Source organism: Lepidochelys kempii, chromosome 15 (genome assembly GCF_965140285.1).
Source record: "Lepidochelys kempii isolate rLepKem1 chromosome 15, rLepKem1.hap1, whole genome shotgun sequence".
NCBI lineage: Eukaryota > Metazoa > Chordata > Testudines > Cheloniidae > Lepidochelys > Lepidochelys kempii.
The window spans coordinates 11,523,223-11,632,406 of NC_136394.1; the positions used below are offsets into that span (position 1 = coordinate 11,523,223).

General features: G+C 45.1%; 3 protein-coding genes across 9 annotated transcripts; 2 read left to right on the forward strand and 1 right to left on the reverse strand.

Moving 5' to 3' along the window:
• The first annotated feature begins 1,729 nt into the window (after positions 1-1,729).
• Positions 1,730-21,847, forward strand: RNF185 (ring finger protein 185). The gene is made up of 7 exons (XM_073312515.2): positions 1,730-1,863; positions 10,484-10,715; positions 12,544-12,562; positions 13,269-13,381; positions 13,945-13,999; positions 16,377-16,494; positions 19,249-21,847. The coding sequence occupies exons 2-7, from the start codon at positions 10,534-10,536 to the stop codon at positions 19,344-19,346; spliced, it is 585 nt and encodes a 194-aa protein (XP_073168616.1). The 5' UTR covers positions 1,730-1,863; positions 10,484-10,533; the 3' UTR covers positions 19,347-21,847.
• A 3,285-nt stretch (positions 21,848-25,132) lies between these two features.
• LIMK2 (LIM domain kinase 2) lies at positions 25,133-69,113 on the forward strand. Of its 4 annotated transcripts, XM_073313551.2 has the most exons (16): positions 25,133-25,332; positions 32,967-33,066; positions 48,122-48,257; positions 50,183-50,292; positions 51,092-51,280; positions 51,860-51,965; positions 53,006-53,199; positions 54,010-54,196; positions 57,581-57,667; positions 58,504-58,635; positions 58,954-59,010; positions 59,221-59,286; positions 60,238-60,412; positions 63,092-63,147; positions 66,192-66,349; positions 66,712-69,111. In XM_073313551.2, the coding sequence occupies exons 1-16, from the start codon at positions 25,317-25,319 to the stop codon at positions 66,866-66,868; spliced, it is 1,926 nt and encodes a 641-aa protein (XP_073169652.1). In that variant the 5' UTR covers positions 25,133-25,316; the 3' UTR covers positions 66,869-69,111. The 4 variants fall into 4 exon arrangements, with proteins under 4 accessions (XP_073169652.1, XP_073169654.1, XP_073169655.1 ...); XM_073313553.2 differs by lacking the exon at positions 32,967-33,066 and having other exon boundaries at positions 25,134-25,332; positions 66,712-69,110; XM_073313552.2 differs by lacking the exons at positions 25,133-25,332; positions 32,967-33,066 and adding an exon at positions 40,498-40,949 and having other exon boundaries at positions 66,712-69,113.
• A 553-nt stretch (positions 69,114-69,666) lies between these two features.
• PIK3IP1 (phosphoinositide-3-kinase interacting protein 1) lies at positions 69,667-101,917 on the reverse strand. 4 transcript variants are annotated; one of them, XM_078848958.1, is made up of 11 exons: positions 100,179-101,917; positions 96,767-97,929; positions 91,211-91,313; positions 90,196-90,291; positions 82,262-82,342; positions 78,173-79,034; positions 77,227-77,343; positions 76,900-77,016; positions 73,877-74,065; positions 73,654-73,732; positions 69,667-71,309 (listed from the first exon to the last, which is right to left on the reverse strand). In XM_078848958.1, the coding sequence occupies exons 6-11, from the start codon at positions 78,543-78,545 to the stop codon at positions 71,102-71,104; spliced, it is 1,083 nt and encodes a 360-aa protein (XP_078705084.1). In that variant the 5' UTR covers positions 78,546-79,034; positions 82,262-82,342; positions 90,196-90,291; positions 91,211-91,313; positions 96,767-97,929; positions 100,179-101,917; the 3' UTR covers positions 69,667-71,101. The 4 variants fall into 4 exon arrangements, with proteins under 4 accessions (XP_078705084.1, XP_073169658.1, XP_073169659.1 ...); XM_073313557.2 differs by lacking the exons at positions 96,767-97,929; positions 100,179-101,917 and adding an exon at positions 93,246-93,368; XM_073313558.2 differs by lacking the exons at positions 77,227-77,343; positions 96,767-97,929; positions 100,179-101,917 and adding an exon at positions 93,246-93,368.
• Between the last annotated feature and the right edge of the window lie 7,267 nt (positions 101,918-109,184).

A 109,184-nucleotide genomic window follows, 5' to 3' on the forward strand; every position in this document is an offset into this window, starting at 1 on the left:
ACTTGAGTACTTGAGGAGTACTTAGAGACTAACCAATTTATTTGAGCATGAGCTTTCGCTGTAGCTCACGAAAGCTCATGCTCAAATAAATTGGTTAGTCTCTAAGGTGCCACAAGTACTCCTTTTCTTTTTTTTGTATCCAATTTGCAAATGAATTCCAATTCAACAATCTCTCACTGGAGTCTGGTTTTGAAGTTTTTCTGTTGTAATATCGCAATTTTCATGTCTGTAATCGCGTGACCAGAGAGATTGAAGTGTTCTCCAACTGGTTTATAAATGTTATAATTCTTGACATCTGATTTGTGTCCATTTATTCTTTTACGTAGAGACTGTCCAGTTTGACGAATGTACATGGCAGAGGGGCATTGCTGGCACATGATGGCATATATCACATTGGTGGATGTGCAGGTGAACGAGCCTCTGATAGTGTGGCTGATGTTATTAGGCCCCGTGATGGTGTCCCCTGAATAGATATGTGGGCACAGTTGGCAACGGGCTTAGTTGCAAGGAAAGGTTCCTGGGTTAGTGGTTCTGTTGTGTGGTATGTGATTGCTGGTGAGTATTCGCTTCAGGTTGGGGGGCTGCCTGTAGGCAAGGACTGGCCTGTCTCCCAAGATTTTTGAGAGTGTTGGGTCATCCTTCAGGATAGGTTGTAGATCCTTGATAATGCGTTGGAGGGGTTTTAGTTGGGGGCAGAAGGTGACAGCTAGAGGCGTTCTGTTATTTTATTTGTTAGGCCTGTTCTGTTGTGTCAAACCATTATGTTACCTTGACATGCTGCTTTAAGTGTCATAAAACTGTGATGAATGAGTTTGCCTCCTCTGACCGATCTCTAAAGACAGCAAATCTACTAGTGTAGGTAGAAAGAAAAGGAGTACTTGTGGCACCTTAGAGACTAACAAATTTATTTGAGCATCAGCTTTCGTGAAGTGAGCTGTAGCTCACGAAAGCTGATACTCAAATAAATTTGTTAGTCTCTAAGGTGCCACAAGTATTCCTTTTCTTTTTGCGAATATAGTGTAGGTAGGTGAATGAATTTCATAATGTGTTGCCCCATGCCAGAGGGCAGGATCAAAATTGGTTTCCTGTATGGCTCCCCATTTGAGATACTACACACATCTTCACCTTAACTATGTGTTGGTTGATACACTTGCATACAAGTGGAAATTCCAGCATGGCTGCTTGTTTGTAGCATTGCTGTGGCTCTTGCGGTAGACATCTGCTACTGGTGTTGACTTCTTGGCTCTTAGGGCTTCTGCTTTCCCAGTCTGAAGCCATAGGTTAGTTCATGGTCTGTTTAAAAACAATAAGGCCGGAGGTGGGGGGGTTGGACGGACACTACCGCTATGGCTTAAACCATCTCCTCTCTCTCTGTATGTAGACCCATGCAGAAGCTGCACTCCTCTCCCACCGCCGCGAGGCCCGTGTGTGTGGAATCCAGGCTCTGAAGCGTGCTGCGCTGGTCTGGTCTCTCTAGTTTAGTCGAAACCATACCATTGTTTGGTGTTTAACCCCAAGTTAACCCCGCTCCACTGCCCTAGGAACCAGTGTGTGTGGAACCAACCTCCATTCCCCGCTCCCCAGGTGGAGGCTCCCCCCGGGGCGTGGGATCTACGTGCCCCGGCCCTTGGGGCGCAGATCATTTGCCGCCCCCCGTCCCTGGCAGGCGGAACCCGATGCTGCGGCCCCGTGCGCAGGCCGAGACGCTGGTCGCGGACAATGCAGGCGGGGCTGGGTTTCCGGGGGATCAGGTGACAGCGGCGGCCCAGGGAGGAGAAGCTGGAGCGCGGATTGGAGCCAGCTGGGAGTCTGAGACTTGGGGCTGTTGTAGTTGCCGTGGGGGTCGCGGCACCCGCTACTCAGGTAAGCACCAGGGGGGCGGGCCTGAGACTGCCGGGGGGCGGCTTCGAGGCCCTGCCTGGGGCTGCGGGCGGGCCTGAGGCGGGAAGCGGGCTGAGGAGGGGGTCTGTGGGGCGGGGCTCTCGGGTGGGTGTGTTGGGCATCCTGTCAAGTCAGCAGTAGGTGGTCGGGAGCTGAAAGGAGAGCCCGAAACCTCTGGCTCCTCAGACAGGCGCCTCTCGCTCTTATTTTGTCCGTCCGTGTGTGTGGGGGGGTCCTCCTCACTGATACACTGAACTTACATTTACTTTTTATTACCTGAGACCATTAACTGGGTAACTCATAAGTCTAACAAGAAAATGCTTGGAAATCATAGTTTGTTAATGCATACTCTCCCAAACTAGCACAAGGTGTCCCAGTATCTGGCTTGAGTCAGGAGAGAAATAATTACCCCCACCCGTCCTCTGTGGCTCTTTGTAAAATGTTCTTTGGTAAACAGTCGCTTGTTCCAGTTGCACTTCTTTCTGTAGCACTGTGTGTGTTGTGACAGGTTTCAGAGTGGTAGCTGTGTTAGTCTGTATCAGCAAAAAGAATGAGGAGTACTTGTGGCACCTTAGAGACTAACAAATTTATTAGGGCATAAGTTTTCATGGGCTAAAACCCACTTCATCTGATGCATGCAGTGGAAAATACAGTGGGAAGATATATATACACACACATATACATATATACACACACACACACACAAAACATGAAAAAAATGGGTGTTGCCATACCAACTCTAAAGAGACTCATCAGTTAAGGTGGGCTAATAATAATTAATAGCCCACCTTAATTGATGAGTCTCCTTAGAGTTGGTATGGCAACACCCATTTTTTCATGTTCTCTGAATATCTATATCTATATATCTTCCTACTGTATTTTCCACTGCATGCATCTGATGAAGTGGGTTTTAGCCCATGAAAGCATATGCCCTAATAAATTTGTTAGTCTCTAAGGTGCCACAAGTACTCCTCGTTCTTTTTACTGACTGTGTTGTATTCCTCTCTCTATTTGTCTTACATTTCATCCTTCAATTTTCTTGTCCAAAATGTTTTGAGATTCTATCAAAACAGACTAAGATCGCTCTTGTCTTGTCTTTAGTGAATTATAGAATAGCAGATAGGTTTAAATGTAACAGTGGGACTTCATGATTCTTACTTTTGTAACTGAGGGAGATGGCACAGCTTAATGGTTGGAGCAGGAGTCCAATAGCGAGGAGACTTGGATTCTGTTCTCCTTTTTGCTTCTGGCTTCCTGTGTGTCTGCAGGGAAACAATTCTTTGTTTTACCTATCTGTAAAAGTTGGGATAATTTACACTCCCTTGTAAAGTGCTTCAGCCTCTTAACATTATTTGTCGCTCTCTATATTTAGATTTTTTTTCTCCCCAGGGACCTAAAATGTGTCATAAGTGTCCCTCAAAGATGTGGCTATTTATAAATAGATTCATATTTGGGTTTTATTTCTTATCTTCAAAAGTAGTAACTTCTGATATATTTTAATTGCCATCTGGGATTGCTTTATATACTTTAAACCACATAAAAACAATCGAGTCTTTTATTTTTTTAATTTAAAATAAAACCTCCCCTGCCAACCTATAAAGTTCTAATAATTAGTCCACATAGTACATATATGACTGATGTAATGCTATAAAACATATTACATAATCTAATGTCATCTGAATATTTTTCTGGAATTTTCTAACTGATTATATCAGTTTTCTTTATCCCTTAGATTTGCCAAGGTTTAAAAAAGAAGTGTGTGCATAGGCTTCATTCCAAGTTCTGTTTGAGTCTTTTATCTGTTTAATGGAAGGGAGAAAGCTTTGTTCTGTTTTCCGCTATCTTTGTCTTTTACATGCTTGGTGTTCACAATATGTTCATATAAAAAAATAAGAACCTTTTATTTGTATAGCACATTTCATCTCAATGGATTCCAAATTACTTTTTAAACATAGGCCTCAATTCTGCATTCTAATCCCCTAGCACAGGTCTGTGAAGAGTCCCACTGAATTAAATGTGTCTCTGTATTGCTGCATGGGTCCCTGATAGTAGATTAATATGCAGGATGGTGTTTTAAGCTGATGTTCAGCCTATATGTAGGGACCACTTCCCATAGCACTGAAAGGCATCTAGAGCACAGCAACATAAAAACCACAAAAGGAGAACAGAACATGCATGACAGGTTGTTTCAACTCACTCTTTAGATAATCAATCAGGAGATGGGGGAAGGGAATAAAGAGGCAACTAAGTAAATATATGTTTAATAATTAACAGTTTTACTTCAGCAGGAATGTACATGCTGAGAATGTCAGGAAATAAACTTACTGTTTTTCATGGGGCTGTCAGCAAATGTCAGCTCTTGCAGAAAAAGTGACCTGTGACCGTATGTTAGGTACGCTTAAAGTTCAAAGAAGTCTCACATTGTAGGTTTCAGATTTGTGTTTGTTTTATGTGTGAGGGTATTCTTCTAAGCCTAGTGTCAAGAGAGAGGTTTTCTTGAAACTTGTATTATAATAATGAAAACTGATTATTTTTAAATTTGGATCGCCATATTTGCAACAAAAACATTGTAATATTGTGTGAGTACATCAGAAGAAAGTGAACCCGAAATTTTCATTGTCCAAGCACAGAGAAATTTAGAACCTGAACAAAACAGAATCTGTCATGAGAAGCAAACTAGACTTGAAGAATTCTTTAAATTTTAGTAATCTCTTTAGTAATGTAACAGTGTGACATTAGTAAAGAGAGCAAAGAAACTTACTTTTCTATACAGGTTTTTTAACCTGACAGTGTTCCTTTAAATTTCATATGTAAGATATACAGCAAAGAGAAATAATAATTAAAAATGTTAATCTGTAGTCAGTGACCTAGAACCCAATTGGAAAGCAGTTATTCTTAATGTTTATGAAATAACTAACATTAAAAAGTAAACACTTCTAAACATTTTATATATCCTACAAATACAATTTATAACTTAGGTGATGTTATTTTTTGATGCTTTCTATCATGCACTCTGAATTATTGTCTATCTTTGCTCTTTGTCAATGAGATTTTTGGATGCTGTAATTTAAAATGTCATGATTCCTTTTTTTCTGTGAAGTTCCTCATAATTTTCAGAGGCAAATCACTGTATCTCTGGCAAATCTCTCATTCCTCTTAGATCCATACACTTGGTCTCTTTCACTGTCTGATGCTCCAGCCCTGCATTTCCTGGTGCACCACTCCCCCAATTCTCTGCTCCACTCTGTGTCCTTAGAATATATTTCCTAAATATTTTGTGAGTATCTTCTCCTCAGTTGCTTCTTGTAGGCGCACAGATGAGCACATAAACCTCACCAGTCTCCCACGCTATTATTTCCTCCTCAATCTCTCAGACCATCTGTTGCTCTCAACTGTCATGGAACCTTCAGGCCCCAGAGTGCCATCTGCTTCTTAAAGCCCCCCTTCTCCTCAAGTATTCATCTGCTCTTTCAACCAGATTGGCTCCTGAAAAACCTGGATAACCAAAAGGGAGGCATGTTATATCTCTTCCCATATATCTTCTCTCCCCTCTGCCCCCTTTTTGTTTATTTAAGGACATCTGCATGAAAACAAGTTACTTTTTTCTTAACAGTTCATCTGTTCCTGCTGTTTGTTCCCCATGTCAAGTGGTAGTACACTGTGATATAAGTCATTTCCACAGCAACCAGTTGTAATATCACAGAGGATGGTGACTTCAAATGGGAGAATAAACAGCAAGAACAGATGGACACTTAAGAAACAAATATTTTGTTTTCATGGAAATGTCTTGATAACAAAGAACAAGGGAAGAAAAGTGGAAAATCTTTGAAAACTTGCCATGAGGTCATAACTAACTCTTGCACCTTCTCCTGCCTTCAATTTCTTTAATGGTCCTGGTATTTGTGAAGTGGGACTTGAAGAGCTGGTAAAAAGGGCAAAGGTTTAGCAAACCTAGATTAGTACTGTTGCCTGCTCCCAGCGCCAGAGGCGAACAACAGCAGGGGTTTGTTACCAGGTGTGCGTCACCCAATAATCACAATGGGGTGGAGAAGCAGAAAAGTTTATTTGCACTGCAAACAAGGTACAGGGAGAATAGAATTTCAAATCCTGCACACAGAGCAAAAAGTTACACAGGCTATTTTTATATATATTATTTAATATATTTAATATATATTAAATATATATATAAATATATATAAAAATTATTTAATAGCAAGCTGCCCTAAGTATTCATATAGCCAGCCAATCCAGTTACCAGCTAGTTTCCTTGTTTTTTTATACCATCTGTTAAACCATATATAAAGCTGCTTTATTTAACATTGTTTTTTCATATTTGCCCTGTTTGGCCTTGTTTAGTTTTAGGCAGTCTAACTCTGCAACATATTGTTGCAAATCCTCAGCATAACTGCTACCAGTGCCTCTAGGCAAGGGGGGCCAAGGACACTTGAGCCTAGTACGCATAACTGCTGTGAGTGCCTCCAGGTGTGTGTGTGTGGGGGGGCAAGAACACTTGGGCCTAGTGCAAGAGGGCTTCATCAACACTCATGGTCTTCCACCCCCTCGAGTTACCTAGTGGCCATGCCCAGTGTCCCCAACAGTACCTTTGTACACCCACTTTTAATAAACACTTTTGTGTTTAATTTAACTTAAAAGCAACAATGGATCCTGAGGTGCTTATGGTGTCTTATTCATCTGAGCACCGAATCAAATACAAAAAGGGGTTGGTCTGTCCTGTTTTAGTTGATTTTTTTAAGTCTATTTCTCTGCTTAACATTTCTTTTAACAAGCTCAAGTGCTTGACTGAAGCTGGTATCATCTTGGAATTTACTCTCAAACTTATGAGTCTGTTCTAGTTAGAACATAAGTGATCCAGTTATTACGGAATGATCAAATATACTTCTTACCGTCTGGCTATCAAATCCTGTCTCACTTTAATTTCAAATGTATAAATAATAATGTTTGTACAATACCATAGGAGCGTGAATGGTGCTTTACAGACAAATAAATAAGATTGTCCCTCCCTGCTCCAAAAAGTTTATTACAAACTAGGTTAAATAAGACACATTTTGCCTCAGTGAGAGATTACAACAGAGAAGTGGGTGGGAATGAGACAGTCTTGCACAGTACATGTTCATGAGGTTACTTCTTTTCTTATTGTCACAGCTTATTAATTATGTTTGTAATATTTTATTTTTTTTAATTGATGAATTCCTAATGGGGGATTAGAGCTGAAAGAGGGTACTGAAGAGAGACTTGAAGGAGGTGCAGGTACAGTGTCAGGAAGCAAAAAGAAAAGGAGTACTAGTGGGACCTTAAAGACTAACCAATTTATTTGAGCATAAGCTTTCGTGAGCTACAGCTCACTTCATCGGATGCACTTCACTCCATGACCTCATGGAAGGTCTTTCCAGGAGTATGGGTAAGCATTGGAGAAAGTACAAAGACTTTTGTGGGAGAAAAGATGTGAAAGTAAGCTGAACTGGGTCACCTGACAACTCAAGTGAGGTGAAGGGAGATATTGGCTGGAACAGAACTAATTACACCCTTTTGTTCATCTGGATTCTCTCTTGCATTATGACCAAATCTGCTTTAAAAAGAAAATTAAATTAAAGGTCTGAAAATTCATGCTATGGATCCCCAAAGCTGTAGGGGTAAATCTTCCCCCCATCTCTCCTCCTAAAATATTAAACCAGTATTTAAGGCAGAATACCATATGAGCGAAACCTGGAACTTTGAACATTAATTTCTTGCTTCAGTCTTGGATTGTTTTGTTATTGGGGTTCATTTAAACGTTCATTATCTGAGCAAGATAAGCTAATGCTGCTAAAGATTCTGGCAGAAAGGATGCATGAGAACAGTGAAAATTGGGAATTGGTAGCATTTCAACCTGTACTGTACTAAAGCATTTTTTTTTAAATGTACGGCAAACTGCCTTGCTGATGAGGGTAAATGAAGCCATGTTGTGAAATGCTAGGAGTCAGCAGTGCTGAGAGGCAGTGTGCATTAAGGCATAGTAGTTGTGAACACTGAGCTGTCCTTCTGGGACCCCATACAAAATGATGTAACTGAGTGAAAAAGCTCTGTAGAAATAAATCTCTTCTCCTTCCCCATTTGTTCTGTTGTGCTGTCATTAATGCAGTACTTTAATTGGGCTCCGGATTGGCACTTCTTTAGTCTTGCAGCGGAATTACATTGTATGAAAAGAACTCTTTGCAATAAAAGCTGGAGAGACTGAAATTTTGTTTTACAGCTCCATATGTGTGCTTCAGCATTACTCAGGAAGCTGAGGTGACCTTTTTAGTACTTGTGGGGTAAGTTTTGCAGTCAGTAATTTATGAAAGGTTCTGGTTGCCCTTTCCAAATACTTAATTTCTGTGCACTTGTGAAAGTTTTGTACAGTCATCTGTTTCTCTGTCTCATATGGGTATCTAGGATTTATAGACTTTCAGCATCTTGGTATCTGAGCTCCGTATTTTTCTCATGGAAAGTGCAATGAACTAAGATTTAAATTGTTCTGTCTTGGTTAATTGTGACTGACTCGGCAGGTATAGATTTGTTCTTGACTTTTGGATTAAAAAATCAGAGTAGACTTTTGGTATTTGTATTGGGCAGTAAAAGTATCTCTCTATTCCCTGAGATGTACATGTCTTTTGCCCATGCAGTCTCCATTCTGTTAAGTGCTTTTGGATTTGCATGTTCTGGAAATCCCATACTAAGGTTTATGGCAGTTATGTTTTAGCAGAAAGAAATAAAAAGAGAGAGAATCCTGTTGAGCAGACATACATGATATGTGCTGCACAGGTAACATGTTAACATGAGTCAAGAGCATGTGAGCTGTACAAATGACTGGGATGTTCAGTCCTCAGTATATCCTGGGTGCTTCTGCAACATAATTGCTAGAAATGTTTACTGCTCACTTCCTTCCACTCACACCATGACAGCAGCGGGAGGGAAGCGTGGATAAGAAACAAGGATGTTTTAAAATAAATATATTGGATTTTTAAATTTTAATTCTATATTTATTTAAAAAAAACATAATTAGTTAAATTTGAAATTTACAATCTATGTTAAGGCCTAAACTTGTTATAATATATTTAAATAATTTTAAATTAAATGCAAAAAATATTAAGCAGTACATGTTTGCTGCTGAATTTCAAAGAAAGTTGGACTACTGAAGTGTTGTAAGTTTGTTGCTAAGCATCTGGAACCAAAATTTGTTGAAGTGCTGAACCAGATTTTGAGAGCAAATTCTCTGCACCTGCAGAAAAGGCTAACTTTTTACATTTTCATGTATTCAGCTAGTTCAGTCAAAGTTAGGAAGGAAAAAACAGGAAAACTTGTCTTCTTCTCCCAATCTAGGAATAAAAATCAGGTATGAGAAGATGAGATCAACTGGTTTAAAAATCTTGAATGACATGGTGACCAGAAACACTCACGTCCATTCACTAACTACAGATCATACTTCCTTTGTTTAATACATCAGCTAGTTTAAAATGCAAAACATTACTGATCAACTTTTTTTTCTTGTGAATCCAGTACATTTAAGGTAGTTCTATTTAAAAACAAAATGTAAAATGCTGTTTGTGCATTTTAAGTGAATTCCACTCAATCTCCAAAAGGAGCTTGACACAAATCACAAGTTAAAAAAAACAAACAAAAAAAAACTTATCTAGTAAATAGGAAAAAACCCATTTACCATTTTCTAACATAATAAAAATGTAAAAATTAAGAATCTCCATAAATGTAAATTAAGCTGTATAATTGCTTAAATAAATGTGTATAGATGCACTGTATCCCATGGTTAGCAAAAAGAAGTGCCAAATTTAGCACAAAGGCTGCAATTCAGTTGCAAGTCAACATGTTTTAATTTTTATCAACCAATGAGAATCAATCTGTCTTTAGAAAAATACCAATGTGAAACACATCTAAAATTGATGATTTAAATCAATCCACCTTGGTATGAAGATCACTTCCATTCACCTTCTTTTTCCGGGCTCCTGGTAACCTGAACTAATGGACGTAAAAAAAATCCTAGTGGCATTGAATGACCAGTATGTTCCACCTGAGTCTGTGTGGGTGGGGATAAAAAAGACCTCTTGAGTTTTCTTGTAAACTTCACTGAATTCTGGAAGAAAGGTGTGACTTGCTCTCCTGACATGGACCTCTGTTAAACTCCTTTTCAGGCTGTGCTCAGACATTTGTGCCCTGTACTGAACTTTGGGAAGAGTACATATGATTAAATGTACATGCATCAACAATACACTTGGCAAAGAGTAACTGCTGTTTGGTAACATTTACAAGAAGATGGAGATGGGAAACCTGTCTTAATTTTCAGCCGTGGGGTTGAGTGTGCTAGTCAGTCAGTGCACCCAGAATTTTAAAGTGTAGGTGATGTCAGCAGCTAGGCCATATGACAGATAGTCAAGACAGCTTAACTTCTAAAAAAGACTCTTCTTGGCTACCATAAAATTGAGATGTTGGAATCTGGGATCCAAATGGTCTTTGGGCAAGTAATCTTGATCGTATTTTTCTTCTTTCAGTTTCAAATAGGACAAGAATGTAACAGTGTAATGCAAGTGGAATTTCTTTTTCTGTCTCATAGGATTCCAGTTGGAGGATTTTACTGACCTTGGATCTAATTAATTCCTGAGGATGGCAAGTAAAGGGCCCACGGCGTCTACATCCACTGAAAACTCCAGTACCGGAGGGACCAGTGGCAGCAGCAGTAGTAACGGTGCTGGGGAAAATACTAATCAGGACAGCACTTTTGAATGCAACATCTGTTTAGACACTGCCAAGGATGCGGTTATCAGTCTCTGTGGGCACCTCTTCTGGTCAGTATACTACTTTCCTTAGGTAGACCAGAATATGGGGCTGGGACAAACACACTCTCATCATCCAGGAGCCGAGGCTATAACGAGGTTAAATGTCAGATGAAAAGTCCAGCCTTGCAATCTTAAAATGTGAATGGGATTATGGATTTGGAATTGAATGCTGTAAACAGAAATTTGCTAATTTACTGTTCTGTCCTCAGATCCATTTTTCTGTTAAATATGTAGTTACTCCAGACTAGTGCTGGTCTCCATAAGTTTTGCTTTTGGTAGTCCTCTGGATTGTTGTGCTAAAAACTGAATTGCACAGCCTTGATTAATATAATTTGGCAGAGCAATATTATTCTCATTCATGCCTTCTGGCTTGGCACATACTCACTGTATATGGGTTTAAATTCCTTTGTAACCCACCCATACCTGGAACTGCTTTGCATCTTGTCCTTGAAGCAGGCTCCAGAGTCGAAATTATGAATTTTTAGGCAAATCACACCCTCACCACAGGCTTTCTTTCACTGCAAGTGCTGGCAGAAATGTTGTAGAGAGCCCGTTTTTGTTGTGAAGTTATTTTTCTTTCCCCATACCATCATGGCAGTGGCACTAGCTCTTCAGGTCCACCGTCTGTCCAATTTGGGCAGATGTCCCACAAACACGGTGAAAATGTTATGCCTCCCATGTGTCTTGTCTGGGTTTGAGCATTGAAGTAGATTGCCCTGCTTTTCCACAATACTTCAGTGGGCTGCAAGGGTTTCTTTTTCCTCAAATGTTACTGTTTTGGTGTAGTTGAAAGATGGAATTATACAGGAAATAACCCCCTTTCCCCAATTTTTTGTTAAATGTAACAGTTTATCAATGGTTGACATTGCTAATTGTGTGGGGTTTTAAATACTATGGATTAAATTCAGGTCTCAGTTAAACCTGTGTGGTTGTATGGGTGTAAGTAAGTAGAATTTGGTATCAACTGGAGGTCCTTGTTACCTCGCTTTTCTTACAATGAAACTTTCTTGTGATCACAGCTTTTTGATGAGACCACCTAAGTGGAGTGACTTTTTACACCAGGATTGAAGGTCCAATCTTCCGGTGGACAATCTGCATATTGTTTATACCACTTGGAGAGCAGTTCATTGCAGTGTTTTTTTATAAGTAGTCTTATCTTGTGGCCTGTTTTTGTTTGGTTTTGACTTTTTTAAAGTTGCCACAAGGACTTTAATTGAAGTAAAGTGTCTTAAAGGAGAAATTAGAATAACCCTATTCTGTTCCTCATACTTTGTACCTGTTTTAGAATTAACAGCATGATGCATAATGTACATTTCTCCAAATCTCACCCAATATTTTAGCCACGTGTTCCTCCCTATAATTCTTAAGATTCTAACATCATACTGTTGGCATCTTTCTAATTTGCATCTTTGCGTAGGACATGAGTTCATGGGATTGGTGAGCAGAATCGGTGCAAAAAGGCCCAGAAAGATGTATTTAAGCCTTTGTGTATGCCTTTTGTGCTGATGTCTAAGGCTGTGGAACTCCTAGATGGTGAGATTACAGGGACCAAGAGTTGTGATGTGGTTTCTGTCCATTTGGCAACCTAGTGTCAGATTGTATAAACTGGAAGGGCCAGAGGAGGTCTGACTTCGGCTATACTTTCAGAAGTTCAGTTTGTTCTAATGCAAAGTTATGGTCCTGACATTGCTGATTCTTTAACCTTCTGCTGTCTCTTAGGTGTGCTGTCCCCAATATGCTCTCTACATTTGCCAAATCTCAATGTAGGTTACTAACTACGTTTTTTCCCTTTCTCTCTTTCTGCACTGTTATCAAATCACCCTGGGAATACCAACAGTTGGCCTTGTTTACACCAGGTAAGATCGTTTTCTTTTTACTTTGTCTTTCATCAGCTCCTATTACACAATAACCCCCTCAGTCCTCTAGGGTGTTCTGTCAGAAGCTGCAATATCCCCTTCTCTTTCTAAGCACACTTCCTTCTCTCCAGGGCAACCAGAATGCACTAATTACACTTAACATGCAATCATTTGCAATCCACTTTTCCAGAGAAAGAAAAGTATAAGACAAAAGTCCATTTTTTTCAGGGTCTTGACCACTCAAATATTTCAGTGATCCAGGGAGGAGAGGTTACATATGACAGCTGAGGGGGCTTAATATGTAGATTGAAAACTTGAAGCTCTCTTGCCACGCTTACTGTTACACCCCTACTCTGTGTGTTAGAATCATAGAAACTAGAGATGAGACAAGACTAGTCCTACCCCAGGCCAGTGCAGGGTTGTTTCTACAGTGTAGTTGTCAGAGTTTTCCCAGCCAAATTACAAATGTACACTTCAGCAGATGTGATATAGCAGTGTACTATACTAAACTACAGCAAGTACTGCCCAAATCTGAGGCACTTCAGCATTTCCAAAGGGTAGGCAGTTTGCCTCCTTGTTTTTCTGAATAGCTGTAGAATTCTATTTGGCTGGCTTTTGTGTGGCTGTGTGAGATACATTTGCATGTTACTATTGTTCCATTGTTCTCATGGTGCCTTATTTATTTTGTTTTATTTTTCTCTCTTAGTGGTTAGAGACCAGGCCAAACAGGCAGGTGTGTCCAGTATGTAAAGCAGGAATCAGTCGAGATAAAGTTATTCCTCTGTATGGAAGGGGTAGTACTGGGCAGCAGGACCCCAGGTAAGGAATCCAAATGCAGCCACTTCTTTGTGGAAACCACAAACCTAATTATTGTTCAGGTGATGTGTCAGATAAGAGATGGTTAAACCTTAGGTGGAGATGATATGTCTGCCAAATACATCCTGGCTCTCCCAGGGCCTGGATTCCCACACCCCGTTTCTTGCTTATCTGTGGAAATGTATTTTAACTGAATTGAACACTAATTACTAACTGAAGATAGCACATTGTGCAAAATATTACCTGACTCGGGCAACTTGGACAAGACATTCATGGGACTGATCACAGTTTTCAAGCTCCCTTGATTGTGAAATGTAACAAGGATGTTGCTGCACAGAAATGTAGAATCTCAATTTGTGGATTTGGAACTGGAGTTTCAACTAACTGGTAGGCCTGCTGGCTCCTGCTAGTAAGCTAACTGCACGCAACTTTGCTGCAACAATTCAGTGGTCTCTGGACATCTGTGAAAGAGCAATTAATGTTTGTTCTATTTTACTAGCCAGGACAGGAAACAAATATTACACCATATATCACTATGCTTATACTAACTCTACTGTCTTTTCCAGAGAAAAAACTCCACCACGACCACAGGGACAGAGACCTGAACCAGAGAACAGAGGGGTAAGTAAAACACAAGTTGAAGTGGAAAGATGGGATTAGGATTTGGCGGGGAGGGAGACCAACTGTGGAGATCCTTTTATATTGGCTATTTTAAGTGTCTTGATACCTGATGATGTGTCGTGAATGCCTCCATTACTCAGCATTCTACAGCATGAGTTAACTTTACTCAAACTTTACAATTAAAGCGTACAGTGTGGTGTTGCTGGGGATGTTATCTTTCATAATCAGAACATGCTCCCCATGCATAAGTGGTGCAGTGCTTCTGAAAATGGTGCGGGACATATCTCTCCTTTTTGTCAAATGAGAGGTGTCCTGGAAATGTACACTGGGTCTACTTCTGTCACTGTATGCCAAAGGTCCCCAAAGAGTGGGGCTCACCCCCCTAAGGGGGTGTGGAGGAATGTGTAGGGGGCACATTGAAGTCCAGGCCAGCCTCTATGCGGGGTGGGGAGGGAGTGTCATCCAGCCACTCCACACCCCCAGCTCTGCTCCGGTCCTGCCCCCAGCCATGCCCTGTTCCTGGCCGCGGCTCCGCTGATGGCCCCACGCCAGCTCTCAGCCTCACCACTAGCCATGGCTCCGTTCCCAGCCTGGAGCCGAGGCTGGGGGCAAGGCTGGGAGTGGAGCCGTACCTGGCTGCGGGCCCAGCTGCCAGCCTACACCACAGCTCTGCTGTGGCCCCACTCCCGGCCCTAGAATTACCCCCTGCTGTGGCCCCTGCCTCGGTCCCTTCACCCCTGTCTGTGATCCTTCCTCTTCTCCCCGACTCCCCCGGAGCTGCAGCCATGCTCCTAGCTCTGGGGGTGTGTGGACAGGGGTAAGTGTGTGTGTGTGTGGGGGGGTGCGCGATCCTCAAAAGTTTGGGGACTGCTGCTGTATGCTGATAACCACTTTGCTATAGAACATTACTTAACCATGTTTATGTATACACATCCGAATGGAGTGGGGTATGTGTATGCAAACAGCAGCCCAGGTATGTAAATACAGTGAATATAAATAGTAGGCTGTACATGGGGAACAGTTATCAGGATTGACCAGAGTTTCCTGGCATAGTAAGAAGTGAGCGTGACCTGATGAAACACTTGCATATTTCCATGTAATTCAGCTTCAAGTCCCCAGAGCCCACTTGTATACCTCATTGCTTCAAACAAACAGCCCTGCTGGATATGACTAAGGAACATTTCTATATTGAATAAATGGGAGCTCAGTAGTTCTCTCTCCGCGGAGCGTTGTCTTCTTATTAAATCAGCTGCTGTGTCTTGGTGGAACCTTTTAGCAGGTGCTGCCATTAATTGGAGGAATCTGACATAAAGACATTGCAGCAGTGATGCTGCTTCTCCAGTTTCTGAAACTGCAGGAGCTCCCATGCAAAGAAGCATCGCTGCAACTGGCCCCTTTTATAGGGAGTTGATGACAAGACAACTGACAACATAGGCAGAAGAGTCAGAATCTTTACTAATCAAATCAAGGGGTTAGTCCAGAAACTCTAGGTCTAAGAATTATGTCACTGGGATCAGTTCTGTGTACACTCAAAGTTCGATGGTTAGAAATTAGCGTATCCTCTGGAACTGATACCACTGGCATAATTCTGAAACAAGAAGGCAATCTTCTGTGGATTGGTGGAGTCTAGGACTAGGCTAACTGTTTGCTCTCCCACAGCCATTAATTACAGTATCATTGTTTGTTTCATACTAGTTGTTTCCTAAACATTGCATCCATTTTAAGGATTTGGATGTTCCGTGATTCAGGAGTTTCATCTTTCTGCTTGGCTAGACTAACCCTGTAATTTTGCTTTGGACCCTGTACAGTCAGTGATGTTGGATCATAAAGCAACCCTTCCTTCCCTCCCCCTTCCTTGATGTCACGTCTCCCTGCATCACATTATGTTGTATATAACCTATATTGTAGGCTCCTTGGGGCAAGAACTCTTCTCCCTCCTCCCCATAAAGCTTCCTATGGTGCTGTAGGAACACAATTTTAAAGTGACTATGTGCAACACTTTACATATATCCCGAGGAGCAATGTTGGGTAATTTTTGATGTTACTTTTGTTTTAGATTAATTATGAGTCAATATTTGCTATCCATCAAAGCTTTTTAAAAAAACAAACAGTAAGTGATATCCACTTATATAAATGATGATACAGTGTCAGATATCTGGTGAGAGAATTACAAAAACATTTAGCATTTGCTAACCTGTAGACCTCAAACATGAGCTGCAGTGAGGTGTGGTACCATACAGGCACAAACTGAAAACTGACAGGCACTGTGATCCTCATTTAGCCTAAAGAAGTCCAGTGACAGGGAATATTTGGCTTTTACTCTGTCTTGCAGTATAAATGACAGTATGTTTCACTTCCATTTTTTTCTTCTCTGCAGGGATTCCAGGGCTTTGGGTTTGGAGATGGTGGCTTTCAAATGTCATTTGGAATTGGGGCATTTCCCTTTGGTATATTTGCCACAGCATTCAACATAAATGATGGGCGGCCTCCACCAGGTATTATGCATCTCACCTTCTGGGGAAATCCCACAGGAGAATAAATTTCATATAGGTTAATTTTTATCTTTCAAGCAAAGAACCTTTTAAATCACTAACTTGTCTGAATGCCAAAGTAACCCAGTGAAAGCAACATGTCGGGAAATACCCTTTTGAGCACACAGTGTTGGTGCACTGTAGAACTAATCATCTAAGGGTGAACAACAAAGGGAAAAGCTTTGCTGTGTTTTTATTATATAAAATACATACATTTTTAAAGGTTTCAGAGTAACAGCCGTGTTAGTCTGTATTCGCAAAAAGAAAAGGAGTACTTGTGGCACCTTAGAGACTAACCAATTTATTTGAGCATAAGCTTTCGTGAGCTACAGCTCACTTCATCAGATGCATCCGATGAAGTGAGCTGTAGCTCACGAAAGCTTATGCTCAAATAAATTGGTTAGTCTCTAAGGTGCCACAAGTACTCCTTTTCTTTTTACATTTTTAAAGGTGTTTTTCTGGTGGTTTTACATTAGAAAATACCAGCTTATGACTTTTCTCTCTGTTTTGCTGAAGGACTTTTTGGAGGATTGAAGAACTAGAGAGCAATAGTGACACTACAAGTTAAACAGGTTTTAACAAAAAACATTTTAAAACAGTCCGACTGAACATTCCTTCTCCTCAAGTGAGAACTGGGAAAGCCCCTTCAGTGATCTGAGCGCTTCCATTCCAGTCCTCCAAAAGATTCTCCAGGAAAACCAGAGAAGTTGAGACCTGAATTTCTAGCATTTTTAAAAAGAAGGAAAAATCATATTTTGTATATGTGGGAGAACTTTTTTGGGATGAAAAACGTTGTCGGTCTTTATGTACCATAAAGAAGAAGAAAAAGCAAGAACACTACTTTCTTTGCTTTGCAGTTTATCTTCAAGATGATCACGTGTATGCTACAACAAATAACTTCCTGGTGAATTAATTTCAATGCTGTCAATTGAATAAAACCAGTTGGGTTACTTTAGTACAGTGGCTTCATTCTGAGGATTGCCAAACAGCCTGTAAAACTGAACTTCTCCTCTGCACAGTAGTTAAACTGCAAGAGCCTGCCTGTTCTGGGCAGAAAATCTACAGCCCAAGATTTCCAGGGCTGCCTATGTTAAATCTTTTAGCCAATAGTCTGCCATACTGTGCTTAGAGTAAAGGAGTCCCAGTACATGTATTTCATTTGGAATAATGAGGGAAAACTGAACTGGATTCTTAAGCTCTTGAAAGGGCTGCTAAGTTGTATACCCTTTGGCATCTTAGCATTTAGCCCAGAGGTGGGCAAACTACAGCCTGTGGGCCACATCTGGTCTGCAGGACCATCCTGCCTGGTCCCTGAGCTCCTGGCCGAGGAGGCTAGCCCCCGGCCCTTCCCCTGCTGTTCCCCCTTTCCCTGCAGCCGTGCCACCAGCGCTCTGGGCAGTGGGGCTGCACGCTCCTGCAGGGCAGCACATCTGACTTCAGCAGGACGGCGCGGCTGCCAGACATGCTGCTCTGAGCGCCATGGTAGGGGGGCCGGGGGGGGGTTGGATAAAGGGCAGGGGGTCCCGGGGTGCAGTCAGCGGACAGGGAGCAGGAGGCGGTTGGATGGGGTGGAGGTTCTGGGGGAGGGATCCTGGGGGAGACGGTTAGGGGGCAGGGGTGTGGATAGGGGTCGGAGCAGTCAGGATGGGGGGAGGGGTTTGGATGGGGCGGGGTCCCAGGGTGGGGCGGTTAGGGGCGGGGGATCCCAGGAGGGGGCAGTCAGGGGACAAGGAGCAGGGGGGTTTGGATGGGTTGGGGGTTCTGAAGGGGGCAGTCAGGGGGCAGGAAGTGGGGGGGGGGGGTCGGATAGGGGGCGGGGGCCAGGCTGTTTGGGGAGGCACAGTCTTCCCTTCCCAGCCCTCCATACAGTTTTGCAACCCCGATGTGGCCCTTGGGCCAAAAAGTTTGCCTACCCGTGATTTAGCCCATTAGTTGTACCTTGCTTTGTACTATCTGCTTGCGTAAGAGTGTGTCTGTTTGGAGCTAGAGACCGTGTGGATTTGTGGTGGTTCGGGTTAAATAAGTACATAAGAATGGCCATACTGGGTCAGACCAATGGTCCATCTAGCCCAGTAGCCTATCTTCTGACAGTGGCCAGTGTCAAATGCTTCAGAGAGAATGAACAGAACAGGAAATCGAGTGATCCATCCCTTGTTATCCACTCCCAGCTTCTGGAAATTAATGATTGCCAGTAATCCTTTTTTAAATCTGTTGTTCATCTGCAGGCTCAGTATTTTGTTCTGGGGGGGACACTTAGTTTTGAGCTCCTTTAAGCTTCCCACTAGTTTTATTGGTATAAGACTCCCCTTAAGATTTTCTGTCTGTTTATAACTTGTTTATTCTGAGGTATATTCCTCTTGTGAAGGAGAAGGGTCCTGGTGCAAAACTTTGTAGTGTAGAAACCCCTGGCTGAGGTAGACTTACTTCAGCATTGTCTTCTGTAAATCTCTGGTGAGGGCTGCCTGCTCGAGTAGGGTCACGTCCCCAGGCCTACTTAAATCTTGCTTTGTGGAGCTGACGTTTTACATTCCTTCCTAATTCCCAGTGTGAGCGAGGCAGTCTGAATCATTCCTGTAACAGAGAAATTTTGCCAGTAACAGTCGGTCAACTGGTGGGTTCCTTGCAAATCTCACTAGACTTATGAATATGCTATGTGCAGTATATACTACATCTTGAAGAAGAGGAAAGAACTGAACTGTTTTACTTCCTGTTTTTCAGCTGTTCCAGGGACACCCCAGTATGTGGATGAGCAGTTCCTATCCCGCCTCTTCCTGTTTGTGGCTCTGGTGATCATGTTCTGGCTGTTGATTGCATAACTGCTCTATACCCTGTATATTCCTGGTCATCAGGGTCTCTGAACTAGTTAAAAACTGCTCCCCCATCCCACTTTAAACCTTCTGGTGTCTGGTTCCGTAGCTAATCACAAGTTCCAGGAATCAGTGGTGCCACAACACACTGAGGAATCTCGCATGTTGCACCAGAACCTTGGAATTAAATAACAGTTAAAAAGCATATCTTACCTCAGCCATGTGTCATACCACTGGTATCCAGATACAACCATGGACCTAGCTTTGAGCTTCACTCTCAAAGGGAGCGTTGCTTTGAAATCCTGTGCCAATCAGCTAGGCCAGGTTTATGTGGAAGGCACTGGTACTGAAGGAGTGTGGGCTGGTGAGGAAAGGAACCTACTGCATTGTTCATCAGTATCACGTGTGTAACATCCATGATTGGAAAGAAATGCATCAATTGAAGTTCCAGAACATTTTTTAATCTTTTTATATCAAAGTCCAGTTCTTGCCAGGAAATATCTTGCAGCACCAGTAAGACTTCTTTGGGAGGGCATCTGCCTGAAAATGGAATCAGCTTTGGAGACCAGTGTTCGATACTTGCTGTTACTCACCAGAGTTGTGAAAAGTCAATGGCACTTGAATGGCTGTAACATGAGGGGTTAAGAAACTTCAGCCTAAAATTGTAAAATAATCTGAATTTTCTGGAGCTAGACACTTGAAAATTCTCTCATCATGGGGTTGGGTAGGGTTGTTGGACAGTAGAGTACCTCTCTGGTCACATGCAGTGCTGTTCCTCAGTGACAAAGCAGTGTTTGTTTTTTCTTGGGTTTGTGCAGTGGTCTTTACTCATGGATAGTACCTTCATAACTCTGTTACTGTAGCTGCACTCACTCCTTCTTCCAAAGTTGAGACTTCCAGGACTATTGTGTACTCTGAATAAAATCATTTTACAGATCTGAGATCATCTTGTTTTGGGGGAGAGGCCACAATGGGGATTTATTAAGTGAGTTGTGAGGTTAACTTTTCAAACACATTTATTTTGGCAAAAAATTAAATCTAAACTTGCCTAGCAGGTGCCACTGTAGGGAATAGCGTAAGACCATTTCCTGTACGGTAGTGCACAGCTGCTTCCAGCCTATAAGGAATGGCTGTAGTGCACGAGCTCCTGCAGGTTTACCAAAGATGATCATTTGAAGGACAGCAGATTATAAATATTTTTGTGCCTGGAGCAGGATGTTGCAGAAGGTGTGCCCACAACTCTGAAAGCTTTTATGGAATTCTGTTAGGTATGAAGCTTTAAAAATTGTTTCTGATTGATTCTCTGGATCCACAGTACCTGAAATATGAGGGATTTTTTTACCTCTGTTTGATTTTCTCCTAATTCTAACTGGACACTTTCAAAAGGATTCTCTTCTGTTTTTATTTTGAGGTGCTGTTTGTTTGACTCAGATCACTAGTAGTCAGAGATTAACCTTCTGTAGAGAGGAATTTTGTGACTTTCTGGGCAATAAATCATGATATTTGACAAAACAAATCAATATATAGAATCTCATTCACTTGCTTCAGGAGCTAGGCTTTTTTGCATGTACAAGGATGAAGTGCCTGGGCAGGACAACCGTGAGCAGTAGCAGTGAAACTTACTTGCCTAAACACAAACTGTTCGTCCATCTGTAGCATGATGATGTGGGAGGAGCAGTTAGGAGTTTTGCTTGCCTGCCCCAAAAGTCTCAGCAAGCAGGATTTTGTAAAGCTGGCTTCTTCAATAGTTTACCTCATCCATCGTATACCAAGATGCAAGATCTGGTTGAGTATAGGTAATTCAAGTGCTGCTTGAACAGTGCAGGCACTTTAGGAGCTTCATCCGTTCTAATTGGCTTCTGTAGTGCATATTTTGGAAATTAAGTGCATTTTTATCATCAACTGGCCACATTATGTAGCTTTTTCACTGCCTTGATATTTTATTGAGAGGCAGCTCCACCTACTGGTGAAAAGGGAATGTTCATCTGCTAATGTAAAAGGGATTTTATTTCCTTCCCTTCTCCCATTATTCTGAGAAACTGCTATGCTAGGAAAGAGAGAGTGTTCTTCCGGAAGTAATCTGCTAAGAAGTTTATTTCTTCAAAGCTTTTATCCTTTAAAGATGACAGTGAGAAATTCAGCTGTAACATGAACAAAAGAGGTATTAAACCAGACAACATTTTTTTATTTTAAAATATAAACTTTTTAGCTTAATTTGCTAAAATTAACAGTTGCTCTTGAGAAGCTGAAGGGATGAAGACTGAAATGGCTGCAATGATAGAATTTAGAGTCGTTAGTTTCCTGGCAATCCAAGAATGAGATAGCTTAAGTGTTAATGCTTCTGATTTTCTTAGTGTGCATTTTGTATTGTATCATTTTTCCCTTCCTTGTATTCAGACTGCACATGGCCTGCAGTTAGAGAAAGATGGCACATACAGTGTAACCCTTTACTGTTCACTAATTTTCACTGTTGTGAAAGTGATTTAGAATAAAAAATGGTTTTACATTGACCTAAGCCTATGTGGATTCCTTTTGTGTAAGGAAGTGCAGTGCCCTTGCCCTGTGCTACTTAGAATTATCACTGTAGGAGGCACTACTGTGAACACAGTGGCAGAAAAAAAAATTATACCTATATTATTGTGGGAATTGTTAGCAGTATCAGAGCTGCTGTTGGTACACCTGCTCTGTAGATGTACGTCCATGATGTATTCTTCATGCAAAGAAGAAACCAGCTGTTGCTGTCTTCTGATAAATGGCAATGAAACAGTCTTTGAGACTGCTGGAGACTAGACGTAAAGGTTTCAGAGTAACAGCCGTGTTAGTCTGTATTCACAAAAAGAAAAGGAGTACTTGTGGCACCTTAGAGACTAACCAATTTATTTGAGCATAAGCTTTCGTGAGCTACAGCTCACTTCATTGGATGCATACTGTGGAAAGTTTAGAAGATCTTATTATATACACACAAAGCATGAAAAAAATACCTCCTCCCACCCCACTCTCCTGCTGGTAATAGCTTATCTAAAGTGATCACCCTCCTTACAATGTGTATGATAATCAAGGTGGGCCATTTCCAACACAAATCCAGGTTTTCTCACCCCCCCCCCCCCACACACAAACTCACTCTCCTGCTGGTAATAGCTTATCCAAAGTGACCACTCTCCTTACATTGTGTATGATAATCAAGGTGGGCCATTTCCAGCACAAATGCAGGGTTTAACAAGAACGTCTGTGGAGGGGGGGGGGAGAGTAGGAAAAAACAAGGGGAAATAGGCTACCTTGCATAATGACTAAGCCACTCCCAGTCTCTATTCAAGCCTAAGTTAATTGTATCCAATTTGCAAATGAATTCCAATTCATCAGTTTCTCGCTGGAGTCTGGATTTGAAGTTTTTTTGTTGTAAAATAGCGACTTTCATGTCTGTAATCGCGTGACCAGAGAGATTGAAGTGTTCTCCGACTGGTTTATGAATGTTATAATTTGTGACATCTGATTTGTGTCCATTTACTCTTTTACATAGAGACTGTCCAGTTTGACCAATGTACATGGCAGAGGGGCATTGCTGGCACATGATGGCATATATCACATTGGTGGATGTGCAGGTGAACGAGCCTCTGATAGTGTGGCTGATGTTATTAGGCCCTGTGATGGTGTCCCCTGAATAGATATGTGGGCACAGTTGGCAACGGGCTTTGTTGCAAGGATAGGTTCCTGGGTTAGTGGTTCTGTTGTGTGGTATGTGGTTGCTGGTGAGTATTTGTTTCAGGTTCGGGGGCTGTCTGTAGGCAAGGACCGGCCTGTCTCCCAAGATTTGTGAGTGTTGGGTCATCCTTCAGGATAGGTTGTAGATCCTTAATAATGCGTTGGAGGGGTTTTAGTTGAGGGCTGAAGGTGACGGCTAGTGGCGTTCTGTTATTTTCTTTGTTAGGCCTGTCCTGTAGTAGGTGACTTCTGGGAACTCTTCTGGCTCTATCAATCTGTTTCTTCACTTCCGCAGGTGGGTACTGTAGTTGTAAGAAAGCTTGACAGAGATCTTGTAGGTGTTTGTCTCTGTCTGAGGGGTTGGAGCAAATGCGGTTGTATCGCAGAGCTTGGCTGTAGACGATGGATCGTGTGGTGTGGTCAGGGTGAAAGCCGGAGGCATGTAGGTAAGAATAGCGGTCAGTAGGTTTCCGGTATAGGGTGGTGTTTATGTGACCATCGTTTATTAGCACCGTAGTGTCCAGGAAGTGGATTTCTTGTGTGGACTGGACCAGGCTGAGGTTGATGGTGGGATGGAAATTGTTGAAATCATGGTGGAATTCCTCAAGGGCTTCTTTTCCGTGGGTCCAGATGATGGAGATGTCATCAATATAGCGCAAGTAGAGTAGGGGCGTTAGGGGACGAGAGCTGAGGAAGCGTTGTTCTAAATCAGCCATAAAAATGTTGGCATACTGTGGAGCTATGCGGGTACCCAAAGCAGTGCCGCTGATCTGAAGGTATACATTGTCCCCAAATGTAAAATAGTTATGGGTAAGGACAAAGTCACAAAGTTCAGCCACCAGGTTAGCCGTGACATTATCGGGGATAGTGTTCTTGACGGCTTGTAGTCCATCTTTGTGTGGAATGTTGGTGTAGAGGGCTTCTACATCCATAGTGGCCAGGATGGTGTTATCAGGAAGATCACCGATTTATTGTAGTTTCCTCAGAAAGTCAGTGGTGTCTCGAAGGTAGCTGGGAGTGCTGGTAGCGTAGGGCCTGAGGAGGGAGTCTACATAGCCAGTCAATCTTGCTGTCAGGGTGCCAATGCCTGAGATGATGGGGCGCCCAGGAATTCCAAGTTTATGGATCTTGGGTAGTAGATAGAATATCCCAGGTCGGGGTTCCAGGGGTGTGTCTGTGCGGATTTGATCTTGTGCTTTTTCAGGGAGTAAAGGGATATCCTCTATACTCACTGATCCTTTTACACAGAGTATGTACCTTAGAGCTGAAGGTGTTACCTGTACAAGCATATAGGTCAGCTATTTCTAGTCTAAACAGGCCATCTGTGAGATTGAACTATGCCTCTTTCAACAGAGAAAGTAAAAAAGCAGGCATCCCTTTGGTTTATTACTTATGTCTTGAGAAACAAATAATGTAACATTAATATTTTTTAAAATGGGGAAGCTATCTTGCCTATGGGGATGAATCTGCTCAAGGGTGGGGACCCATGAATGGCCTTTTCGCACTTCTGCCTGGACTCAATCTTTCCTATCCTTTAATGTCATTTACATAGTTGAAAGAGTTGCACCACCACTAACAGTCCTGCCATTTCAGAGGAAAACCAAAAAACCTAAACCATAGGATAAAAGTGTGAATGGGGGAGGGGTTGAGCGGAGTAGAAGCCGCTATTGAACAGAGAAGGAACACACACGCACCAGATTAAAACGAGGAGGGTACCAGGAGAGGGCATCAAGCCTTTCCCATGCTGTTAGAGAACAGGAAGAGGGTTGTGGCGCCTGGAGGTGGAATAGGAGGGGGGCTGGCACAGCTTGGGAGCGAGGTTTGGGGTTGAGAGTAGGGCAGGAGATGGGGGTCGACCCTTTCGTGTCTTCCCTTTACAACTTCCCCCGCTCAGGGAGCGAGCGCGGCGGCGATAGGGTGCAGCCACGTCCCGCCCCCAATCTCCCAGCTGGTTTAGCACGTGTGGAGTTAGGGAGGAGGTGGGAGCGGGCAAAGCCGAGCTGTGATTGGCCCACACCGGAAAAGGGGGTAGGCTGTGGCACGGAAGTGGCGGGGCTTCTAGAGGTGGGCGGGGTTGTGATTGGCCCGCGGCGGGGAAGGGGCGGGGCAGTGTTTGCCCCGGGGCGGGCGTTGCAGGTCCCCCGGGCCAGGTGCGGTATGACCCACCCCGCGCTCCGTAGAGGCTGACGTCACATGTGCGGGTGAGGTCTGGAGACCCGGTGGAGGCGTGGGGGTGCTTTGGTTGCGTGCCGCACTGAGGGGAGCGAGCCCGGCCGGGCGATGGAGGGGCCGCCAGGTGAGCTCCGGTCTCTGCGCTGCCTCGGCCCCGCCCTGGGACTGGGGGTGTCTGGCCCCGCTGGCCCGGGCCGCTGCAGGGCGCGGCTCCGTCACTGGCTGGGCTGCCGGAGGCGCTGAGCGCTCTGCGCGCCGGGACCGCCCCAGCGGGGACAGGTGCTGCCGGCGGCTGTCGGCAACAGGCGCTGGCGAGGAGCTGGGGCCGCTGCTCTGCGCCCCTCTTTTCTCCCCCAGTGTCTCTCCTCTAGGGTCGTGGTATAACCTCTCTGTCCTGGGACTCTGGCACAGCCCCTCCCCCTCACATCCCCCCGGAGTCCGGGCCTAGCCCCTTTCCTGTAGTCCGGGTACAGCCTTTTCCCTCACACCCCCCCCCCGGAGTCCGGGCCTAGCCCCTTTCCTGTAGTCTGGGTACAGCCTCTCCCCTTACATCCCCCCCCGCCCAGAGTCCGGTCCTAGCCCCTTTCCTGTAGTCCGGGTACAGCCCCTCCCCCTCACATCCCCCCGGAGTCCGGGCCTAGCCCCTTTCCTGTAGTCCGGGTACAGCCTTTTCCCTCACACCCCCCCCCCGGAGTCCGGGCCTAGCCCCTTTCCTGTAGTCTGGGTACAGCCTCTCCCCTTACATCCCCCCCCCCGGAGTCCGGTCCTAGCCCCTTTCCTGTAGTCCGGGTACAGCCTTTTCCCTCACACCCCCCCCCGGAGTCCGGGCCTAGCCCCTTTCCTGTAGTCTGGGTACAGCCTCTCCCCTTACATCCCCCCCCCCCCAGAGTCCGGTCCTAGCCCCTTTCCTGTAGTCCGGGTACAGCCCCTCCCCCTCACATCCCCCCGGAGTCCGGGCCTAGCCCCTTTCCTGTAGTCCGGGTACAGCCTTTTCCCTCACACCCCCCCCCCCGGAGTCCGGGCCTAGCCCCTTTCCTGTAGTCTGGGTACAGCCTCTCCCCTTACATCCCCCCCCCCCCAGAGTCCGGGCCTAGCCCCTTTCCTGTAGTCTGGGTACAGCCCCTCCCCCTCACATCCCCCCGGAGTCCGGGCCTAGCCCCTTTCCTGTAGTCCGGGTACAGCCTTTTCCCTCACACCCCACCCCCCGGAGTCCGGGCCTAGCCCCTTTCCTGTAGTCTGGGTACAGCCTCTCCCCTTACATCCCCCCCCCCGGAGTCCGGTCCTAGCCCCTTTCCTGTAGTCCGGGTACAGCCCCTCCCCCTCACATCCCCCCGGAGTCCGGTCCTAGCCCCTTTCCTGTAGTCCGGGTACAGCCTTTTCCCTCACCCCCCCCCCCCAGGAGTCCGGGCCTAGCCCCTTTCCTGTAGTCTGGGTACAGCCTTTTCCCTCACACCCCCCCCCCCAGGAGTCCGGGCCTAGCCCCTTTCCTGTAGTCTGGGTACAGCCTCTCCCCTCACATCCCCCCCCCGGAGTCCGGTCCTAGCCCCTTTCCTGTAGTCTGGGTACAGCCTCTCCCCTCACATCCCCACCCCCCCCCCCGGAGTCCGGGCCTAGCCCCTTTCCTGTAGTCTGGGTACAGCCTCTCCCCTTACATCCCCCCACCCCCCGCCGGAGTCCGGGCCTAGCCCCTTTCCTGTAGTCCGGGTACAGCCTCTCCCCTCACATCCCCCCCCCCCCGGAGTCCGGGTGTAGCCCCTTCCCTAGAGTCCTGGCGTAGCCTCTCCCCTCCCATCTCCCCCCCCCGGAGTCCAGGCGTAGCCCCTCCCTCTCACATCCCCCCAGAGTCCGGGCCTAGCCCCTTTCCTGTAGTCCGGGTACAGCCTCTCCCCTCACATCCCCCCCCCCCCCCCGGAGTCCGGGCGTAGCCCCTTCCCTAGAGTCCTGGCGTAGCCTCTCCCCTCCCATCCCCCCCCCGGAGTCCGGGCGTAGCCCCTTCCCTAGAGTAGCCCCTTCCCCTCACATTCCCCCCCCCCCGGAGTCTAGGCGTAGCCCCTCCCCCTCACATCCCCCCCGGAGTCTGGGCCTAGCCCCTTTCCTGTAGTCCGGGTACAGCCTCTCCCCTCACATCCCCCCGGAGTCCGGGCGTAGCCTCTCTGCTCACATCCCCCTATAGTCAGGGTATAGCCCCTTCCATACCCCTTCCATGGAGTCCTGGCGAAGCCTCTCCCCTCACATCCTCCCTATAATCTCCACACACCACCTTTAGGGCTTGGTGGACAGGGCCAGCCAAGCCATCTGTATGAGTGTTGGGCTATAAGTTTTTGCTTTTTCTCCATCACGAGCACACTGATATGGGTGGGTGGGAGAGACTGGTTTAGGCTGTGAATTGCCAGCTGAGTGCAGAACAGCCTGACACAGAAGTGGATGCATGGTATCAGGAAGTCACTTATGAGCTTGTGCCTAATAACGACCCAGTTAAAGGCTGGATGTGGAGCTCCTTAAACTGCTGCACATGTCATAGCTGACATGTAAGTTCAGAGTGACCCTGCTTCTCTCTAGTGGTGGAGACTGCAAATATTTTTATGTTTTCCAGTTTCTTACATCCTTTTCTGGGCAGTGGAACCTGGGCATCAACTTGAGGCTTAATTTGCACAGTGTTACTTCTGCTGAAAGACTATGTAAATATCTCCCTTGGTAATGTAAAATTGCTGTTGAATCTTTATAGTTTCTTTCATTGGCTATTGCAACTCCCTCTTGGTCTTAAATTTTGATCTGTAACAGTTTTTTTTTAAAGCTTCGGTGAAAATTTCAGCAGAATTTTCCAACCTGTCCTGCAGGCATAGTGAGCTGGGCATACAGACAGATCTGTTGAGATACGTTGGCCCGGCAGTCATACAGAAAGCTTGAAAAAAAGAGTAGAATTCAGTGGTGTCTCGCGTTGTAAATGGCTTTCCTGCCCCCGTGGTCCACAAGTGGCTGTTTTCTCTTTCTCTGTGTAGGCATCCAGACTAATCTGTTTTTGGCACTCAGTTGTGGTCTTTTATTGTGTCTGATTTCTCTTTACGCAGAGACATGCATTCCTAGACATGCAAAATCCCAATGGGGTCCTTTGTTGTTGAGGTTCCACCCATGCTTTATACTCCTCTCACTTTGAGATATTCCGTTGCAGCTACCATCTTTCTAGTTGAGGGTTAGCCTTACAGATTATCTGCAGAGGGTACACTGCTAATCAGTGAGGCACTTCCTATGCTCCTTCACCCAGCAGCATTCTTGTTGTCCAGGGGGAATTTGAGTTAAATGACATACTTTGTTGATTACATACTTCTGTTGTCTTTTTCATCCTCACTGTTTCTCCTGGATACTTAAGCCAACAAGAGGTTGCTTCAGCTGAATACAGAATTTTTCACTTGTTTTCCTGAACGATTGTGTAGTCTTGCCACTGCAATGCAACAGCTGTTTAACATTGCCTAGCAAGTGAGGTGATTAGTGAGAACTTACTTGAATTTGTAAAGTCCTGTATCAGCCTTTTGGATGACTGTCCATCACTGTTAACTAACAGTGTGGTAACTTGTGCCTTTAAACTCCTCGGAGCGAAGGCTCTGTTTTGTACAGTACAATTGTATGCTTATGGCACTAAATAGAGGGAGTTGGATGTAAAGAATATGTATCTCATGCACAGAGACTGTTTTATCCAACAGGAAGGCAGGAAGTCCAGAACTAGTTCACCTATTGCATTTTTTATTTACATTTTTGGGGAAGTTGAGCGGTTTTGTTCCCTGTCCTCATGTGTAAGTTTTCAGGCACGTGGGTTCGGGGACTCGCCCTTTACTCTGGAACATGCATTCGGCTTATTGGAAACTGAAACATGCATTCCTATACTGAGTGAATGAAGCAGAGGCTGTGGCCTTCTGCAGCTTTCTTTTGGGTTTTAGATCAACATGGTATCTGTGAATAAGGTCAACTGGAGTCCTATATTCCAGCAGAAAGGGGTAAAGAAGCTTATGGTACTGAGCCAAAGGTAACTGGAGGAAGAATTGATTATGTGATACATTTGTAGTTTAGATGAGCTTGACTCAATTTGTATGGACAGTGTCACTTAAACTAGCAAACACTTTTTTGTTAGGGCAGGTCTTGTTAGTGGCTTGAGTTACATTGCTGCTGTTTTTGAAAAGTTTAGATACGTGTACATATACTGATCTCTGCACTAAGGGTGAGAGACTCGTGACTTCCTATCCCTTGCAGCTTCCTGTCCCATTACGAATGCTGAGGATGAGACCAGGAAACTGAGTTAAATATCTGTTAATATTTAGAAAAGCCATAAGCAACTTAGGGGGAGAGGTTCTTCAATGAAAGATTCTCCTAAGGGTGCTTGAGGAGAGTACCTAGAGCAAATGTTAATAATTATTTAAGTCTAATTAATGGTTTATAGAATCAGGTTTTTCTTCTAGTTTTGGCTCCTCTCCATTGTGGTGCCCTGCCTTGTCTACTCTTCCAGGTTCTTTCTTTGCCATAGGTTGTCAGGATAACTCTACTCATCTGTTTCTACCTGGTGCAATAGAAACTAACTGCTAGCTCTTGAGCTGTCATGAATGCACAAATTCTTTGTTCATTGTCCTTGATGAGCAAGTTGTTGACCTTTTCATCTGAGGTGTGCAGAATGCACTGTGCCTAGAGGTCCATGGCAGGTTATTTAGGTTGGCTTCTCATATCTGGTGATTGAAAATTCCCTAGCTATTAGATGTGATCCAAAGAGCAAGGCTGAGAGTGCAGTTGAGCTGCCTCGTCCAATATGGACTCGCAAAAGAGGGCCATAGTGTTTCATGAGAGAGCTTATCGGCCTGAGTAAATTGGAACAGTTCAGTCTCCTTCATAATCCCCACTGCCACTCTGTTTCCAGGAGTGCAGCTGTTGGGATGTTGGAGGTTTCTAGTGCTGACACTGTTAAGGGAGCTGCAGCCCAGTGTCATGCTCCTGCTTTTGTGCTTTTAATCGTCCTTTTGAACAGTACCCTGAGGTGGGATCTCCCAAGCAGTGTGACACCAAGGTAATAGAGATTAGTTCTTCAAAGCATAAAGGAAAGCTGGGACACTGGAAATGCAACCCCCCCCCCCCCCAATCACTACTGTCGTGTTTTTGGATTGTGTTTTTAAAATTTCACTGACATGAACCATCTAATGGTGCTGAGAGGGAATAGTTACAGTGGGGCCACTCATCACAAGCATTTAAAGACAAGGGAGCCTTTAGCTTAATTGCAGCTGGGCAAGAGGATCACCAAAAAGGCTTGACCCTGAAGCAATTTATTCAGTGATGTAAAGTGTGCTGCTTGTTGTGGCATCTGGGCTCATTGAGAGATGCTATCATTCAAAATGTCAGTTTAGGCGCTCTAGTCTCATGGCAGCTGGGTTAACTTGACTCTTTTAAAGTGATTTCCTTCAGCATTTTGTGTGGTGCAGCATAGTTCAGTAGATAGAATATGTTGGGAAATAGCCAGGAACTGTGGGTTCGCATCTCAGTTCTGCCACAGATTTGCTCTATGGCCTTGTGCAAATTATTTCCTGTCTCTGTGCCTCAGTTTCTCCATCTGTAAAACAAGGGTAATTGTCCTCATACAGGAGTTGGCTAGTCCATCATACAGTGCTTTCAAACTCTGAAGAGCTATGTAACGGCTAAATATAGTCTTCTCTTTGTTCATTCTTGTTCTAGACAAGCATTTCTCAACGTGCGTGGGTTGTTGAGGAGATTGAGAGTTTGATCTGGCAACTTCATCTCCATCCCAAACCTTGATGTTGGAGAACCAGGCAAAGAATTGACAAGATGAGGAAATAAACCTGACTCCCTTTGACACCTGGGGTTGTTTTGAAAAGAGACTTCAGTTGTGAATCCTGAAACACACCAGTGTGTTCTCCTTTCAGCATTGGACAATGGAGTGTATCTGCTGGAGTTGATCATACGTGAGGAGAAAAGTAACACAGGAGCTCTGTTCTGCTTGGTCTGGTTACCTAAGCATGTGAAGGATGGATTTCAGGCATTAAATTTCTTTCTTTCTAAGTTTCTAGTGAAGAGTAGAAACCCTGCAGTGTTTGTGGTCTTATACCCAGGGTCTATGTCTCAAATGCAGTATCTTGAAGATTTGGAAAATACAACCTGTAAATAGATGCATGTGCATCTTAGTTTCTAGCCCTCTGAGTCCTTCAGAGTGATTAATGCTGAATCTGGGGCTGGGGGATCCTGAGTGGAATCTTTGCTTCTGCGTCTTGAGCAAACAAGGAACCTGCAGTTTGAGAGTCCCAGAAAAATTAATCCACTGAGCAGAAACTCCGGCTCCTGTAGCCACTCTTTATGAATGCACAGAGGGTGGTAACTGTAGAAAGACATTTGGAAATGGCTTTTGCTCCCCAGGAAGCCATTGCATATGTCAGTGCTGTACCCTGTCCAGTTCTAATTTGCTGCAGACACTCGGTGCTAACAGGTGACCCTGAACAGGAGCCAACTCTTGTTACATGTTGCTCAGGGAGGTGGTGGTGGTGAGGTTGACTGAGCTTCTGTCAGGCTTTCTTGTTCTCTTAAAACTGGCTGCTCATAAACTGGAAGTCTGGCCTTTGAGATCAATGCTTGGTTAACAACGAGTGAGTTTTTTCTTTTAGCATATCATTTCCATGCAACCTCAATTGAAGAAAACTTTGGGTAGAAAAAAGGTGCATTTTTAGAACTGCCCAGTTATGTGCCTTGTCCTTCCACACTCTTGACACCACCTAAACTTTGCTCTCACTTCCCAATCATCTCTTTGCCTCATAGATGGATAGACTTTCAGGCCAGAAGGGACCATCATGATCATGTAGTCTGACCTCCTGCACATCACAGGCCACAGAACCTCCCCCACCAGCTCCTCCTTAGTTTCCTTTAGTCCTAGCTTCATGACTGCCATGCTGCCCTCTACACTTGAAGTAGTCTGTCCTCCTACGCCAAGCACACACTCCCCCATCCTTAAAATCCTTTTGTTGTTCAAGCTTGTAAACTCCTTGGGAACTTGTCATATCATCATGGCTGTTCTAGTAGAGGCCTTAAAATCCTTCTGGCAGTCTCTAGCTGCTTCTGAAGGGTTGGTAACCCCAGGAAACAGTAAGCCTATGGGATTTGTTAATCTTTTCCAAAACCCAGTTGCCGCTTTCCACTGGAATTGTCTTTAGGCCGTATAAATGCCTTGTAGTAGTGATGTAGCTCTCTTGGTCCCAGGATATTAGAGAGACGGGATTGGTGAGGTAATATCTTTTATTGGACCAATTTCTGCTGGGGAAAGACACCAGCATCAGTTCCTGAAGAAGAGCTCTGTGTAGCTAGAAAATAGCATATAACGCTTCTGAGTAAGAGCTGAAATACTGAACCAGTTTGTCCTAGTCATTTCTGTGCATGGGAGAAAGGCACCCAAGTGTGACTGCTTGATTTATTTTGCTGAGAGTTCTCCTGCTTTATACTGTAGAGCACAATGACACTGATGGCCATGACAGTGAGGCATACAGATCTTTGGACAAAAATGTGCACAAGTGTGTTAAGGTTCCAGTTGGAAATGCCCCCCATTTTCTAGGGTTGGCTGTCAGAGAGTGGCACTGGCTTTTACTTTTCTATCCATGGAGGAATTGACATTGAACATGTAACTCAAGGATTGTCCTAACAGAGGTTATGGGAATTCTTGCCTGATAGCATGAAGGGAGCTTATGCTGTTTGATAGCCATTCTAATAACCCTATGCTTTTGTGTGTAGGTGACGAGGTCTGGAGATGTCTGGGCTGTGGGGACAGCATTGCTGCTGGTGAACGACTGTATAGGACTGTTAATGAAGCTTGGCACAGCTCCTGCTTCCGGTAGGTTAAATCTAGCCTGTTTTTAGACATTACTTTTTTCCTGTGTTCATCCACCAGTGTGTTAGCCTGTATGCTGAGTATTGACACTTACAGGGTTTAAACTGGCTGCAGTATTTTATGCCACCTTTATGCCTAACTCAGGAAAATCTTGCAGAATGATCACGTGCTCCTGCTCACTACCATATTCTAATGCTGGCATAGCACTTTGAAACTCGGTTGCAATTCTAATAGCCATTTGAAACAATCTGGAGAAGTGCTGCTTACACATGTACAACACACAAACTAAGATTAAACTAAAAATGAAAACTCTGATTTAGTGGTGGAAGCAGATAGGTGAGATGCTGCATATTTCTCTTCTACCACATCCCAAGATAGTGCCAATTGAACTAGGTAAAGGCAGTTTGAGTAGCTGTGGTTCCCTCTCTTTGCCTTTGTCTTTGGCTTGAGGGAGCTATTGAGGCTTGGCGGGGAGAGGTGCTGGAAGATGTGCAGGAAGGTTTTGAGTTCCCCAAACATACTTTCTTCCTGTCAAGCTATTTATATCTAGAGTTTGCCATAATATCCTTTGGCCACATTGCTAGCAGCAGAGAGTGAAGAGGCCTTTGAAATCCTCTGCTCCTTGGCAGCAGGATTTCATGCATGTAATCTGTTCCATGAGCAATTTATCCAATTCTTGCTACATTAATTGCATTTTCTAAGGGGTCCTGATTCTGAACCCATGCAGCTTCTGCTGACTCCACTATGAGTAGCAGTTGTATAACAGCTGTTGATCTGTCTCTTAAGGTTCTAGCTTCATTTGGCTTTTTCCTTTCACCCTTGCTTATTTTGTCTGTGCCCAGGGAAAGGGGGGTTTGGGAGCTGGGTGATATGTGCCAGGAGAAGTGTCTGTCCTGTGTTTTTAAAGTAAAGATCCTACATTCTGGTTACTGGTGTCCAGAAAAACATATTGGGCTGGCAAAATGTTTCTAGCTCTGGCAGGTCATAAGAGATGTTAATTTTAGTCATTATTTAGATTATCTCCCAGTTTTCAAATACTGGAAACTAATACTTTGTCAAATACCGTAGCACTGGAGAGCTAGGGTTCAGTGGCATAATGTCAAATCAAAGGTACTGGACGATAAGCGTCCCAGAACTCTAAGTCTTCTCTTGTCCACACTCAAAAACAACCTTGGGGTTAAGCACTCAGGCTTCCTCTCCCTTAGCCCCTGCCAACTTGGTACCAGTAGTCAAACTCAGATGTGCATGACGGTACAGAGCACCATCACAAAGCAAAGACTTCCCTACCTGATGCCTGTAGGGCTTCCTTGGAGTAAACTAACTTTGAATACAGGTTTTAGCTTACACTTGTCTAGGTGCTTTTTGCTATGTGACCTTTCAGGCTACTATGCAAGATGTGGGGCAGCTCTCAAGTGATGTCGTAGCAGATGTGAACCACATGATCTTCATAATGGGCTGATGGAGACAGTCAAATTCTGCCCTTAGTGACACCTGCGCAGCCTGCATGGCCTTCAGTGGAGCTGCACGAGTCCAAGTAAAGGCAGGATGTTGTGCTGTGCACTAGCTTGATTTCCTAGTGAAGAGTCTAATCATACCAGGCCAACAAAAGATGCCAAACTCTCCTGTCCTGTGACATGCATCAAATCACTGGGTCTAATTGATGTTGTGCTTCCCTTCTGCCTTGTTCCCTTGACTGGCTACAACACTTGCTTAAGCTACTGTGCTGAACTACACTACACTGTGAGAAACTACAATCAAGGAAACTGCCTTTCCCTTTCTTCTTGTTCCAGGGAGGGGCTGTGTGCTAAAACAACAAATTCCAGGTTTAATTGACTGACTCGCCCTTTCTCTTCTCACTCTGCAGCTCAGCTTGTCTCTAATCTTGTGTTTAATATCCCAATGCCAAACTTTAAAAGGCCTCTACTGGAAGGAAGACTCTGGTAGCTGAGAGTTCCGGCAGCTCTTCTGGAGAGTTGTTTACAGGCTTCCTGTGGATTAGCTGACTTTTTCGCCTGGCACATAATTTCCCATCATGCAGATTGGCGCCTCTCCAGGCCCGTTAGCTTTGTTTATCCTCAGTCAGGCTAGCCTTCTGATAACACTTCAAGCTGGTAGCAACTGACACCTGTGCATCTCTGAGGATTTAAACTTTGTCACTTCCCTCCTTTCTTGAATAGCATGCAAAGGCTGTGTCCGTAGATTCTGTATCTTCTGTAGGTATGGCTGGAGAGGAAAGTGATAAGTTCCTATTTGACATGTAGCTTGGACATCTTAAATTGTGTCTGTTGGCTAGCTAGTGCTTTGGCTTGAACCTACTGAGTTATTTGCTGATATTTTTTAGGAGAGGCATTTGTCTACTCTAAATATGCCTTTGCATGAGGCCATTTCCACCTGTTTCTGCTTCCAGGTGTCCCCAGCCACCACTGAGATTCAGTCCCATGGGCAATGGCCATATGAGGTCTTGCCCAGGTTTCCATTTGTCAGGCTTTCCTTTATATTTCAGGAATGTCTGAATAGGCATAGTGGTGTCCCCTTCTTGCTGATGCTTATGTCTGAATTATCATCAATAGGATTACTGGAAGGAAAATCTGTTTAATTGTGTCTGGGCATAATTTTAAACTTCCTACCCTAGCAACATAGAGATGCAAGTTCTGTTGCCTTCAGAGTGTGACTTTATTCCATGGTATCACCTTAAGGTAGGTAGATCACCCTATGCTAGACAGTAGATAAAACATCAGGCTACTGATGGCCTGCGTTGGTTACTTGTTGCTAGTTTCTCTTTCTTTTTCCTAGTTGAAAATATCCTACTAAAGCTAAAAATACGTCACTGATATTGCTTTTCTGTATAAAGAATTATGTTTGCCATAGGGATATTGGATGTGTTTTGAATGAGAGTGGGTGATCAGAAATGGGGGGCAGAGGTGAGGGGTGAGCTGGCCATCTGAAATGAGTTCTGTGGTTTGAAAGAGATAAAAACAGTTGTGATAAAGGATGCAGTGTGCTGTAGTCTCTCTGACTCTCTTCCTTCAGGAAAGTTTGGGGTGGGGGGGGGAAGCTCCTAGCACAATTTTGTCATAACTGTGTCCATATCTTAATGCTGTCTACTATTGGGGACAGCAACACACCTCTGTGACCATGCTGAGGGGTGGTGTTGTATTGCAACCTCACTTTTTGAATAGCACTCTGGTGCTTTCCTCCATTGTACTTCATAGCTACCCCATGGAGCAGTGTAAAGTTGCAACATGAAACAGGAAGACACCACTGCATCATGGAAGTAGAAACTTTTAAGTTCGTGCTTAAATTTAGCAGAAATTGACTTAAGACTCCACACTTTCCAAGAAAATCTGCTTGCCCTCCACTGACAAGTGGTCAAATAAATTAAAAAAAAAATTTTTTTTTAGTTTTTTGTGGACAGGATTAGGACTTCAGATGGCTCCAAGGCTAATGTGCTACGTTTTGTGGGATAAAGATTCAAACTAAACAATATAGCATACAGTTTAAGATGTCGGACAGATATCTAACACTTCCTCTGGCCTTCTTTTTGCTGTTTATTTGTAAATACTACCAGGTTTGTGTGTGCTGCAGATATATTTAGGGCTGAGATTCATTATGTTCCTTAAAGAAAAGGATGCATCCGATGAAGTGAGCTGTAGCTCACGAAAGCTTATGCTCAAATAAGTTGGTTAGTCTCTAAGGTGCCACAAGTACTCCTTTTCTTTTTGCGAATACAGACTAACACGGCTGTTACTCTGAAACCTGTCATTATGTTCCTTGTAATGAAAGGAAGTTACAAAATGCATCATTTTTCATCTCTACCTGCTTCTTGTCCTTTTTCTTCTCTTCTCTTCCTCCCTTCCACCCCCTTGCATATTCTGGCAGTTACAGTAAACTCCTGGTAGAGTTCCAGGGGTGAAAGGTCAATGCTTTATCCAGTCATCCTCATGGGAGTGTCTCTTTAGAGATGTCTGGGCAGTGGATGAGGTGTTTAGCTGTTGAATCTCACTCTGGCTATCTGATTTAGAGAGAAACCGTTCCTAAGTGCTTGTTTGCCCACAGGTCGCCCTGAATTTTCATTGGGGTTAAAAAAACAATGAAGCACTTTGCAGGTGGTCTGTCATCTGAATAGTTAGAATTCCTCAGGGAGGGTGCAGCTACTGCAAGATCTCGGTGGCCACTCTATATAAGGTAGAGTTGGATATTCCATTCTGAGCTTTTATTTTCAGTTGTCTAGTTCAGGTTGTCTTCCAGGGCATTATTATCAAAGTCATTACTGACTGTGCCCGAAGTGTGCATGGTGGTTTACAAACAAATGAGACAAAGGGGTGCTTGAAGAATTTAATCTAAATTGACAAAAGCTATGGGTTGGGAAGTCCCTAAAGCATGAGGGCAGTGAGGTTAGTGCACATTTTGTTACTAGAGATGTGCACTGTTTACAAAGGACATGTTGCTGTGCCCAGAAACACATCTAATAGACAATTACAGAATTTCTCTTGCTTCTTAGCATGCAGATGAATACATTCAGGAAGCTTTTAAGCTTTCTGAGTTAAGCAAGTGTGTGGTGGTGGTGATGAGAGAGATCCATCTGTTGCTGCTTATTTCAGATGCTCATTCTTTGAGTGTCGTGCTTATCTGTGTACCCCTATGAGGAGCTGTCACTCACGGCTTGAGAATGTTATGGTTTAAAGTTAGAAGCAATAGGTAATAACATAGTAAACGTGTGGTACTTCACTCCCTGTTTTTGTACCGTTTGAGAGGTATGACTGCTTACAGGAGTTTCACTCGGATACATGATGAAATATTTCAGTAGCTGATCACTGCGATCAGACCTTCCATTATACCATATGACCCCTGTTAGGCACATCTTGTGTTGTAAATGCCTTGGAAGTATAAGGAGGCATTGGGTCTGCATCAAGACACTTGGAGTGCCTCCAGGACCAGGAAAAAAAGGCACACTACAGCCTCCCCAGTAGATGGCAAGCCTGCTTAGAGCTCCTCCGCGTCCCCCAGTTACTACCAGTCCCATGAATAAACTGAAGTGCCCCTCTGTGCATCAACAGTGATCTGCATATCTTATAGGATGGTGGAAATGCTGAGGAGTCCCACAGTCCATGGCTTGTTCACTACCATCCCTGGCATCTAAAGTGCCACTTTAAAAACCCTAGAGCATTTTAGAATGTGCAGCATGTAACTCCTTGCCATTCAGAACCCCTAGGATTATCTGTTTGAGTTCCTAAATCTAAACTGAACTAGTGGGGAGCCTGGAAAGTGATTTAAAATGGAATTAATTTGTAAATGGAAGTTTTTCTTTTACCTGTCAAGGCCAGAGTTCAGGTTTCTTTTTCTCTTGCAACAGTTAATGTCAAATGTCTAAAAGCATTGTAAAGAAAACAGCCTCTATTGTGGCAAGTTTGTTAGTGCATTCTGTCCCCAACCCTTGCAGGAGAAACACAGAATTCATGACAACTTCCCAAAACCAGATAAAGATGCAGTTTGCAAACACACACTCTAAGGCCACCTATGTGAATTATTTTAAATGCACAAGCTGGAAATATTGGCCCCTGCCACAAAACCCCACATTAGGTGGTCCACCTAATTTAGCTGTAGGAATGTTAACTTTGGAATTTCTTGACTTTTTTGTGTGTTCACCTTTAGTGCAACTTGTTTGTCCAGCATAGATTAGTGGTAACAATTGGTGGTTCTGGCCAGGAGTTCAGAACTAAAACCTGAGACGTAAAAAACAGATTAACACCTCTTTGAGAGAAACCCTTTTATCAGAGCTATAATGTTCATAATTGGTTGATAAAACAATTGAGAAGGGAAGTAACTGCTGCTGCCTGATGGCCAGCATTTGTTTCAAAAGTAGAATTATTTTCTTGATAAGATGTTTCCTGTTTAAATAGAAGATTGAATATATGTTCCCTAGCTTTAAGGAAACCCCAGACAAAATCTCTTCCCAGTTTCTTAGCTGTCTGGGTGCCTTTTATTACTTTGAAGTTGGGTTTTATCTGTTGGCTTCTTTCACAGACTAGTAGGCTGCTTATCATATCTCTGGATCAGATCTTCAAAGGTCTAGTCTGAAGAGCCGAGATTTATGGGGTCACATGGACTCAACCATGGAGGGGGTTCAGTCCATGACAGCGGCATTAAGGGGGCTGCTTTTGTCAGGAGGTGCTATGCAGTGGGAGGAGGGGCTCTCCAATTTTCCATGGTGACGCCTGTTCTGTGGTGTGGCGTTGATAGTAAGGGGGCACTGGGATGTGAGCACTGGCCCACTTTCAGCATACAATGTATGTGGAATGTGGGAGAAAGGAGTGCATTCCTAGACACAGACTCACAGCACTGCTGCTTCCAGTGAAGCTGTCGGAAATGTCAGAAGGAATTAGACCTGCATCAGAATTGACGGCTGCTTCAGGCTTTACAGTCCTGGTTCTCTCTGCACTCTCTTAGTCTATGTTAAAAATCAAACTGAGTAGGAGAAACAGGCTTCTTTTTTCCCATAAATGTAGCTGTATCTTGTCATTACAAAATCAGGTGTCTGGCTCTCTAATGGAGTTGAAAAGCCAGCCACAGCTGTCAAACCTGCAGCCAGTGCCTCTATTGAGCAGAGTGCCAGCTGTGTGAGATGGAGGACCTTCAGTCAGAGCAAATCTGGGAACTTTCATCTCTGGTGCGCGGCAGGGTTTTGAGACTCTTGTGAGAAATGGCAGGTTTTATTGACTGCACAAATATGGGGAGGGCTAATAGCAGCAGTAGCATGTGTAACAGGCTAGCCAATCGACAGAGCACTGTACAAACACCAGTGCTTTGTGTTGGGTAGACCAGGGCTCTGAGTAGAACTCTGTCCACTGATCAGTCAGTGGCATGGGCAAGGCCGAGCAGGTTGAAGCAGTTCTCTGTGCAGCTGTTGCAGCTTTAAGTCAAGGATCAAGTGACTTGTTTGCTCTCAGATTAACCAGTCTTTGACCTGTCTTAATATTACATCTTGCACTGCCATTCAGGAGCCCTGGGCTGGGTTGAGCTGCCAGGCCTGGTCTTTTCTTTCTGCTCTGAGGCAGCTGAGGCTGTATCTTTGGGAGCAGATTAGCCTTCCTCAGAGTGAAGGGCATTGTGCAGCAGAGGATCAACAAGCAGGTTGGAGGAACTGTAAAGGGTGGAATGCGCACACTCCACTGTGATCTAGGAAACTGATTAGCATTTATCTGATATAAGCAGAGGCTTAACTCTCTGCATTTGACTCTGCCCTTGCTTGACTTCAGTATCAGTACCATTAGTGTACTGAGAGAGGAGCTTTGTGCTCACACATTGGCTTTTATTGTAACAGAAGTTCCAGACCTTTCAGGGTGTCTGTCACATAGCCTCTCTCTGGCTTTAGATCACAGCTCCACCCCTTGTGAAAAGTGTCTATTTCCTTGGTGCTTCTAACTGCCCATGTTCCTTTTGTGAAGGATGACTCCTCCTCCCCTCGCACTTTCAGGGGTGGAACCAAAGAAGGAAAAACTAACTTGACAGCAATTTGTTCTTGCAAACTCTACCAGCTCCTGCACAAGAATGTCAGAATTTTAGCAAGGTTATTGGTTATGCTATCCCACCCAAGGGTGCAATTGCTGCTGAGTAGAGGAGGAGGAGATGGTTACAGCCATGGGAGCCAGGAAGGATCTGAAAAGAAACGAGTGTCTGAGACCTGGCACTCCTTAGGCAGTTTCAGAAAGGGGAGAGGAGCCTGAATCAGCACAAGGTGAAGTGAGACCTTCCAGCTGCCATGCTGGCCAAGTGGAGTTGTTCAGAGGCAGTTGGACAGGTTTGCAACTGAGCTGGTTTATCCAGTACTTGAAGATGGGAAGTTACTTGTCTGCCCTAGCTTATTTCACTCCCAAGGATCCCTTTCGGTAAGTGTTTTTTCTCATGGATGATTTCCTTCCAGTTCTTCCCTCCACTTGGCACCCTATAATGTCGTCCTAGGTGCCTTGTGTTTGAGATTCTCGGAATGAACTTCAGCTGCTTGTGTATGGGGAGCAGCAGGCTTGAAGCTAGGAGCTCTATGACTTGTGAACTGGAAGGGACTAGGCAGAGTTCTTGAAAACTAATCTGTATACATGTTCTTATTGATAAGAGGGGGTGGCATGTGTGTATATCTGTTCAATAATACTGTGCTTATGTGCACAGCCCAAGTGTGTGCTGGCAGGCTCCCTTTCGGATTCAAACCATAGATGTCGGCTTCTTCACTGTCTTCCAGGCAGCAGCCAGAAAGAATAGGATTTCATGGAAAGCTCCTGATATATAGAAAGGGAGACAGTGTGTGTCCATGGGAATGACACAGAATATGAGGTCTGTGAGTGCCATATGCTCCTCACTGGGATGAGTTTGGGAAGGTGACATAATCCATAGGCAGCAGGGTGTGACCATATCTAATGTATGAAATCAAGTGTTTTGCAGGCAATTAGTAACAGTAAATGCCTGGTTATCTTGGAATGAGCTCTTATCTCAGATGTTTTGCTTACATTAACCCCTTTTGTTTATCTGAATGTCCAACTTCAGTCCATTTAAATGACTCAGGGTTGAGGAAGAAGATGGCTACAGAGCAAGGCCTTGATTGCACTGGTTTCTCCATGTTAGCAAGCCAAGTTTGAAATTGTTCCCTCAAACACAGTTATGTTGGCCAGTAAGGCCTGGGAAAACTCTGCTAAAAGGGTCTTAAAATCCTCAAGACTGAAGTTCCTATCTCATGTGGAACAAGGGCAGGCCAGTTTAGACACGACTGACCTAACTTCACAAGCAGGCTTCTAAAAAACCCATTTCCTACCATTGGGAGGAAGTGCAGTCAGAGCCATAGCCCTCTAACACTATGTAGAGTCATACTAGTATTAGGGATATATGGAGATTATTCACAAATACATGCTACAATTGCTGGTGCCTAAAAAGTGCCATGGGAGAGGTGCATGTGGAAGCTGAGCTTCTATGCCCCGCCTTCTGTCTGTAGCACTTTAGATATGCTTTCTGTTGTCTCTTTGCCCTGGAGGTTTCTGGGGCATTAGCCAGTTTGGTGCTTCAGTTTTAGGGAAGCGCTATGTCCTGGAAGTGTCCTTTTCTCAGCATGGCAGTTCTTTCACTTCCCCATCTTTGGAGATGTAGACCTAGTGTAAGGGTGACTACATGTCCCGATTTTTATAGGGACATTCCCAATATTCTGGGCTTTGTCTTATGTAGGCACTTATTACCCCTCACCCCGTCTCGATTTTTCACACTTTCTATTTGGGCACCCTATCTGGTGTATGGTTGACCTATCTCACGTGATGATCCATGAGGCTTTCCATTAGTGACCTTCACTGAGAGGGTGCAGCCGTTTCAGTGCTAGTGTGTGGTTTCTCTTCATTAAGATACTGGCGTCCTTTTAGATGTAAAGGAGACTTTGTCCTGTGCGCTGAATCTTCCCCCTCACTCTTGGTCAAGTTGGTTTCTTGTTGTAGTCTGATCCATTTAGCATCCCCCAAAAACCAAACTGACTGCAGGTGAGAGTTTCTGACATCTCTGTGCCTGCTCAGTTACAGAACTCAGCAGCACAGACACAGTAACACCCAGATCCACACCAAGATGTGACCAGTTTTCCAAGTACCATGGAGACCTAAAGCAGACCTCCGGAGTTTTGTGTGACTATTACACTCACACTTTGACTCACAAAACCCACATCACAGTTGAAGTGTTTCAGAGTAACAGCCGTGTTAGTCTGTATTCGCAAAAAGAAAAGGAGGACTTGTGGCACCTTAGAGACTAACCAATTTATTTGAGCATGAGCTTTCGTGAGCTACAGCTCACAGCATCGGATGCGCACTGTTGAAGTGGTGTCTGTCCTGTGGGGCTGGTTGGGCTTGGCTCCTTGCTCCATGCACTGCAACCTGGCCACAGCCCATGGGGTCACAGTGCTGCTCTGATTTGGCCTGGCTTGGCTCCCCTGATGGGGAGGGAATGGGCAGCTGGGCTTTGAATGGCACTGTGGGGTGATGGTGAGGCAGGCTTACTCTGCAGTTCCTACTCCCTGGAGGCAGAACTCATCCTGCGTTAACTACTTTAAATGTTGGGAGGTATGCCTAAAGCATAGGACTGAATGGGCTATGGTGGGGATTGGGCATTCAGGTCAGTTACATCAGTGAGTGTCTGCTTCATTTGTAAAACCTTCCCTCCTCCTGGGGCCACTGATTCTCTTGCTGCATCTTCCCCCTCGCTCCCATGTGAGGTAAACAAAGGTGTAGCCTTCCAGAGGCAGCTATTAAAGGACTATATATTTTGTAAAATAATTCAATAAATGGTCATTTTAATGTGGCTTTAGAAAAGTTCTTTAGAGTCTTAGGAATGATGGATGGGGAAGGGAGGGAGTTGAGCATGGAGTGGCACACACTTCTCTGTCTGGCTGTTGCTGCCTGCTGGTTCAGCTGTAGTTTAGTATTCTTGATTATATGTTTGCCATGGAAGCAGCTCCAATACCTTTAAATGCAGGTCTGTGGCATCATTAAATGAGTAGGTAGGAGCTACCAGTTTAAAGCCTCTATTCACATGTCATGGTTGTAAGTGATGGCAAAGGCAGCATCAAAGCCTCTCGAATTGCTTTAGAAAAAATTTAGGAGGCTCGGGGATCCATAGGAACCCCAGCTCTTCCCCTTCCATAAGGCCCGTGTTATGGCACCCTCCCTCTGAGTAGGGATGGTTGCAGCTCCCTTGGATACTCATCAAGGTTGTTGCTCCATCAGTCACTAGAACACTTGGAGGGTTGTCTCTTCCCTTGGGGTTTGAACATGCTGCTCCCACAATGTTCCTAACCTGTGGGAGCTCAGTGTCCAAACTGGCTTCACCTGATCCCTTGGCAGCCTGTTGTGTTGCCCTAACCCAACCTTGTTCATCTAAACCCCAGTAGTGTTGGATTTTCACACTTAGTGGAGAAGTGGCTGTGCTTTTCAAGAACATGTTTGGTCAGCTGATGTGGGGATGGGGGGCTTTCACATGTGCAGTGAAGACCTTCCCTTGTTAGGCCTAGAGGGTTGTTGTAGCCCTCATCTCCTACTTTGCTGCTGCAGGACTGGATAAGTATCCTCGCCATTAACGATGTCCAAAAATCAAGAATCTTGTCTGGGATGCTGGATCAATTTGTATAGAGGGGATGCTGAGAGCCATTGAATCAAACCGTAAACCCTCTATATGATAGAAATTGCTTCAAGCAGCACCCCTAGTTCCAGCCCCTGTGAATCTTGGCAAATATGACCCCATGTCTGCAGCTCCAGAAAAAATGGACTGATTGAGAGCTGTTCATGGAGATTTGCTTCCCTTACCGGGGCTCAAGCATGCTACCTGATGGAGTGAGAAGAGAACCTGCCTGAACTTGATGGGGTTAGCAGCAGCCAGCCAGCAAGGGGGACATGATCAGGTGTAAGCTGTGGTAGTTTCCAGTCCCTGAGGTATGGGTCATGTTTTGGATATTCTCTCAACACAGTGGAGAAAAGTAAATCTGGGATTAGACCTTCCCATTGTCCATATCCTGAACAGAAAAGTGAAATCAGCCTTGCTTCTGGATGTGGTGACCTAGAAAGATGAACCCATAAACGAACAGTGCTAAAGTTAATGCACATCAAGCGAGATGGAGGGGAGTTTGTCCCACTGTCTTGCATGAATAAAGATCCCCTCTTAATCTTTCTATCTGGGGACTTGAGGATCACATGGTGCCTCTGTAGCCTGGCCAAAGACATGATTTTAGTCAAAGGGTTGGCTCTGGTGACTAGCTCTGTGCTATGTACAAATTTTCAGACTTCAGATTTCTTTAAGCATCTTCCTTGTTAGAACATATAAAGTGTAATGGTGGCAGAAGGGGCTGCGTTGTGGTGTGTTACTCAGTGAGGTAGTTCTTGCCAACAATGATTCATGACTGAGGCAGCCAGTTAGCACCCTTGAACAAAGTCTTGTCTCTCTGGGACCTGACACACTTATTGTTGCCTCATTGTTCTGAGTGGGGTGTTGAGCCTTCAGCTGCAAATTTATCTTGCCCAGATTTGTTTAATTACATAGCAAAGAGCTGACTGCTTACAGACTCCACCCCCTTTCACCTTCTCTTTACTATGGATTTGTTGCAACAGCAGTATCCAGAGTTCCTATTTCCTGGTAGAAACTGCTAATCACACTGTTGTAGGGTTGGGATCAATTGCTAAATCAGCATGGGGAAGGTAGGGGAGCACCTTGTATGCCCCCTCCTTAAGGCCACGCCTCTGTAGCATTGACTACAGTGGCATAAAACTAATGGCACCATAGCCAGCATAACCCCATTGTGTAGATGCAACCTACAGTGACAGAAAGGTGTTTCCATCAGTGTGGAAATACCACCTCCCCAAGCAATGGTAGCTAGATTGACGGATGCATTCTTTCATCAAGTCTACATGGGGGGTTAGGTCAGCATATGTAGGTCACTCATGGGTGTGGATTTTTCACACCCCTGAATGATGTAGCTATATCAGCCTAAATTTTAACAGTGGATCCAGTCTAAGTAATATTAGGGGAGCAGCAGCACTGCCTAGAGCTGCAGCCATGTTGCTCTTACTGAAACTGGGGAATTACAGGAAGGAAAAATATTGCTGAATTGTGACCTTGCTGGGTATTTTCAACACTTGGGTGTAACTTTTAAGTGGCTGTGTAGGTGTTTCCTGTCCTCTCCAATATTACTGTCTTCCTCTCAAGTGCAAGTCTGATCATGGAGCTTTACTTGTCGAAAGCTGTAATCGAGCTCTAGGTTTTCACATTGGTACAGGCATGCACATGGAGGTGGGATAACTCTGAAGGATCTTATTTGCTGGTGTTAGATGTTCCTGCAGTGTGTTGCTGATGCGTATCTCTGCTGTTAGTCACCACTTGCTCTTTTCCCTCCCACCCGCTTGATCATTGAGCCAGGTATGCTTACAGCTAATGAAAGCCAAAGGCTATCGGGTGAAGGAAAGACATTGTTCTGATGCCCTGCAGGTGGAGTGTATGCATACCATTATGAGGGTGTAACTCTTACAGTGCCCCAGGTCTGGAGGCTGTAATAACAAATGCACTGTGTATCTTAAGGCACAAAGAGTCTCCTCCTGCTAATGAAATTGTCAGGGCCTATTGCACATATCAAAGCTCTGTCCCCTCATGAGGGAAAAGGATTTGCGCTCCCCAAGCTGGGAGCATCTCTATGTTCACAACATTCATGAACCATTAATCTAGTTTGGGAGGAGAAGTTTATTCATCCATGGGGGGAGGGGGGGGGGAAATGGCTCCAAATGCCTCTTACAATGAAGTCACTTCCCTCAAACCACTGGCTATCTGTAAGCAATTTCATCTTGTTCCTTCTGCATCCATGTGAATGGAATGAAAGTGGATTTTCATGTTGAGGCAAAATCTGGTTTTCCTCTCGGAATATGCACATTCCAATTTTATCTCTACTAGCTGGAATTCCCAAGCGGAAGCTTAGCACAAATTAACTTAAACTTCCAGGAAGAGTCTTAAGGTAGTGCTTGTGTGAAGGATGACAGGGTGATGCTGATGGCAGAGAGTCTATCTGCAAGGTAACTGTAGTAATTTCCTTCCCAAGGACCTGGGAATTTTATCTTTAGGAGGTGAGAGCGAATTTGTCTCCATGGTCTCAGGACTGGTTTACACTGAAAAGTTAGGTCAACAGATTACGCTGCTCAGGGTTGTGTAAAAAGCCATACCTCTGAGCGACATAGTTAACATGACTTAACTCCTGGCATAGACAGCACTAGATCGACACTTATTCTGTCAACCTAGCTGTCGCCTCTCCACGAGGTGGATTAATTAGGGTGATGGGAGAACCCTTCCCAGGGCTGTAATGAGTGGGTACACTGAAGCACTACAGCAGTGCTGCTGCAGTTGTCCCCCTGTAGTGTTTTAAGTGTAGATTAGCCTTCAGTCTTTGGCCCCTCTGCTGCCAAGGGAGTCAGTCAGTGCCAGTAGTGCCATAGACATCTCCTGTGAATTGGTCTAAAATTGCAAGTACGTAAGAACGGCCCAGTATCCTGTCTTCTGGTAGTGGCCAGTGCCAGGTGTGTTAGAGGGAATGAACAGAACAGGTAATGATCAAGTGATCCACCCCTTCCCCCAATCGCTCAGTCTCAGCTTCTGGCAAACAGAGGCTAGGGAAACCAAGTAGATGATAGTCTTGGTCACTACCAGCCAGGATAAGATTTTATCCCATTACTAATGGTGAGGCCGTCCAATGCCTGCCTCATGGATCTTAATGAAAATGTCATGTTAGTAAAGCTGTTGCTACTCTAAATGATTCAAGGTATTCTTTTAATCTGTCTAGTGCTGTGCACGATCATGTGAATGGCTAGTCTTGCTTCTCAGGTTGAGGGGTAAATGTGTACTGCCCTGGGCAACAGGGTGTTCAGCATGCATTTTTCAGCAACACCCCCACCTGTACAGGCCGCCTAGCTCAATGAACGTCACATGATGCAAACTGAGGAAAGGGGGAGAGAGCATTTAAAAGAAAAATCTTTCTTTCTACTCCAGTGCATCTGCTAAGAACATAACAGTAATGCGCTTAAGGAGCAGCGGAAGGAGCCTGCAGATTTGGATTCCATTTTGTATTTTTGCTGCAGATTTTCCTTTTCGGCAAATTGTTCAATCTCTGTGCCTATTTCTTCATCTGTAAAATGAGGCTGATTATATTTGTCTGCTTGACAAAGATTTTAAGGCTAAATTTATGTCTGAAGTGCATTGAAACCCTTGGCTGGAAGATGCTCTAGAAGTACTAAATCTTTCCTTGGGGTCGGTTATCGACATGAGGAAGGAGAGTGAATACCTGCAGCATCCACTACTTTATGTGAATAAACATGAGCTTAAAAGGATAAATGTCTTGTGAAGCTCATTCTTCAAAGGATAAAGTATTACACAAAAAATTCAGGAGCAGAATTCCTGCTCACTACAGGGTTCCTTCTGCTTGGGGTGATTTTTAAAGACTGGCTGGAGGAAAACTAACTCTGACTGGGGCTAGTCCATGATGAACAGTTGCTAGCCATGTCCCTTTGTCATCCTCTAGGTGCTCTGAATGTCAGGACCCCCTCACTAACTGGTACTATGAAAAGGATGGGAAGCTCTATTGTCACAAAGACTACTGGGGGAAATTTGGGGAATCTTGCCATGGCTGCTCTTTGTTGATGACTGGACCTGTGATGGTAAGGACTCTGCTATGCCTCTTTCTGCCCAGCCACCCCTGACTGACAGGAGTGTCAGTCACCAGGTACCCTGGTGACTGCAGCAGACTGGGGGTTTTAGTCTTAAAATTCAACTGTTGATATGAAGTGTTAAAGGTATGCACAATCTATGCGTCTTTTGGGATATAGATGACTTTAAGTAGGCCAACTTGTGAAGGAGGGGTGTGAGGACCAGAAGCGTTTTGGGGAAGATGACAAGGAGCTGAAATGCATAGAACCCAACAAGATGAGGCAAAACACTTTCCGTCCTGCTCCCAAGCTGTGCGTCAATGAAAGTGATGTTAAGGGAACTGAGACGCTCTTGTCGCCTGATTCTCAAGCTCCTCTAGAGGAGTTAGTCTCATATCCAGTGAGGGGTTACACTTTTCTTTGCCTTATGAAAGGCTGCAATTGTCAATTTGCAGTCTTACGCTATGTCTACATTACAAATTACTTCAGTATAACTTAATCCACTCCCCGAGTGATGCAAGTTTTATAATGACCGAAGCACCGGTGTGGACAGCGCTATGTCGGCAGGAGAGCTTCTCCTGCTGACATAGATACTGCTGCTCATGGAGGCAGGAGTTAAGCCGACTGAAGAACTCTCTCCCATCGGCCAAGAGCAGCAGTTCTCAACCAAGAGTCCGGGGCCCCCTGGGGGGCTGTGAGCAGACTTCAGGGGGTCCACCAAGCAGGGTCAGTGTTACTCTCTGGGGTCCAGGGCAGAAAGCTGAAGCCCCATCATGCAGGGCTGAAGCTCAGGGCCCTGAACCCCACCACCTAAGGCTCAAGCCGAAGCCTGAGCAATTTAGCTTGGTGGGACCCCTGTGGTATGGGGCCATGGGCAGTTGTCATACTTGCTACGCCCTAATGCTCGCCCTGGCTTGTATATGCAGAAAAACAGTTGTGGCACTGGTGGGCTGTGGAGTTTTTACAGTATATTTGGGGGGGGGGGGGGGTCAGCAAGAAAAAAAGGTGAGAACCCCTGGCTTAGAGCATCTTCACCAGAAGCACTACAGTGCTGCTGCTGTAGTGTAGATTTAGTGTAGTGTAGATGCTGCTGTAGTGTAGGTTTAGACTGAAGCATTTCTGAAGCTACATGATAAAATGGGACCATGTCTAAAAATGGCTTTCCAAGCCCTCTAGTGGCTGGATGCAGAGCCACAGTCCCTCAAGCATTTCTAAATGATCGAGCACCTCTCACATGTTCGAGTGTAACAAAATATTGTCTTGCCCCAAGTAACCCACCAAAATGGAAATCCTAACCCTCTTAAATCAATCTTTGTCAAGAATGAAAAGTATCCAATATTTAGGTAGGCTAAATAAAAGCAGTATATTGTGTACCAGCCAACAAACACTATTCTGGAGGCAGTACCGACATCTGCTAGTGAAAATAGTGCAGATGAATTCTCACTATTAATGGAATTTTGGCAAAATACAAACAGTAGGGAACGGTCTCATGTAAGAACTATTGCAAACCATGGAATATGAACAAGCCAATTTTTTTTTTTAAGAAGTCGTCTCTGGTTTCTGGTAGCTGGCGGCAGTAGCTGAATCTTGTGCATTAATACTAGTCTTGCAAAATCATCTCTCAGATTTATCAATTAAGGCTTAATATCTACTCTCGCCTGTATCGTAACTAGTGGGAAGTCTAATATTCACTCAAATACCTACTTTGCTCCAGGCTAATAAAATTTAAGAGCAGTGTACTGTAACCAAGGCACTGAGGGAGGGGATTTAGCAAAGGCAGGGTGGATTTGCATTGCTCTGTCCGGTATTTAAGAATGAACGCTGCTTAGTCTTGGAGTCCATGTAGACTTCTGTTAGTAGGTGCAGTTATTGCTTCCCAAGCCCCGATTTAACAGTGTCCTCTCCTTGATCAGAACTTCCTCTGCTTGTCTGTGTAGGTGGCTGGAGAATACAAGTACCATCCTGAATGCTTTGCTTGTATGAGTTGCAAAGTAATCATTGAAGATGGAGACACGTATGCACTAGTACAACACTCCACACTCTACTGGTAAGATCGGGCACATGACACTCCATTGCTGTCCTGTTAAAATGATCCTGTGGTACTGTGCGCTCCATTGCCTGCTGTACGTGCAAATCACTTCCCCATTCTGTCTAGTGGGTCAGTGTGGTTTAAACACAGATGGATGTTGAAAAATTGGAGAGGCTTCAGAGGGTTCTCAATCATAAGAATGATTAAAGGATCATAAAACATGCCTTATGGTGATGGATTCAAGGATCTAATCTCTTTATCTTAATAGAGAAACGGTTAAAGTGTGACTAGATTAGTCTAGAAGTATCTGCATATGGATCACATTGAATAATGGACTCTTTAATCGAACAGAGAAAGGTACAATGTGGTCCAATGGCTGGAAGCTGAAGCTAGACAAATTCAGACTGGAAATAAGGTGTAAATGGTGAGAGTAATTAACCATTGGAACAATTTACCAACAGTAGTGGTGGATTCTTCATTCCTGACTATTTTTAAATCGAGAGGATGTTTTTCTAAACCTTGTGTTCTAGGAATTATTTTGGGGAAGTTCTATCCTCTTGCTTATACAGGGGATGAACTAGATGATCAGGCTAGATGAACGCAGTGGTCCCTTCTGGCCATGGAATCTATGAATCTGTAAACACCAGAATGGAATGATCAAGTACATTTCTAGGGGTAGGGGAGCACTGCTTGAAGCCTTGATAGCTGATAAGAACAATCACATTGTTCCAACCTTTTGGGGCAGCAGGATCCGGCTACGTAGGTTGGCAAGAAGGGATGGGAAATGGCCAGTGACTCTCCTCTGTTCTTTCTGTAGTGGAAAATGCCATAACCAGATTGTGCTGACACCAATGATAGAAACTCTCTCCACGGAATCTCTGCGTGAACAGCTACCATATACACTGACCCTCATCTCTATGCCTGCAGCCACTGATGGCAAGAGAGGGTTCTCTGTGGCTGTCGAAAGTGGCTGCTCCAGCTATGCCACCAGTGTCCAGGTGAAAGAGTGAGTACGAAGAGGCCGTAATAGCTACATTAGTTGTAATTGTGCAGAGGTATCTGGGCAAAGGAAAGTGGGAGCTTCTGACTAACTTTTATTTCTATGAGAATCTCTCCAGTTGCTGAAATAGAATTTCTCATTCAGTGACCATGTGGTAGGAATGAGATGCAAATGAAACCATGAGTGTTTCTTGGTGGGGCAGTCTTTTTTGTTCTCCCACATTGTTATGGCTAACTGAAACTGTGGGATTCTCCCTGGTCCAGAAAAAAATTACAGGATTATAGCAGTAACAAATAAAGAAGCTAGTTACCTTTCTCTATGGCTTAGCTACTGTTTGTTTCCCTTTCCTGTGGGTATACGAGAAGGTCCTTTATTCGCCAAGCTTGCTGAGGTCTGGGCACCTCAGAGAATGCTTACTGTCACAGCTTAGTGTTATCTCACATTAGCAGACCTGAGAACACTTCACTTATTTCTGGATCCTAAAAGGGAAGAACACTTGCTGGGAAGTAGAGATCCATTGAACTTCTGGTAATCTGTGTTTAGGTGGATTCTCCAGCATGACTCTTTCCTTTGACTTTGATTTAGAGTCAACAGAAGACATATTAGCCCCGATGTCCAAAATGCCATCCACTCTGGAGACCGGATCCTGGAAATCAATGGAGTCCCTATTCGCACATTACGAGTGGAGGAAGTAGGTTTAGTTTTATCTTGAGTAATCCTAAAGTCTATACTCCAGACTGATACCCCGCTCCCCCCCACCCCTTCTACCTTGGGACTTTTTTTACAATATTCCCCCCATAGTAGTGCCTACTGCGTGGGGCTGTAATGCTGTCATTGATTTGTACTACAGAACAATCCATTGGCTCTGAATGCAAGAGTAAGCTTTTGCGGCCTCTTAGTTTGGAGTCAGCATCTAAGCTCCATTGGGGAGGGGAAGGTGGCAGCTGGGAGAGGGCAGTTAAGAAGCAGTTTAGAATAGAGGAGGTGAACCTCAACAATTAGTAAGTGGTTAAGGAAGCCTGGAGTGCAGGTTGTCTCAAAGGGAAAGAGTTTGACCAAGTGACTGAGTTGAAGGCAGTGTACATGTATCATCAGCCAGACCTGTTTTGAGAGAGGACAGCTGCCAGGCATTGTCAATTGAGAGTGTATCTGGAAGCTGTGTATGGTGTAGCAAGCGACCAGTTTTCTGTCTTCATTTACTATATTAAATGCTTTATACAGCTAATCACTTTCAAGGTCATGCTTGAGCACTCAGTGCATGATATTAGGCTACCCTTTTGGTCGCTAGACAAATACTTTTTGTCTGCTGTTGATGTTGGCTAATACCTTGAGCCTTCTCTTCTAAAGCAGAATAATTAGATCTGGGTTTAGACACCTGGATAGCTTTACATTTCCCTTATAAAAGTGTATTGATCAGCGTTAGGCATGATCTCCATATTCTTGGACTTGCTTTCTTCAGTGTAACATGTGGCCTCATTCCAGAAAAATAGTGAGTTGGGTCTCCTGTAGCTGATCAGAGCGGAAGAGGCACTAGCTAGAATGAAGATCTACATGCTGCTAGACTGACTGGTCTGGTGGACACTTAAATTGTGTGTAACTAAAACACAGCCACAGTGACCTGGTTGAGGCACTGTAGATTCTAGTGGTCTACTGAAGGACATCCAGGTGGCTTCATGTTTCTACAACAGTCCCCTTCAAAGGCTCTTACCCTGCTCTTGGATTTGTGTTCAGGTGGAGGACCTGATTCGCAGGACAAGCCAGACACTTCAGCTGCTCATAGAACATGACCCTGTCTCTCAGCGACTAGACAGACTGCGTCTGGACCCTAGGCTCCCAACCCACATAAAAACCACCACCTCGCGCTCCATTTCCCCATTGGACATTACGGGGAATCTGGAAAGAACACTGCACAGGCACTCCCTCAGGTACCAAACCCTAGGAAAACTGCACTGCAGCTAGTGCGTCTAGAGCAGCAGTTGCCAATCTTCTGAGAAACTGTTTTTTCTAGACTCTGAGAATACCACCACTGACTGTCGCCTCTCCTCTAGCTATGTGTGTTTTAGCACACCCTGGAGCCTGGGCTGTACAATGCTCAGTCTTGCAATTGCAAATGGCTGAGTCATGGCCAAGCCTGCAATGAAGCATTGCCCAGGAGATGAAGCTGCAGATCCCTTCAGTCATTCTCTATGGACTCCCCTTCAGGCTGGCTTGTTTAACAGTGTTTAGACTGTTAAATAAAGGCTGAATTATGGGCTCTAAATCTGCTAACCACTTGAAATAAAAAATTGAAAAGTCAGATTTTGCCAGGCTCAGATGGCTGTGATGAGAGCTTACCCCTCAGGGACTGGCCCCTGCTAAGTGAGGCTTGGGTCTTCAATGTTAGAAAACCTGCCCTCCCCATACTGGGGTCCTCTGTCCCCCACCGACTTCCTTCATCTTACAAAAATTGCAGATCATCCAGAGTCACTTCCCTGACACCTGAATCCCTTGCTCAGAACGATCTGGAGTTGTTCCTTGTAAGGTGGAAGTCGGAATGCAAATGGATAGAGATGTGGAGGCTGGCCAGCGTTGACATTACTGTTGGCTCACTCAGGAATTTAGGTACATGCTGCAGCACCTTCCACATCTGCAGAATTGCGGGAAGCTAGTGAGCTGGATGGTTACTAGCATGCACTCATTTAGGGTAATACCTTCCTTGCAGCTGACCTAATCCTCCTGTTGGTTTCACTCTCCAGGCGAAGTAACAGTATTTCCAAGTCTCCTGGACCCAGCTCCCCAAAGGAACCTCTCATTTTGAGCCGTGACATCAGTCGCTCTGAATCTCTGCACTCCTCCTCCAGCTATTCCCAGCAGATCTTCCGGCCCTGTGATCTGACACATGGCGAAGTACTGGGGAAAGGGTTCTTTGGACAAGTTATCAAGGTGAGTGGGCAAAACCATGACCCATGAACTTACTGCCAAATTCCCAACTGAGAGGATATGCCTCTTACAGAAACTTTCAAATGTCACAACAAAATCTTGAGTGACTTTTATTTCCTTCCCAGTAGCATGCTTGGTCTGGGGGCTTGATTGGCTGTTTCACCATATTCACAGTTCTCTCTTCTCTTGTACTCACTCAGCTTGAGTGTAGCTGGTATCCTGGAGAGATGGCTTACATTCTGCTGGAGAGTTTGACTGTCCTGTTTAAATTGCAGCCAGTCTAACAAGCATCTAGTGTGCTGAGGTGTTTGTGTATAACCAGAGCTGCAGAGTGAATGGGTCACACCTCAGTCAAGGGGGCAAGAGGAAGACTCACTGTTACGTTAATTATGTCTTCCTGAAGGTGCTCACTCAATCTCCCAATTCAATATTGTGGAGTTCCCTTGGTGCAAGAGTCTGTGCTAGACAGACTGGGACTTACAAGGGGTCCAGTGACCGTTACTGTGGTAAACTGTTTAACAGTCTAACTCTACTCCCCTGAGGATTGACCACATCTGTGCACAAGTCCCTTTGAGAACAAAAAGCTCTTGCAATAGTAACTCTACTCTCCACTTCCCTGTATTAACTGTCTGATCTTCGCCATGGAGCGTGGACCCTTCAGGAGCACCTTCCCTGGCATTCTGCAGCAACAGATTTCCTCCCGACCCCTGTAACTGGAGTTTCTGCAGTCTGCTCGGGTTTCTGGTATTACTGTAGCTGACCCTTGAGTCAGTTTCCTGAACGCTATCTACCTTCCAAGGGCCAGTGTGACCTCTTCAGTACCCTAATCTCTATCCTACTATGCTGTGGGAATCAGTTTCTCCTTAACCACTGTTGTATCAATCCTCCTCCTGTGCTGCCTTGGGAATATGCCAGTGTGCTCTGGGATTCATAGCACTAAGTGTTCAATCTTTGATATGGTACTATACTAATTGGCATATTTCTTTTCTCTGCTCATAGACAAATAGCATGTCCAAGTAAGCAAACCTTTTCCTCTACAGCATGTCTTGCCATCTGCATCCCCATGGGGTTAACAGCACAGAGGCATTTCCTCTCGTGTTGGTGCATGCACTGGGAGATAAAATCTCCTCAGTGAGTTCCATAACGTTACTGTTCTTGTTAAGTTTGTTTGATACCAGCCTAAAGAGTCCATTTATGTCTTCATTACTTCCCTTCACTTCCCTTGCCTTTGTCACTGTGCTTTAGACACTTAAACCTCTTTGCGGAAGGTGATGGCATACTGCTCCTCAGCACTCTGCTAATGTTTGGATGTGTTACTTTGTATAGGAGCAAGAGAAGGGATGCTGTATTGCTGCCTGGTCCTGTTATCCACGGCAGAGTCTCCAGGCTTTCACACTCCACCTAGATCAGAGTAGCGCTGAATTCTACTGCTCACCTTTGAATCTATGCAGCATTAGTGTGCACTGGTGTCAAGGCTGAATACAAGGGAGCTACCCCTTCTCTCCTCTTTCTTTCTCCCCCCCACCTTCATTTATCACAACTGGTCTTTCCATTAGAGCGGTTTCCCAGGTTCTCAGAGCTCGTGGCCCCTTTCCAGCCTAATGTTCTTTACAACACTTGTCTCCCAAGACCTTGAACTCTAAACATGAGCAGGTAAAGCTTTGTAGCCACAACATACCAGAAATTATTTAGTAAGCTTCACAAAACAGAGGTGCAAAAAGGACCCCATCATTGTGAGACTGAGCCTGTTTTTACTGATGTGCTATGTGCATTTCAGCTGGGGAGTTAGTTACTTTTGATCAGCAGTCAGTTGTGATGCTTCGTTTATAATTGTAATTGAAGAGAAGCTGGACTCTGCATTTCATTCTCTTATCTATGAGAACTTCCATGGCTTCTGCCACTACTGCAGAATTACTCCTTCAAGCCCCCCCACCCCCCAAAGAAGAAAAAAACAAAAACAAAACAAAAACAAAAACCTGAGCTCCTGGCTAATGTAAGTTGCCAGGGTCTCCCAACAGAGGCTTGTCTTTAATAGCCAAGTCAGCACTGCTGACTGAATCACTGTTTCTTGCATGATGGGGGTTGGTCGTTCCACTGCTTTTCTCTTTGGGTCACCAGGAGAATAGTCCTGCAGCTGGATCTCATGTTCCTCAATGCTGAGTTGAGGGCCTGAGAGTTTCTGGTGGGTTCTTCAGTTCCCACAAAGTCTGAAACAGGAAAGCTATTCTGGTTTCCTCTCTGAGATTAAGACCAATTTCCAAATGTTCTGTTGAAAGCTTCTACCCTGTTCTGTATGGACCGACCATTTATCATCTCTTTTGAGAGAAGAGGAGATTAGGTGCCCAGAAATGTAAGCGAAGTAGACTCTGCCACCCAAGCTGAATTACTGAAGGAGTCAGCAGCGGGAGAAGTTCTTCCAGAAAACCTGCAGTCGTGCTCTAAATCCAGTCAGGTTGATTTTGGTGTGAAAGGAGTTGCTGGTTAAAAGGCACCCAAATCCTCACAGAGCAATGTGAAAAAAGTCAGGAATCTTTGGGTAAGACTTTAACAACTTTCATGAAGGACCTGGCACAGGTTTTCAGGCATTTAAGAGCATGGTGGACTGAGACACAATGAAGCCATGAGGCTTTAGGTACTGTCTCACATGTCATCACCTTGGTGCCATCCTTGGAGATTGCAGTACACTGTTCACACCAAATGTGGAACCTTGACTGCTTGCTGTCGCAACTAGACAGTCTCCAGTTGTGCATCTCCACACAGCATTGCAAAAGAACAAGTTTTCAATAAGCCCATCAGAAACCTAGCACTTGCTGGAAGCTACGTGACAGCAGGGATATCTGTTGACTTGGTGTGAATTGCTTAGTAGTTGTTCTTGATCCATGAAAAAGGGAATCATTCTCAGTAATTTCACGAATACAAGCTGAAGTGGTTGGTTAAGGTCTGTGCCTGGGGACCTGCTTTTCATGTTTGTTCAGTGGTGCTTGTATGGTTTAAGGTAGTTCCAGGCACACGCAGGTGCAGGGTTAATACTGTTAGCAGAGGCTCTAGCAGCCTGCAGCACACATTCAGATCCTGCACTGATTAAAATTGGACCACTAACTGGGGTTCTTGGGATACAACAGTATTGTGGACTCAAAGGGCCACACTACAATGGGCCTTTGTGTGTCTATTTTCTCACTTTCAACTTACAGAATCTTGTTGGGGGGGGGGGTGGATTTTGGTGGCAGTTTCCTGCAACTCCCTGGACCTGGTCCATCTGAATTTCCTCTCTTCTCCCTGCTCAGGTGTGGAGGGAGATGTGACCCACAGTTTGGGAAACCCTGCTCTAAAGCATCTATAGGTTTCATAGGGCTTTCCTTCCTGCTGGACAGTGTCCATTTCCAACAGGTAACGCACAAAGCAACAGGGAAGGTGATGGTGATGAAGGAGCTGATTCGCTGCGATGAGGAAACCCAGAAGACTTTCTTGACAGAGGTAGGAGCAAGATCTCAAGTAAGGCCAGGCCAGTTGTGTGGGGGTTAGAGCTCCTCCCTGCCCCTTGGTAGTAATGCATACCAGTGATCTTAGCAGGGAAGCAGCATGTTGAGGAAGAACGGACCTGGTTGAAAATGTATGTCACAATTAGACATGACTGACTGATTCAGAAAACAAAAATGACTTCTTATTGAAAATTAATGAATAGGAAGTCTAAGAGGCACTCTAAGCCTAAGAGGCTATTTGGTTGAATTGTGCTTAGTGAATGTAAGTGTAAAACGTTGTAGGATGCATTCTGTACAGCGAGCTTTCCAGCATAAAACATCAATAGGAAACAGCTGACTCAATGACTAAGATCTGAAAGATGTTCCACTTAGTTACACCAGAGAAGAGGATTATTAAATCAACCAATTTGAATGGCTGCCGTCCTTGTTCCCCAAAGTCAGGCTTATCTGAAAAGTAACTTCCTAATGCTTCTCTTCCTAATCCCAAATGCTTCTTTTGAGGCCCTAACTGTCATAGAGCACACTCGCTGCAGTGTGGAAGTCTTGTCCACTAAACCATAACGAGCCTAGGAGCTCTCCAGCCTGATCACTCACTTTCAAGAATCAAGTGATAATGGACACAAAGGGGCAACAATGATCATTGAATTGCCTTAAAGTTGGGTTTTGAATGGACTTTCCTCTGATACCTCTGGTTGCTGCAGTGGGGCTCCACAGGAGGTATGTGCCCCTTCTCTCCCAGTGCAGGGACCAGTAAGTAAAGCTGCTGAGAATTTCAGGAAGGCCTGTACCAATCTTTCATGGGGGTTCGGGGGGATGTTTCTGCCTCCGCAGGTGAAAGTGATGCGCAGTTTGGATCACCCCAATGTGCTGAAGTTCATTGGTGTACTGTACAAGGACAAGAAGCTGAACCTTCTCACAGAATACATTGAAGGGGGGACTCTAAAGGACTTCCTCCGCAATGCAGTGAGTAAATGCCTCCTGGAGCATATATAGGCTTCCTGATGGCTCTCTGGCCAGTGTGAAATAGGTGCCCTGGCCACACAACACTGTCTTTCTGCTTCTGAGTGTCCACAAAGAGCCCAATTAGCTGGATTGTCTTCTCTCCTTTGAAGCTGATTCCTCCAGGTGAAGGGAAGCTTCCCCTGCTTGTGCCCATGCTGTAGCTGGCCTGTGAATAGATCATTCTGCTCTCCAGGACTGTATCATCTTTCTCAATCTAGCAGGAGGTGGCCAGCTAGTGAGATGAGACCTGATCACTCAGGAGTTGTCATTGTTTTGCAGGACCCTTTTCCTTGGCAGCAGAAGGTCAGCTTTGCCAAAGGAGTTGCTTCAGGAATGGTGAGTCAATCTTCTGTTGAGACTGCTTCTTCAGGATTCTGGGTTGAAGCATGGAGGGCTGATGTAATAGTATGTGTTATAATGGCCTGCAGAAGCTATGTGGTAGCTAGGGAAATACTGAGCGCTTATACCAATGTTTTGAAGGGGTTAACTCCAAAGGATGTATTCACGAGACTTGCTCTAACGCTGTTTTCTGTCCCTCCTTTTCAGGCCTATTTGCACTCTATGTGTATCATCCACAGAGACCTGAATTCACATAACTGTCTGATCAAACTGGTGAGCTCTGGAACATGGTCCTTCCTTTGTCTTTTCACCTCTCCTCTCTCTGCTCTTCTACATGTAATGTTAACTTCCATGGACAAGCTAGGCCTTCTGGTTACTGTCCCTGGCAGCATGAAGACGATTCCTTCTTGTAAACCTAGTGTGTATCCCAGTTTTCATTTCAATGTCCCAATAAATGACAGTTCAACAACCTAATCTTTTACTTTCACCCCATTAATCCTGGTCCCACCCTTAAGTCCTCTCCCATTTTTAAACCCTTTATACTCTGTTGTAGCCTCTTCCCCACTAGTTGTTGCTTTGTGGAGCTATATACTTGGCTCTCCTAACCTTTGTCCATCAATTGCACCCACCATCCCTTTTGTTTCTACTCTGGTCGTTCATTTTGTCTCACTCATTGCCCAAGAATCCTGGGGGGTGTCTCCATATTTTAACATGCTGTGAGATCTCAGCTAAGGACTTCATTCCCCCAGCCCTGGCTCTCAGTGTCCCCTTAGTCTGAATATTGGATCTACCTCTGCGTGGCAAACCCCAAGGTCAAATCTGAGCAGAGAGTTTGCTAGGAAAGATTTCTGGGTACAATTAGATAAGCTGGATAGAGAGAGCCAAATGCATTATAGCAAATGTAAGCAAGTTAATGGAGTTAAAACTCCTCCTTCCCTGCATGAGGACTCATGGGCTGTCTTCTCTCCTTACTCACCCTCTCTGATCTGGTCTCCCTCTACCTCTTCCCCTACTCCCTAGGAGATTACTGGGCTCCAATGTTCACTGCATTCTTCCAGCTAGCTGCAGGAGGCTTCCTTATTGTCCGCCTGCAAAGCTGCGGCTATTATTACATTTAATGTGCAGTTTATAAGTGACAGGAAATATAATCACTCTGTGCTAATGAGTTACTTCTGGGAGGAGCTGAGGGGGAATCAGTTGTTTGTGATTAAATCCCTTGGCTAGGATAACACTGTGGTGGTTGCTGATTTTGGACTGTCACGGCTGATTATGGAAGAGAGAAAGAAGCCCACCCTGGAAAAACCATCTGTCAAGAAGCGAACCCTACGCAAGAGCGATAGGAAGAAGCGCTATACTGTGGTCGGGAACCCGTACTGGATGGCGCCGGAGATGTTAAATGGTAAGAAGCTCATATTGTGGCAGGTGAGGAGCCACCTCCAGGCACGGGTGTAGGGATGACAGGATTACTGGAAACTCCCGCCATTGGCAGCAATCAAATCTATTAGCTGTCTTGGGCTTTAGACCTTCTAATACATGAGTTTCTTTCTTGTCAACACATCTGGTGAACATGCTTTCCCTTGCATGTCAGCCCTGCTAAACTTCCCTGCTGCCAGTAATGTAAGCAGCAAGAAATGGGGAGCCCATTCCCGGGAGTTGTCATGACTCTTTGGGAGGGGTAATGGGCCTATACCTGCTGCTATCCAGATATTAGAGGCAACAGAACAAGAGGCTTGAAACAATACGACTGGCTTTGAAATTCACTTCAGTCTTGTGTCTCTAACATCCTTAGGGATGCAGTGAATTGGCTGTGCTTCATAGAAATGAAGTACAATAGGACTGTGGGGCAAACCTGTAATGTTGAGTGTTGGACAGACTAGAGGGGAATCCCAGCCGTTGCGTGGGTCCCCCCACACTCAGTGAGGAGGGCAGTGGCTATATGTCTTGAGGGGCAGATCTTCCCTGGCACTGGGTTAAGGGCAAACCCGTGTCCCCAATTGGATCTGCTGCCTGTGTGGGACCTGAGTGAGGGGAGAATGCAAACTCAGCTACTTCTGGTGAATTGGGCCTCCTTGTGGCCAGGGCATGGCTGCAAGGCAAACACGTGAACAACTAGAACTGCCACTAAATCCTCCAGAAAGAGCAAACAGGGTCATGGTCGCACTATAAAGTAGTGTCCAGCTGACTTCAACATCAGGCTGTTCTTAGAAATCTCTTGGGAAAGGGAAGACTCTGGTTTTATGGCCTCTACCCTCCCAATCCTCTCCCCTATCCTGGCTGCTGTCTGCTACCACTTTCAATGCTGCTCTCTTCTTCCTCTGAGCTGTCGAGCCCTTCGGAGCCTGGCAACGTGTTATCCTGCTTTTCCAAGGCATTTAGAGTAGTGATGCAGGAACGCTAATGTATAACGTGCCTGGCACTTGCCAAGAGAACTGCCAGCTGTGTCCCCAAGGTAGCATATTAAAAAAGAGTCTGCTCTGACGTCCTATCCTGGGGTACCAGAGCTCTTCCCAGATGCAACCCTCGCTTGGCTCTGCCACAGTTCCATTCCTGGCTGTGGAGGGAGGCCTCTATCTCTACCTGGCCAGACCAGCCATGTGGATCCTGTCTGCTCGCAGAGGCCTGCTTTCCCTGTCTCAGCTCTCTGCTGTCTGAGATCATTAGTACTTAATTTATTAAGTCTGCAGTCACTGCAGCAGAAACTGGGCATCCAGCTTCCTCTGCGGCCAGCACTGGCTTAGCGTACCATAGAAATGCATTGAAAGGACCATCTGTGTGAATGGTAAAGGGTCTCTGTTTAGACATCAGCAGTCACTTGAACCCTGGGGCCCCGTTTAGGACTCTGCAATAGAACCCTCTCTCTTCCCTTGAGCTCCCTTTTCTGCCCTTGAAACTGGGGCTGTATTATAGGCCTTATGGAAACGAATTGTTTGTATGCGTAATGGCAGTGAAAGAAAGCTGATCTTAATGATGAACATTTTTTGGCTAGCCACAGACTGACTACAGCAGTGGCAGTTTCCACCCCTGCCTCTCCACTGTGCTGCTTGTTCTCTCTGAACTAACCTCCGTCTAAGCAGTCCTTCGGCTCCATGGCCCATTCCCTTCTCTGCAGTCTGTGGATAATGCCAGTTATGGTGGAGGCTCCTGTGATAACTGAAGCCAACAACCTGTTGTTGGATGGTGTCTGTCATCCAGCTAAGATACTGTCCCCATTTCCCAGGCTCTGGCAGGAATATGGTTGGTGCACAAACTTCCTTGTGGTGGTCTGTCAAAAGTTGCCATGGAACCTTTACTGCTTTATTCTGCTGCCTGGAATCCTGCTCGTGCCTCACTCTTGCAGTAACATGCTTCCATTCCTGCAGTGGGGAATACACCTGACCTTTCCAGGCTGCATCCAGTAAGTTTGGAGCCAGCAAGTGAATTTATTCACTGCTACTTTAAGCCAGCACCACAACAGTTAATCAGAAATGCTCAACAAAGGCTGGCGGTGCCAAAACCAGAGAGCTCTGCCCTCAGAGCATCCCTTCAGAAACATGGAATGCGGGAGGGCTGTTGGCTACTTCAGCCTGTACCTGCATGATAAAGAACAGCTAAGGAGGGCATTGAACATAAGACATAATTGTTTTTTATTCACTCATTTCCTTGCAAAATAAGCACAGGGGAGCAGCCACCAGGCTCTGAGACTAGATTCAGCTGCTCTAGATGTACATGAATTGCTACTTTGCCATGCTAGAAACCCTCGTGCTCCCCCACATCAGTGACTAACCCCAGCTCTGCCTGGGGAACCAATCTAGCCTTGTAAAATGGTCCTGGGTGCATCTGTGCAGGCAGGGAAACCTCTTCCCCCACCCTTACCAGGATGCCGCTGAGAAAAAAGTCACATTTTACTTGGCTGAGCACGGCTTTGCTTGACTCCACTTCGGAGCACTCGCTGGCCCGCTAGGCTGCCTGGGCCTGGATTGGGACTCTGCACTCCTTCCTGGTGCTGGCATAGAGGCTGCTGCATCATGGGATGCTATTCGGCCTGACTGTGCTAGGAACCCCCCAGCTCACAAAGTCGCCTGTCTTGTATTTCCTGCAGGGCAGAGTTACGATGAGACTGTGGACATCTTCTCGTTTGGGATAGTTCTCTGTGAGGTAAGTCCAGGCTGCACTAGGGTGTCCAGGGGGTCTGAGCAAGAGGCCTGTTAAACATCACCAGGGTCCTACCTCTTCCTCTCCATACAAAACAGAAGGCAGCTCTGTGCAGCTGAGTCTGGGGTTCCTGACTCAGATGTACTGTGGCTAGGACTAGAGTCTGGGGAGTTACACTTTGCATGCCCATCTCACGCCCACAAGTGAGGAGGTGGGAGGGAAGAAGGCACTTATTGCTCTGTTGGTGCAGTTCCCTCCTTAAACTTAGAGCCGGTGCTGGGAAGGAGACAATCTGGCTCTAGTGCAAAAATCTTGGAATTTAGGTGACATCTTCCAGCAACATGGGAGCTTAGAGTTGAGATTCCTTCTCCCTCCTCCTGAACCCTGGGTCTCCAGCTTGTAACTAGCCATAATAATTCAGGGCATTTTGTAAGAGTGGGATTGGACATTAGCAAGGTGGTCAAAATCTGTCTGAAGGTGAAAAGTGGGGCTTACTTCGCAGATCCCATTTCTGGAAGGAATCTGTCTGGTCTGGCTGCACAGCCAGACTTCTCTGCCCCACTCCTGCTGTGTGTAGAGAATAGGCCATCTCTTTTCTCCATGATATGAATGTCTGATGCAGATCATAGAACCAATATCCTGTGTGCCTAAAACGTCTCCCCACCTCCTTCCCTTGCATCACCAGACTGTTCCAAAAGGAAAGCGCAGCCTTTTAAAGTACCCAGCGTGTATAGAAGTGAAAGCAATCAGGGCTGGCAGGGAGACCAGAATTGGAGTTTTCCTCTTAATGCTTGGGTGGCGAATATGGAAAAAATGTCCTATGCATGAATGGTGCAGCCTCACCCAGAGTTCTGCACTGGTAACCAGTGTTCCCTCTCATTTTTTCCGTCCATGTGTGGAATGAATTTTGTTATGCGCACCAATAGTGAGGTGTGCATCACCAGTAGGAACAAAAACCTAGATGTGGGGTGTGTGTGTGTGTGTTTATATTTGTTAAAAGTTACCATAGGGATAATTACTCCAGCCAGGGCAGGTTAGGAATTTTAAAACCCACTCCTCAAAGAATTAATTTTAAGCCTGAGAGAGAAATAAAATGTATGAAATGCACAGACCAGTCAAACTAAAATAACAGCACTTGGAAAGAATAAAATTACAGAGAACATATATGTGCATTGCAGGAAGTACCAAGAACTAAGTATGTGTTGGGAAGTGTGTGTCAGAGACAGTGCGTGTGTGCTGGCTGCTGGGGAGGTCTGAGACACTGCGCTCTGTCTCTTTAAGGCACTCACCAGAAGGCTCAGACCGCAGCAGCTGAGCTCTCCTGTTCCTGAGACCTGTCCCTGCTCTGCAGAGATGGGGTACAGGGGAGGTGGACACCCTGACATCAGCACTCTATGTACCCCCAACCCCTCTGCTTTGCACAGCAAGCAGGAGGGTCCTGGGAGCAGCTGGCCAGGGGCTCCAAGGGAGAGGGCAGGAGCAACAAGGCTGCAGAGCAGCAGGGGGAAGGGCCCCTGAACAAGCACTCCTGTGCATGGCTCTGCTAATCAAGTGCACAGCACTTGATTCACTTCTGGGTGGCCGTGCGACTGCGCAGCTTAGAGGGAACACAGCTGGCAACCCATCTTGAAGGTTAGTGCAAAATTGCAGATGGGGTTCAGAGAACAGTAGGAAGAATGAATAGGGGCCTAGAAATTTTTATAGAGAGGGATTGAAAAGATCTAGTTTGTTTACCTTAGAAAGGAGACACATAAGAGGAAACATGATAGAATATATATGATAGAGAGGTTTTCTTCCTCCTATCTCATAACACACACACGCACACACAAACAAATGCACACGGGAACATTCAATGAAATTGAAAGGTAACAAACTCAAGTGATACAAATAATTTTCTACACAATGTATAGTTAGACTGTGGAACTACTTGCCACATGATGATGTGGTTGTGGTCAACAACTTGGCAGTATTCAAAGAGGGACTGTATTTATATGGATAACAAGAACATCCGGTTAGCATAAAGTATTGTAACAGAGTATTGGAAGAGAAATAAAACCTCATGTTTTAAATCAATCTAGGTGTTGGGGATTAGGCTGAGACCTTTGTGGGGGCAGATTATCACACATCTCCCTGTTCTGGGGTTTGTTGCACATTCCTCTGAACTATCTGCTGTTGGCCACTGTCAGAGATGGGATTCTAGACCAGATTGACCACAGGTCTGAACCAGTCAGGCAATTACATTCCTAGGCTTTGACTGGTGGCCTTCTGTATCCAGGATGACTGTTATAATTCAATGCAAAATGTCTTCAGTGTAAGGAGCCCTTCAGTTAGAGGGAGAGAACCGAAGTAGTGTCCTGTGTGTTCTACAGTCTTCTCCCCCATTTCTTTCCTCTGCTTGGGTTTCCCTTCTGAGGTTTTCGATTGGGTCCCCATAATAATGTGTTTGCACTATTTCTTTCCCTCCCTCCTCAGTACTGAAGACACTGTTGCTCCTGCAATGTACTTCAGAGCTCGCTGCAAATCCCTGCTTGCCCTCCCCCAGCTCCCTGGCATGTGAGCTGTGTTGGGGGAGGGGTTTTTTGATAGCATAATGACATCATGGAGGGGTGTGTGCATGCTAGAATGTGTTAATACCCTGGGAGCAGAGGAATTGCTTCCTGCTTCAGTGCATGGACTGATAATGGCTAGGACACTGCACAGTCTGCATTAAAAGCTACGGTTGTGTTGTACCCCTTGCAGCAATACCCTAGGGCTTGGATTTCCTCTGCTATAGCAAGGAGAGACTTCTAGGGCCAGCCCCTGTACTGCCTGTGAGGTTTGCCTATATTAAATGGTGTTGGGCTTGTTCCATGAAGGAGGATCAAGGCTTCTGTAGATGGGGACTGGTACAATTCTAGCTCTTCTCCCCCTGCCCTGTAATCAGACATTAATTATGTTTCCAGTGAGCTCAGCCTAGCTCTAGAGACTGAGCAACCCCCTCCTGTTAGCCCTCAGATCCTGTCCCTGGTGCTACAATCGCTGTACCTGAGCAGTTCTTTCCCCTCTAGATTATCGGGCAGGTGTATGCTGACCCTGACTGCCTCCCTCGCACACTGGATTTTGGCCTCAATGTAAAGCTGTTCTGGGAGAAGTTTGTTCCTGCTGATTGCCCTCCAGCCTTCTTCCCTCTGGCTGCCATTTGCTGCAGGCTGGAACCAGAGAGCAGGTAAGGTTTCAGGCTGATTGGGGAGTGAAATGCTGGTGAAGCCCCTGTGTGAGGCATGGGTCTAATTTCTGGTTCTCTTGTGTGTCCAGTTTGTATCTTTGCTTCTCTCGGGGGCTGGAGAGTGCCCTCTCCTCCTGCCCCCGCTGGGAAGGTGTTGCTCTGCAAAGTGGGTCAGAGGGGGATGGCAGGCATGTGCTAATATCCAGGGCAGTTCGGTTGCTGCGTCCTCACTTCAGGGGGGAGTGTGTTTTGCTGCTCTCTTCCTTTCCCCATCACTGTCCCAGGAGCTAGTCCGCTGCTGTCCTACTGACCCATCTCTCTAGATTTGCTCCCTACTCACTTGTGTTATCACTTCTTTCTAGGCCCCCGTTTTCAAAGCTGGAGGATTCCTTTGAAGCCCTCTCTCTCTACCTGGGAGAACTGGGCATCCCCCTCCCTTCCGAGCTGGAGGAGCTGGACCACAATGTGAGCATGCAGTATGGGCTGAGCCGTGACAAACTACCTGAAAGCACAACCTAGGCGGCCCATCCTGTGATCCGTGCTACTTTTCATGGGACCCCCTAGGAGTGGTGTGGAGGGGAGATGTACTTCAGCCTCCTACAGGGCATTCAAAGGGCACCATCTGCATAGTTGGCGCATCACCTCTCCCTCCCGCATGAAACTTAAACCGCCATGTCCGTTTGATCTCCTGGGTTCACTGTAGATTTATGACGTATTTTGCAAGTGAAAAGGGCTGTTTCCTGCCTGCTGCACCAAAGAGAGCTGCTCAACACAAAGGGGAAAACACAATTCTCTAGGGCCTGTCTGGCCTTATATCACTGTGGTGCCTTAGAACTTGACATGTGACTGTAAGCTGTGAAATAGTCCTGGCCTATCTGCTAGGAAGGGAATCACTATAGGAAGTCTTTGTTATGAACTGCTTTCCTGGAATCACTTGTCCCCGACTTTTTAGTGACTGCACTCTCCTTGGAAGAGCTGGAATACACTAGAACTGGGAAAACCAGGCACCTGGCAAAGGGCTCAGTCAGGGACACCATTGCTTTTCTACATGTGAAGGGGGGAGTTCCTGAGCTGTCTAGGGGTTGGGAACTTGGCTCCCTAGTCAGGGTGGGAGAAGCTCTAGGAACTGAGTCGAGCTTGAACAAAATGGTTGTGGTATCATGTCTGTGGGTAGCATGTGTCCTGGTTAGTGTAGTTCCACCCACCCAGGCCCTGTTCGGAAACACTACAGCCAGTGAAAACTGGGCTTTGCTCCTCCTTTTGATGTGAATGAGGCTGTGATCTGAGTCCAGAGGGTAAGAAGGGGGAGACTGAGTAGCTCTCAGATATGCTTTTAACTCTCTCTACAACCACCTTCAGCTACTGACTCCACACAACCAGTCCCCCACGCTGGAACCTCAGATCAGGGAGGAGGACACACCAGCACTCTGATCCTGATGTGCTGTATAAATGGGAGACTTGTCCCCCAAGAGCTTGTGCCCGTTTCTGGGCATTCGGCCTCATAACAGTGGCAGAATATACCTTGTGGAGAGCTGAATAGCTCCAGGCTGAGGCATGTGGCTTGGACTAGGTGAGTGTGTGTTTGAGATGGACAGATGGAATGGAAGGAATTTGAGGGCACACTAAAACCGTTACTCAAGGACAGATGCTGGTGAATTGGAGTCTCATGTGTTCCATCCTCTGCGTGTACTAGTTGGAGTATTTGTAATTCAGTAGTTATTACTGCCCTTCTCCAGCAAGACCTGCAGTGGAGGGGAGTCCCATGAGTGGCTTTGCCACTCAAGTTATCTGTTCTGGAGCCCCTGACATAGAACTTGGTCACATTCTCCAAACAGAGTCCTTCTCCAGTCATCCCTCTCTTCGCACCATGTGTGCTGAGGGAAGGAGGCAGCATATTCACTGGGGCATTAGAGGGAAATGTTTGAGGAAGGAAACAGCTTCCCCAGTAATATGTGGCTGGTGTTAGCCAGTCAGAGGCTGGCTGCTGAGTCCACTTTGAGTTCCATGCCCTCTTGATAAAACTGGATTCAGTCTCTGCTCTCCTTTGCAGCCCTATAATCTAATAGTGAGGAATGTTTGTTCCTCTATTCCCTAAGGAGTTGGGAATGTGTGAAAGCCTGACCATAGAAATTACATGGGACCAGCCCTCATGTCAGTCTTAAGTTGGTTGTGTTTAACTTTGTGTGGTGGTGGTGGTTTTAGAAACAGAGAAGTCCTGTACTGTGAGCCGGTGCAGGAGTTGCCAGTTGGCTCTGGGGGATTCAGGCATTCTGATTGTTACAGGACTTTCTTCCTACTACTTAGTAGGATGAGGAAACTCAAGGGAGGGTGATGTGTGGGTGGGGAGTCTTAACTCAGTGTGATTGCACACTGCAATGTTTGACTAAATTAAAAGCAATAAATATATCCTAGGGATGTCAGGCTGTTTGTCTGCTTTTGGAGCTTATCAAAAACATGAGGCTGCCACAGAATGGGGCCCCTCACTCAGCTGTTGCAGGACTGCAGCAGTGCATCACCAGGGACATCTAACTGGTAGCTGCAGACTGACTTGACAAGGACTATATAGAAAGTTAGGCTTGGAGGCCTGACCTATGCCCAAATCTGCAACAGAACTGCATTTAGCTCGGGTCATGGAACAGGTGGCGGTGACAGCAGTTCCTGTCCGGCCTAGCCTTTAAAAATAAACAGCATTTGCCAGTTTTGAAATCACCTGAACTCTAGCTGTGCTGCCTGCTCTTAATCCATGCCAGCCACTGTAACCTCCTGACTATGCCTTTATACCAGCCTTTCCAAAGCAAGAGCCTGAGGAACTGAGCTGCCTCTGAGCAGGAAGTAAAGCAAAATCCATTTCCTTCAGAGCAGAAAAGGAATAATTAGATCATCTCTCCCCAGGCCCAGCCTGCTTCGTCACAGTAGCTTGTTCTGGGCTGGTGACTAGACAGCTGCTTTTTTAGGAATGCTCCGCTCCACTCTGCTGCTAGACTTGGCCAGCATGTCCAGAGTCAACATCCCATGGTGTTAGCTATAGGTGAAGACATGTTCTGCTCTGAATTGCTGAGGAGATTGTGGCTTTGTGTGTGTCTTGGATGGGGCTATAGCTCTAAATAGAGCCAAGGGTGAACTACAATGGTCTTGCTTATTCCCTCCTTTCACTGCTTTGCAGTTTAGGGTAGGGGGGCCTTTCCCAGGTTTGAGTAATGCTGTTAGCCTGCTGGTGCAGCTAAATACCCTCAAGGAGCTGAAACGTGTTCAGAAAGGCAGGCTGAGCTGGTCACGTTTCCTCGGTGAGCTGCTAATTCAACTAGAGCCCATGCAGGTTTCCACAGAACCTTTTTATTTTCCTTTTTAAGCTTTTAATACAAGGCAGCATAGTCTATATCTTTTTTATTATAATGAGGTATTTAAAATATTTACAAAGAAATGGTATTCAAAGACTTAAAAAAAAAATCCCTTTTCTGACCCCTATAAACATCAACACTTAATCTCTGCTCAGTGAGTCCCCTTAAAGTAGATGGGTAGAAAAGCTTATTTGGATGGCTTGAACCCTACTCCGAGGGGGATGTGCACTTCTCTGAATTAGTCCTACACAGATGATGAACTACCCCACTCTGAGAAACAAGTGGTTCTTGCTGACACACCTGCCCTAAAACCTTCATCTGAAGGGGTCAGTTTGGATAAACAACCCCTGCAGCATGACCTCTCCTGCAGCCTGTGCAAGGGACACAGAACAGGATGCACAAGGCCTTGATGTGCCTGCAGCAGGGCAGCTGGCTTGTCCTTTGCTCAAGTGCTCTCCAGTTGCCTTCACCCTAGGACTGGCTTAAACTCTTGTTTGCTGGAAATACACATCCATGGGGGAAGTCTGAAAATGGCTACTATCCCTTTAAGCAGCACAGAGTGTGGCCACTCTCCCTGAAGCTGACTGAGGGGTTTTCTACTTTCCCTCCACTTTTGAAATACTTCTGCTCCTCTCCTGCCCTAGCAGACAGCCTATGTGGCTGCTTTGGAACCAGGCTCCTGTTGTACCAGCCAAGGAGAGTGGGAATGTGTCCTGGGCCCTGGAAGACTTTGCTTTATGAGCATCTTAAGATCTCTTAAGCAATGCATTGGGGCTAAACATCTCCCTCGCCTTCAACCAAAACCTTCTATCTCCCAGCTGAAGCCAAGCTCTTCACTTGCACATAGTGATGGTTCTTAGTTGACACCTGCCCTTCTCTAAAAGAAATTTGCACAGGACAGCTTTTTCCTCAAGCTTTTTTCCTTCTAAAATAAAAACTACATTCAAAGTCTCTATATAACCCTGCGATAAAGCTCCCACCAGTCCCAGTGCTACTGATGTAGTGTCAGATCACAGGCTCAAATGCAAGTGACGCTGCACTGTTCAAAAGGGAAGAGAACAGAAAAAAGGATGCGGAGAGTTCCCACTCTGAAATATGGGTGGCTAGGCCAGCATGGCACAGTGCCAGCTTGGGAAATCACTCCCCCTCCCCTGCTGCAGTAATCCCTGGAGATGAGAGGAGTTGCCTGAGGCTCCAACTGCACCAGTCCCCAAGTGAAACATGTCCTGCTAGCCACACAATGAAAGGTCACTGTACTGGACTACACTGCACAGCTGCCATTTCAGTGCATCTCCAAGTCCTGTCGCTTGCTGGAATTCATCAACAAAAAAATACAAATGAACCCTCGCTCCCAAAACAAGAGACTAGGGTCTTCGCCTCAATCGTTTCAGTCTGCCCTCCTGGCCCTAGCTCTTCAGGCACCAGGAGTACCTGCCTGGCCCATGAGAGGTGCATTGCCATCATGGGCCTCCTCTACAGGGGTCTGGTTGGTGTGCACCACTATCGTGTTTTCATCCACAAGCTCACAGGCCTGGTTAGTGAAGGCAGAAAGTGGAAGGGTGATGCGCTGCATTTCTCGCTCATAAACCTTCTGCTCGTGCTGCTCCTTCAAGTCTTTGCCCCTAGAGAGAAAACCAGAACAGGTGCTCTGAGTGCTACTGCAGTAAGGTCATGCCCTACAAGTGGGCACTGGCCTAAAGGCACTGCAGCAGAAGGGAAGAGGCTACTGCTCCAACAAAAAATCAGGCCTTCAACATGAATGTGAGGTGCTGGGTTTTTCCCCAAACTCCCAACTACAGTGCTGAAAGCACCCAGGCAAACAGAGCTGGTGGGGGTGAAATTTCCAACAGTCCTTGCTTCTGACTGGTTCATCTAGTATTACAATGTCATGGAGGTTAAAGCCAGGCCCCTCCCACCTGTCACTGGACTCAAGGCCCAGACAGTAGATAGGGAAACAACACATGTGGCAGCAAACTGAATTTTAGTTTATAGCTCTGTCTTGAGTCCCTGTAACATGCATGACTGCTGGGTCAAAGCAGGAGCCGCCAACGTTTAGAGAAGCCATTAACTGTGAATGGTAGGAAAGGATGCAAGAGCTCTGGGTGGTAGCTGGCATTTGCACAGGTGAGGAGAGGGAAAGACACTCTTTAGGCACTGAATATCTCCCAGAAAGCAAACTGAGTTAATGGCCCTGCTCAGAGTAGGTGTGTAATGAGCTTATGTGCCTGCTGTGTTCCAAAGAGACTTGCTTCTCCAAACTACCTGACCCTTCACAGGACAGCAAGGAAGGTGAGAAGTCTTCAACGTCTGGTGCCAAGAAGTGGCTTTTTTAAAAAAATGAGTGACAGGTGTTATTGAACTCTATAGTGAAGGTAACAAGTGCTTTAGTTAATGAGAAAAACCCGGGTTTTGTTGTTGTTTTTTAAAAAAAAGTGCTACATGCAAAATGTAACTCTAACGGGGAAGCAAATGCACCTGAATATGGCTGTCTGAAAAGGGAAAAAACTGAAGCAGCCAGTGCTGACCCTGCCTTAAGCTTGAACTTGGGCTATTTTGAATTAAGGGAGGAGCTACTAAGAGTCAAGCCTCCCCAAAATCCAAATCTTCTCACAGCAAAGACAGTCCTGGCAGAGCCAGGCCACAGTTCAACGGAAGTCTGGTGGATCAGAAATTACATCTCAGACTGTACTCAGCTTGAGCCCTGCCGTAGTCAGCTCCCACTCAAGGGGCTAGAACAGCTTCCAGGGTTTACTGCCAGACACTTCTAGTGCAGTCTAATGTTCTTTCTTCCCTCCACCCCTGCCAGTCCTCTCTATCTACCTTCACTGGCACCCTGAATCATACTCATTGGAAAGTGCTAGATTTGTGCTTTAACCTTATGTAACACTGAGCGAGTCTCTGCTGTCCAAGCTTGCTGATACATCTTATTTAAGGACTTGGCTCAGCCTGGGAGGGACTCATTCTGCTTCACTAGGAGAGGTTGGCAGCTAGAGCTGCAAGAGTTAAGCCCTAAAGCAGGGATGTGATGATCGCTCTGTGGCTCTAGGATGTCTGTCTGGAATGCTATAGACAAACTGCAGGCCTGATCAGCCTGTCAGGTGCACACGTAACTCTGACTGAACTGAATGGGAGTTGAGCATGTGCAGCTGTCAGGCTAACTAGGCCATGCAATTCAAAGGACAAATTTAGGAAAGGGAAAGAATTATGATTCTACCCTGTTTTCAAATAGATGAAGGCATATACACTAAAGGGACAGATGGTTAGACTGCCATGAGTAGGAAGGGGAAGAGTGGGCTCAGCCAAGGGAAGACACAGAACAAAGGGCGGGTTACTGTGGTTTGGGTGTTTGTTTTTAAATACAGCTGTTATTACTTTCCCTGTCTCACTGTGTTAGGGCCTAATCCTATGAGGTACTCAACTCCCACTGATTTAACAGAGTAGCCAGTGCTCAGGCCCACCCATGATCAGGTGCTTATGACACTCAGATGTGCTGGCAGGTCCATATTGGGGAATCATAGGCAGACTGGCCAATGTGTCTACGTAACTGCAGCCCTGCCAAGGGCCTCTGAATTGCAATAATGGAATGAAATTCCAGAGGTTAATAAGTCTTGTCTCTGAAAAGTTTCACAAGGCAAGTGGTGAAAGCTCTATCACTCAAGACATATAAAACTATACTGTGCAGCATCCAAGAGGCTGTACTTCAAGGGGAGTGGGCTCCTCCCCTGGCCCTGGAGGATGGGGGGTTTACTATGGGACCTAATACCTCTGTGTTCAAATGAGTTCCATTGAGGCTATGACAAGACCAGATCTCACAGCAGCACCACCACTAATGTATAAGAGCCTACACTTCCCAGAGTCCTGCATGAACTGGGACTCAGGTGTTCTCTATAGCAGCTCAGAATTTCCTGACTTTTATAGGCCTGTATCACAGCCACAATGCAAACTCTTGATCCAGAGACTACTTACCTTTTGTAGATGTAGCCCACAACAATGCCAGCTCCAATGGCAATGATTATCACCATCATGATAAAGGCCATCACAGAGCCTATGGAGAAGGAGCAGAAGCGACAAAATTAGGAACAAGGCAGTACCTCAGCCTCTATATACAGCAGTGGCTTTAGGATTCAGAAAAGAAACATCCTGTTCTAGTCCCACTGAGGAATCTAGAGAATGTTCCTAGAGGTCATACCTAATGTCCCTAAGTCCTTCTTTTCCTTGGAGTTCATCCGGACTCTCTGACTGATCCCAATGACAGGCTGCACAGCAGCTGCCTCGCTCCGGGCTGGTAAAGTATCAGCTGGTTCAAATACCTGGTCTATCCCCTGAGAAACCTCAGCCGCAACTGTAGGGACCAGAGTCTTTGTGGAGGAGGTAGCACCTGTTGGGGAAAAAATACATTAAAATATTGAAGTGTGTCACCAAAGTTTCATAGCAACACCTATCTTGTGAATGGGGCACAAACCCATCTCAGACCCAGAACCCTGGGACCTTCCTCATCTTAGGCTGACAAATACTCCCACTGCCCCTTAGATATTACAGTGCCTCCGCACAGATGGGAGAAAACACACATACACTTTTCAGTTCAACTGCTGCTAAAGGTCAAGGGCAATCTAGGCAACTGGCAGAGCAAAGCACCAAAACAGGAGTAAGAGAACAGAGGAGAGAACTGAACCCAGAGCATAATCATAATCAAAGGGCCACCAGGTAAATCCATTTATAGCTCAATATACAGAGAAAAACAAACAAACACACTGAACAGAAATGACCAAGCTGATCAATATCCCCATACTGAACTCTTGTAGGAGCTCCCGCTGTTCTATTTCCCTCCTCCCTCAACATTCTTGAGCAGGAAAGGCCTGCGTGGGACTGGTCTATGAAAGAATTTAAGTCCATCACCGCTCTCTTATCATTTACAGCTTGCTACCAAACAGCCCTTGTGGAAGAGTGAACTGAAGATGATGGGGAATGGAAGAGGGGGAGCACTCACTCTGGGTCCACCATCTAGCTCACCTTTCATATTCCTGACAAAAGCTAAAGGGGGTGTCACCTCAGGGCACTAGCAATATAAACCTTTCACATCCTAGCAAAGCATCATCCATGTGGCTCACTAATCTTCATATTCCATTTCATATGACCACTCTGGAGTAACAAAGGCCATACCAGCAGGACACGCTTCTACTTCCTGTCTGGGCTAACCCTAGATAAGAAAAACTACCTTTTTAGAGGAGACCCCACACTCAATATGCTGCCAGGACTGAAAGCCACCCTCCAGAGCATCTTTTCAGAATGCTCCTCCCACACATATGATGGCAATGTTCCTTCCTCTAGGCATTTTTCCTTGGAGCATTTTGGTTCAATACCTCCACAGAGTCTGTGATCATCCAGACTGACCTCCCGTATAACACAGACCATAGGACTTCCTTGAATTAATTTCTCTTTGAACTATAGCATATCTTTTAGAAAAAAACTATTATGTGAGGAGGGTGGAGGGTTGGGTTAGTAACAGACAGGAGACCACCAGGAAATAAGGGTCCCTCTGTAGAGGGATGTTACTTCACACAGTGCCTTTCAGAAAAAAAGAGCACAGGATCTAGCAGGGGCTATTTCTGGGGAAGAGAAAGCACTGGGACAGCCCCTGCCCGGGCAGACATACCACAGCAGGGAAGGTGGGTTTAATCTGACAAAATGGCTGAATCCCTGGCAACTGCACTAATTGCTCAGCATATTGGCTCCCAATCCCAGGCAGTTCCCCAGTCCTAGGACTTTTAAAAAAAGAGCCATAAACAGGGAACATCTACTCTGCTTTGTCCTTAATGAGAAGCAGTCCAAGGGTAGGAGGATTGAGAAGACTGAGGGAGGCAAGAATTCTGATTCCTGCCTGGGGTGGGGGACTACATTCAAGGAGAGATATGCTCTCCTGTAGAACAAAAGGGTGGGTAGAAAGACATGCATGGGGTCTCCTGGAAATCCTCCAAAGCACCTGCAATCCTCCCAGCTTGATATTGTCTGTAAACTTTATAAGTGTAGCCTCTATGCTATTATCTAAATAACCTATGAAGATATTGAACAGGACCGGACCCAGAATCAATCCCAGCAGGACCCCACTCGATAAGCCCTTCCAGCTTGACTGTGAATCACTGATGACTACTCTCTGGGAACAGTTTTTTAACCAAAACAAATTTTGGAATGAAAGATGGGTGACTCTCAGACATGAGAGAGGAGAGCAAACAAGCAGATAGGTCAGACAGGATCAGTGCAGATGTGTTCCGTATTGTGCATGTTCAAACTTTGTCACTGAAATAGTCCTAAACAGTAGGTCTCTCACAAGATTATTCTCCACTCTAATACCTCTATCAGGAAGATTTTCCTGGTATTCCAGTTCTTCCCTTTCTTAATTTCTTCCTGTTAATCCTAATTATTCTCCCATCAGACAATTCCTCTCCATACCTGTAGGTGGCTAGCCCATGCCCCTATCAATCCCCTGGTGTCCATTCTGGATAGCTTTACTTGTTTAATCTTTGCCTCCAGCCCCCTGTGGTTTCCGGGGTGCCCCAGCTGTTTGGGAAGCTCTCCCTGAGCCCTGACATTCTGCTGCTCTTGGCTCCCTCTGGTTTGTCAACAGCTGAGCTGCCCACCCTGACATGGCCTTTCCCTGCAGTGACCTTAGGGCAGGACCACGTAGGACCAGGGGCTGGTGGGGAGGGGGCTGCGCAGAGGCCCTCTCTGGGGCTGGAGACACAGCCCAAGGGGCAGACCCACACCTGGGAAGGGCCGGGATGACGTCACGGAGGGTGCCTTGGAAGGAAAGGCGGAGGCTGGCTCACTCCACGTGCAGGGGGCGGGGCCAGCCCCGCCCGGGGGGGCGGGGCTAAATTGTTTACACGCCGACCTCTCGCCGCTGGGATGACATCACCCCAAAACAGGAGACCAATGGGAAGCCCCTAGAAGCTCGGCAACAGGGCAGCCAATCCCACTGCAGCAGGGGTGGGGACTGGCAACCGCGCCCCCTCGTTTTTCACCGGAGGCGCCCCCCCCCGCGCGCGCGCACGTGCCCGGGCCCCGCTGACCCCACGCGGGGAGAGCAGCGGGCACGTGGCCCTGCAGCGGGCGGGGACCCCGGACTGGGGGAGCGGGGCTCGCGCCAGCCCGGGGAAGCGCGCGGCCAGCCCGGCGCCACGGGAGCTGGGGGCGGCCGGGCGGAACCCCGCTCACCTGGGCAGGGGGCGATGGCGCAGAGGCTCCGCTCCGGGGTCCCGGCCGCGCCGCTCACGTAGCACCAGGGGGCCGCGTCGCCGTCGGGGTTCCGGCAGCTGCTGTGATCCTCGGAGACTGGGGGCCGGGAAAGACAGTTACGGCGCTGCAGGGGCTGGGCTGGGCTTGGACCCCGGTGCGGGAGACCCCCCTCCCCAGCACGCACAGGAGCGGGGAGCTGCGGGGGGTGCGTGTGTGTGTGACAATAACACAACCGACCAGCTGTTTGCCGCCCCCGCCCTTGCAATAAAACCCAACCACCGCCGAGCAGGAGCCGAGCGCACCTACCTGCAAGCGGCGCGGAGGTGGAGTTTCTCTGCACCGCCAGCCAGTTCAAGCAGGGGACGCCGCCCGTGGCGAACTGTTGGTTGCCCCGGTAGGAAACTCCATTGCCGCGGACACACTCTGGAGAGGACGAGAGACCCCCACAGGCCCTGAAACCGCCCGCACACTTTGTAACCAAGAGCAGCCCCCCCGCTTGTGCTCGCCCCCACGCTGCGCCGGTCTCCTCGCCCCTGCCCTCAACGCAGCTCTAAAACATCAAAGCACCGAACAGCCTCCCTGCCGCCATGACATTTCCGATGTAAACAGGGGCGAACAAACTAGATTCTAAACGGGGGCAGCAGAAAGGCGGTCAGCGCCGCCAAGCCACTCGGACAGGGGCTGCTGCTTCCACGCGATTTTAGACTCCGCAAACCGCCCAGCAGGGGAGGTTTGGGCAACCAGCTCCTCGGGTCTTCAAACGGGCATATACAAGAAGTCCAGTCCCCTGGAGTGCCGGGGGCTGGGGGAATGACCCTCTCGAGGCCCCTACCAGGGCTGCGAATAAAGGGTAAAAGAGACGTGACCTATCTCCAGGCGCAGGGACAGTGGGGTGCTGAAAGTGGAAACCGCAGATTTGGCTGTTATTACAACTTCGGGCCAGGGAGAGCAGCCGCGCCCTGGGTCCAGCACCCCCGTGAAGGGGCTCCACGGGGAAAGGGGAGGGGGGGATGCTTCCCTACCAATGTCATCCCCTGGCAGAGAAAGGGGGATTTTCAGGAGGCTATGTGTCTTTGTTCCTGGTAACAAAGATGGAGCTCGGAGTCCCTCTCTCCGAAATCATACGGAAGAAGACCCCCCCACCCCATAGCAGGGCAATGCGGGCTCCTTCGCCGGCCCCCCGCGCGGCGAGCTCCCGGGAGGTGGCTACGTGTGTGTGGTCCCGGGGGGTTCTCGGGGCTTTCGCGCTCACCTTCGGCGGCGGACGCTGCCGTCAGCAGCGCGGTGCTGAGAAGCAAAGCTTGCCCCCAGTCCAGCATCCTCGGTCCCGCCCGTGCCCAAGCAAAGGCTGAAGAACAATTAGCCGGGGAAGTCTCGGCGATCTCGCTCCGCTTTCGCCTCGGCCCCGGCTTTGCAGCTGGCAGATCTGCCCTTGTTTTCTCTTGTGGTAAACAGCCCCGGCTGGAGCTCCCTGCACTCGCTGCAGCGCAGGCTCCTCCTCTCCAGAGCCTCGGCAGGCTGCGAGAGAGAGACAGCCGCAGCAGAGAGCGTGGCGGAGGGCAGCGGGCACCTCGGGGTCTGCCGCTCCCGGCCCCTGGGTCTGGGAGTCTCCAGGATTCAGTCATATAAACGGTGACATAGACGCTCTAAGGCCAAGCTCCGGCCACCGGGGCTTTCACGGACCTCCCGGGGTTTGGCACGACTCTGGGATCGGCGAGGGGCGCCCAGGAACCAGTTATAGCCGGAGTTAAATCGCACTTAACCCTTCCCTCGCTGTTGCGCGCACACAGGCGTCGTGGAGCCGGTTCAACTCCTTCGGCCCACTGCCTCGGGGCAGGGGGTGCGCTTCTGGTCTGCGGCCCCCCTCACAGCACTCTCACCCTCTGCTGCAATCTCTTCGGGGACACTCATCCCCAGGCCCACAGACACACCAAGGAATACACACACCATTCAGAGATGGAGAGAGAGGCAGAGCCTGAAGTGAACTTGCCCCCCTTTAAGGTAGTCTCGTTTCAACCCCTCCATCCAAACTTTGTATATTATGCAAGATTCATGTTCCAAGAGAGCTGGAGAGAATGTTCTTGGGAGTCCAGCAGTGGTGCTCGCTGATCTGTCTGCAAAAGACACGATGGTAATGGCAGGGCCTTCCCGGTCCCACCTTCAGCAATGAATCCCTCTGTTCCACTAGGCACCCAGGGAGGGAGTTAGGTAAACTTGATTTCCTGTCTCAGAGTAGCAGCCGTGTTAGTCTGTATTCGCAAAAAGAACAGGAGGACTTGTGGCACCTTAGAGACTAACCAATTTATTTGAGCATAAGCTTTCATGAGCTACAGCTCACTTCATCAGGTTTTCCACTGAATGCATCCAATGAAGTGAGCTGTAGCTCACGAAAGCTCATGCTCAAATAAATTGGTTAGTCTCTAAGGTGCCACAAGTCCTCCTTTTCTTTTTGATTTCCTGTGTGACAACGCATGTTATGAAACAACGCCATTAGATGGTTTTTGCTAGTCTAGTGGATTGATTGGTATCTGTGCGATGATAGCCACAGAAGGGTCCCACAGGAGTAGTGCCATGGAAGTGGGGGTTTGAAGAAAAATATTCTAGAGTGAAGAAAGGTGGATGTTATTCTATTCAGGTCCGATACAGCAGTGCTGTGGTATCTGAGGGAAGGATACTTGCAAAGTAGAAATAAAAATATTTTTGCAGAAGAGTTGGCAGGAAACCTGGTAGGGTTCATCTGTAGTATTGAAAGCAGGGTGCATGTGTTTGCCTGTCTCAGCTTCTTCCTACAGCCTTGATATCAGTGAAAGAACATGTCTGCGCAATGTGGTAGAGATAGACCCAGGTTGGCACCTTTTAGACAAGACCCTGAGCTTAATCATGTGCAATTAATTTGTATATTGGAAACAAACCTGAGCTGCTGGAGTTGATGAAGGTGTTTATAGCTACAATAGCTTGTTATTACCAAAAATATTTACCTTACTCTAACAGCTCAAAGAGGGAGAAAAAAATCATTTGTCTCACAAATGCAGCTTCCCTATTTTCACCTACAGGATGGGTTACAGGCCCAATTTTACACACTCGTGTGATTCCTTCCAATCTCTACCAATCTGGATCCTTGGCCTCTATATTTATGACATCTTTGGTTTTCCCAAGGCTCCTAATCCTGCCCTCTTTAGTCTGGATCTGAAGGGGAATTTCTCTCTTTTATAAATTTACACAGGGGGAGATGGCCAATGAAGAGCTCCCTATTCACCTGTAACTACCAAGGTACACCCTTATTTCCTAACTTGGGTTCCTCTGAGCTTGCCATAGTAAGCAGGAGATCCCAAACGGTGTCACTAAACGTAGTGGCACTCACTAACATACAGGCTATGCTTTCACCTCAAGGACATCAATTCCTGTAGCTTCTCTGCTTTTCTTTATTTAATCCCACATCATTTAGAATCTGTGGCTCTGGTCCTAGCTTTCTGGAGAAATGTTCACAGCAGAATAAGAGGTGAAAACTCCCTGAAAAATACTGTTAGTGTTGGTTCCATTGCAGGCATTCTATCAAAATAATGCAACCTTTGGTAGCAATTTCGGACAATAGGTTTAAAATAGTTGTTTCTATTTTTAAATAGGTAGGAGGCACTCAGATACTGTGATGAGGGTAACCATATAAGTGCCTAGATTGACAGACTGTTGTTTCCTATTTTAGACAAATGAAAAACAATCAGCTAAAATATTCAGCCCTTCTGGATGGTAGAAAGTCTCTAAAAAGGTCTAGGGAGGAAGGATGGGCTTGTGGTTAAGGCACAAGACTGAATACAAGGTACTATTTCTGGCTGTGCCACAGACCTTGTGTAAGACCTTCGGCATTCCACTCTCTCCTCTGTGCTTCATTTTCACTTTCTAGAAAAATCGGGGTAGATAATCATGATTTCCTACCTTAGAGGGATGTTGAGAAGATCAGTGCTTATAAAATGTTTTAAAATCATCACATGAAAGCCGCTAAAAGAGTGAAAAGTATTTTTGCACCAGAAGGCTACATGGCCTAATGGCTAATGGGTGACTGTGCATCCAGCAAGTGTATATTCTACTGGTTCTGCACATGATCTTGGTCAAGTTAAGCTTCCTGGGGCTTCAGTTTCATCACTTGTAAAATGGGTATATTACTACTCACCCACCTTTAAAGGACTTTGACATCATTGGTGAAGGAAGCTGTGTAAGTACTGGTTCCCACTAGCTGAAATGTCTGCTCTGTTTAAATGCTTTATGTTTTACTGTGGGCACAGACTCTTGCTGAGCCAGATTCTAAGGTCTTATTTCTGGCAGCACTTAGAGTCTGTGGAAGTTTTGACTAAGGCTGTGAGATCAGGCCCTCTGTCTCTTATGAGTCTTCAAAAAAGATTTTAGGGGCAAAATTCTGCCCAGACTAAAGCTGATGGGAAGTACATATAGGGATCCAAGGGTAGAATTTAGCCATAGCTGTTTGCAGAGGGTGAAACCGTTGTTAAATCAAACTGATTTATTTTAGCTCATCCTATGAGACAAAGTAAAGCTTCATAGCCAACTACACAAGAGGCAACTCCTTACCCTCAAACTGATCCAGGAACTGCAGGGCTGGGGAGCATCTGTGGAAACAAAACTCAAATTTTCCCAATCCTGCCTCCTGTTATATCAGGGTATGAGCTGTGCTTCTTATCCCACACAACTAAGTTCGCTCAAAGCTTTATGAACTTCCAGTCGAATCAGGGAGTCTATGAGGGACTCAAAAGCCCTCACATTACTAGGAAAGCAAAATAGCCTTTTCCACCTGTCTGACTTGTACACATTTCTTTTTTCCTTTTATCTCCAGTTTTTCTGGGGTGCCAGAGCAGATTTAGGTCCTGCAATTTGACAGAGCAAAGTCTAATGAGATGCCATGGCACACCGGGTGGGGGCACAAGGGAATTAAAGGCTGTGCCTGCTCATTAGGAATGGGTTGAATCTATTTGTTCTGTTCTTACAGTTGAGAGTTTCTGTTATTTTCTAGAGACTTTATTTGAAAGGAGCCGTTCCACTGATTACTGGATGGATATCTCTGTGCTATATCCATGGCACTTCTCAGTCAAGGATCTTAAAGCACTTCACAGAAGTACCTAGGTATGCCATTTTACAGATCGGGAAATGGGGAGAGAGAGAGAGGCTATGTGATTTTCTCAAGTTTGCATTGTGAATCACTGATCTAGGTTCTGTTCACAGCTGTGTCTTGTGCTCAGTTTGGTGCTTTAACCACTACACAATACTGCCTTCCATTGATATACCTGTATCCCCAAATGCAGACAGTGTCTGTACAGGCTGATATTATGGCATTTACCTTATAGTAGCAGACCAAACTGTCACAGATGTCTTCTCCTTCCAGGCTGTCCCTTTGGTTTTCTTTGTTCTACTTCTTCACCTGTGGAAAAACTTAAAGTTTAAAGAAAAGAAATATTCCAGGGTAGTTAAGCACTGGAATAAATTGCCTAGGAAGGTTGTGGAATCTGTCATTAGAGATTTTTAAGAGCAGGTTAGATAAACACCTGACACAGATGGTCTAGATAATACTTAGTCCTACCTCAAGTGCAGGGGACTGGATGAGAAGACCTCTCAAGGTCCCGTCCAGTCCTATAATTGTATGAGAATAAGTTAAGCTTACCTGCCACACAGGGTGCTGTGAGAATGAAGCAATGTTTGTAAAGGGCCCAGAAGACAGAAGGCAACAAGTATACTAAGTGTTATTAAGTACTTACACTCCAATAAAATAGAGATAATTCTGCAAACCATTCCTACTCCCAGCTCGATCATAAAACAATGTAATGGTTTGTCACCTAACAAAGTCATCCTTACAAGATGCTCCAGGGGACAGAAACAAATTTCAGTACGTTATTTCTGGCTTTCAAAAATGATGAGTAGGAGTCAATCACAAGGACTGGGACAAGGGGACTCCGACTAAACATGGAGTTTATGAAGTTGTGGGCCAATGTGCAGCAGCAGAATTACAAGACAGAGAGAGAAAGCATGCATTACGGGTAGGGTGACCAGATGTCCCAATTTTACAGGGACAGTCCCAATTTCTGGGTCTTTTTCTTATATAGGCTCCTATTACCCCCCCACCCCCATCCCGATTTTTCACACTTGCTGTCTGGTCACCCTTATTACAGGTCAGAGGGGAGAGAGGGAGTGAAAGTTCTGACTCCATTACTGGATCTCCCTGCTGGCATGTTAAAGAAAAGACTCTCCCCTCCCCCTCCAATCTGAGAGCACGAGCTACTGCCAAGTTAGTGCCAGCAGAGCCTCCAGGACTAACAAGGAAGTCAGCAGGAGCAAAACAACCTGGTGTGATATCTGAACTGGTTTGGACAGGTTCAGAGAGTTTGCTCTGCTTATTCAGAGTGCCTTCGCTGATGAGTTTTCTGCATGGTATATAATGAAAGGGTAGAGGCTCTAGTAGTGTAATCTGGGTCCTGCGGTTCAGAGGAGGACAAAATAGCCTCTGTGGGTGACTGCAGGGCTTGAAGGGGGAGTTATATTCTTCCATCACAAAGGGGTCAGTGCTGAATGCCTTCAGCTCTTGCTGGCTACATATGGTGTCAGGACACAACCCACAGCATGATGGAACCCTTCAGACAGCAACAACATCTTTCTATTGTGGCCTCTTTTGTGATAATTTGTAAAGCATTTTACTGTGATACTAATCGGTACCACTCCTTATCACTAAAGCAAGCAAGCAACCCAGAGTTATTTGTATTCATGCTGGTCTGACTATTTTGTAACAGACTCAACTTAGATTACTGTTGTCCTTGTCAGAACTCCCCCTTCCTGGTTTCTGGGCCAGGCACACTGAAATAACAAAAACTGCTTGGATTACATAACCTGTTGTTTTTACTTGGTCTGTGTCATGGCAGGATATCACCAAACCCTAGCTGTGTTATTAGGCGCAAGGCACAGCTGTCTGAGGAGGGGGTGATTTGCCAGCCTAGGCTACGCCTCACACTACTGCTGGAAAAACAGAGCATGTCTCTTTAAGGGTGGAGGAGAAATGCCTCTGTGAGGAAGGCAGCATGGTTTTAGTAGGGAGGCACTGCGATATAAGGGGTGAAAGCACAGGCCTTGAAGTCAAGAGCTCAAGATTTATGAATGTTAATTTTTTAGATCCAGTTTTTCCTACATCCCACATACACCCCGTTAGCTCGCCACTTAGGGATCTTCCCAACAATGAAACTAAAGGTTAGAAATGCTTTTCACTTTTTTTTTCTCCTCTCTCTCTCACTCACTTTTTTTTTTTTTAAAGGAATTGTTCTCATATTTCCTCCTCCTCGTCTGCTGTTTAGCGTCTTCTTATATTGGAGTTACTTGCCTCACATTTTAAAGGCTGGTGCTGTGTGTCTGGGTCCTGGGGAGCGCTTAGGCCTCCCCTGGTGCCCTTTTTGATTAACCAACCCAAATGTAACACTAACCGTTTCACTTCTCTAGTGACACCTCGTTCATTGCAAGCCTAGTAGTCAGCCAAATTTTTTTCCTTCGACTTCAGACTTGGATCTCTTCTGCAGCCTTCCTTAAATGCCAAGTGATTCTGCTAATTATCAAGCAGCAGCAGGTACAGATGCAAAATTTTAATCTGAACAATAGTTTTGCAAGGAATCTCGTAGAATTGCTAGTTGTTTGATTACTTGATGCAGGTAAAATTCTACCGCTTGTAAAGTCTTCCTTGCTCTGTTAACTTCAGACAATATACAATGCCACACCACAAAGCTGCACAGAAATGTGAAAGTAAGCATTTGTCCAGCAATGGTTGGTGCTTCTGCATGAGATTTGGTTCCAGAGGTACCAACCGGTGTTGCATTATCAGCTACGGATAGCAATGCATCATACACTTCTCCAGCTTAATACTTCATGGCTCTTACTGCTTCAACTCTGCTTTCCATTCTTCTTTCAGGCAGTTGTTTCACTGTAATACCAGATTTCAGAGTAACAGCCGTGTTAGTCTGTATTCGCAAAAAGAAAAGGAGTACTTGTGGCACCTTAGAGACTAACCAATTTATTTGAGCATGAGCTTTCGTGAGCTACAACTCACTTCATCGGATGCATATCGTGGAAACTGCAGCAGGCTTTATATATACACAGAGAATATGAAACAATACCTACTCCCACCCCACTGTCCTGCTGGTAATAGCTTATCTAAAGTGATCATCAGGTGGGCCATTTCCAGCACAAATCCAGGTTTTCTCACCCTCCACCCCCCCACACAAATTCACTCTCCTGCTGGTGATAGCCCATCCAAAGTGACAACTCTCTACACAACGTGCATGACAATCAAGTTGGGCTATTTCCTGCACAAATCCAGGTTTTCTCACATCCCCCCCACCCCCATACACACACAAACTCACTCTCCTGCTGGTAATAGCTCATCCAAACTGACCACTCTTCAAGTTTAAATCCAAGTTAAACCAGAACATCTGGGGGGGGGGGGGTAGGAAAAAACAAGAGGAAACAGGCTACCTTGCATAATGACTTAGCCACTCCCAGTCTCTATTTAAGCCTAAATTAATAGTATCCAATTTGCAAATGAATTCCAATTCAGCAGTTTCTCGCTGGAGTCTGGATTTGAAGTTTTTTTGTTTTAAGATAGCGTGACCAGAGAGATTGAAGTGTTCTCCGACTGGTTTATAAATGTTATAATTCTTGACATCTGATTTGTGTCCATTTATTCTTTTACGTAGAGACTGTCCAGTTTGACCAATGTACATGGCAGAGGGGCATTGCTGGCACATGATGGCATATATCACATTGGTGGATGTGCAGGTGAACGAGCCTCTGATAGTGTGGCTGATGTTATTAGGCCCTGTGATGGTGTCCCCTGAATAGATATGTGGGCACAATTGGCAACGGGCTTTGTTGCAAGGATAAGTTCCTGGGTTAGTGGTTCTGTTGTGTGGTATGTGGTTGTTGGTGAGTATTTGCTTCAGGTTGCGGGGCTGTCTGTAGGCAAGGACTGGCCTGTCTCCCAAGATTTGTGAGAGTGTTGGGTCATCCTTTAGGATAGGTTGTAGATCCTTAATAATGCATTGGAGGGGTTTTAGTTGGGGGCTGAAGGTGACGGCTAGCGGCATTCTGTTATTTTCTTTGTTAGGCCTGTCCTGTAGTAGGTAACTTCTGGGAACTCTTCTGGCTCTATCAATCTGTTTCTTTACTTCTGCAGGTGGGTATTGTAGTTGTAAGAAAGCTTGACAGAGATCTTGTAGGTGTTTGTCTCTGTCTGAGGGGTTGGAGCAAATGCGGTTGTATCGCAGAGCTTGGCTGTAGACGATGGATCGTGTGGTGTGGTCAGGGTGAAAGCTGGAGGCATGCAGGTAGGAATAGCGGTCAGTAGGTTTCCGGTATAGGGTGGTGTTTATGTGACCATTGTTTATTAGCACTGTAGTGTCCAGGAAGTGGATTTCTTGTGTGGACTGGACCAGGCTGAGGTTGGTGGTGGGATGGAAATTGTTGAAATCATGGTGGAATTCCTCAAGGGCTTCTTTTCCATGGGTCCAGATGATGAAGATGTCATCAATATAGCGCAAGTAGAGTAGGGGCTTTAGGGGACGAGAGCTGAGGAAGCGTTGTTCTAAATCAGCCATAAAAATGTTGGCATACTGTGGGGCCATGCGGGTACCCATAGCAGTGCCGCTGATCTGAAGGTATACATTGTCCCCAAATGTGAAGTAGTTATGGGTAAGGACAAAGTCACAAAGTTCAGCTACCAGGTTAGCCGTGACAGTATCGGGGATAGTGTTCTTGACGGCTTGAAGTCCATCTTTGTGTGGAATGTTGGTGTAGAGGGCTTCTACATCCATAGTGGCCAGGATGGTGTTATCAGGAAGATCACCGATGGATTGAAGTTTCCTCAGGAAGTCAGTGGTGTCTCGAAGGTAGCTGGGAGTGCTGGTAGCGTAAGGCCTGAGGAGGGAGTCTACATAGCCAGACAATCCTGCTGTCAGGGTGCCAATGCCTGAGATGATGGGGCGCCCAGGATTTCCAGTTTTATGGATCTTGGGTAGTAGATAGAATATCCCAGGTCGGGGTTCCAGGGGTGTGTCTGTGCGGATTTGATCTTGTGCTTCTTCAGGAAGTTTCTTGAGCAAATGCTGTAGTTGCTTTTGGTAACTCTCAGTGGGATCAGAGGGTAATGGCTTGTAGAAACTCGTGTTGGAGAGCTGCCGAGCAATACCAAGTAATACCAGTAATACCAGAAATACCAATACCAAGTAATACCAGAGTGTCCAATGTGTTTCACAGCAATATCCCATTGACAAATGGATTGAAAATAAATGAAAATAGCCTGAATGACCCCCAAAAGGTTCACTCCTTCAGTACAATAGCCAGCAGCATTGCTCAGTACCAGGCTGATAGAATGGGTGCTACAGGGCACAAAACTGTTCAAGAGAAACTCACGCATCTGTCTCTGTACTCCACTAGACTTTCCTTTCAGGTTAGCTCTATTGTCACAGTGTTGCCCTCTCACATCTGCAAGAGGCAGTCCCATTTTATTTAACTTCTGGAGAAGAACTTCTGTCATGCCTGCACCACTTGAATCATCCAGTTTCACAAATACTAAGAAGCGTTCCTGTATTTTAACATTAACACCCTGTTTTCCAGATCTTGTGGAAATAAATCTTACAATCACAGCCATATTACCACTTGGCTATTATCCAGTGTGCAATCAAGGACAACTAAGGAATATTTTGATTCCTTCACCATGGATAAGATTTTGCCTCTGATTTCTGATGCCAAAAAGTCAGTTAGCTTATTCGAAATGTTTTTTTTCCAACGTAATGAAGACGGGACTATTTGACGTCTTTCATAATGCCATCAGACAGGATCATCAACTCCAAAAGTTTTAGGAAGTTTCCATTATCTGGTTCCTACAGCCTGTCTGAATGGCCCCCAAGAGCCAAATTCTGAACAGCAAGTGTCCAAGTAAGAGCGACAAGTCTATGCAGAACATCATGCCAGTGTTCTGTTTATACACTAAGTAAATACTGATTATTTTGATCAGCTATTACAGTTTAATCTCTCCTGCAGTCCATTCCACATCTGAATGACGAAATGTGATCAAGAGATTTTTCATGACTGCTGAGAGTGGCAGATACATATTTCCAGTTTCAGATGCCATTGCTTGCCAGTTTGGATTTGAAATTAAAAGTAAAGATCTTGCAACAAAGGCAAAATATATTATCACTGCCACCCCACCTCAGCCCTGCACCTGGAGCCTTGGCCTAACCTTGCACCACACTGCTGTCCTCCCCCCTCACTTGCCCCTCCAAATGCACCACCCCCAGCTGACCCCCCCAGCAATCCCTGCACCCACCAGTTTGCCCCTCAGGCCTTTCCAGCGGAGCTCCTTGCCCACACACTGGCAGCACTGCCAGAGACATGGTGGAGTTAAAGCAGTGGCTGCCGTGCAAGTCCAGGGCAGCAGCCAGGGACAGCCCAGGCAGCAGGGCCGACATGAGGAGCAGCAGGCATGGACTGGGATCAACAGGGAGCTGAACGCATTGCTGCACTTGGGGTGCCACCATCTGAGCTGCAGCCGCAGTCTTCCCTGGCAGCCCCTCCCAGCTTCATCCCCCACGGCTGTTGCCTCTCTGCTGCCCTAGTCTTGTCCTTGCAGAAAGGCAAATGTCTCTGGTTTTCCTCAACTGTGCACGTCACAGACATGTGGAGACAGCACATTTTATAACTCCTACAATATGTAAAACCTCTCTGCAGCCACTGCAAATGTGCAGAAGCCAGCCCCGGGAAGAATGAGAGCCCCCCCCCCCCCGCCCTGCAATTCCGGTTTTGAGTTTCATTGAATCATAGAAACGTAGGGCTGGAAGGGACCTCAGAAAGGCATGAAGTCCAGGCCCCTGTGCTGAGGCAGGACTGAGTAAACCTAGACCATCCCTGACAGGTATTTGTCTAATCTGTTCTTAAAAATCTTCAGTGATGGGGATTCCACAGCCTCCCGTGGAAGCCTGTTCTAATGCTTCACAGCTTTTCTAGTTAGGAAGTTTTTTCTAATTTCTAACCTACGTTTCCCTTGCTGCAGATTGAGCTCATTTGTTCTTCTCCCAGCTCTAGTGGACATGGAGAACAGTTGCTCACCACCCTTTTTTTAAACAGCCCTTCGTATATTTATCAGGGCCCCCAATAGTAAACACGCCCACTTTTTTTTTTTTTTTAAACCTTTACTCATAGGTCAGGTTTTCTAAACATTTTATCGTTGCTGTTGTTCTCCTCCTCTGGACTGTCTCCAATTTATCTATGTCCTTCCTAGAGTGGGGCACCCAGAACTGAACACAGTACTCCAGCTGAGGCCTCACCAGTGCCGAATAGAGCAGGACTATTACTTCCCAAGTCTTACATACAACAGTCCTGTTAATACACCCCAGAATATTAGACTCTTTTGCAAACGCGTCACATTGGTGACTCATATTCAATTTGTGTTTCACTAGAACGCCCAGATGCTTTTCAGCAGCACTATCACCCAGGCAAGTAGTCCCCATTTTGAAGTTGTACATTTGATTTTTTCCTCCCAAGTGAAGTACTTTGCACTTGTGTTTATTGAATTTCATCTTGTTGACTTGAGACGAGTTCTCCAATTTGTCACAGTAGTGTTAAATTCTTAATCCTGTCTTCCAAAGTGCTCGCAACCCCTCCCAGCTTTGTGTCATCCGCAAATTTTGTAAGTACATTCTCCACTCCAGTATCCAAGTCATTAATGAAAATGCTGAATATTGGACCTAGGCCTGATCCAAGGGACCCCCATTAGATACATCCTCCCAGTTTGATAGCTAACCATTGATAACTGCTCTCTGAGTATGGTGTTTCAACCAGTTGTGCACCCACCTTATTGTAATGTAATTTAGACCACATTTCCCTACATTGCTTATGAGAATATTGCACAGGACTGTGTCAAAAATCTTATTAAAAATCAAGACATATCACGTCTACTGCTTCCCACCCATCCACTAGGCCAGTAACCCTGTCAAAGAGTTTGCCATCTTCAACAGCAACTCTGGTTGTGAAGTGAGGGTCCCAAGCTGCTGTATGAGGAAGACCACAAGGATCCAGAAAGGCCTTTTCTCAGTGGGACAGGCAGTGTTACTTTGCCTCACCACACTATTTCTTACAAAATAAAGACACTGGGTTAGAATGCAGTGCACTTGATTAGTGAGCTAACACTTGGCATGGGCAGGCTACAGGGCTATTTCTTAAATAAAAGCATGTTTATTTTAAAAGTACCCTTTCATCTTCATTCTCCTCCTGGTATTCAGTGGGGATGGCCAATGGATTGCAGCTGCTCTTTCACACAGACACTTGTTGCTGGGTCACCTTCTCCTGAAGGAGTTAGAGAAATCTAATCAATCAGGCACAGAGAAAGGATTTTGTGTGTTCAAAATAAGCCTATCCTCACACAATCCTGTGGTGGCAGCAAGAGAAGCCCTTGTAAGGCTGGCAGGAGCTGTCCCTGCAAAGAGGGAAATTCAGAACTATGAAACTTACAGGCTGTCTCTCCCTGCACCCTGGGCTTCTATAGTCAGGCTCCAGAAAATAAATGCATGCACCCTGCAGGGTTAATTCTGTTTTGGTTTATTACTATTTAAAATCAGTCTGTACCCCTTGTACAGAGGCCTCAACTTCCAATAGAACATACAAAAAATACACACAATAGAAAAAAATAGCAAAAGTAAAAGTAATTGCTTGATACAAATGGGTCCCTAAGACGGCTGAAGTGGCTCAGTTTCAACAGAGGTAGACCTATAACTAGGCAAGAAATTTAATTCAAGTAGGGAGAGAGTCACCCATCCTTATCAAAGCCTCACCTCCTGCTTCCATTGAAGACAGTGGTGAAATTCAATGGCAGCAGGATTGGGGCTCTTCAGAGCCAGTGGCAAGCTTCTCTGCTCCCTCCCTTCCATATGTTACCGCATCAGAAGAAACATACCAGCTTTCCTGATTTACCTTTCACATGCCATACATCAGTCATTCAATGTTTTGGACTTCTGAGAAAAGTCTTTTCTTCTTAATATACCCTGTATCAGCATTAATTGCAGCAACTTTCCCACTCTGCCTTACCATTGCAGTCTATCTCCCAATCCATGCCCTTGGGTTCTAACAGTTAGCAGGCATGGATTAAGCCTGACAATTCTGGGGAGACCACATAAAAGCTGCCTGGAGAAGGTACCTGTCTGTAGATAAAGCAGCCATAAAGCAATTAGCAAGAATGAGACACCAATTTGTCATACAAAGCACCTACCAGAGGTGTGCGTTTACTACACGATTGCAGGTAGCTTAGAAGTTTATACATCAGCCAGTGTCTTCATGAAAGGCCCTCCAGCCCATTTCGCACAAGGGAGTCACTGGAATGTCAATTAGGCACCAATTATTTCCTGTAGTGAACAACTCTCAGAGCACTTCTAGGTCTGCAAAACTGCAAAGGCCACCCAGGAAAAAGTACATTCAGCTGTATCCAAAGACCACATCAGTAATGCCAGACAGCTTTTAAATACTGCACATTTATGTTTGTCCAACTTTTTATCCATTACATCTGCAGTCCATGGTGCTGAACAGATGAAAGAGAGCAAAATTTGGCCCATTAACTGATCAGTCTCCACAACACACCAATGAAGTATGGTTACTATGCCCTGTTTTATGGAAGAGGAATGAAATCTAGGAAGAGGGTAAAGAGTTGATCCTCCCAGGTGCTAAGCCTCCTTCACTCTCAGTGGTATTAATGGGAGTTGAAGGTGGTCAGCATTCCACAGCTTCAGAGCCTGAATTACCACAGTGCAAATCAACGGGAGAGCCAGGTTTACAATTCAGGATCTCCAGCCTCCCAGTCCCATGCTTTGAATACTGATCACATTTCTTCTTAGAAGAACATGGACTAGCACAGCAGTTCTCAAACTGTGGGTCAGGACCCCAAGATGGTCCTTTATATATGGTCACCAGGGCAGACTTAGACTTGTTGCCCAGGACCAAAGCCAAAGCCTGAGGGCGTCAGCCCTGGGTGGCAGGACTCAGGTTGCAGGCCCCGGGCCTGGTCCTGGAGCCCTTAAGCTTCAGCTTTGGCCCCCCTGCCCGGAGCAGTGGGGATTGGGCTTTGGCCCCGCACGGGGGCAGTGGGGCTTAGGTGGGCTCAGGCTTCAGTCCCCCTCCTGGGGTCACGAAGCAATTTTTGTTGTCAGAAGGGGGTCGCGGTGCAATGAAGTTTGAGAACCCCTGAACTAGCAGATTGCTGTGAAAACCAAGTCCTATGGATCATTCACACGGGCCTAGTGGGGCCTTGCTTTTAAAAGGGAGGTTTGCTGAAATGGAAAAAGGCAGGGCCCAGGAGAGGATGTCCAGACAACTCTAGTTTTCATCTAAGCTTTATTATCACTCCTCCTCCCATGCCAGCCCCTTGCTGATTTGTTCCTCCTCCTCTCTGGGATAGAACTGGGTCTACAGGCTCAGAGATTCAATATTGCTTCACTCAAAATCAAAATTCAGCACAGCGCCTAGGCAAAAGGTAAATGGTACAGAGCCTGCTTAACTGATGTGAAGGGATTCATCATACTGATAAGGCCAATACACTCCACAGTCTAGTTTGGCACTTCTCTCATATTTTGTCAGCCTGAACAATTGAAAACATGTAATTTTATTTTTATGGGGTAATAAAAGGAAGCCTTTTCTGTTTAATTGTTTTTTGTTTTTGCTTTTTTGGGGGGGGGGGGGGGAGGGAGGAGGGGTGAATCTGTAACTTCTCCTGTTTTGGCTTGACTCATTTTATATGTAGTGAAACCCAGAGCGTTTTACTCATTCTTTCAAGGTCGGACAGTAGTTCTTTTGAAATGTACTTTGGCATCACAAGTACTTTCTCTTTTTGTATTAAAGCTGCAGGTTGCGTCACCCTCCAGACTTAAGACAGGCAACGGCGTAAGTTCAGATATTACATTTTAAGAACTGAGGTTTAAGGATAAAACAAGACATTAAAAAGTTACGACAGACCCTACAAAATCTTAGTTTTCCTGCTATTAATCCAATCAGCTGAAGAGTTAGATTATTCAGTCACATAAGTCCTCTATTTCAAGTAATTCATTATTAAGGATATTCAGTTCAGGGAGTGACAACTGTAGGAAACAGTGGGGAAAGAAAACACATTTCCTAAGCCATTGGCACTCAGAAAAGAGGTCTAGTACCATGACCAGGCATTTACAATTATACCAAAGACTGGTATGAAGACAAAGTCCTCACCACCTTAAAGTCCTATTGCTATGCTTTGAGAAAATAAAACATCTGTTTTGCTCTACCTGTTTTATCCCATGTATTTTTTTCTTGTTGTTAAGGCACTGGACTGGGACTTGAGAGACCCAGGTTTAATTTCTAGTTCTGCCAAGGACTTCCTGTGTGACCTTGGGCAAATCACTTAGACTCTAAAAAAAGAAAAGGAGGACTTATAACACCTTAGAGACTAACAAATTTATTTGAGCATAAGCTTTCGTGAGCTACAGCTCACTTCATTGGAAACCTGCCACTTAGACTCTATGTGCATTGCTGAATTAGATCCTTAATCCATGCCTGTTACCCACCTTTAAAATGGTGATAATGCGCCCTCTCTCTCACCCTGTGTCTATCTTTGCTATATAAATCTTTGGGGCATGGACTGTCTACTACATTTGAATGCACTCTCAATCTGTTAGGAGGCTGGAGGTGCTACTGTAATACAAATATTTCACTTTGATTACCAAGATATATATAACTGAATGTTTTCCTTTCGTTAGCCTCCTCCTAATGCCTGTGTATGTGGCATCTCAGTCCCGGTCTCTCGGGAAGGAATTGTGAAATCTCAAAAACAGGATTGTAGCCTCACCAAATTAGGTGGGAAGGAAAGGGAAGCTCTTTCTAAAGGAGAGTTTCTGTTTACACAAATATGGGCACTCAGTGTCTCGAAGGGAAATAGAAAAAATTGGGTAACGCTGCCCAGAGTGCAGCTGTGTTCACTGCAAGATCATGCAGAAACACTCATCTGGTGATTTTTCTGTCTAGATCTTTTCAGTTTTATTAGAAGTACATACTTCCCAAGTACAAAAGCATGCAGAATTGTTCTAAACCAGCAACGTCACAACAACAAAAAACCACACCCCATCTGAAATTAACAATTTGCCCCAGAAGACGCAAGGAACCATAAAATATTCTTGGCAAGCTGCTTGGTTTCTACATTGTTAACAAGCCCACTCCAGCCACCACGTCAGTGTAAATCTCTCCCATGCACATTGGGACCAGTTAGAACATGGATCAGCAACCTTTGGCCGCGGCCCAGCAGGGGCCGGTTTGTTTACCTGCCATGTCTGCGGGTTCGGCCGATTGCAACTCCCACTGGCTGTGGTTCGCCGCTCCAGGCCAATGGGTGCTGAGGGAAGGGCAGCCAGCACATCCCTCGGCCCACGTTGCTTCCCGCAGCCCCCATTGGCCTGGGACAGTGAACCACAGCCAGTGGGAGCTGCCATCAGCCGAACCCTGTGGACGTGGCAGGTAAACAAACTGGCCCTTTGATAAGAAGAATGCATGGTGATGCTTTTAGAATGCTCCTTTTTTAATAGAAGCTCTGCACCTTTTATCACATCAAGTCCAGTTCTGCAGCACTCAAAATGAAGTTTTGATGCAACCGGCCAAAATTCATCCCAGCCGTAACTCCAGTGAAATTTGAATGAATTTGGCCCACTGTCTGAACTTCTCCCCAGGCTTCTGCCTATTGTGAACAGAGTGCCCTCTCGGAGTATTCATGGAAACAATAAATGGAGATACATATGCTATGTTGACTTTTCTTAACTGGCCTTTCTCCTCCAGCTCAAGTCTAGCAGCAAGCTCATTCCCAAATTGGCAACAAAGTTCTTGCCAAACACACTACCCAGTTTACATCCTTCATCAACATTTTCCTGCCTACTTCCTCCCATGTCCTCCAATGTGGATAATCAATAAGAGTGAGGATGACTGGAGTTGCCAATCTCTGATCCTGGCTTACCCCTCTGCTGACTGGAAAGCCTGCTATATCTTGACATGCTCCTGGTGAAACCCCTGGCAGCTCACAAGAGTTGTTTGATCAAAGCCTGATTAGTAAGATTTTAAGATGTTTTATTACCTTGCCAAAATCTTATTTCTCTACTGGTCAGAAAATGTAAAATAAGGTAAACTCTAGAGATCAATACATCAATAATAAAAACAACTCTCAGCCTGAGCCAGTTGGTTTTAAAATTGTTGTTGTTTTTAAATGAAGACTGATCTATTCTGAAAGGGTTTTTTGCTTGTTTGTTTGTGTGGTTTTTTTTGGGAGGACAGGAGAACAATCTGCCCCCCAAACTAGCAGCAACTTGTCAATTTCATATCAACAGTGTGTGACAGCAGCTCACCTGTTTGGGTGGGGCTTGCATTGTACAAAATGGGCCACAGAATATCTGTCTTTTGGTTTAGAATACTCAATACTGTTCACAGTACAAAAAATAACAACTTTCTGCATGAGTGAAGTCATGATTTTGGGGTCTTTTTGGTGGCGGGGGGGAGGGCGCTCAAAATCACGAAGAAACCCCACCCATGAGGCTTTTTGGCAATGGCACAGGTGAAAAATAGCAAGAAAATGTCTTATTTCAGCTACACTATAGCTACAGAGTTTAGATTAGGAGCAATTAAGCATAGCACAGACAATTTTATGAAGCAGCTCACGGTTGTGCTCATCTTTAACACAAAGGTGCAACCCACAGAGAGTCAGGTCCCAACATGCAATGCTCCATCTTGATCCAGCACAGTGCTGCATTAAAGATGGAGGCAGCTATCGTCACCACTGTATGCAAATTTGATGTGGGTCTCAGGCTCCATAGTTTGGCAGATCTAGTAATACTCAGCACATACGTAAGCATCTTGCATTTCCAAAGCATTGTATAAACCTTTGTTAGGTTAATCCTTGCAACACTATTGTGACGTAAAGAATCTTTATTTTGCAGATGGGGAGTTAAGGCAGAGGTTCAGTGACTTGTACTATAAGATCTTGAGCACCAGTGGCAGAACCATGATTAGAACTCAGGAGATTCCTGACTCCTAATGCAGCACTGAGTTCACTAAATCATCCAGACACTCGGTTTTTGGTACATAAAAAGTTCATCAAAGTTAAATTATGGGAAGACTACAAAGGGATATTCAGCCTCTCTACATAGGCATCTGTGTTCATCTATAACACAGCATCCAATGCTCTAGAGCTCAACTCCATAACATTTTATATCAGCTTTTTCTTCTGAGGTGTGCTCGGATTTAGATCCCTCCCTTTGAGGGTGGAAACATTTCTTCTCTAGAAGAAGAAAAGAAAATAGGATTGCTGTGTGAAAACCTGAGTAAAGGGGAATCAGGAGTGCTGCGTTGGAACCAAGAGGTCCAGGTCATGAAGAGTATGTCACAGAGAAGGACTAGTGTCCCATTTCCTGGATCTCAACTGCACACCTTTCAGAGAGGTGGCTAAATTGCTCAAAAACCAGACAAAACAAGGGGATGTAAAGTAACATACTAACTTCTTTAATACAGTCCAATCTGATTAATTCAAAATCACTCTGTGAACCCTGGGTTTATTCACACTAAACAAGTCAGTGGTACAGATAGTTTACCCGATTGCTGACCATGTTCATCTTCTAGGTACCCACACATCGAATGAGCACCAACCAACCAGACCACACAGGTATTTTCTTCCTTTTTTGTTTTTTTTTGGATAAAACTATTTCTTCGATAGACTTAAAACAATTAACTAGCCAAGTTATTAATTATGATACATCTAAAAAAAATTAATACTAACCCTAACGTGACTGCTGCTTTAAGAGCGCTCTGTATATCGCCTTAGTCTGGCTTTTCAGTAGCAATTCACTACAACAGGTCCTAAAATAATAATAATAGAGAATTAAAAACCTGACAGCAAGTTTAATGGTTAAAATTTAACAAAAACAACCTGTTTTGAATGGTGATTTTCCTCAGCAGGTTAGTTCCTGCTGCAGCACTCACAGCCTCACAAATGGCAGAAGGGGTCCAAATTCTTTTGCCTTCTCAAAAATCAATTTTTAAAAGGACATCTGCACCGTTACCTGCTAGGTACCACAGGGCTTTTGTTTATATTATGAGCAGTCAGTAATGGGTGTGTGTAAAAAACTTACTGTGGGGTTTTTTTTTGGGGGGGGGGGGTTGGAGGGGAAAGAGGGCAAAGGCATAAAAACCTAGTTCCCCACATGTTTGGATCACTAGGGCTGTTTACAATTCTGACCACCATTGGTGGCTTTTATTTATTCTAAAAGACCACACTGGAGCTCTGGCACTCCATGTTGTGTTTTAGGTCACATCTCTCATTCAGGGTCATGCAGATTTTCTGCAGGTTATCAGGCAAGAAGCCTTCTTTTCCCTAAAGAAGGTTTAAGGAGGGTAGACAGGGAGGGGAACTAAAATGAATACAAATTTCTCAACTATAGAACCAAATTTCATTATTTCTTCTCTCATTCACAGCGTCTTATAGGTATAACCAGACGGCTGCTTTGTTAAGGTTAAACTGGTCTCATTTCCCCTCTGGCCCCATTGGTTGCTGGTCGACCTCTGGATCCACCAGGGATGATGCAAATGCTGACTGGACGATCTGAAACCCAAATGACTCCAGAAGAGACATGTTCTGTTGGGGTGAAAAGGGGGACCCTAGAGCAGGACCCAGGTCCCCCAATGGGCCCCCAAGGGCTCTGACGTGAACTTTCTGTATATGTTTGTTCAGGTAAGACTTGGATCTGAAAAAGCTGCCACATTCAGGGCAGGGGTACTTCTTCTCTCCCTCTGGCTCCATTTTGTTTTTGGTGACTGCCATATCGCAGGAGAAGGACCCATTGGCACTCTGTTTCTCAGGAGTCTTGAGGTCACTGGCATCAGAGAGGTCGCCGTAGGAATCAGAACTCTCAATCGGGTCCGAATGTGAGCATTTCTGGCCTTCTATGGAAAAAACAACAAGACAAGTTTTCAGAACCTTATCTCCCAAGAGTGCTATTCTAAAATGCTTTTAAGTAAAAGGTGTAGTCACCAGCTGATTCACTATTACCCAAAATGACAGAATGCTACAGACCTACTAGATATACTCCTCCATGTAATGAAGCACTGTGCCCCTTTAGGTCTCTCTTCTGCAGAGCCTGGACATGCTCCATCTCCCAGCACCCCGAGTTTATATTACAGATTTGTAGTGATAGTGGAGGTATCCAGAATATCCTCTTATACTTATATAGTGCCCTTATGATGCCCCCTTTGAGATGTAAGACACTATATAAATGTACAGTAGAACCTCAGAATTATGAACACCAGAGTTACGAACTGACGGGTCAACCACACACCTATTTGAAGCTGGAAGCATGGAATCAGGCAGCAGCAGCAGACCAAAAAAACAAACAAACCAAAAAACCCCACCATGTACAGTATTCTGTTAAATGTAAACTACTAAAAAAATAAAGGAAAAGTTTACAAAAAGATTTGACAAGATAAGGAAACTGTCCCTGTGCTTGTTTCATTTAAATTAAGATGGTTAAAAGCAGCATTTTTCTTCTGCATAGTGAAGTTTCAAAGCTGTATTAAGTCAATGTTCAGTTGTAAACTTTTGAAAGAACTAGAACGTTTTGTTCAGTTACGAACATTTCAGAGTTACAAACAACCTCCATTCCCAAGATGTTCGTAACTCTGAGGTTCTACTGGAGATATTATTATGCATGTTTAGATGCTGGAGTCACTTCACCCAGCATTGAAATGAAGCAGGCACTTCTAGGTGGAATCACAGTGCACAACCGTTTAGGGCAAGAGGTGAAGAAACCTGGAACTATTCCATCACCAATATCACAGCATGGGAGTAGGGGTTGCTCTGCTCCTGGAGATGCAGTTCTATATAGTCTCAAGAGGCTCCTCAGAATAAAGTGCATTATTCTCAGTTACTTCAACACATACCCTAGCCGTGTCACTGGTATGTTTGGGGTGTTCCCCCATCCTATTCTGGCAATGTACCAAGAAAGCTTTTCTATGATCCTCTCTCATGACATCTGTATAAGCATGGCAAACCCAGACATACTCCCCAAACAAATCTCAGAATACAAACTTAATTCTACTCCTAACCCTGAAAGGCCATGTTTCATAAGACAGGCTTTCTGTGGAATCAGCATTAGCAATCAAAACAGGACATGCATGAAATCAAGATCCCACTAGGGAGAAGCACTTTTTAAATCAGCACACAACCTAGAACCAAGGAGCTTCTGGAGCAACTCTGTGAGGACTCCCATAGAAAGAAAGCTACACAACTGTGACATCCCATCAGCACAAGACAGAGCACAGGGTATGCTTAACTCAGCTCTGTTCTGATCTCCAGGGCAAAAGTAACCCCAATTTTTTGGGACAGCCATGGTTTCCGATATCAGAGAGAGGTTTTCTGCTGTTCCAGCTTCAACCAAGGATACAGATGGTCCAAAACTGAGAGGCAAAAAGGAAATTACTGTGCACATATTAATAACTAATTTTACAGAGGATATTTACAAATTAAATAATTTTAACCACTCTGAAAAAGATAACTTACTTTAAGCAAAAGCAAAACTAAATATTAGTGACATCTAAAAAGAAGCAGTCAATATCTTTATCCTTCTTCTCAACCACAGTGTAAGAGAGGCAAAAAAAAGTTTAACTAAAAATATCTATGTGGCTCCTCACCTCTTTGAGCTGAAATAAATGGACTGTCATGACTCCTATCAGACAAGCATCTTCAGGACTTTCCCTCCACAGGAATCAGAAATTGGGCTATACAGGGGTTGTAATCAGTCTTGGATCATCTCAAGAGCAACTGGGGAATCTTGGCAGTACCAGATTCTAGACTGAGCTATAAGTTTATCCTTCCCAACTCACAACCCTCAGGTAAGATTCAAGCACAATCTGCTCACAGGAAGAGGAGCTGGATGACCTAACAGGTCTTTTCCATCTGTAAAGTTAAGGAAGCTACCAAAAGTTGAAGTATTTCTACTACTTTCCCCAGTAAGGTACCCAGAGAGATCCTTGCACAAACGATAGAAATTAGCTCTATGTAACCTCTCCACTTCTTGCTAAGCTTCTCCTTCGGACTACCCAGTCTTTCCCTCCTCCCCTTTCCCATGCCCAACCCAGCCCCCCACAACACAAAGTCCTGTGCAAAGAAGCAAAGTGCAGAGCAGGGAGTCGCTTGCCTTTGATGCCATAGGTCCTGACGCAGTGGAACGCTGCTCCCCCATTCGGGATGGGCTCCTGGTGCCTGGAGACCTGGGGAAGGGGAACACCGTGGTGGGTTTTAACATGGACCTTTAAGTAGGAGGCAGAGGAGAAACCTAAACAAGATAAAAGGAGATGAGATCCTGCCACCAGCAAAGACACACATCTGCCTTCCCTGTTCCTTTTATCCTTCTCTCTCTCCCCCCTAGTCACCCGTAAGAGACTCAAACTAACTTGCTGAAGTAGGACCCTTATGTTAGATCTAACTAAGGATAAATGTGAAATAGAGCTTTCCACAGAGGATTTACCGATTCTGTGGGGAGAACAAAACTTGCGTATGAGTGTGTATACAAAATGTTACTGCAAAGAAGATGACACCCTAGAATCCTTCAGCCTTGCAAAAGCAAAGTCCTGAAACTTTCTGCTTATGCCGAGTATATTATAAGAGAACATATTAAGAGAAATTACAAACATAACTGTTATTTAGAACCTGCCAGTAATTCCTTGCCACTTTCCTACGGTTTTAAGAAGGGCTCATGTTTTGGGGTTCATCTGTTTCACCTTTCCCTGTAATGTGATCATTTATCTAAAATATTTTTGTTAGCACTCTTTCATTAGCTTTTAGAAGTTGTGGCAATTACTCTGAGGATCATGAGGCCCATAACTGGATGATAAAGAGGCCAGATATTTGAGGAATCTTTCAACCTTATCAATAAAGACTTATTGTGGTACTTATCAATAACTGATGTCATTGTGGTACTTTCATATTAGAAACCTTTCCCTGTAAGAATCACAATGGGGCACAAGCTCCACCGGTACAGTCACATGAGCAGAAACTTACTCTTCTTTTTGCTTGTTAAAAACAAAAAACAAAACCCAAAACCCCCAAATGTACAGAAAAGAGAATGAGATTTACATTTTGGCCACTAACATAGGCCTGGTCTACACTTGAAAAATGTACTGGTATAATTATGTTGGTTTGGTGAGGTGTTTGGGGTTTTTTTTTAAACCAATATAGTTATACCAGTACAAACTCTTGTGTGGATGCAGTTATATCGGTATAAAGGTACCTTATATAGGTACAGCTTATTCCCCTTCCCATACAGGGATAGCCTATTGTGGTATAAAGCACCTTAATACGCTGATATAAATGCATCCAAAGTAGGAGGGTTGTCCCACTTTAACTATAGTGGCACAACTTTCTAGCATAAACAAGGGCCTTAATAGGCAAAACAAAGTAATTTACTCCAGGTATTGACTTTAAACTGAACTCTGTTTCACAGTAAAAATCCCCATACCTGTCCTACAGAATGGCTCTTACTATGCAGAGACTTTCACTAGAACCCGAAGTTCAGAAAGAATAATGCATCATAAATCCTTAACGATCTCAGAGGATTTAGTTACAAGCCCAATTACAGAATGCCCATAGCAACCCACTGGAGAAGAAAAAGGAAGCGGACAGGCTGCTTTTATCCCTGGGGTGGAACAAGGACTGTCTCCTGAGAGCAGCTGAGCTGCCAAGAATCAGAATATGAAGACAGCATTGTGGATCCAACAAGAAAACCACAACAGTGACCTAGCAAAAATATTCACTTTTAAAAAACCAGAGCAGTGGTGTCTTGGCCAAATCAGTTGTCAAAAGCACTGAAGGGAAGGATATATTCCTCTGAAATAAGATTTCTCCAAGGACTCAAAGTGCGATACTGAGTACATCGCATTGACAATGAAAATATAATCCTTCCTCTGCTAAAATTCACAGCAAATGAAGAAAGAATCAAAGTTGGGTTGTGAGTGAAATGGACATATCATACAGATGTGATGGTTACACTTCCAACTAGGCTGCAAGCTACTTAGGAATAGAAACCTTCTTCCCTTATTTCACAGTAAGTGCGCCAGAAGTATGTGGATGCTGCAATATAGCAAACTCAGAACCAAACTGTGAAAGAGGATTATGAAGTAGGAACTTATTTTCAACTTGCCAGAGATTTCTGTGTTAAGTACTGTTTTAAAGTCTGTGTTTCGTGTAATGGCAGACACTAAAAGGAGACAAAGTGCTTATATACCAATGCTAAAAGTCTAAATAATAAAATCGGTGAACTAGAGTGCCTCGTATTAAATGAGGTTATTGATATAATAGGCATCACAGAAACTTAATCAATGGGAATCAGTAATACCAGGGTAAAAATATATCGGAAAGACTGAACAGGCCGTGCTGCTGGGGGAGTGGCATTATATGTGAAAGAAAGCGTAGAATCAGACGAGGTAAAAATCATAAATGAATCAAAATGTACCATGAAATTTCTATCCACAGAGATTCTATGTTCTAATAAGAAGAAGACTGTAGTGGTAGGGATATATTACCGACCACCTGACCAGGATGGTGAAAGTGACTGTGAAATGCTCAGGGAGATTAAAAATTAAAATAGGCTATTAAAATTAAAAAAATCACTAATAATAATGGGGGATTTCAATTATCCCCATATTGACTAGGCACATGTCACCTCAGGACAGGATGCAGAGATAAAGTTTCTTGACACCTTAAATGATTGCTTCTTGGAGCAGCTGGTCCTGGAACTCACCAGAGGAGAGGCAATTCTTGATTCAGTCCTAAGTGGAGCACAGGATCTGGTCCAAGAGGTGAATATAGCTGGACTGCTTGGTAATAGTGACCATAATATAATTAAATTTAATTTCCCTGTGGCAGGAAAAACACCACAGCGGCCCAACAATGTAGCATTTAATTTCAGAAAGGGGAACTACACAAAAATGAGGAGGTTAGTTAAACAGAAATTAAAGGGTACAGTGCCAAAAGTGAAATCTCTGCAAGCTGCATAGAAACTTTTTAAAGACACCATAATAGAGGTTCAACTTAAATGTATACCCCAAATTAAAAAACATAGTAAGAGAACCAAAAAGGAACCACAGTGGCTAAACAACAAAGTAAAAGAAGCAATGAGAGGCAAAAAGGCATCCTTTAAAAAGTGGAAGTTAAATCCTAGTGAGGAAAATAGAAAGGAGCATAAACACTGGCAAATGAAGTGTAAAAATGCAATTAGGAAGGCCAAAAAAGTATTTGAGGAAGTTAGCCAAAGATTCAAAAAGTAATAGCAAATATTTTTTTAAGTACATCAGAAGCAGGAAGCGTGCTAAACAACCAGTGGGGCTACTGGATAATCAAGGTGCTAAAGGAGCACTCAAGGACGATAAGGCCATTGCAGAGAAACTAAATGACTTCTTTGCATCGGTCTTCACAGCTGAGGACATGAGGGAGATTCCCAAACCTGAGCCATACTTTTTAGGTGACAGATCTGAGGAACTGTCCCAGATTGAGGTGTCATTAGAGGAGGTTTTGGAACAAATTAATAAATTGAACAGCAATAAGTCACCAGGACCAGATGGTATTCACCCAAGAGTTCTGAAAGAACTCAATATGTGAAATTGCAGAACTACTAACTGTAGTCTGTAACCTACCCTTTAAATCAGCTTCTGTACCAAATGACTGGAGGATAGCTAATGTGACGCCAATTCTTAAAAAGGGCTCCAGAGGTGATCCCGGCAATTACAGGCCTGTAAGCCTGACTTCAGTACCGGGCAAACTGGTTGAAACTATAATAAAGAACAATATTGTCAGACATACAGATGAACATAATTTGTTGAGGAAGAGTCAACATGGTTTTAGTAAAGGGAAATCATGCCTCACCAATCTACTAGAATTCTTTGAGGGGGTCAACAAGCAGGTGGACTAAGGGGAACCACTGGATATAGTGTAGTTAGATTTTCAGAAAGCCTTTGACAAGCTCCCTCACCAAAAGCTCTTATGCAAAGTAAGCTGCCAAGGGATTAGAGGGAAGGTGCTCTCATGGATTGGTAACTAGTTAAAAGATAGGAAACAAAGGGTAGGTATAAATGGTCAGTTTTCAGAATGGAGAGAGGTAAATAGTGGTATTCCCCAGGGGTCTGTTCTGAGACCAGTCCTATTCAACATATTCATTAATGATCTGGAGAAAGGGGTAAACAGTGAAGTGGCAAAATTTGCAGATGATACAAAATTACTAAAGATAGTAAGACCCAGGCAGACTGCAAAGAGCTACAAAAGGATCTCTCAAAACTGGGCAACTGGTCAACAAAATGGCAGATGAAATTTAATGTTGATAAATGCAAAGTAATGCACATTGGAAAGCATAATCCCAACTATATATATAAAATGATGGGGTCTAAATTAGCTGTTACCACTCAAGAAAGAGATCTTGGAGTCACCGTGGATAGTTCTCTGAAAACATCCACTCAATGTGCATCAGCAGTCAAAAAAGCTAACAGAGTGCTGGGAATAATTAAGAAAGGGCTAGATAATTGGACAGAAAATATCATGTTGCCTCTATATAAATCCATGGTATGCTCACATCTTGAATACTGTATGCAGATGTGGTCACCCCATCTCAAAAAAAGAGATACTGAAATTGGAAAAGGTTCAGAAAAGGGCAATAAAAATTATTAGGGGTATGGAAAGGCTTCCGTATGAGGAGAGATTAATAAGACTGGGACTTTTCAGCTTGGAAAAGAGACGGCTAAGGGGAGATATAATTGAGGTCTATAAAATGACTGGTGCAGAGAAAGTAGATAAGGAAGTGTTGTTTACTACTTCTCATAACACAAGAACTAGGGGTCACCAAATAAAAATTAATAGGCAGCAGGTTCAAAACAAGTAAAAGGGAGTATTTCTTCACACAACTCACAGTCTACCTGTGGAACTCCTTGCCAGAGGATGTTGTGAAAGCCAAGACCATAACAGGGTTAAAAAAAGAACTAGATAAATTCATGGAGGATAGGTCCATCAACGGCTATTAGCCAGGATGGGCAGGAATGGTGTATCTAGCCTCTGTTTGCCAGAAGCTGGGAATGAGCGACAGGGGATGGATCACTTGATGATTACCTGTTCTGTTCATTCCCTCTGGGGCACCTGGCACTGGCCACTGTCGGAAGACAAGATATTGGGCTAGATGGACCTTTGGTCTGACCCAGTAGGGCCATTCTTATGTTCTTATGTTTCACTGCAGTTCACAAAAAAGAAAGGATCTAGATTGGGAACAATCATAACATGGTAGTCTTTGGGAAGTTCTGTGATTTCACCTGCAGGAAACACTTTTTTTTTTATACAATGAAAGTTTATATAGTGAAAGTTTCCTGAAAAGTACCTTGATTTCTTTTATGCACTTGGTAGATGAAGGGGTGAACCAGCAACTTCTACCAAAGCAGTATGAATAAAAGCTACTTCATGGGCAGCTAAGATAAAGTGAGATTTTTAGCATAATCAGATCTTGAGAAAGATCACAGTCCAAGATTTACATAAGGCCAGAATTATAAATAGGTACGTGTCTATCCTAGCAAGAGAGGTAGACGATTCCCAAGGGATAATCCATCACTTCTTAAACCCTTCTTGAAAACAAACCATGGTGAGATTTAAAGAGAGTCTTAAAAAACCAAACCAAAACAAAAAAAATACCCAACCCCTTCTCATCTACTGCCCTATCCACATACACATTTCACAGCTCCAGGGAGCAGATCCTGCTTCTTCTTAGCATTTTAAGCCTTTCAAACATGCACAGGAACAGGAAGGAAATAGCCTACCTCCTACCAAACAGAAGTGTTTGGTCTGTAATGAACTCTTCCCAAGAAGAAATGCAGGATGCACCCTGTTCATAGAGTCTAAACTGGATATAGCTAGATCAGCAGGCAAATGCCTCCAGCCCCTGGCCTTTACCAATCACTTTACGCCCAGCAGGAAGAATGGCAGGAATTCATCCTTCTATCAAAATAATTACAACGTATTCTCAGTCTGAACACCACACCTTACATAGAAGGTGAGTCCACCAGGAGCAGAACCTGTGGCATTAGTTGACTCATTTGATGCCTGTGGCATGGAAACTGGACATGTACTTAACAGGAAGTGTCTGTCTTATGTTGCACTTTCTGATCACCATATCTTATTAAAAAGAATAATGCTAAGATTGTCAAAGGAGTCTAAGGGTGTTGGATGCTTACCTCCTCTAGCTTCCTTTGAGCCTAAACCCAACCTAAACCAGTACATAACATTTCTAAGGATCTTAGAATAGAATAAGAGAAAATATGTAACAATTAGACAGGAAGCAGCAGTTGACAGTTTGATTAAGTAAATAAAATTAATTTGCCTTTATAAAGAATATTTTGATTAAAAATAAGTTTATTAAAATTAAGTTAAAGTCGATGTATTAACTGTTCAGTTAAACAAACCAATATTAAAAATGAACTTACAGAACTTTCCTCACAGCAACTTTTAAATCTCAGTGTCCAATACTACCTTTTGGCAAAACCATCTAAACCCTACTCTGTGTCATCAAATGGAGCCCCTGTTGACAAGTATCAGCAAAATGGCTGCCCCCTCAGAGAGAGAGAGAGGAGTTCCAGTCACTAAACAGAGATACTGACAGTGATAGATTTTTGAAAACTGTTTTCTAAGTACTTAGATTTCTAAGGTATTACAGTTCCTCTGTTGCACAACTCCTTTACAGAAACCCCTTCCCAGAAAGTACATCTGCCCAGGGTAAACAAGATTAATTATGGATGTTAATAATCATTCTAAGCATTAACACCCTAATTATACAAATCTCCTTGAACTGACTTGGAGGTGGTGATTTTTGAAGACCATATCTTTCCACTGTAAAAGAAAACAAAAATTTAAAACCAGGAAAGATAAAGATGCCCTAGGTGTCTGTGTGTAACAGATCTGTGACTGTTCCTTCCAAGTTCCAGGAAGAGTCCCCAATACCTTTAGGACAGCAAGATGCACATCACTAGCTTTCCATAGAAAACCTCTCAGTCTGTCAGAATAAAACAACAAATTAAGCCCATATTTTCCATCCTCACTTTAACACTAATATATATGTGTACACACAAGAACCTCTTCCTCATCTGCCCAAGAGTCCTTGCTTTCTTCCTCCTCGGCTGCCCAAGCTTGGCCAGAATCTGGCCCCAGATTCATTTAAAAATTTTTAAAAATCTTTTCTTCTTGCTCTACAGTTACCAAAGCCAGCATTACTTAAGTTACCATTCCAAGGAAGCAGTGCACCAAAACGCATTTAAAGGGGAAGATCAAAATAAACTATTCTTAGCACAATCACCTCCAGGGAGGAAGAAAAACTTCCACAGATTCTGTTGACATGAACCTCTATCATGGCTTTTTAGTATGAAATTTTCCAGTGTATTTCATGAGCATTGGTCTGCTAAACCCAGGGTTGTGAGTTCAATCCTTGAGGGGGCCATTTAGGGATCTGGGGCAAAAGTTGGGGATTGGTCCTGCTTTGAGCAGGGGGTTGGACTAGATGACCTCCTGAGGTCCCTTCCAACCCTGATATTCTATGATTTCTCGCTGGTCTGCAGTTTATAGGACTTCTAGACAGAACAGTTCACATTGTCTACTGACTGTCATCAGACATCTTGAACTAGGGCTTTCAAACTTCTTATCCATGTCAATTTTAAGCAGTAAGTATCTCACTGAGTTCTTACCATATGATGCCACAATTGCTCAACAAGTTCAGTCTGTACTTAAAAAGATTAATAAGCTTACTTCCTTGAATTTTAGCTGCAGATGGCCAGTCTTTAACAGATTAACTATTATTTGAAGGTGCTGGTAGAAATTTAAGTTCACAACAGCCTAATGTCTCTCTCTCTGACAAAGCATTTGAAGACAGTGAAGTGTAGAAAAAAAGCAGCACTTTTAAAAGCTGTCTGCTATCTTGGATGCTCATCAGACCCCTCCACCTTTCCACACACACCCCCTCCTCCCAGAACTTACATTTTATTTAGATTTCTGCTTAAAACTGTATCGTTTAAATAGCCTTTATTAATCACTGTATTGTTTGATGGCCAAACCAAAGCCTTTGTTTTCCTGGTTGAATTTTTGAGGAGCAGCAGTGACATCCAGTGGCTGCTAGGGTGAATCCCAGGTTCTCAAATCCAAGAAATATTCCAGTTCCAGTTAACATGAATGAATTTTCAATGTGCTATCCATCAGGTTTGACTGAGGACATAGCTGAAGAGAGAGCTTGGATCAGGGGCTTCTGAATCTCAGTGCAAGAGTTGTCAGGATAAGTTCAAGGAAAGTTTTTCAGAAGTCAGGCTCTCCCTTGAAGGAGGCCTATATTCATTTTAATATCCAAATCCATGGAATTTAAGAACCCCGAGGATTTCCTAGCAAACTGGTGTTTCCATGCAAAAGCTTAATTCACTTTAAGGACCCAATTCCACTGTGGACAATGGCTCTTTCATAATTTAATAAGTCGCTCACTACTCATCTTTATCTACTCTAACCACCCAAGTGTTCCTATCCTGCACTCTGTCCCCAACCTTTCAACTATGTAACTATATTCTCTCAATAGATATCAGCTCCCTTCAATTGGAAAATGGAACTAAAAATAGACCCCTTCAACAAACCCAAAAGACAGACCCATAACTGACAACGGCCACCTCCAACACACCAAAAGTGTTCCCCAACATGAAACCAATCCATTCAACAACCTAACAGGTTTTACTTTGTCCAACACCAAGTTCATTCCATGCAGAAATATCCCTTACCTGTAATAATTGTTATAAATTACTAGCAGGTACACTTCAAAAATTAGCGAAGTGTTGGTCAGGGTTCTGTGCAAGCAATAAACCAGTGTATAGCTAGATATGTGAAGTAGGAGCCAAATGTCTCTGGAGACCAGAAAATACAGTGCTTTTGATATAATACCTGGATCAGTCCTTTCCTTGTGTGTCAGGAGTCCCTCTATATCCTACCTCTTCATTCTGGGAATCCTTTTGCTCTCTTTTACTATCTCTGAACCCTTTCCTAATCACTAACTTTGATGCTTCCTACATAGATGGACTATTCGAGGAAATCCTCTAGTAGGTATCTTTTCACCCTCCCTGAAAACCAGTTGTTATTCCACCGCTGCTAACAGAAGTGT

Coding starts and splice junctions, on each gene's coding strand:
- RNF185 (XM_073312515.2), top strand. CDS start 10,534: ATGGCAAGTAAAGGGCCCACGGCGTCTACATCCACTGAAAACTCCAGT. Junction 14,000..16,376: donor CTGAACCAGAGAACAGAGGG/GTAAGTAAAACA, acceptor TCTTCTCTGCAG/GGATTCCAGGGCTTTGGGTT. Junction 16,495..19,248: donor TGATGGGCGGCCTCCACCAG/GTATTATGCATC, acceptor CCTGTTTTTCAG/CTGTTCCAGGGACACCCCAG.
- LIMK2 (XM_073313551.2), top strand. Junction 53,200..54,009: donor CTGCACAGGCACTCCCTCAG/GTACCAAACCCT, acceptor TTCACTCTCCAG/GCGAAGTAACAGTATTTCCA. Junction 59,287..60,237: donor ATAACTGTCTGATCAAACTG/GTGAGCTCTGGA, acceptor TCCCTTGGCTAG/GATAACACTGTGGTGGTTGC.
- PIK3IP1 (XM_078848958.1), bottom strand. CDS start 78,545: ATGACTGAATCCTGGAGACTCCCAGACCCAGGGGCCGGGAGCGGCAGA. Junction 77,344..78,172: donor GGCAGCGTCCGCCGCCGAAG/GTGAGCGCGAAA, acceptor CGTCCTCTCCAG/AGTGTGTCCGCGGCAATGGA. Junction 73,733..73,876: donor GAAGGACTTAGGGACATTAG/GTATGACCTCTA, acceptor CCTTCTCCATAG/GCTCTGTGATGGCCTTTATC.